Here is a 144,179-nt window from a genome sequence, read left to right on the forward strand (position 1 = left end):
TAGCCAGACAGCGCCTTGGCGGACTGCCAGAAGCCCCGGTGCTGAGCACTGGAAACCACCGGCTGAAATAAAGCACTGGTTGGAAGTAGGAGCCTGGGAGTGCTGTAGCACTCACAAGATAACCGTACTGGAGTTCAGAAGGTGAAAGAGCAATAAAGAGGCCTTTAAATCTTGTTTTTATCTTGTCACATTTGCTGTCGGTTCAAAGACAGAGGCCTAATGTCAGGCTATGTTTGCAGAGAAATCGCTGCTTATGTTTTTCGAACAAGGAAATTCGTATTTACTTTTCTTTCACTGACTTCAAAGTGAGAAGATTTCGTAAAGTGAACTGTGTGACAATCTTGTTTAGGTACAGAGATTGTGAAATGAAAGGCTGTTAGATGCCACTTTTTTCTAACACAACCACATTTAAATTCCTGTAAAAAAAACCTACAAAGATTTAAAAATATATCAACAGTTAGGAAAGTAAAAATAAAGCAAATTTTCAGAAGTGTGATGGAAACAAAGATTTTAATATGATCGAAACAAATAAAAAAACTTTACTTGGTGGCACACAAGTGACAAATATTCTATAAACAATTATCATTTGAGCGATTTGAATATTTCCTTATTTGTAAAACTGGGTGGCTGTGCACATCTAATGGCCCTTTTGCTGCCTGCCATTGACAGTGTGCTACTACAAAGCTGTAGTAAAATATTTGCAAGTGTGCTCTAAAATGGACCCCTCTTAGGGACTTCAGGGAGTTCAAGCTGATATTCAAGGTCAATTCTTTCTCAGATGCAGGCGAGTGATTCTGTGCACAGTGTGCACTGCATAAAAAGCAAACTGTTTGCTACCATGGATGTGTACAGAAAAATATTGGGTCATAAAGGAAATGATATGTTAACATTAGTTCAAAGATGACTTTGAGCTTATGTTAAAGACAAACTGTTAATTACGTTTTATGTTAAAGCAGTGACTAGCACCATAGACTCATAGCACCAAGATCAGCAATTAGCATACTTTTTATGTAGCACTTTCTGTGCATTGAAGTTTGTCCTGGTGCTTGAAAAATACTGGCTTGAAATTATTTTTTTTTTTAAACGGTAAGTAAGGAGGTTTTGTCTGATATTAGGAGATTGTATGCCATGCTTCCAATATATGAATAATTGGAGATGCCTCAGGTTTGCACTTGGTTTCTAAGCCGCCATATGCACACCACTTACCTCCAGTGGGTTCCATATTTCGAACTTTCCTTCAGTGGTGGAGTTTACAGCGAGCTAGCAATGTCTGCATAATGCTGTACCTTCACAATATGACTGCTTTCCTGCAGGGAAATAACACTGCTATTGTACTTTATGGCTATCATTATGTCTGCCTGAGCCTTTAGAAGTGCCCACTTTACACATGCCCAAGTACACATTATCCTTCTGTTGTGAGACACGTTTATTGGTTACAAAATAAGTACGGATAGCAATTTTCAGCACTATTATAACAATGCTATAAGAGTAAATTTTCCATAATGTGACGCCTGTTCTTTTTTAACATACTTACACCTGTAGCACTGACTTTTAAACACTCAGTCTTCCATAAATGCTCTGTGAGGTACTTTTCCCAGTAAGTGATGTAATGCAGGTTTCACCAGAGGCGTGGAGTAACTTCTCTTTACTCACTTTCAGCTTCCACCACAGATTCCACCTCTGCATCTCTAAAGATAGAGAAGACGGACTTAAGAAGATGTTAGACTTTTCAAGAGAAATGTTGCAGGCAAATCAAAATCACCACAGAAGGCAAAACAATCCCTGGAGTGAAGAACAAGGAAAAACTATATTGAGAAACACCAGTCAATAATTCTGTTTTGTTTTTGTTTTTTCAAATTAGTAACCAGGACCAGGAAGTAGAAATGAGGAAATAAAAGTTAACTATCTTTCTTTGAGAAGGAAAAATAAGTGTAGATTCGAAAAGGAACTAGTTCTCTAAGAAATTTCTGGCATGAATTCATTGCTTTTAAAATAGGAGAGATCGGATCCTTCCATTCCAATATGTCCGTCAAACATGACTTCACAGTCTGCAACCGAAGAAGACTGGTTCTTGAGCAGCAATGAGTATAGCAAGGCAGGAAAGAGCTGGAACATTCTACACGGTGGTTGCAAATAAGGACGCCAGGAAAGGACAATCTCTTGACCTTGGCACCCCTTGTTAACATATGCAGGTCTGTCAGGAAGTTGCTAACTCTGAACAGTAAATGAGTCACATGAAATAGATGTACCCGACATTTTTAACACTAACAACATTAGTTTTAGCTACTTTATAGTTTTATTGTAACCCTACGGTGTTTGTTAATAGTAAAACAAATGCAAATGTTCCCTGCTCAAATTATCAATCTTTTCTAATGCTCTATTCATAATAGAAGACAAGAACATAGAAATTAGCTCCAGTAGTCTCAAAACGGCTGATAAGAATGTCTATTACCCAAACTGAAGTCTGTAAAACGTATTCTGATTTGTACATAGTGTATAGACATGGGAGGCCATGCCTATGATATCTGTTCTTACATGCCCTTGCAGTGACTGTGCGGATGTGTGGCTTTGCCTATCATAGAATGTCTGTTGTTAATTGCTGTACAAACTTTGCATCATTGGAAAAACTATAACTTTGCATAGATGGGCCACATTAACCAGAATGCATTGGGATGACTGCTGAGTTGTGCAAAATTGGATTTTTCATAAGCAATAACCACAATCCATGTTAGAGTGAACCACTAAAGTCGCTAAATTAACCTGTGCTTAACCCTCTGGTACATTGGCACAAAAGTAGTCGAAATTAAATTAGAGGCAATGTGTAAAGTATGGCAGAAATGAGGTACAGCCCAAATAGTGGATAAAATCTTTTGCAGTGTAATGTGGTCATCAATGTGAAGGCATTGTGCTTAGTTGGAAACACGTGTATTGCATCGTGGTTCAGAAAAGCTTGATAACTTTATGTGTCACGAATTCCTGCCCAGCTCAATTCCTGGAAACGTGTCACATGTCTTACACTGCAAAAGATTTTATCCACTATTTGTGCTGTTCCTTATTTTTGCCACATTGGATTGCCATATCTTCCGCCCTTGGAGTGGCTCGGACTGCATTTCAGATACTTGTCAATTGGAGCTGTACTACATTTTCGCCATTACATTTTCAACACTTCTTATCAAATACCTTCATCATCTTTGGAGTGACTGAGGTAGGATCACACAGATTCTTGTTGATTCCGAATTCGGGTTTCAACGTCACTTAACAGACCGGGAGCATCTCTCAACCTTGGATAAGCCGTGGTGAAGATTAGATCCACCTCCAGACCACTGAATATTCCTGACGGATTCAACATATTATAGTTGGATTCCTTTCTTTCTCATACTTTCGAGGGTCGGATTTGGGATTCTTTTCTGTCGGAAAAAGGATTGACTACCACTTTGAGACGAATACGTTATTTTTCAACCTTGGCGGATATACATTTTTCCATTTCATATTGTGCTCGCCTTGATGAAGGTCCCTACAAGGGAATGACACGCGTTGGCTGGATGACTTGATATGAATGTTTTCTCTAAAAGGAATATTTTCAAATAAAGAAGTGACTTTTCTATTCACTTTGACCTACTGGACTCTATATGCTGCGCACCCCCTCTTGTTTTAATTGCACAAAATGTTAACTAGGTTAGTAGATTACTGCTTTTGTCAGAGAGATCCTTTTGTTACTTGCAGTTTATAAGTTAAAATACTAACATAGAACAGTGAGCTATTAAACTATACTGCCTACTAGTATGGTTTCATGTGGCTTCTACACCATGTAGTCCTTTGTCTTATGTAACATTTCCTATACAGTGATTTACACACATATAAATGATTGTCTTTGTGTAGTGTGTGTGATGTAAAGTGCTCTGACACCGTACACTGGTATGAGTGGCGCTGTAAATCAAATTAAATGCATCTGAGAGAGTATGGTTATGGAGACTTGAGGGGGACTGTTAACGGGTGGTAGTGAGGGAGTACAAGGCATAGGTGATCATTGGGGGCACCAACAAACATTGTGGCACAGGGCGCCACCAGCACTAAAGCTGGCCCTGCCATCGAGGCCAGTCCGCCTCATCACCCATTGGTACCTCCATTGGCCTTGGTTCAGCCGTAGTAGCTGCAACTCACCAAGGCTCGGCAATGCAGGATTTGCACGCACACCAAACTAAGTTTGCAAACTTCACAGTCTCTCTGCTTCATGCACAAGCACTTTTAACATGTGCTACCTGCTCTGGAGCCACTGGAATTATGCAGCAATGGGGACAAAATGATGCCGCAGTGTTGACCAAATTATGCAACAAAAAAAAGGCTGCAGCGTAATGCAATATATTTTCTTATACTTTATTATTTAGACATTTTACACATGTTAAGTTTCTGCAAAGATTCTGCCTCATTAGTATCAGTATAACATACAAATGCAGCAGTGAGAAAGGTGATCAGTCAACCTTTGCAAAGGGCCATTCACTTTGCAGCAACTCAAGTCATGGTTGTTAGTAACTTTTTATCCATTTGAGCTACAAAAATGATTAGTTAAAACTGTAAGATTATGCAGTGGATGATTTATTATGTAGCAAATATGGCAGAGCCATAATCATAAAGAAAACAATTGCAAACTAAGATATTTTGCCTTTCATGTTTGAACTGCTCGTGTGGAAGAAGGGAGGAGAAGTACTAATGAGAGAAACTGCATGGCTTGGAGACAAATGGCTTGTGATTCCACTTTTAAGCGTATTTGGAACATTGTGTGATTGGAAAAATATCCCACTTTGTGAATGTATTTAAATGGCAATGAATCCTATTAAACTTTATATAATCAAGTGTATCTATTGGTTGAATTAAATAACACAATAAGCTGTAACAAATACTAAAAATTGGGGTGTTTGGCACCTTCTAGCCACACCTCTGACTCTGCCCACTGATCCAATCCTCGTATTATCCCCGCCCTCGGAGTCTCCGCCCACAGTTCCCCTACTTTTTCCGCCCACTTCGACCACTGATTAAAAACCACCTGACCATGATGACGTTCGTATAGTCGTAGACACGCACATCGCGCAGATGTCTCCGCCTCCGCGTCTGCTCGCAGATGTCTCCGCCTCTGCGCACCCGGGTTATTCAGTTCGTTTTACCTTAGGGTGGGGTCTCTGCTGCCTGGTGACACTCATCATGACATGCGCATTTGAGCTTGTGCATTAAAAAGTGCGCGTGACTCTGAGGCAGGCATCTCAGAGGCCAGAGACAGGACTGGGAAATAGAGACCTGCATGTGAGTCTATTTAAATACGACACCAGCCGTTTAAATTGCTTGCAATGCAAATCTATAGCGTTTATGCCGCCCCAAGCCAAGCTGAAGGCGATGAGACCGGCACAGGGATCCGGTTGACACAAACAGCATCATTGTTGTGGCTTGCCCTGTTTTGTTATGCTGGCTTTATAACAGGTCAGCATGGCCCTACCTTCAGAGCATATTGGAAGGACTGCTTGGCAAAGAGGTTTTCAGTTATAAAGGAATGTGCGTCACATCAATATATTCAATGTACGCAAAATTTCACGCACATTAATGAATTAAAAAAAGCTTTTGTGTATGTTTTCATTTATTTTAATGATTTGCATAGGGCTGGCATGACACTTTTATGTCTCTCTGCAGCCAGGGGCCCAGCGCAGGCCCTTGCGGTGGTTTCGTTCCACCTTTAAGGTCCCCCAGTTCAGCTTCCATACTGAGAATGTGTGTGAGGTATGAGAATTTCAGTGGCCCCTCAGCTCATTTTGCTGGGGGAGGGGGGTTTGCGTCACACCACTATCTGCATCTAGGTCTGTTTGATGAGTATCGATAGCACTACCAAGAACCACGTGATGCCTCCTAGGCGCTTGGCTAGTGAGGAGCTTAGGTCCTGGAGTATGAAGGAGTGCTGAGTGAGTGAGATAGCATCCCTCCTTTTTTATCAGGTCAGTGTGTGACTAGAGATTTGCGATTTACCACCTCAGTTGTTTTTACAACAACTTATCTTGCCCTGTTTCGCAGTTTGTGTGCTGATACTTGTAGCCTGCGTTTATAGGAGGAAAATCTAAACTACACAAGCAGCTTGTGTTCTTCTTGTCTATTCGATATTGCAGCCTGGTAGCTGCAATCATGCATTTGTAAAAAGAAAATCAAAATACCAATGTGCATTGTTTTATATCATGCATGTACATTGAATATTGCATTCTGGTACTTGGAGTCCTGCATTTGAAAAATTAAAATAACGTGTATAGTGTGTTTTATGCTATAATTGACCTAGGATGCATTTGGATACTTGTAGTCCTTTGTTTGTAAAATGAAAACCAGCAGAACATGTACTTGGTGTGTACTATATAATACACGTAGGAGGAATATTGCATTCTGGTACTTGTACTCCTGCATTTTATAAAATGAAAATCAAAGCAACATATACAGTTTGTATTTTAGTAGCATATCTGTGCTTGATAGATTTCACTCTGGTACATACAGAACCAGAATGCAACTCAAAATTACATGAATTTTTTATATCATACCTTCTCATGGGATATTGCTTAATGGAACTTGAATTCCTGCGTTTATAAAATGAAAATCAAAACTGCATGTACAGTGCACATTGTTGTATATAGGACTTCTGCAAGGCAGAGTGCATTCTGGTACCTGCAGTCCTGTATTTATTTTTATATTGGAGTTCTGCTATGGTATTTTAAAGCAAAGCATTTATAATGAGAATTCAAACCACAGATAACGCTTGCATTGTGTCCTCTCACGTCTGTGTGTGGAAAGCTGTTTTCCATCGTATGTTTAGCACGGACAGGGTGCTGGCCACGATTGACTTGTATGTAGTCTGTGCAGATTAGATGCTGAGGGTTATGTGCATCTCAGTGGTTTAACATACTAGGCACCCTGCATGCTACATGCCCCACGATGAAGAGAAGGTGGAATTGGGTTTGTGCGCACACACTGCCAGACCAGCAAACCTTGTGACGTAAGTTGCTTGGAGTGGGTGCTTTGAGAGGTGTACCCACATGTTGAGGGGTGCTCTTACATGCAACGACAGTCTGATGTGTGTACCACCATGGTATGCCCGCTGGTTCCGGGGCACACCTCTGCTGGAGGAAGATGGGAAATAAAGTTGGTGGCACCAGGAAAAGCCACTTGGTAACTGGCATCATGTCAGCAGTACCCTGTAGACCCAAGTATGTGGGCACACATACATAGACTAGGTGTAGTGAGTGTTAACTAATGAGGAGGCCAAAACACTGTGTCAAAAACATTTATGGTCTTTATTTTTCTCACCACTGGTTGATGAAATTGTGATTCGCTTTGAAAAACAGACTGTAAAATGACTCCTGACCAGCGTGTGAGGCTTTCACCCCATTGTGACCTTTTAGCCTCAGCACTTTGCATGAAAATCTAGAACCAGGCCCATAACTGGAAAAACTGAACTATATGTTCCAGAATGCAAGGTAATGTTTGGGAAAGAGTAGATCCTATTGTCATAGCATGTGGTCTTCTGGCAACACTACACGCCTGCAGCGACCACAAGCAACCAGCCCAGGAGACCATGGCACAAAGATGACATCTTTATTCTCTGGCTCAAGGGCATTGTGATGGAATCATCCATTATACCTATGAACTGGCTCAGTTGTACATGGCTGACGTGATCAATTATTGGAATTGCCTCATTCGTTATAGACATGGTGATGTCATCAGTGTGGTTTAGGAGAGAAAATGTGTTGAAAAATGCTTTGTTTTGGCCTTTCTGTCTCCAAACTTTTCTTGGGGGGACAACCCCCCCCCCAACTCCCCCCAGTAGTGGTTGCTCACTGCGCTTGCTCGCTACACACCATGTGGGGGCTGGTCTCACTTTTACTTTGTTCTCTCTGATTCACTACTTGTCTATTTTTGGTGTTCTCTAAAAGAATGTCTATGGGTACACATGACTGGGTGGGTAACCTGATGTTCTTTAAGGTCATCATCTACTATTTACTGTGCTTTGAAAGTTGATACAATTGTATATGTAATGAAAAATGTGCTGGAAAAGTCCCCATTTTGGTCAGTCTATTGCCAAAATGTTCTTTTTGCCCTAGTCGCGGACGGGCTCACTTACTGTGCTAGCTTGCTACGCGCCGGACGGGGGCTGGTCTGGCAAAATTTGCCAGGGCTGCTTCCAGTTCTCTGTCCGGCCCTGCTGAGAGTGTATGATTTTTTTGCATGGTGCCAGCTTCGAAGTGGAAGAAACGTCTTGAGTTTCCCCCCCCCCCCATACTCCCCCCCCCCCCCACAGATAGTTGTGGAAACTTTTTCCTTCCTGCATTGGTCCTAGGAATCTGGGCTGACAAAAAATTGGGGTGAAGTCTTTTGTGAGTGTGCTGAGGCAACTCCTATGAAATGTAAGTGGGGCTGTGCACAAATCCGCCCTCCCTATGCAGCCAATGCCTTTTTCCCCTTTGTGTCACTGTCTGGGAGGAATACACAAAGGCCAACCACCAACTACACCAGAGAATGTGACACAGGATACAGGCTCCAGACACCAAATGGTTTGGCCAAGAACATGGGAATTTTCTAAAACTGGCAATCATGATTTATATTGGACTTTACCATTAAAGAGGGGTTTAAATTACAATTTATTTGAGAGTAAACATGACCCTTTCTATCTGTTCCTAAACAAAAGTTATCACTTATTAAATGTAATAAGGTAACCAAATGTTATCCTATGGGAGAGGTGGGCATTGAAGTAACGAAAAACAAATGTAAGAGTTTTCTCCACCAGGACATGTAAAACTTAAAAGTACCTTTTCCAATTTTTAAATACACTGCGCCCTGCCCTAAGGGATTTTCAGGGCCTACCCTAGGGGTGTCTTATATGTATTAAAAAGGAATGTTGTTCCTGGCAAAAGGTTTAAGGGTTATTTTGCCAGGTCTAAATGGCAGTTTAAAACCGCTTACAGGCAGCAATGGCAGGGCTGACACATGTTTTAAAAGGGCTACTTAAGTGGGTGGAACAGAAAGTACTGCAGGTCCACTAGAAGCACTTAGTTTACAGGCACTTGGTACAAGTAGTACCACTTTACTAGTGACTTATAAGAATATTAAATGTGTTAATTGGGGATAAGCCAAACACGTTAGCACTGGTTAGCAGTGGTAAAGTGCAAAGACTTCTAAAATCAACAAAAATGAATTTCAGCTAAACAGGAGGGGAGAAGGCAAAACATTTGGAGAAAGACCACAATAAGGCTGTCATGTCTAACGTGTGTCCCCTCCCCAGCTGCAAGTGGGGAAAACTACCTAACCTCATGGGAGATCTCATCACTAAGGCAGACAAATCTGGACGGGCCATCAGCATTAGAGTGGTCTGACCTAGGGCGCTGTTCCACCATAATGTCCATACCCAGTAGGGAGATGGACCACCTCAACAGTTTGGGAATGCCACTTCTCATTTGTATGAGGCATCCGAGAAGCCTGCTGTCTATCTGAACATGGAAGTGAGTCCCAAACAGGTATGATCTCAGCTTCTTCAGGGACCTTGAACACAGCAAAAGCTTATCATTCAATAGCACTTCTCCTCTGTTCCCTGAGGAATAACCTCCTGCCTGTGATGTTTACAGGTTGGTCTAGGCCCTCCTTATTTAACTGTGATAGTCCAAACCCTATGGTTTGCTTTGAAGCATCTGTCTGCGCTATGAGTTCCTAGGAAAAGTCAGGGGCTTGAGCACATGCCTCATTGAAGTTGTGAAAGGTTTTCTTGCAGGCTTCTGTTCAGATCACCTTCTTGGGTTGCTTCTTCGAAGTTTGGTCAGTTAAGGGAGAAACAATGGTGCCATAGCCCTTAACAAACCTCGTATATCAACCAGTGAGACCCAGGAAAGTCCTCACTTCAGTCTGAATTTTAGGGAGTTCGCAGGCCAAGGTAGTTTCTATCTTATCTTGGAGGACCTGCACCTCACCCCCTTTCACCAAGTGTCCTGGTTACACTACAGAGCCCTACCCTATCTGGCACTTGATGGTTTGCTTTGATAGTCAGGCCTGCCTGCTGCAGAGCCTGAAGCTCCTCCGGGGGTGAAACAGGTGGTCATCCCAACTGGAGCTGTAGACCGCTATCTCATCCAGGTATGTGGCACCGAGCGCCTCCATTCCTGCCTGAATCCTATTAACCAACCTCTGAAAAGTGACTGGGGAATTATTCAACCCAAAAGACATCACCCGAAAAGGGAAGATGCCCTTTGGGGTACAGAATGCAGACCTCTCTTTACCCCCTCAGTCAGGGCAATGTACCAGTGCCCTGTTGTGAAAACAAGGAAAGGTACTCAAGACCAAGACAGCTTCCAGCCTGTTGATGAGCTCATCAGCTCGGGGTTGAGGTGAGCATCAGTTCTGGTAACTGAGTTGAGCCCCCTGTCATCTGCACAGAACCTTAGTTCTGGTGTGGCCCACCGGTGGGGCTGCTTCAGTTACCAGCAACACTGGGCTGGACCAGGGATTACTGGAGTACTCAATCATCCCTAATTCAAGCATTTTGGACCCTCCTCCTTAAAGCTAGCCCTCACCTTGTCAGACAGTGTATAAATGTTATTCTTTACAGGCAATATGGTCCCGAATATCAATATCATGGGTACACAAATGTGTAAGCCCAGGGGTGAGGGAGAACAGGAAGGCAAACTGCCCCAGTAACTGGCGACAGTCCCTTTGCTGTTCTGGGATCAGGGAAGGTGAGAAGTTGACACCTTCCACTGGCCCATCTTGCTCCTTTGAAGATAGGAGGTCGGGAGAGATTCACTCCCCTCTTCTACCCCATCATATGTCACCAGAAGAATGGTGACTTCACACCTCTCATATTGTGGTTTGAGGTGATTAACATGTTGTTTCCTTAAGGGGTTTGGAGATCTTGAGGTTCACTAAGTAGGTGACACCCCATTCTCTCTTTCACCTTATGATGCCTGTACAAAAAGCCCTGAGCTAAACGGGCTCCATCGTCCACACTTTCTCTCCAAATTGAAACTCGACCAGAGTGACCTTCAGCTAATACCAGCGATTCATGACCTCCTGGCTGGCTTCCAAATTCTCAGAAGCATTCTTCCAGAAGCGCTTATTCTGGTTTTGGAGCCATCATGTAGCTAACTACATCCTGGGGCTCTTGGGAGCTTGCTCCCACCCCTCCTTCACTAAATTGAGAGGTCCTCAAATATGGTTAAACCCAGCTACCTTCTGTGGCACCCCCCAGTAAGCAAAAAGCAGGCATGTTAAGAGGTTGTCCCACTTCAACCTCAGGGGCTCATGCAGGCCCATAGTCATGCCTTTCACGGTCTTGGTGAACCTTTCATCAAGCCAATTTGTCTGAGAGTGATAGGGTGTAGTGTACTTCTAAGTCTCCCCACACTCATCCCACATTGATGTATGCAGACAAGAAATGCATTGCCCTGTCAGACACTACTTCTTAGGGAAACCCCACCCTGGTAAAAATCCTCATCAGTGTCCTAGCCACTGCAGGTGACGTCACAGACCTCAGAGGTATGCCCTCTGGGTATTTAGTGGCATGATTCACCAAAACCAGGATAAACTTATTGCCTGAGGCGGTCTTGGGGCCAAGGGGCCCAACAATGTCAATGCCCACCCTTTCAAAGGGGTGCCACCGACAGGCAAGGGAACCAGGGGTGCCTATATTGTTTTCCTTGATTTCCCACTGTCCTGGTATGTCAGGTGGGACAAGACCTACACAATCTTTCTAAGGCTGTCTTTGTCCGGGCCAATAAAAGTGAGTGAAAAGCCTGGCCAAGGACTTGTCCTGCCCCACTTGTCCTGCCAGGGGTATATCATGAGCCGGAACCAGTAGGATGGCTCTGTAGCACTGGGGGACTGCCAATATGTGATTTACCCAGGTACAGGAACCTTAGGGTCACTTTATAGAAGGCCATTCTCCCAATAGATAGGGTGATCTCCAGAGGTGTCACCAGCTGCGTGGGCCATAGTTTGCTGCCTCAAGCTCTCTAGAGTTGAGCACTGCTTGTGAACTTTACAGAACTCCTCTCTGTTTGACCCATCCTCAACTTGCCATCCAGCAAGCTCAGACAGGTCTTCTATGGCTGCAATATCATCCCTGGGACCATTGGAGTTTCAGGGACTAGTTTCCCACACTTATCGCCCTTCTTCTTTTTGGCAGCAGCCTGGGCCATTTTTACAGCCTCACTGACCCCCCTCTTGGGCAGCCATGGACAATGTGGTCAAGCACACTCACTGAGGCGAACAGGACATCTGCTGTTGAGTCTTAAGCACCACTTCCTTCCAGTGAGTGTGCTCCAGATCCTTACCGAATAGACAATCAAGGGGCATGACAGGGCTCACAGCTACACTAGGAGAACGAGACCTCCCTCCCACTCAAAGCTCTCATGATTGTCTGCTACTACAACCTGATGGAATGTATTGGGTATACCTGCTCTGAGATCACCTGATGACACATTATAATAGTCATACTAGCTCCTGTGACCCTCAGAGCCTCCACCATCTGCCCATTGATGGCAACCCACTGCCGATAATTAGAGGTTTTAGAGGGCATGTTGTCTTTGGGCACCGTCTCTTTGTTATCCAGGGGCGCTAAAGTAACCTCTGTTCTCCCACACACTAACTTGGGTAATCTCCACCTCAAGTGGTGCACTGGCTAACTATTGGGTCTGCCAACCAGTGAGGGGAGCTGTGCCCTCTTGAAACATGTGGAACACTTGACATCTGCCCATACTTATACCACTCCTGTCACTTGGGGACACACATTCTTGTCTTCTTATCAAAGAATCCATTCTTTTTTTGATCAGATTTCGGCTGGGTCTCCCTCCGCTGGGAATTTTTTTGGAGGCCTTGAAAGTACTTCTTACTTTTAATTTTATCTCCCCCCTCTTTCTTCTGGTGGGAACCCTGACCACCCTTTTTGAAATCCCCCCGATGCTTTTTTGGACATAGACTCTGGTGCTGATCCAGAGGTACACCTTCTTTGCAAGCTCCCTGGTATCAATGAGCTTACTATCAACCAGTTGTTGGCGCAACTCTATAAAGCAAGTACTGAGCATGTGCTCCCTCAAAAATAGATTGTACAGCCTAGTAAAATCACTTACTATGCTGTTCTTCACCCAAGCACTCAGTGCTTTGCCGAAATAGTCCAAGAAATCCACCCAAGACTGATTTGGCAATTTAAAGTTGTCCTTGAACCTGATGCGATGCTTCTCAGGGGTCAGTTCAAACTTTGTAGGCAAAGAAAGAAAGGTATCCCCGAAAGCACAAAACTCCACTCACAGTTATCTGGTCGTACTAGACCAGGGAAAGAATCACAAGTTCAGACCAAACACGATGGAGCACTAGTTGGATACAGGAACAGGTTAGTGCTACTGAAATAGTTACCTTCTCAAGTCCTGAGCAAAAAGACCAGTTTTGAGAAGGAGAAGGCCGTGAGAAACAGGGAAAGCACTGCGGATGGTCATTGCTGTAGTATGAAGAGTAGGCCACGCGACTGCAACAGTTGTCGCTGTAGTGCAAAGAACCTGTTGCGCATTATGGACAGCTGTCAGTGGAGCTTCACACTGCAGGTCACCAAGGGCTGACAATTCTGTAGAGCGAAGTGCAGCTCCTTCATTGCATGCCATTGCTGGTGGTTGCGCTAGATCAGAGAGTCGGGTCCACCGGATATTTGCGTTGGCGGTCATCATGAACAGCATGATATCGGCATGAAAATGCCCTTTGGCAGTCGCAATGAGCCCAAAACCTCGGAATTTCTCTTTTTCTTCACAGCTCATCTGTTGCCAACCAAGGACCTAGAACCTGGGTGAGAGGTACCTCTTTGAAATCAGGAGATCTCTCCAGCTGGGGCCAGCAAGGCTCAGGCAGGTGTAGTTGTAGGTCCAGACAGGTCCTGTAGCAGGTCAGCTAGGCAGAGTGCTGTTTGCTGTCTGCCTGTACCCCAGACCAAGTCAGCCACTTGATGTTTAGAGTTACTTTACCTAGGATCTAGTTTAAACTGAATTTAATAGCTTTTCACAGGACATGTAACAATTAAGTGCACATGTTCAACTTTAAATACACTGCACCCTGCCCTAAGAGCTCATTAGGAAAGATTAGGCCTGACAAAAGTTTTTTTTGCCAGGTTGAAATGGAAGTTTAAAATTGCACACAGGCTTCAATGGCAGACATGAGACATGTTTTAAAAAAAAGGGTTACTTTAGTGGGTGGCACAATAAGTGAGGCAGGCCCACTAGTAGTATTTAATTTACAGGCCCTTGGTAGATGTAATATCACTTTACTAGGAACTTATAAGTAAATTAAATGAATTGGTTGGGTGTAAGCCAATTTTATCATGTTTAAAGGAGTGAGCACAAGCACTTTAGCACTGGTTAGCAGTACTAAAGTGCATAGAGTGATAAAGCCAACAAAAACTAATCTCAGCAAAACAGGAGTGAAAAAGGCAAAAAGGTTTGGGAAAGACCACCATAAGGCAGTCAGGTCTAATGGTTGTGTGTCACTTGAAACCCACAGCTGGAGGCTGTTGGTGAGTTACAGTCCTGCTTAGAGAGTTGCCACATAAAGTGTGCTTAATATATATATGTATGCCATTCACTGCAGAGTTAAGTGAGCAAGGCGGAGGCTTCCGCCGAAACGCGTCTTGTGCAGCATGTCGGATTAAAACTTTTCTTGAGTTAAAGACACGGAGTCAGTGCCTTCCTTTCATCAGAGGGAAATGGATTGGTAATCAATATATATATATATATATATATATATATATATATATATATATATATATATATATATATATACACTTCATTACCTATATCTCTCACATTCTCCATGCACTGCTTATACCTTTTACGTGACATTACTTACACCATTTAAATATTAGCATTTACAACAACATCTATGACATCACAAATCATATAATTTGTGAGAACACAGCGCATGACATAGTGGCAAGTTATAGTTAATGTAGAGTGGCTATTGAGTTCCATACACTGTGCCTAGAGGTGAACGATATATAATAATTTGAAGGGGTTACGTACATTTTAAATTAAAGGTATAAGTATAACTTTAGAATTTCCCATTTTTGTTAAGTTTAACTTTGGTTTGTACATAAAGAACAATTAAAGTTTTAGTAATATAAAGGTGGTTAAACATTTAAGGTATAACTAGAACTTCTGAATTTGTAATGTTTGTGTAGTTTAAGTTTGGTTTGTTCAGAAAGAATAAATAACACGTGCCTAACTATAACAAAGGTTTAACCGTTATTTTTTCATTGAATTTTAAATGTTTTGTTTTTTAAATGTGTTTCAAACTGTAGAGTTTCTTGCCATCGAGTGGAGTGATGTTAAGTGGAGTGTCATGCAGTAGAGTGGAGGAGAGTGTCGTACAGTGTTGCCTTGTAGAGAGGAGTGGAGTAGAGTGGAATGTGGTACAGTGTAGTGGCCTACAGTGGGTGGAATAGCGTACAGTGGAGTGGTGCACAGTAGTGTGGCATGGAGTAGAGTGTGGTACAGTGGACTGGCATACAGTGGAATAGCATTGAGTGGAGTGGTGTGGAGTGGAGTGATTTAAAGTGGAGTGGTGTAGAGTGGAATAGCGTAGGGTACAGTGGCATAGAGTGGAGTGATCTAGAGTGGAGTGGCATAAAGTGGAGTGGGAAACAGTGTACTGGTGTACAGTGGAATAGCGTAGAGTGGAGCGGCGTAGAGTGCAGTGGAGTGGCATTTAGTGGAATAGAATACACTAGAGTGGCATACTGTGGAATGGCATAAATGGAGTGGCATAGAATATAAAACCTTGAGTTAATTGGCACAGACTGAAGTCCTGTACAGTGCAACAGTGTACAATGAAGTTGCGTAAAATGTAGTGATAGACAGTGGCGTGGCGTAGAATGAAGTGGTGTAGAGTGGAGTAGTGTAGAGTGGAGTGGCATATAGTGGAGTGGTGTCGACTGGCATGCAATAGAGTGGAATAGCTTGGAGTGGTGTATAGTAGAGTTGCGTACAGAGGTATAGCATAGAGTGGAGTGATATATGGTGGAGTGGTACACTGTGTAGTGGTGCACAGTGGAGCAGAACTGAATGGAGTTTCACAGAGTGATGTGGGGTAGAGGGGAATAGCTTAGAGTGTAGAGATGTAGAGTGGATTGGGGTAGACTGGAGTAGGGTAGAGTGTAGTGGCATAAAGTGTATAATAGTATAGAGTGAAGTGGTGTAGAGTGGAATAGCGTAGAGTTAAGTAGCATAGAGTGTAGTGCCATAGAGTGGAGTGGCATACAGAGGATTAGTGTAGAGTGGAGTGGTGTAGAGTGAAATAGCATGAATTACAGTGGTATAATATAGTGGAGTAGCATACAGTGGAATAACATACAGTGGAACAGCGTAGAGTGGAGTGGCATAGACTTGAGTGACATACAGAGGAATTGCATAGCAGGAGTGGCAAAGAGTGTGATGGCATACAGTGGAATCGCGTAGACTGCAGTGGCATAGACTGGAGTGGCAGAGAATGGAGTGGCGTACAGAGGAATAGGGTACAGTGAAGTGGTGTAGAATGGAGTGGAGTAGACTAGACTGTAGTACAATGGAGAGGAGTAGAGTGGAATAGCATATAGTGGAGTGATGCTGAGTGGAGTGGTGTAGAGTGGAGTGGCGTAGAGTGGGGTAGCATACAGTAGAGTGGTATAGACTGCAGTGGTGTAGAGTGGAGTGCCATAGAGTGGAGTGAGGTATATTGTAGTGGCATACAGTGGAATAGCGTGGAGTGGGGTAGTCTAGAAGTGGAGTGGCATACAGTGGAGTGGTGTAGAGTGCAATAGCATACAGTGGAGTGGAGTACAGTGGAGTGGCATACAGTGTAATAGCGTAAACTGCAGTAGTGTAGAGTGGAGTTGTATACAGTCAAATAACTTAGAGTGGAGTGGCATACAGTGGAATATAGAAGAGTGGATTTGTGTGCAGTGAAATAGCGTAGAGCGGAGTGGTGTAGAGTGGTGTGGCGTACAGGGGAGTAGCACAGACCGGAGTGGCATAGAGTGGAATGGCATACAGTGAAATAGCATTCAGTGGAGTGGTGTATAGTGGAGTGGTTTATAGTGGAATAGCGTACAGTGAAGTGGTCTAGAGTGGAATGGCGCAGACTGGTGTGCAATACAGTGGAGTGGCATATAGTGGAAGAGTGCATAATGGAGAGGTGTAGAGTTGAGTGATATAAATATTGGAGTGGTGTACACTGGAATAGCATAGAGTGTAGTGGCATCTAGTGAATTGGCGTAGAGTGGAATAGCATACAGTGGAGTGGCATACAGTGGAGTAGCGTAGAGTGGAACAGCATAGAGTGGAGTGGCATCGGCTGGAGTGATGTAGAATGGTGTGGCATAGAGTGGAATAGAGTTGAGTGTCCTGGTGTAGAGTGAAGTGGCAAAGAGTGTAGTGGCATGCAGTGGAATAGCATACTGTGGTGTTGTGTACAGTAGAGTGGCATAGACTAAAGTGGCATAGAGTAGAATAGCGTACAGTGGAGAGGCATACAGTAGAGTTGCATACAGTGAAAAAGCTTTGAGTGTAGTGGTGTAGAGTGGAATGGTGCACAATGGAATGGCATAGAGTGGGCTGGCAAAGACTGAAGTTGTGTAGGGTGCAGTGGCGCACAGTGGGATAGCGTAGGGTGGAGTGTTGTAGAATGGAGTAGCGGTAGATTTGAATGGGGTAGAGTGTAGTGGCATACAGTGTTATAGTGTAGAGTGGAGAGGGATAGAGTGTGTAGTGGCACACAGTTTAATAGTGTAGAGTGGAGTGGCATAGAGTGGAAAAGCGTAGAGTTTTGTGGAGTAAAACAGAGTATTGTAGAGTGGAGTGGCATAAAGTGGAGTAGAGTATAGTGGAGTGGTGTAGAGTGGACTAGTGTTGAGTCCACTGGCATAGAGTGGAGGGGTGTGCATTGGAAGAGGGTAGAGTGGAGGGGCGAGTATTGGAGTGGCATGGACTGGAGTAGCATACAGTGGAGTGGTGTACAGTGGTATAGCATACACTTAAGTGGCATAGAGTGGAATAGTGTAGACTGCAGTGGCATACAGTGGAGTTGCCTACAATGGAATAGCATACAGTGGAGTGGCATAGAATGGAGGGGTGTAGATTGGAGTAGTGCAAATTGGAGTAGTGTATAGTGTAATAGCATGCAGTGGAGTGGAGTAGTATAGAATAGAGTGGTGTGGAGTGGAGAGGCAGATGGTGGACTGTTGTATAGTGCAGTGGCATTTAGTGGAGTGACATAAAGTAGAGTGGAGTGGTGTACACTGTAATAGCATATAGTGAAGTGGTTGTGAGAAGTTGGCCTGGCATGTGCTGTCCAATATTCTAGTTGGCACCTTGCACCAGTCCAAACGACCCTTATTGATGGTAGATTAAGGACATCCTTAATAGAAAGCTATCCTAGTGGTAGCTGTGAAGAGCAGCCTTCAGGCTAAGTCTTGAAGGAATGTAAAGCAGCATGTTTTACCAGTCTATAAGCCTGTGAGTGACCAAATGAAAGAAGAACCCCACTAGGTATATATATATAAAAATATATGTATTTATTCTAAACACATCCCACTAGTCTCTTTATGAGGCTAGAGGTAAAAGTACATTCAGTAAACTTAATAGCACGCAGTAAATTAGCACAATATACGTTGAGCCCTAGGGGCGTACCAAACCATATATTAAGAAAGTGGTATAAGAACCACGACTTGCATAGACACAAGGCCTAGAGCCTTTAGAACCACTGAGGCCACCAGGAACCACCCGAGATAGTGACACAGGTGACCCACGGGGGACGCATGCAGTGTGTGAACACAGCCATGAATCACCATTAACTTCTATGGAAAAGTCACGGTTGGAATTTTAAAGACAATGGACACTTAGAAGAGGACTTGGGGCAAACCCCTTTAGAACTAGGAGAATCTAGAGTCAACACCCACGGGAACACCGGAGTACTCGAGTTACCTCAGTCAGGGAAGCCGGGTGCATAGGTGTCTTTTCGTGTCGGGTTTCGTCGTCGTTTTCAATGGCGATCTGCTGCAAAGTGCTGATGGCGTCGAAGTGGAAAATGTCCAGAGTGATCCAAGCCTGGATTAGAGATGTGAAGAACCTGAAAGCAGAGGGGACAGAGTCTGGGTCACTTGCCAGTGACCAGGAGTGCGATAGGCGTATGCCCACTGATGCTGGGTATTTTCAGGTGAAGAATGTGAAACTTCGGCCACAAGGACCAGGAGGCATCGACGATGACCAGGGTCTGGTTTCGAGCTGTCCCACAAAGGATGTCGAGTGCTGCGATGTGGGTTTCCGGATTGGACCCAACAAGCCTTGGCAACAGTAACCCATGCAGAAAGCTGATATAGGCTTCGGTGCAGACCAGCAAGGTCTGAGAGACTCACCACTTGGTAGGGAGTCAGGGCACATCTGGAACAACTAGACAAGCCCAAGGAAAAGTAAAGTTGCCTTCGAGGGGACCCACCAGTCAATGGACCAAGGATCGCAAAGTAGCCTCGAGTAGAAATGCAAGAAGCGGGTTCACGGAACACTCGTGGAGTGTAGGCCCACACTCTTTGGTGCAGATAGTGCTCAGGGTTTGGGCTACAAGTAACCTAAAGCACAACTTCGGGAAAAATTGGGAAATTAATGGACTTGCAAATGTGCATGGTTACCAGGAGTTCCAGTTTCACGTCACTCGTGAGGGTTGCGGGTCTCAGCTTTGCTGGAAACTCGGGTCGGCCTTCATGAAGTCTGGAAATCCTCTTTCTGGGCTGCAAATACTTTGGAGTACGGTGGGAGCTTCAGAGATGCAGATTGGCAATTGCTTTGTTGGTGCCTGTTTGAACAGGGGAGTCACTCTTTGACCCCAAGGGAGATTCTTCCATCCTCTAATCGTTAGTGGAGTGTCGAAGTTCCAGGATTCAGCTTCAAAGTTTCAGCCGGGTGTAATCTAAAGTCCTGTTGCCAGGGGTCCCTTACTTATACTAAGAAAAGGGGTTGGACATACTCTGGGGACCCACCTATGGGAGGGTTTGGAAAGAGGGGTGGCTACACCCATTTCCTTTGTCCAGTTTAACACCAGAGCATAGGCTGAGTGTCCCAGCTACCGGTTTGAACTGGACTTCCACAGGTACACCAAATGTGCCCCCAGTGCAGACTTTCTGGCACTCTCACCTGGATTAGAGATGTGAAGAATCCAGCCCTAATATACTAAAGCCTGTCTGGGAGGTGGTTACACCTCCCTGTGACAGGAAACCTATTGTCCAGGCCTCCCCTGCTGGAGCTTCATCCAGCAGCAGGAGGTCAGATGCATGTCTGTGGCTGCAGCATCTATTTTGTGATGCTGGGGCTCGTTTAAACTATTACCGGGCAGACCAGTGTGTACATGTCTCTCCCTCTAGAAGGGTGGAATTCTACCCCTGCCGCCAGGACTGGAGGGGGGTAGGATTCCAAAGTGGTTGACATCAAACATGACATGTTTCCATGCTGCTATTCCAAAGTTAGCATTTACCTCGAGGTTATAATGCACTTAAGAGTATATGGTCAGGGTGCATCACAGAACAGCTTCAGAGAATAGATTCGGAAAGCTGTAAAGGGGTCCTGCTCATGCATGGGCACACTCTCACACAAAACCAAGCACTCTGCCTTCAGGATTGATAAGGCCTGCCATAGGAGTGACTGATAGGTTTATATGTGTCAGTGAGTAAAGGTAGATATAGGTAACCTATATCTTAGTAAGGGGTGCATGCACCACCTTACCCAGGCTGCAGTATTAGTCCTGTGGTGTCATTTTGGAAGGCTTCCCAGGGGTGGCATAATACATGCTTCAGCCCCTGGTAGGCCTCTGGGGTACCTATGCCCTTAGTACACAGTGTACCATATACAAGGGACTCACAAGGGTACCCCAGTAACCAAACTGGTGTGTAACTAAAGTACATGCAATCATTTTACATAGGAAGCAGCTAGGCTGGGATCCTGGATAGCAGGGCCCCAGCCAGACTAAAGTTGAAAAACAGTGAAACACCAGCAAAAAGTGGGGGTAACCATAGTAAGCAGATCCTAGTCTCCTACAGTGGTGTAGAATGGAGTGGAATAGAGTGTATTGTATTGTATTGTAATTGCATTTCTATAGCACTTACTATCCCTGATGAGGCGTCACATCACTTTTTTGCTGAGTAGCACCCTACTCCGGAACCCATACAGGAATAGTGGTGAATTAGATAAGTAAAATATTAAAGTAATTTTAGTGCTTAATATGTTAGTCAGTTATTTGGATTGAGGAGGGTAGTGGAGGGATAGAAGAGGTGGAAAGGTTTACATTTCTATAGCGCTTGCTACCCCTGGTGAGGTGTTGAAGCACTTTTTAGGTGAGTAGCATGCTAGTCCAGAAATCATAAAGGATTGGTGGAGAATTAGTATAGTGAAATATGAAAGTCATTTGAGTGGTGTATATGTTAGTCAGTTATGTGGATTGAAAAGCAAGAGGGAAGGGTCTAGATTTTTTTTTGGGGGGGGGGTTATAGCCATAGGAGGGGGATTGGGGTGAGTAAAGGGGAGTTGGAGGGGAATTAGAATAGGGAAATATGAAATTAATTTGAGTGTTGCACCTGTTATTTTGCTGTTTTGAGTGAAAATGATTAGTAGAAGAATAGAGGGAGATAGAAGAGGGAAAGCGGGATAGAAAAGGGAAGGGTCTAAATTCTTTTTTGGGTGAGTTAATAGCAGTAGGAGGGGGTTTGGGATGAGTAAAGGGGGTGGAGGGAGAAGAGTCAGAGGTATGGGTTAAGAAAGGCTTGTTTAGGAGATCTGAATAGTAAAAGCGGTATAATATTATGCAAGAAGGGGTAGAGGAGGGAGTTATTTTGAGGATCATAGTAGTGGTATGGGATGAATGAAAGAGTGGAGGTAGATGATATATTGATAGAGGTATAGGGTTAGAAATTGGGTAGTGCATTGGATATGCAGAATTAGACAAAAAGTAATAAATATATAGATACTTAAGTACATGGAAGGTATACATATGCATAAGTAAGGTAGTATATGTAGATTAAAGATGCATTAAATAAACTCGGGCTTTCAAGTGTTGTTGTACTTTACATTGTGTTTTGTTTGTAATTCAATAGTGAAGCAATTATAGATAAATCATTATGATAAAATATTTACTTATTTATACAGTCACTTATATACATGTTAAAACATAGAATAATGTTACGATCTGTAATATGTACATTTGTTAAGCAGAACAAATGAATATCTATATTTTTGTAAAACATAACTATTATACACGTTTATACAAAACAATACACATATATAGGTACATATCTAAAGTCCAAATAAATGATTATATACCGAGGGATATGCTGTATATTTCTATTTGCGCATGTTGGTAATGGGGGGAAGAGTCAATTCTTGAGTAGCTTTCTGAAGATAAGGTGGTTATCTGTGGATCTTATGTTGAGGGGTAGAGTTCCATAGTTTGGCTGCTTGAACAGACAAGGATGGTCCACCCATGGTTTTTTTGCTTGCAAGTTGGGATTCTGAGGCAAGGTGCCACTCTAGAGTGGATATTCATTTGTTGAATGTGTTTGGTGATTTTATTCTTGATGAAGAGAGGTCCTGTTCCATGTATCGCTTTGTGAGTGATACAAAGAAGCTTGAACGTGGATCTTCTGGCAACCGGTAACCAATGCAGGGCTTTCAAGGCAGGAGAGATGTGGTCATGTGTGCTTTATATGTAAAAGTAGTCTGGCAGCTGAGGTCTGAATTTGTTGTAGTCTTTTTATAGTCATTAAAGGGGATCTGTGATAGAGGCTATTGGAGTAATCGAGTTTGAACGGAACAAGAGAGATGGTAGCCTGGACCTTGTGTGGAAATCCCAGATGGTAGAAGATTAGTCGCATGGTTTTTATGGTAACAAAGCTTGATCTTGCTAGTTTGTCCACTTGGGCATTCATTGATAGCTTGGAGTCCATGGTCATTCTGAGGTTTCTCACTTCCTTCAGTACTTTAGGTGGTGTTCCGAGACCACCAGGCCAGGCGGCGAGTGGGACATAATTTTTCCAATCGCCACATATGAGTATTTCTGTTTTGGAAGCATTCAGTTCGAGATGGTTATATGGTGTGATGAGGTGACCAAGGGTATGCGGGTCGTGACAGTATTTTACCTTGTGTGCAATGCACAAGGCCTTTAATTCAATTATTTTGTTCACTGGAATACTGTGAAGGCGAACTGTGTTTTAGGCAAGCCCAGCAGTGTTCGGGCAGCAGTGTTTTGAATAACTTGTAACTTCTGAGTTATATAAGCAGGACTGCCTGGATAGAATTACCATACTCTAGGTGAGGAAGTACAAACCCTTGTACCACAACTCTCAAGTGAGCACAGGGAGCTGTTTTATTGTCTTTCTAAGGGATTTCAGGAGACCAAAACATGTCCCAGACACTTCCTTTGCCTCGGCGGCCATGGTTAGATTGTTATCTAATTAAACCCCCCAGGTTCTTAACCTTCATTTTAGGGGAAGCGCGAACACCCAAGCACGAAGGCCAGAGAATGTGTTCCACAATGCTGGGTTGTTTCCAACAACCATAACCTCAGTTTTTTCACCGTTCAATTTATGGCAACTGGTTGTTATCCAGTTGTTCACCTGCTCCAGGCAGGTGGACAATGTCCCTGAGGTTAGGCTTCTGTTAGGTGAGAGGGAAACAACAATCTGGGTGTCATCAGCATGCAACGCCATAGTGAGACCAGCTGAACAGATAATATCTGCTAGTGGGCCAACATAGATACTAAAAAGAGTTGCCCTCAACAATTAGCACTGGGGCACTCCGCACCTGACCTGGTAGACTTCCGACAGGCAATGCCCTTCCCTAAACTGAAAACGTCTATTGTCTAAAAACAAGGTCAACCATCTTAACTCCTTCTCTGCCTCTAGTCTTTGTCGGAGGATGCCATGGGAGACAGTGTCAAATACTGTGCTCAACTCAGCTGTCCCTTCCTGGTCAAGTGTGTTTTTTAAGTCCTCGGAAGCTAATAAAAGGGTTGTCTTCGTACTATATCCGGGACGAAAGCTGGTTTGTGTCTTGTGCAGGAGATTATGCATTTCCAAAAGTCGGTCTGATAGCTATTTAACATTTTTTCGATGATCTTTCTAATATGTGGGTGTAATGATACTGGTCTGTAATTTTCAATCTTATTAGGATTCAAGGAGGATTTTTTCAGCAATGGACTAATAATTCTGTGTTTCCAAGGATCAGGTTCTAGTCCACTTGCCAGATAGATGTTATAGATGGCCGTCAGGACAGAGATTATACTATAATATAGATGCCAGGACCCGAGGTGAGCCGGACTTTATTGTAATGACATTATTTAGTTCAGTTGGGGAAGGCTGACAAATCCACTGAAACCTCTTTCGCTCTGATGATTTCTCTGGTATTAGTGTTTAGATCGAGGTCTCCTGCCAGAGAGTCGCATTTAAGGCTAATTTTCCTAAGAAAAAAGTTAGCGAACTACTCACAACGTTCCTTTGAGGGTGGAAGACTGGCTCCATCAATTTTAGGTTTTAAAAATGAATTACCAATTGGGTAAATCTCTTTAGAGGGCTTCAGAGACTGATTAATCCTCTCTGCAAGATCCCCCAATCTGGCTTTGCAAATTGCCAGCTGGTATGTTTTAAGAGCTTTTTTATAGATGGCCTTCCTTTCCTCATCATATTGGATACTCCATCTCCTTTCCAATCGTTAGCATTCCTTCTTGAGTTTCTTAATCTCTGGAGAAAACCATTTGGCACTGGCTCCAAGTATTGAAAACTTCAGAGGTTTATTGGGAATGAGCCCCTCTAAAGTATACTCGATCCAGTTCTCAAAGACCAGATGAGCTGAGATGGCCTCTACACACAGACTCAGGACTAATTCCTGTAGAACCTCTTGCCAGCGGGGGAATGTCGAGTTTGGACCAGTGCCTAGAGGACTTAGTAATGGTATATTAAGATGGAAAGGGTCTGGTGATTGAAAACTCGATCAATAGATGGTCGGACCATAGAAAAGGTTGTGGGACATTGACCAACATACTGGTCAGATTAGTGAAAATAGGGTCCAATAAGTGGCCCTTTTCATACGTAGAAGACATGACTAGCTGGACCAATTGATTTGCTGCTAAATCATTTATAAGATTTAGAGCCTGTGTACAGGAGTTTTGATCCAGATGTATATTTAAGTCCCCCAGCCGTGTAAAGTTGGCTGAGGGGAGTAATAATCTCTGGGATAGTGGGCACAAATTCTGCCGCGGGCCCTGGAGGGCGATAAAAAAGCAAGCCTGAAAAAGTATATTTGTGTGAATTTTTGTGCGAACAGATTTTGGCAACCAGCTATATCCACTGAGGAGGATCTACATTCAAGATTATCTCGAAAAATAACTGCTAACCCCCTCCTTTCTTTCAACCCAATCATTTCTCGCGATCGCGGCGGAAGGGCTGCCATAATATCTGGCCAGCTGTCTTCATTCATCCACATTTCAGAGAGTGACAAAGCTGTAGGCTGCTGGTCTTCCAGCAAGGTGAACAGTTCCAGGCTGTGTTTAGAGAGTGACCTGCAGTTCAAAATAGACATCTGCCAGCTAGAGTTTGGACAATTAGCCTCCCCAACCTTAGGTATTCCCAGGGATTGTGGACTCCCAATGATGGAGAGCGATGCAGGGAATTGTCATAAAGACTGAATTAATGATGTCTTTATGACAATAGGCCAAAAGTAAGCTCAATATTGTATGTCAATAAACAGGAGCATGCATGAACTAGTGTCTGATCAAAAAGGGAAAGAATAAGAGAAAAGTGTGAGAACACGACCAAAATACTCCCATCGGCCCACCGCTTGGCGGATTATCGTCATCTGGGATTCTTTGTAAACAGACTGGTATCTGTTGGGTCTCTCACCTGGTGATATTGTGAGGAGACCTACCCACAGATCCTCCAGTGGCAAAAAACAAATGTGAATAACATGGCTAGGTGGGAGAGGTTGCAGTAAAATAAGTGAAAAGAAAAAGTGAGATAAAATTACCTAATGTGATGCCAAGACAAACTACTTTATTAGAGGGGTCATCACAGGGGTAACTTTTCCATGTTCCAAGGAGAGGGTGGTCCAATTTCTTTGCCACTAGCATACTTTTTGGTGTTTTTTCTCTCTCTAGTTAAGTGTCATTGGTCAGCCTTTTTTGACCTGTGGAGCGCCTCTCTTGTCCACTGTTTACTGTTCATAAATAGGTACATTGAGGAAATCTAAAAATAAACTTGGATTATTTAATCCTTCACCATTGATTTTTTATCTTTAAAAGAGTCATTTGAAAAATGGGTATTTTGTTACCTTTTCTCTATTTCCTCAGAGCGGGGCCTCTCTTAGACCTGAGCGAGCGCCGGCGAGGTGAGGCCTTTCCCCAAAAAACTTTTGGGTGAGTTCTTTTCCATTATTCTTTTCATTTAAGATTTGTAGCCAATATATGTGCCGTATACTTTATACAATGCTTCTCTTGTATAACATTTGCATGTATGTCCTGTGTTTGTTCTTTATTTTTCCAATATAGGTGAGAATCTGCCTACCTACTAGAAGGTACACGGTAGGCTTCCACGCTATTTGTGGTCTTTCTATCAAGTGATTGTTAACTTGTACAGTGTTTGTTGCAGTTAATTTTTTAAAAGAAAAAAAGTTACCCCTGTGATGACCCCTCTAATAAAGTAGTTTGTCTTGGCATCACATTAGGTAATTTTATCTCACTTTTTCTTTTCACTTATTTCACTGCAACCTCTCCCACCTAGCCATGTTATTCACATTTGTTTTTTGCCACTGGAGGATCTGTGGGTAGGTCTCCTCACAATATCACCAGGTGAGAGACCCAACAGATACCAGTCTGTTTACAAAGAATCCCAGAGGACGATAATCCGCCAAGTGGTGGGCTGATGGGAGTATTTTGGTCATGTTCTCACACTTTTCTCTTATTCTTTCCCTTTTTGATCAGACACTAGTTCATGCATGCTCCTGTTTACAATTGACATACAATATTGAGCTTACTTTAGACCTACAGTATCCCTCGTGTTTGTGTAACCTAGAGACGCACACAATAAACTTATGTCTAGGTTGAGCCAATACAAAATTGTTACTCTGGTGCAGCTTTTGCCTACAATCTAAATACAGGAAAGAACCACAGACTTACAGTGAAGCACTACAAACTCACACATAAGTAAACAAAAGTGACTCATAATTCTTAAATTCTTCTCAGATCTGTCATCAGATGGATCTAACTTTCTGGAGTGCCTAATGTCATCAATTTAATAAAAACCAACAGCAGAAGAGTGGGCTTTTGGTCATCCCACTTCATCTATTGATTTTCATGTGATTTCTGTGGCTTGCCATTTTGTCAATGGGCTGCCCATAAAGGTTATGCCATTTTATGATAGTCATTTGCTTATTTGTATTCACATTAGGTTTTGAAGATGTAGAATCAAGCATCCCTTTGTTTAGGCTGAAGATTTGACATGACGAATAGCTTGTGATTAATAACAAGTGCATCTTCTTCTATGTACTCACTTTGCATACACAATGATACTTTAATTAAAGATGTATGTCTTTTTTCCAATTGTTTGTTTTCTAGATGCCTTAGCCTGTCATATGGAGAAAACACTATTCACTAATTCTCCTGTGTAAGTTCATTTGCTTTACTTTGCTGTCATGATAACATGTTTTTCTGATCAAAATATAAAGGCATGCATGCCTATAGACTTTCTTAAAGTTGCAACAGAAAAATGGGCCTTTTTGAAAAAGAATTTACTATGAAATATTTTACTGTGTAGCCTATTACGTTCACCACTTAAAATACAAACATTATCTTCTGACTTTTCATAACAGTATTCTTTGAGAGTACAGCTTAACTCTCTTAACCTAGTTTGTTATGCTAAGAGGTCCTTTTTGTTGTCGTTAAGGATAAACACATGCCTGTGAGTTCATTAACAAACCATTCTTTTACTTCTCCTACCTTAGTGAATGTTGTATATTTCATTCCGTGAATTGTAAGCAACAAGCATAAACAATTTGTAGCATTAAATATATTAAACTCAATCATCTTTAAGATAAAATGTGTACATTAATAATAACACTATATGTTTGTGCTTCTCTTTAACAGTGCTAACACATAAACAAAAAGTCTAGGTCATGTTTTAATAGTGCAAACTTTAAAATTCTGAACAAAAATGTTGTTAGATGTTTTAAAGATGAGTGTGGATCATATTATCACCACTACCCCCATCTCTGCCACCACCACCTTCACCACCATTATCATGACCACCACCACCATTACCACCACTACAACCACCATTACAGTTCTTACTTCCATTACCATTACCACCACCACCATTACCAACAACATCATTGCCACTCGCATCATCGTCATCGCTAACATTTCCAACATAACAACCACAACAATCAGCAAAATGACTGCCATGACGCCACCATTACCAGCATCACCACTGTTACCACCTTTACCATATTATCACTTTTGGAACTGTTACTACCAATATAATCACTGCTACCACCAGTATCACCACAACCATAATCACCGCCGCTATCATTACTGCCATTATCACATCACTAGCGCTTCTACTACCGATATCAGCAATTCTACCCCTGCAGTATCACCACCAGCACCACTACTACTTTTACCACCATCTCCGCTACCACCACTGTCACCAATATTAACACTACCATCATCACCACTACCACCACTACTGCCATTATCTCCAACATCATCGCTACTATCACCACTACCACAGTATCACTATCACCATGATAATCACCACTACTATTACCACAACGCTTTCACCTGCACTGCTATCACCACCACTGCAATCACCTCTACAAGAATCTCCACCTTCACTAAGGCTATTAACACCTCTTCCTACGTGACTGCAACCAACACCTCCACTAACACACTTTGGCTTCACCTATCCTAGAAACACGCAATGATGACCTTCTTTCCCAGTGAAGGTCAAAGGGGGCTCAGAAACAAAAGACTAGCAGGCCTCTGCACCTTTCAGGTTCCACTGTCACCTGTTGTATCAGGATATGTGTGAGGCACTCTTGCAAAGCTTCCCCCACCTCATAGGCCCCGTTTCCAACCGGGTACTATACAGCACCTGCTGCAGCCCTAGTACCTGACTCAGTACTCCCACAAGCCAACTCAACTTAGCCGAGAGCCTGTAGCGGCGAAAAGGCCATAGATGCCATTACCACAACCTCTTATGCCCTCCGAACAGTTGTCAATCACCTACCATAGTCTTTCAGAATCCAAGTTCAAGAGTGCATTTGGACAACTAAGACCTTCCACCTGCACAGGATCAAATGCTGTCAGCATCAGCCTCCCAGCAGGGGCAGATGGTGTCCTTTTCCCTCAGACACTGCACAGTCCCTCTCCTATTTCTAGATGTCAGATCGGGCGTACAAAACATTTTCCCCACCTTTGTTCCTTGCTTTCACAGTACCTCTGCCCTGCTCTTGCTCTCTCACCCAACAAGAAACTTACCCTCTGCTGCTTTGCTGTCTACCGCAGGGCACAGTTCCTCGTCAGCCATGCATTTATCACTTCCTTCTTCCCCCACCTCTCACTGCTATGCTTCTGCCCTCCATGCCACCTCGATTTTAAAATTCTCGTCACTTGCACAATGCCACTGTCGGGGCCGGACAGGCCTTTTATTCCACCTGGCATTTCCCCAGTGGACTGGGGCCTTTGGAGGCCGGTATTGAAAGCCCAATCTTATGCCACTGTCACTTTCCCTAGCTCTCCACGGTTATTTGCAGCAGGCACTGGAAGGCTTCAAGAGTGGGCATAACAGAGAGGGGGGAAGTAAGGTTATAAAGAAACAATCAGAGAGGGAGAAGAGCGGGAGAAGGAGAGAGAGACAGAGAGAATAGTGGGTGAAACGAGAGAGAGCACACGGAGATAAAGGGAGCAGGCTGGTTACAATATTTTGTCATGGATGCTTTTGGGGCCCAGTAACTCTGCCTGTATCCTCCTCTCCCCAAACCTTCGAGGTGCCAAAGTAGTCCCATGTGTACCTGCAATTCCCCACCACACCTTTCCTACCTGAGGTGGGAAAGCTGATTTCCTCTTCCTAATCTGCCTCTTTCTGCACAGCATTATAGATAATGGGGTAACCCAATAAGTCAAGACGGACCTGGGTATAGTACAGGAATATAGAGGGGGTCCGTGACAGATTTGTCATGAGTTGAATTAAGTTCTAAGAACAATTTGTATTGTGTACATTACTACAATACTAATACTCAATATCTTAATGAACAACCTATATCATGCATTCAATATTAATTCAAGAATACATGTATTGAAAAACCACACACGTAGAAGTACCAAAACAACAAAAATTGCTTTCACAAATAATTTATTCACTTAATAATTCAAGGAATAATTCAAAGTCATAGTTCAAAGAATCAAGGTTGCGCGCAGAATAGGAAAAAGGGTAGTGAAGACCAGTACAAGAAGACCTGTCCGCTATATAACATTAATTTACATGTAATCTGTACATTTTTCAATCGTCGGCAAGGAAGGCCTTCCTTGCCGACGATCCGTAGGAGCAACATGGACTTCACGGCGTTCTCTTCTTAACAAGGACAGTGATTAACTTCACACTCGTCATTTATGGATGTCCCCAGAAGATGGTGTTAAAGTGACTGCACACCTTGAAACTCTGTGCCTCTGGCGCAGTTTGGCCATTGGCCTTCGCAAGTTTACAGCTTACCTGAGTAGCCAGGCCTGGCACCAGGAATAGGTTGCCATACCCCGTCCTGATGAAGGCTCGCAGCTGAGGCTCAAGTTTCCCTCTCTGCATCAGCCGAGTCAAAACATCGACGCCTTTCACTGTACCAAGGCCTGTACCTGCCCTATACCGGATTACCCTTGAACATGCATTGTGTGCACATTGAAAAATGTACAGATTACATGTAAATGAATGTTATATAGCGGACAGGTCTTCTTGAATTCAACTCATGAAAAATCTGTCACGGACCCCCTCAATATTCTTTCTGCACTGCAATAAAATCTAAATCCTCTACTGTCAAGAAGGCTAGACTAGGACACCTGTAATGGACTCTTGTCACAGAGTCTCAAATAGCTCCCTAGATATTAAAATATACTCAGAATCACCCTTAAATGCTTTCACTCTCTCTTATGCATAGGCACTTACACATTTTCACATATTCTTATTCACATACTTTCAAAATGACTCACTGCACACACACACACACACACACACACACACACACATACACACGATCACAATCATACACACAAATACGTTATTGTCAAAGCCAATGGGAATGGCTTTAAGTGAAAATTCAGACCTCATCAATTGGCTTTGCCTGTAGTTGTAATGATGTGTATGTAGTCTAGTTGTTGGTGGGTGGAGTTAGGGGAGTTACAGGAAGAGGAGGAGCGGGGCAGGAAAGGGGCAGTTAGAGTAGGTACATGGTCAGGAGCAGCAGCATGAATAAATGCTCTCCCAATATCATACAGCGTGTCTGTTATTATTTGTAGCACACTACAGCTGGCGACGAGGGTGGGATGGTGCAGTCTGCCACCCCCTGAAACCCTGGAGACGAGTGACCCGTCCCGTGCAGCACACTGAGGGAGTCGCGGTCGCGGCACGTGTGCCTGCAGGAAACCACCGCTGGGAGTGAAGCGGTCAGCGGTAAATGCCCGCCGCTCCGTGACCAGCTGGTCGCGTGGAGCCCGGTCGGGAAAGCGCTGTCGAGCGCTGGAATTGCCCCGATAGAAAAAGCGCGGTCGAGCGCTGGGATCGGGTGCCCACCCCGGATGCGTGAGGTCGATAGGGGCGGCTGAAGAAACGATCCAACCTGCCGCTCTGGTGTCCAGGGAGCGTGTGGAAGTGTTGCCTGCTGCGGGGACCGGCTGCCGGTGAGTGCCGGTTGATAGAACGTGAGCACGAGGACTGAGTGAGCCCAAATCTCGTGGGAAACGAGATTTCCATAGCGGCGGCCATTTTGAAGTCAGGCGGTGAGCTCCAGTCCCCATTGAAAGCATAGGGTGGCCATTTTGAAGCCAGGCAACCCTTTGAGCGGCAAGCACAAGCAAAGGCAAGGGATAGACAGAGGCAACAGTAAAGACAAACAAGCACATGCAAATGCAAGAGGGGAAACAAGAAAACAAGCACAAGCAAATGCAAAAGGTGAAACAAGAAAACAAGCACCAGCAAAGACAACAGTAAAGGAAACAAGCACGAGTAAATGCAGAAGGTGAAATAAGAAAACAAGCACAAGCAAAGGCAAGAGATAGACAAAGGCAACAGTAAAGACAAACAAGCACATGGAAATGCAAGAGGTGAAAATAGAAAACAAGCACAAGCAAATGCAAAAGGTGAAATAAGAAAACAAGCACAAGCAAAGGCAAAGACAGTGATAGAAGCAAGATAAAAGAACGCGAGCAAAGACTGAGGGATAAAGAAATAAATCAAGATGTCGACGTCACCACACCAAAATGTCACGGGTACAGCGGCGGCCACGCCAGATACAGCAGGCGTCTCATATTTGCACGCCCCAGAACCGCTAGCCCTGATAGCTGGAGGTGGCATGGGCCTCAGGTGGCAAGAGTGGTTCGAGGACTTTGAAGATTTTATGAAGGGATCCAAAGTCACTGATGAAGATGAAAAGTTAATTGCGTTGCGCAATTTGGTTGGAAAAGAAGTTGGTAAATTAATCAAGGAACTGCGGAAATAGGATCATATGTCAAGGTGCGAGATGCCCTAAATAAAACATTTCTACATAAGAGAAACGTAGACTATGAAACGTTCACATTTAACTTAGCTTGTCATGAAAAAGAAGAACTAATGAGTACGTTTATAACAAGACTTCAACGACTGTCTCGTTATTGTGAATTTGATACTTTTTCTACGGAGGATGCTATTAGGTTAAGAATCATTGAAAGATGTCAATCAGTGACCCTCCGAAGGCGGCTCTTGCGGAAGAGTCACAACCTAGATGAGATTGAAGAGATGACCCGAGTATATGATCAAGCAGAGGAGCATGCCAAGAAAATGGAGGCGGGACGTGCTGAGAGGTTGGAACAAACCTACCGCCTTAAAAGCAGTACCACTCGCAAACACTCGCGAGATCGACGGCGGACATCCAGACCTTCTTCCCGCCAACGCTATGCTGGATGCCGACACCATGAGTCTGGCCGTGGAGACAAGAAATGAGACCGGGCCCTGAGGTGCTACCGGTGTGGATATGATTTTCCACATACAGATGCGTGTCCGGCGCTTGGGCAGCAGTGCCAAAAGTGTGGAAGAGAAAACCACTTTGAAATTGTGTGTGGGGAGTATCGGAAAGACAGAACGAAAGAGACTGTGAGATTCTCTCGCCCTGTCACAAAGCGGCATCATGCCAAGGCTGTTCAAGATCGACTCAAGCAGAAAGTCTCGCAAGTCACGATGGGTGAGAAGATCTCCATCCAGAGAATCCAGGTCAGCATCTTCAGCATCGCTGTACACTGATGAATATGTCAATATGGTGGCTGATCCAGACCAATTGAAGAAATACCACAGATTGGACATATGTGTGGGGCCTCATGCAAACAAGTTTGTACTGGACAGTGGGGCATCACTGAACTATATCCCCATAACCGAGTACAACAGAATGCAGCCGCCACCCACCCTGAGCCCGGCACATGTCAGAGTGTACACGTGGATGTCGAAGAAACCTCTCCCATGCCTGGGAAAATTAACAACCACGCTCAAACACAAAACCACATCTGTGCTGGCCTACATACATGTCATTGAAGGACCGGAAGCTGACTGTCTCCTCAGCTTACCCACTGCTGAGCGTCTTCGGCTGGTTGAAATTCTGTATCGGGTGAGTGATGATCCTGACATCATCCTTAAGACAAGAAAGGAAGACAAGAGAAAAGAGACATCTCTTGTATTAGTGAAGAAAGCCCAAGCAATCAAAAATGCCAGAATGAAGGGGAACAAAGGCAGACCAGAGACAAGACACCATGAGAGGCAAAGTGACATGAAATTCCCCGAGTTAACAATACCAAGGGCAGTGGATGATGGCGAACGAAAGACTGGGACAGTTCGGAACTACGATAGCCTGACTAACGTAACTTGGAAAGGCCACTCAACAAACTATTCTGGAGAAACGCCAAGCAGTGAGCCAGACCACACAAAGGAGACAGAGGAACGGTCTCAAAGGAAACCAGCAGAAGACTCCGCTGATTCAGAAAGCATGTCTGTACGATCACTCGGGTCAACGGAATCATGGTCCCGACAACGCCCAAGGCATCAATCACCCGAATACACAATGGAATCAAAGGACGTCCTCCCCGCCCAGAGCAACATACCTCATGCCAATGACTCAGAATGTTCGATCACCCCACCAGACAACATGTCACGTCAGCCACCGTCACACCAAAAGCTTAACAATGTACCGTCAACCCTGATGGGGTCAGCGAGGCTGACTCAAAGGACTTACAGAAGGAAAACAGATATATGGGACATTACTCACCGGGTGGAAAAGGGCTATCCTGTCACCCTGCAAGAAAGGCCAAACGTAGTGACAGAGATGGATCGCCATCAGATGAGAGAGAGACATGCACATGTCTGGATGATCAAAGGGTTCACTAGTCCCAAACGCGTGTGGGAGTGGGCTAGACAAACAGAGGCAGTAAATGAGTCCCAGAACCAAATCAGGACACTCATTTCAGATAGTGCCTTACACTCTGGGACGCATGATTTTGAACAGGAGGACAGTTTTGCCTTCGACTGAACAAGACAAAAGGAAGTGGAACTGTACGCGGGTGCTTGGAAGAGAACCAGAACAACTTCCACTAATGGGGAGATCGAGCGTCAATTGAACAAGAGTCACAAAGCAAGACAGACTGCCGTAATCGAGCTGCGTCATCAACAGTCACATCACGAGAGGAAATTACGATCACCTCAGAATCTTAAAAAAATGAATGAAGAAACCAGAAGCTTTGTTGGAAGCCACCGTGAGTCAGAGAACAAGAGAATTACATGGAGTGTCTCACATTTTCAAAGGTGCACTCCGGCCGTTAAAGATATCCTCAACCAAGCGACTGAGCGGCTGACGACAGAGAGGCCCGAACCCGTCTCTGCAGCACGGATACCTGAGAATCAGACAGAAGCTGAACCTGACACTGAAGGCGTGCTTCTACGGCCCAGACGAACCATTCGCCGACCTACATGGCTAATTGAAGAACTATAATCAAGTCAGACTTTGCTATTTGTTTTCATTTGTTAACAAGGGGGAGATGTAATGATGTGTGTGTAGTCTAGTTGTTGGTGGGTGGAGTTAGGGGAGTTACAGGAAAAGGAGGAGCGGGGACAGGAAAGGGGCAGTTAGAGTAGGGACGTGGTCAGGAGCAGCAGCATGAATAAATGCTCTCCCAATATCATACAGCGTGTCTGTTTTTATTTGTAGCACGACGCTACATAGTTGTCACAATTTCCCCTCCAAATTCCATAGTTTTCGATTTTGTATTAAAACAAGACGTGAATTGGAATCCCCTGCACACTGAGATGCTCACAATGTATGTATATGTTTACATGTAGCCGCATATAAAATGTATTATGTTAGCTGGTGCTGATTCCTGGGCAGCCAGATAAGTTTGCATATTGAAAGCTTTTCACATATAGTTACAGCCTAAATGTCATTTCCACAAAGTCCTCCATTACTCAGCATCTGCTGCAGCGTTATCACAGAGATAATTACTTTAATATCCTACTTTAAGGAACTTTAAAGAGAAGAAAGTGTGTTAGCAAAGCATTTGAATAGCTTTTACTATAATGCCTTCACAGTGTGCTCCACTCAATATAGCAGCTAAAATGTAATGGAGAAGAAGGCGGCGTACGTCCCGAATTGATGGTTTCCATTCCTGGCCAAATTACTTTCGCACAGGCTCAGAATGGAAAAGGGAAAACATCTGTCTTTAGTGTGTCTCGGTAACCGAGGCAGGACACTATCTAACATGCCTGCAGGCACATTGTGCAGTCCATTCTCATCTCAAGGGAGCGGAAAGAAATGGTCCCTTCTTCCCAAGTTTTATTTCTTAATAGCCATTGAGCAGGATTTGTGTGGTATCAATGTCCAGTGATTTTATATTTTAACACTGGCCCGAACCAAAGAAAATTAAGATATCGAGGGACTAGCATGTATTATTTTGTGACTGTAATCTAGATTCGACATCTCTGCTAATACATTTTCTTCATAAACTAATTATTTTACAAACCGGCCTTGTAAATTCGACCACTGCAAATTGCTATATACTTCTTCTAAAAAATAACTTCAACTCTACAACATCTATAGGACTGTATCACAATGATGAAATGATGTCATCAATAATGTAATATTAACATGTCATGAGTGGAGTAATATTGATGGAGCAAGGTTTCATACGCACAGAAACATGTGTGTATTCAGCCCTCTCGAAAATAACATATAACTAATTAATCATCATGTTTTGTTTACTAATATTTGCATTTACATGACATTTCTAGCATCTAAGGGAAGCTTGTCTATGTGCTTTTACTAACAATAACCTGAGTGTCCTAAAATGGTGCCTGAAAACGCGGGAACTCTTCTGCGCATGCATCTGCCACATCTACGTGGTGTGACGCATCTCTGCTTTGGTAGGAATTTCTTGCTTCTGCGCATTAGTGCCAAGATGGCCGCTTCATGTCTCACACATTTATGCACCTGCTACTGCTTGTACTAAACTTTGTTCGTTCTGCTTAACTATTAATGCTATAATATAAATAAAGTAATGAGGTTAGAGTAGAGATAAGTGGTATACAGTGCATTCATTTAATTTTGTATTCTAATATGTTTTTCTTTGACTTTGTTATTATCTCGTATTTGGGCCTGAAGGGTGACACAAACTCCATATTGAAAAAGCTGTGCCTGCGCAGATGATTCCAGTAAACCCTGAAGTCACTGTCATTGAATGGCTGCCAATACTCATCTTACCCACGATGTTCCTGGGAAACTGGCCATTTAACCTCAGGAGATGAACTGAAACAAATACAATATATACAAATTGCAACCAATATTGCTGGGTGGAATAAAAGTGCATGGGAAAATACATTGTGGGCGGGAACTTGACCAATATAAGTAAATGAAAATTACCTCATCTTAGTATGGTGTGATGAACTCTCCTCGTCTTTCTGACCAATCACTGAAGGGGAACACATAGATTTGCAACGTTTAGGGGTGGTACATTGCCCTGGAAATGGTATAACTAAGGTAGGCTTAGTTTGAGAAATTGTCCAACTTGTCCGATTATCTGACCTGTCACTGACCCAACGCATGCTATAGGAGATCGAGAGCAGAGGTGCTGGCGGAGCACTCTGTCAGAAGAATCGAGGTGTTGCTGAGGGATAATTATCGATTACCTAGTCGGGGTACCTAACTTCCGTAGAGAGGGGTGTGACGCTGGCGTGGCACTAGTGGAGGTTACCTGTCCTGCTTTGCACCTGTCCTGTCCTGTTGGCACCTGATTAGTCAGGAGCCTTATCTTGCCCCAGCCTGTGGCTAGGATTGGGCCTCGCACCATTCTAGGTAAATATAATCCATGTGGTATGTCCTTGTACTATTTTCCTTTCTCACCCCTCCCAGGTACCAATGTCTAAAGGTATTACTGTGATTTCATGCAAACTTTATGTCCTATTAATCATTTTCTTACTTGTAAAATTTATGGTCAATGTATTGTGGCCGCTGATTCAACAAAACTTGCATAGATAAAGTGTTTAAACTTCTCCCGAGTCTGTGGTTATTTCAGGAAAAGTAAATTATTAAAATTTCTACCTATTATGCTAACTCCCTTTTCGATCCCTAGGACTTATAGCAAAGGTAACAAAAGTTGGTAAGTCATGGTGTATAGGTATAAGTCCTAAAATATAAAATTCTGATAGGCAGGAAATCGAAGCAGGATTACCGGTTCAAAGGTGTGAATGTTTATGGGCCCAGGTGAGTATGATTTATTGAGCTGGTAATCCCGCACGCCATCAGTATACGAGGTCATAAGCAGTGCATGTGTGTGTATATATTACAGAGTGGCAATATCCACTCTGTAGTTATAGTTAGGTTACCAGAGATAGGAATTTCTTGACCTGTTGCCCCTTATTAACTTTGAACCCGCTTGAAACCTTCCAGACCTTTTCTTCCTTCCACATTGACAGACAATGGAAAGTTTCATGCGATTGGCGAAAGGGGCGCAAAGAAAAAAGGGGGGTCCCTAAATGCGTTTTGTCCCCAATGCATTTTCCATATATTTTTTTTTTTTGCTGGGTTTTATATAGCGCGAACTAGACCCGAACTGAATTAGGTATCAGAGCGCTTTACATATCACCAGTTACGTTACATGAGGGCACACATTCACACATTCAAACATATATGTTTGTATTAGGTGTAGCGGCCAGTCGGATTTGGATGAAATTTAGTAGGATTGTACAATATGGTGTGCCAATGATCCTTTGAGGGGTTAGAGGTAAGTAGGTTAGGTATTTGTTATGTTATAATGGCATAACATGTAGTGATATCTGTTGTCAGTATAGTTTTGCGGTAATTTCCCCAAACTACTGTGGAACATGCCGAAGACAAGGCATTCTATGGTTGTCTAATGACTGCCTTTACAAAATTTAACGGCAACCATGTTGTTTTTGGTGCCATTTGGTTCTGTTTTGGGCTAGGGTGTAAAATACAGGTAAGCAGGTTTTATAATGTTCCCTACCTATTGTCACATCTTTAAAGTGGTGATAGGTAGGGAAAAATAATGATTATTTTTTATTTTAAAAAATATATACATTACAGGACATCATGTTACTTCCTACTGCAGTGCCAAAAAAAGAAATTTAAAAAGGAAATCTCTTAAACAAAATGTTTTAATAAACTGTAATACACTATATTTGACTAATATAGTGTACTGCGGTGTATTTTCTAATTTTTACATATTTAAAAAAAAGTTATGGTGTCACCAATGAATTGTGCAAAAATAGTGCGCCAGTTTGAAAAATTAAAGAAGAAAGGTAAATTTGTCAAAAAATAGTACTTGCTACCTACTAGCACACTACACCATAAACATTAAAAAAATTACAGAAAAAAAAAAACTATTTTCTATACTTAGTAACACTTCAATAAAGTAGTAATAGGTAAGGATAAAGAAGAAAGCTTACTAGTTACCTATATATAAGGCCCTAACACAAAATACAGTCAAAACAATGCTGCCTTTCCATTAGCATGCACCACAGTATACTGCAAAAGTACTGCAGTATTCCGTGGCACAATGATTTATTAACACCCAGCTCTATTATTGTATTGCATTACCCTTGTGTCATGCATGGTGTCGCATGGCCAACACAATACTTAAGAGAGACTTACAAAGCAATGCAAGGCCACCATGTTTTGCCCTGGGTTGGTTGGTAAATCTGGATAAACACAGGGCAGCGCAAATCGCTGTCTTGTGTTACTTTTCACACCATATTCTACATTCCTATCTATCTAATTTCATCTACATCCATATGCCACTCCATTCTATGCCCCCTCACTGTAGGCTATTCCACTCTACACTATACACCTCTGCACTCTACGGTACTCCACTACATGCCATTCTATTCTACATCACACAACTGTACGACAACCCACTCTAAGGTATTCCACTGTATACCACTCCACTATACGACTTATGCTATTCCACTGTATGCTACTCGACTCTACACCACTTCAGTGTATACCACAGCGCTCTACTCCACTCTAGTCTATGCTATTCCATTGAACACCACTTCACTTTACGCCATTCCACTTTATGCTCCTCCACTGTATGCTACTCCACTGTGTGACACTGTCCTCCACTCTATATAACTCCACTCTATAAAACTCTAATTTACTTTATGGCACTCTTTGACACTCTACTCCACTCTATCCCCATACACTCCACTGTATAACTCCAGACTCCACACTATGCCTGTGCACTCCATTGTACAACACTCTATTCCACTATATGACATTTTGAATACAGTTGGCTCAACGTAACCCTACACAACAACACTCTACTCCGTGCCACTACTCTATGACACGCCTTCGCACACTATTATACCTTACTCCACACTATGTTACGCCACTCCACTCGACTTAGGATCTTGGCAGATGGGTTACTACAGTACAAATGTGACGGATATTCCGTCGGCTGTATTACAAGTTCAATTATATCCTATGGAACTTGTAATATGGCGGAGAGAATATCTGTCACATTTGTTATCGAGTCTCACATCCCATAAGATTGTAATCAGGCCCTTCATCTCACTCTACGTCACAATACAACAGTCCACTCTTCACAGCTCCACAGTACGAAACACTACTGTTCTCTATGCAACTCAACCTTTAAACACTCTACTACACAGTATGGCACTCTCTGCCACTTTACTCCACTCTATATCCCTACATTCCACTGTACAACACTGTAATCATTCCATTGTACAACACTGTACTATACTGTATGCCACTGTACAACACTTCAATCCACTCTATGATGCTCTAGTCCACTATATGACACTGGATGTAACTCTTAATATACAACTGCACCTTACTTTACTCCACTCTACTCTATGGAACAATACTGCACTCAACTCCACTACTCCACTGACAGCCACTCCAATCTACGCCACTCTATGTGATTCTACTCTATAATACTGTATGGCAATTCATTCTAGCACTCTCTACAGCACTGTACTGTACGCCACTCCACTCTAGAAAACTATACTACACTGTATGCAACTCTACTCTCCTGTAATCTACACCACTTTCGAATACTGTATGCTACGCCACTGCACTGTTCTGTACAAATCGGTACTTCAAGTTATAACACTTTACTGTGCTGTATGCTATGCCACTCCACTTTAAGGCACTCCATTCCACTATATTATACCACTCCACTCTAAGACACTTTACCCTGTGCTACCCAACTCCAATGTTCTCCACTCCACTATGTTCCACTCTTCAACAATTTATCCCACTCTACGCCACTGTATCATATTCCACTCTACACCATTCTATCAATATGTTATCAATGTTTCTTAGCCATACCAGTGGTTTGATGCTAGAAGTAGCAAGTGTATGGGCCTCTAGTTTAAAAATATACACATAGGATGTAGCCATCGCAGAGAAAATGGAAGAGGGTGTGGCTTAACGGCTAGGGCGGCCGACTTTGAAGCTGGGGAACCAGGTTCAAATCTGGCAGGAGGCTCAAACATCCTATGATTCTAGGCAAATCACTTAATCTTTCAGTGCCTAAACAAAATGAATGTGTCTGTCTGTAATGCAACTGGTGCTCATATAAAGTCCTCTGATACCTTAGGGTTGAGGTTGCGCTATATACAACTGCAAAAAAAAAAAGTCCCTTGTAGCTGCAGATAGTGTTTTCCATTGAAGTAATACTTGTTAGATTCATGGATAACTCTTGCAAAGTTGGTAAGCACTTTTGTTGATGGCTTTTTCACAGTTCTTTTATTTAGAGTTTCAGTGTCAGAGTGTAAAATCCTCTGGATCGGTATGAAGCTCAGAATGCTCCACCTCTTGACATTCCCAAGTCTGAATTACTGTAATAGCACAGATCAGTGAGATTTTCAAGTGAGGGAAGGATAGAAAGGCAACTGCGGGGAAGAAGGCCTGAAATGACACACGGAAATTATGAACATCAGTATACCTTCCTCTCAACTACAGGTAGTATACAGGTGTGCACAGATATAACATGTCATGGGTTATTTTATACCTGTAAAGAAAGAAAATGTGAAGCCATATATTTTCCACATTCAGTCTGTGGTTCCAGTGTTGCCCATACTTGTAAATCCTTAATATTCCGCTATGGTAAGAACAAAAAAAGAACAATAATGAAATAAACATGAACAACCTAAACCAACCCTCCTTTCATCTAATCAAAGGCATATGAGTAGTTCCGTTACCCTCCCTAAACCTACCGTTGATTGTCTCCACTTAACATCACAGGAGTATAGGGTAATTCTGTCCAGCTTCTTCAATCACCCCTGTTAAGAGCCACAAAGACAGAACATGATAAGTAAGTTCATGGGAAGAGGTGTGGCGCAGTGGCCAGGCTGCCTGACTCCGTACCACAGGGTTCATGGTATGATCCCCGGCACTGGCAGCAGGCTAGCCCAGCACCATGTGACTCTGTGCAATAGCTCGCTTAATCTACCCGATGTCCCCCAGCGCCGGGACACGTCTTGGGAGGTAGCTGTGCGCTTTACAGTTGGAGGGATGTAATGGAAGTCTTGCATCCACTCAAATTTTCTATGGGTATGTCTTTCCCTCTGCATGAGCTTTCTGTACTGAAGCTTGCCAACGGAGGAAAGACAGGGCTCTCAACGAGCAAGGGTCGAGGAGGGAGCAAGTCTTTCCCTCGCATGAGCTTTCTGTACCGAAGCTCGCCAACGGAGGAAAGACCGGGCTTTCAACAATGCAGGGAGAGACAAAGAAATAAGTGGTGCAAGGGGTGCTAGAGGGCGCACACGCAGTATGGTCGCACAAATGTGAGGCTCCTGCTGGCTTGCTGTGCGAAGCCCTGGACATACCCCACACTCGGTGAAAGTTTGAAGAGAAACTAGTAGAGTGGAAGATAACACCAGCCGATAGAACTTTTGCCCAGCTCCTGGCCCGCAGAGCAGTGGAGACGTGAGGCGGCGGGATGAGTCAGGCAGGGTCGGGGATTGCGGAGCCGCAGCGGGCCGTACTACGAGGTGACAGGCTAGAGACGGAAGAAACGAGTGGCGGCCTGGAGGCGCAACGCCTGTTTTCTTGCCTGTGCAGTACAGAAGGGCCGACGGTGAGACACGCTGCGGTGCGGAGCATTGGGCGGCTTCTATAAATGGCAAGTAAGATCACTCGGGCGATCGGTAGAGAGCGCAAGATGGCGGCTGTTGTGGGAGTCTAAACACACTGTGCTGCCTCGGAGCCTCTCAATAATACCGCTGACAGCGAGGGGTGTTCTGGGCCACATGGGAACCCGATGTCTGGGGAAGAGGCGCTGAAGACTGAGAACGGGTTATTATTGCACCGCGAGGAGACCCTGGCGCTATACCGGACCCCTGGGTGCCCCTACCCTCCCTCTCCCCATTGAAGACAGTGCTGCACAGACGGTGTGCTGGGCCCGATGTGCTGCGTTGGAGGCTGCTGGTGCATAGTGGAGCGGCTTAATAATTGCTAGATAGCAAAGGGACTCAGCTATAGTGTCTAATTCAGGAAAGAGGACTGCAACTACTACTCCTCAGATAGAAGACGCTCGGAGAAGTAAGGGTGCATGGACCCGAGGTTCTCACACAACTATCTTAAGGACAACAGGAGGAGCACGGCCTCTCCCTCCCCCTCCCCCTGCCCTCATAGGTGAGAGGGACTGGTCGAATATCGCAGGGACGAATGAGTCGATACACGGGGCAGTTGCGCAATTGCTGACAGCCTAAGCACAACACGGCGTGCTAGAGTATGCTGAAGGAATGTTGGTGACAGCGCAGCGCAGGATCACGCTTCTTTGGATTGTACTATACCGGACACGCGGCGGCCATCTAAAATCAGTGAGGCAGCCCAAAAAAACACTGTACTACCGCGACGGACTTGATACTACTCAGTGGAATATGGCTGCGGCGAGATACTTTGGCGTGCCCCGCCTGAGAAGCAGGACATTGACGGTCAATATGGGGAAACCGGATACTAGGCAGCCAAAGCTAAACTTTGACTCGGCCAGGAACGCGAACAAACATAAGCAGCAAGACCAAGACCCGGCGGAGGATGAACAGGGAGATGGTGGCGCCACGGCCCAAAATCCGGACATGCTTAACATATTGCAAGAAATGAGACAAGGCTTTGCGACTGTGGTAGATAAAGTTGATCGCATGTCATCTAGAATGGACGCCATAGCTCACAGGTTAGAGGCGCACGAGGAGCGTATCAAGGAAACAGAGCGGTGAATATCCGACAATGACGACACCACGGCGAGCCACACGACACAGTTAGCGCGCATGGACAAAATATTGAGAACGTTTGCGGCAAAGAATGAGGACTTGGAAGCTCGTAGCCGCAGGAATAACATACGCGTGGTGGGAATTCCGGAGACAACCAACACAGGTAAAATGGAGGAATATGTGGAGAAGCTGTTGATAACAACGATAGGTGCCGAGGCGTTCTCCTTGCAATTCATTGTTGAACGCGCACATAGATCGCTTGGACCCCAACCGGCGCCTGGCGCTTCACCCCGGCCCATAATTGCCCGTCTACTAAATTATCGAGATAGAGATGTGGCACTGCGGGCGGCCAGGACCCAACAGTCCCTGAATTTCGATGGGAACAAGATCTCCATTTATCCTGACTTTACACCAATAGTGCAGGAGGAGCAACGGAAATTTATTGACGTAAAGAAAAAACTACGAGCGGCACAAATGGACTACGCTCTCCTCTACCCGGCGAAGCATTGTGTCACGCATCAAGGCAAACAAAGGTTCTTCACTAATCCTAACCAAGTGGAAGACTTCCTTCGTGCTGTTAAACGTAGCGACAAAGGGGGTGGACGATGAGATGCTTCCCAAAGACCCTCCCCTGAAAGAGATGAAGAGGAGGAGCAGTGACTGAGTTGTGGGCATGGCGAAACGCTACAATAGGATTGGCAAGTATATAAGTTGGTGTTTGAATTGACTTGGTAGAATGCTCGTTGAAGCACCAGTTGTGAAAAATACTATTAATCCAGACCCCCACTCCACCCTGAGCTGAGACTCTGTCGAATTGCATCCAGGTAGGTCTTGTGGTGGAGATGGCTTTGTGTCGCCCTCTAGAATTGTCCCCCAGAGGGTGCACCCCTGGACTGGCACATGGCCCACAAGTGGCTGTGTCCTTGGGAACATTGTTGGAAAAGGTTTTGGGGAGGGGGGAGGAGGGGAGGGTGAGGGATACTGGCAAGATTGGGTTGCTGCAGTAGTGGAGGGCGTTGGGTGCGGGAATTGGAATGTTGCGGGTATGCATCGTTTAATGTTATTTGTACACATTAGAGAACAAGGTATGGTTCGGAAGAGGTGGTATGGAAGAGCTTTACATTATATAGACTTCATGGTAGGCAGTACGCCGCATGCGCTGTGGATTTGTTTGAATTGCCTGGGTATGAAGGTAAAGAAGGTGAGAAGAGCCTATAGAAGTTGGCATATGTGGGAGAGATTTAGTTACTCGCATGGAACTTATGGTGTGCACGAAGCACAGGTGGGAAATTGGTGCACTGGCACTGCAGGTCAAGAGTTACCCAGTATATATGTAGGCAGATGGCTGCGAGATTAGAGACACACTTGAATGTTATCACTTGGAATGCCAGAGGGATAGGAGACCCGAGAAAGAAGAGACATATCTTAGCTTATTTGGACAGACACCACACACATATAGCGATGTTGCAGGAAACGCATCTCACGCCTCAGAGAACCGCTGCATTTGCAACCAGATGGCCTGCACACAGAGTGTTTTCCTCATACTCGAGTTACCCCAGGGGTACTGCTATATTGATAAAGCGGCTGGTCCCCTTCCACTTGATTGGGCCGTCCGCGGATGGCCAGGGGAGGTATTGTTTGGCTTGGGGACGCCTCGGGGTGGATTTGGTCACATTGGTATGCTGCTATGAGCCACATGTGGACGCCCCAGAGGCGCGATAGATGCAATAGGCTCGAATCACATCATATGGGGTGGTGACTTTAATGTTACTTACGCTCCAAGTTTGGATAAGTTACACCCTGCTCCACATCATCGTACTAAAGCGAGTACTGTTCTCAAAGACCTCATTGAAGAGAACTGCTTATTAGATGTGCACCCACAGGAACGGGAGGGTACACATTTTTCAGCACATGCTGTCTCATGGGCGCGGCTTGACTACTGGATCATTTCCCGGGGACTGGGGCCTGCGGTCTGTACAGTACAACACTTGGCAAGGACATATTCAGATCACGGGCCAGTTAAGCTCACGCTTTCCTCGGCGGATTTTACCCCCCCCCCCCCGCGCAGTGCTTGGCAACTCAACACACGTCTGCTTCTAGACACAGTTTTTCATGAGGAGCTGCGCGACGAGATCCTCGATTTCTTTGCGCGCAACAAAGGAACTGTACAGAGTGTTGAGACCATTTGGGAAGTATTTAAGGTTACATTGCGTTTCCAAAGGGTAGGGGGTACTCAGTGATATCATTAATACGCTATGCAGATTGGAGCGAGAGCTAAAGGTGTTGGAGGCCAAGTTGACACACACGCCAGACAGTGACACACAACAAGAATTTAGGAACAAGCTTACGGCATACACAGAGGAAGCACAGAGAGAACTGCGATTTAGAGGGAAACACTGAAGGGCCCGCCAGTATGGGCAGAGTGAGCGACCAGGCAAGACTTTAGCAGACATAATACGACAACCTCGGTTTTTCTAACTATGTGGTAGAATTGGAGAGACCGGATGGTACGCACAGCTGGGACAAAGCGAGCATACTTTCAGATTTTACTGACCATTACACTACATTGTATACCACAACTGGGGGGCAAAATCTGAACCTGGATGCTTACCTTGGTGATGTTACTTTAGGGTGGATGAGTGACGTGCACCGTGACTTCCTCAGCGCGCCGTTTGAGCTAGATGAAGTTCGAGATGCTATAATGGGTATGCAGTCTGGGAAGGCCACTGGACTGGATGGAATACCAATAGAATTTTACAAGACCTATGTAGATATAATGGCCAGATATTGCGTGAGGTATATGAGGAATCTTTTGAGGTTGGTTCCCTTCCCTCTTCTATGAGGGAGGCCCTCATCATCTCACTCTTAAAACCTGACAAGCCAGCTCATTTGTGTGGATCTTATCGACCACTCTCTCTTCTTAATTGTGATGCCAAAATTCTGGCAAAACTCATTGCTACCCGACTGAGTCTGTTGTTAGAGAACCTAATACTCCCGGATCAGTCCGGTTTCGTCCCCGGGAGGGCCACTTTCCATAATTTGAGGACTCTTTTTACTATTTTGAACAACGTCTCCCCTGAATTGCCCGTAGCAGCAATATTTTTAGACGCCACCAAGGCGTTCGATTGTATTGAATGGAACTATATCTTTGGGATAATGCTCCGGATGGGGTTCCCACAGATGTTTCTCTCTTGGATCCGCTTATTGTATCACCAACCAGGGGCCAGGGTGCTAATCAATGAACCTATGTCTTTAAGACTTTCTATCACACGGGGCACTAGCCAGGGATGTCCCCTCTCCCCATTGCTCTTTGCTTTGGCGACGGAGCCCCTTGCGGCGCGGCTGCACCAACACCACAATGACATGGCCCTGAGATGTAACATGAGACAAATATTGGTCTCTATGTATGCCGATGATATCACTTTATGTGAGAGAGCCACAGGATCACTTGAATTCCCTCCTACGAGAGTTCATAGTCTTTGGACGCCTATCGGGGGTACAGATTAAATGGGGGAATTCCTGCCTCTTTCCATTAACAGACTCTGTTCAGCGATTTCCTTTGGAATACCCGTTGGAATGGCGTGATGATGAGATAAAATATTTAGGTATTGGCGTCACTAGAAATAAGGAGGAACTCATGAGGCTTAATTATGGGGTAGCACTGACCCGTATAACTGAAAGGGTGACTCGTTGGATAACGCTGCCATTGTCCATGGCAGGTAGAGCGTCACTGATCAAGATGGTAGTACTGCCTCGGTTGCTTTATTTGTTTTAAAATATCCGGTTTTACCCAGGTCAGCATTTTTTTCAGGCTCTCAGAACAAAAATGATCAGATTGGTGTGGGGGGATAAACAGACTAGGTTAAAGTGGACTGTCCTGACTAGGCCTTACTCATCGGGAGGGTTTGGTATCCCAGATTTTGAATTCTATTATATCAGTGCACAAACTCATTATGTATATTTTTGGATACGACAGCCCAAATATATGCCACAACTGGCAGCTGAACACTGGCTTCTGCACCCAGTCCCGATAGAGGGAGCTATATACATGGCTCTAAATGCCCGAGAGCGCACGCAGAGTACTGTCTATGCGACAATAACGGCATGGCGACGCATTGCATGTTCCCTGGAGGCCCCCGTGATTTATTCCCCGCTACTACCACTTGCATACCACTCGACAATGCCTCTCCTACAGGAAACGCTTTTCCGTAAATTCCTAGAGCGCACATCACTCAGGACTTGGGGTAACTTATATGAAGCTGGACAGTTCCGTGATCAGGGGAGTGTCTTTCAGGGTGTGCAGCGCACACCACTGGATACCTTTTTATATATACGGCTCCGGCAGGATGTCAAGTCTTTGAACCCTGATTTTCCAAATGAACCTCAAACACTCCCACCACTGCAGCTGCTCTTGCAGCAGACGGTACCCGAGCGATTGGTTTCCTTGCTATATCGGGCAGTCCATACCCAACGAGAAGTAGAGGCTCCGGAATCTCATGTACGCTGGGGGAGGAATTAGGTTTTGAGTTGACGGACGAACAATTGGAATATTGCTGCTCGCAGACTGAGAAGATATCGGCCAGAAGTAGGTTGCGAATTATACACTATAAATACTTACACAGACTGTATCACACACCGGCTCGAATACATAGACATCGTCTTCGAGACTCGGATAATTGTGATAGATGTCATGCGCCGCAGGCTGATTTTTTGCATTTGGCCTGGAGTTGTCCGGGTATACATGAATATTGGGGACATGTTTTTGAGGCACTGACCCAGATGACTGGCGTGCACATAGAGACCACACCAATGCTAGCATTGCTCAGTTTTGTTGCACATGTACCTTTAGCGCATCGCCGTTACATAGCCCTGGCACTTTTGATGGGCAAGAGACGGATAGCCTGTAGGTGGGGCAGGGGAAGAGCTCCCAAATTTAAGGATTGGCTTAACGATAACAAATACATCAGAGTTTCACATTCTGGTATATAATAGTGTACTCAATGTTCTCCCAGGGGTACAGTGCCACACAGGTATCATCATAGCACACCACAGTACACATGGCATCTTCATTCTTAGAGGTTCAAACTAACGTCAGGGAGCTCACTTAGACCCCTCCAGTTATCTCTCTCGCTAACCATTGAAGCTGTTGGGGCCTGAAGCGACTTTGGGGCAAGGCAACACCTTCCTTCCCTGTACACACCAGCTCCTCTTCTGCAGCCATGCCATCTCCAGGAGCCCAAGCGAAGACCACATAACTGGGAGTGTGTTTCCGATGGAACTATTACTTGGATGCCAGAGCCAGGCTCCTGTAAGAGCCCATACGGGGTATTTCACTTGTGATGGTCTGTGGCCAAATTTCTTCCTCTCCTTACATATAGCGACTGCCCGCTTCCCTGCTGCTTACACCTTCCCGATCTGGTCTCTGGAGGCCATGGAGTCATAGGGATAACTGTTTGACTCAAACCCGGCATGTCATCCCAGAAGCAATCGGCCTATCAGCTACTGTAGACTATAGTTAAAAAACCCTGCCCCCCATGTCCTCTTCTGAGGTGAACATGTAAATGTAGTGGTACTTGTATAGCGCCTGAAACCACCAGGGCATCACCGGCGCTTGTACGAATACCGCTATGGAACCCCTTCTGGCTTTTCCTGTGAGGTGCCCACTCCTGGGCACCCCAAGGTGAAAGCCAGGCATCCTAGCATTGTTGGGGCCGTTGTGGAGATTAAGCAAGCTATTGCCCAGAGTTGCAGAGTTGGACCCATGATTAGAATAGGCACCGAGGCGAGAAATATCGGGTCTGAGGAAATTCAGCCCAAGACCCGCCGAGGCAGGAATTGAACCCTGGTCCCGGGCCAGACCTCTGTATCAGGGTCTGCCGCTCTAACCAGTGAGCCACACTTCTCCACTCATGTGCATTCTTCTGAAAGAAATCTCACCCTTGGGCTCCACAGTCTCCAAAATGGATGCAAAGATGACTGACTTGACAACAGAGGTAAAATCCATCAGGCAGGAGGTATCCACCTGACATACACATTTGGATAAGGTGTATAATAGACTGGATGAGGTAGAGGCTTGCTATGACCTCCTATCAGACTGGGGTGAGATATTTAATTTTTGCACCGCAAGTTGACAGATAGGAGGATAGAGCATGGAGGGTCAACTTTAGGATCTATTGATTCCAGGAAGGATCTGAAAAAGACTCACATGATGGGCTACTTCACGTTTCTGCTTCCAGAACTCCTCCATTTCCACCTGCGTGAACCACTGAAATTCCAAAGAGCTATTCTGGTTCGGTCTCATCGAGCCTCTCGATCCAACACCCCTTGCCATAATATTGCCTGTGCCTTAGGCTGCCAACATATGAGGGTCATCCTATGGGTGGCCAAGAGACTAACTGAACCTCTGTATGTGGAGGGCAACCACATTTCTTTCTCCATGGACTTCTCTGCAACCACTAATGCCAAAGAGCAAGCGGTTCCTGCCATTTCGTAGCCATCTGAACGGCATGAACATTAAATATGGTCTTATGGAGTCCACACAGATGCTATGCGATAGGAACATGTGGGAATTCACCGACCAGGGGGACCTCAAAGGGTTTCTGGTCTCTTTAGGGGATTCCACCATGGACATAGCCATCAGCAAATGTGTGTGTCTACTGTCCAGGAAGATCGCCTTCCACCTGAAGCTTAGGTGTCAGTCCAATCACCTGCGCATGGGGAGATCACCGAGAGGAATTTGGACGACGCAGGTCTCCACCAGCTGGTGACAGAGACAAATCCAGATCCCCCCTGAAACTGGGAGAGGGTGAAATCAGTGCCAGAGGAGAGACTTAATTATATCCTTTGCCTTGTAAATCACTGTGACCTATGGCGCATTGTTGATGTTACCCCTCTTTTTTTCTTTTCTCCCTTGTCTTTCATAATCACCTTTGTTCCCTGACTTGCTGCTCCATCTGCTCAGTACCCCCCTCACCCTTGTAGCAGGGGCTGCCGTATTCTGTATCTATCCCTGCTGAGATGTCAACCTAGAGGGGGAACCCGGGAAGGCCAACTTGGGACTGGGTGGTTAGAGGACCCCTTGCCTCATGAGTGGGCTGAGGATTTACCTGTTCACCTGATGAGGGCACCATTAACCTGGGTTCACCTGGTATGGACCCATGCATGCCTGGGGTTGCAGGTTCTGTCCCGTATTTGTCATCCTAGGGGGCATTACTCTGGAGCCACATGTGCAGGTTCAAGCCCAGCTCCAAATTGTTGCTCATACCCCACTTTCCCAGATTAGGTTACCCCCCAAACTTCTTCTGTGTTTCCCAGGCTCTTTTGCCCCTCTGGAGTGGAGCCATCCTTTCCCTTGAAGCTCCGTCCCCCCTCATTTGTTTACCTACATTCCTTAAGCTACCTTATGAGTTGGATCTGGATCGGCCACTAACAATGTCATGCCTACACTCTGACCTTCTGTCTTTCCGAAGATCCCTAAAAACGTAGCTTTTTGGCCAATAATTCCATCCTCCCTCTGTTGCTCTCTCTCGGCGCCGGGAAACCCTTTGGGGTAGCTGCGCTCTGTTATATAAATTTAAATAAATAAATAAATGCCTCCAACCCCGCCAACCGAGAGTTCCATGAACTCCAATGGCATGTTTCACTATCACAAGTGAAAGAAGATCCTGCACTACCTATGTACCAAATGAGTAGACATTGTCTTTCTGCAGGAGACACATCTTTCTTAGGTTGAGTCTATTAAACTCAAACAGGAATGGGTGGGCAAGGCAGTCAGTGGCAACATATCAGTCAATAACCGTACAAAGGCCTCCACCACACTTAACTGCAAAATTAATTGTGGAGTGGCTAATCTTATGGGGAAGACCCTTCCCTGCAAATTTCTTAAAACGTGGAGGGGTGTTGGGTGCTGACTTAGCTACAGATTCCTGGATTGGACCATTGTCATGGGCTTCACTTAAACCCCCCATGGTAAGCAAAATGTGATTCCTGGCTCAAATTTTTAGTCTCTTGCCCTCTTCCGGCAAGACTTCTGTGCTGTTCAGTGGATTGGAATTTGGCAATTAACCCTATTGGACAGGACTGATCACAGGGATACCCATAACCGACATGATAGGGCACTATTTAAGGAACTTGTTGAGGACCACAATTTGGTAGATGTTTGGCGCCTGCTGCATCCAAGTAACCATGAGTACACCTTTTTCTCCTGTCCTCCTGGTATCCAATCCTGCATGAATTACTACATGCTCCATGGACAACTGCTACAGCATGTTACCCATTGCGTGATCCTGAAGGCAGGCCTTACTGATCACATCCCAGTCTGGCTGGGCCTTGATGTGGGAAGCATTACACCACCCCCAACCCCACGGCGTATGAAGGTATTTCTCTACTGAGGATCAAACACAGCTGTGTACCCACATTCATTCTTATTTCTCTGATAATGAGAGCTTGTTTCTGTAGGCAGCTAGTAAAGCGAGCGACCCTGCAGGGTAAAATGATGACAGGCTTGTAATGGAGAAACAAGAAGACTGCTATGATCTCTACCTGTTGCGCACCCTTAAGGCATAATATGCAGCATTCCCTTACTAACTCTCCTGAAGCAGCTGGAGTTAGCTAAATTTCACCTGAATTCCTGCTTCTATAGGTTTTCTGAGAAGACCCTCTACAAAGGTGCGAAGTAAAGCTGCAATGGCAGCAGAAAGATCATGGGGAAAAGCTGGTAGAGTCCTAACTGCAAAATGTAATCAAACATTCGATTTTGATTTGATTTGATGTATTATTTATAAAGCACAAACAAATGACTGAGGGGGTTTTGGCGCTGCTCGAAAAAGCAGATGAAATAATAAACAGGAGAGAAAGAAATAGGAATACTAATCATGCCTGAAAAGACAAGTCTTTAAGTCCTTCCTAAATTTCAGAAAAAAGGGAGCCATATTTAACTCCAACGGTAATTGATTCCAGTCCCAGGCCATGCAACACACTAGGCTCCCACCTCACCAGGTGGCCAGTCCGAAGGTGGGGACCACAAGATATATTGCTGAGCAGGAGTGAAGATTTCTGCCTGGGCAGTACCATCTAAATCTATCTTTCATATAAATAGGGCCAAGTCCATGGAGAGCTTTATAGTTCATGCAGAGGCCTTTAAAGACAATCCATGTGTTTTTTTGCCAGGAACTAATGCAGTTTTTTATGGCTGGGAAGGCTGATCCTTATCTAGGGACCTTTGTCAGCATTTGAACCGCCGGGTTTTGTAGGACTCGAAGTTTATTCAATGATGTCCTTGGTAGATTCTGGTATTGAGCATTACAATAGTCCATTTTAGCTAGAACTAGAGTAATAACAAGGGTCCTTAACAGATCGACAGGATTAATTCAGCGAGTTTCATGCCTGAATGCAGGGCGAAGAAGGAGGCCAAGGTGACTCGTAAGATAATCGGTTGTCTACCAAGACACCCAGATTTTTTACCTTCTGGGTTGGCAAGGGTAAAGTTCCTAGTTCTTCAGGCCACCAGTCCTGTGTCCAGAATGTTGGGTTATTGCCAAACAAAATAACTTCAGTCTTTGATGAATTAAGTTTTAGGCAGTTTTGATCCATTCACCGGCCCCCAGCACTCATACAGCTACAAAAGGTCTTATTCATCTCTGTGCTCTTATCCACTAGGGAGACCACTAGTTGGGTGTCGTCAGCATAGGAAACTAAAGACATCATAAAGGAAATGATTAATGCTGCTAGGGGGGTAACATACAAGTTGAACAGGGTTGGGCTCAAAGATGATCCCTGAGGGACCCCACACAGCAACGTGAAGGGTTCCGATGTGAAGCCCTTATAGGAGACTGATTGAATCCGGTGAGTTAGGAATGATCTCAACAGAATTAAGGCAGCACCCTGTATCCCCAGGCTCTGTAATAAAAAGATCAGAATATCATGGGTGACTGTGTCAAAGGCCGCAGATAGATCTAACAGGATGAGGGTGACATTGCCCTCCTTATCCACTGCGGCCATTATCTCTTCTGTTGCAACCATAAGTGCTGACTCAGTACTGAGGCTTTTTTTAAAACCACATTGTGTGCCATCTAAAAGGCAGTTGGCTTCCACAAAAGGGGTGAGCTGTGAATTCATTATTTTCTCAACCAATTTTGCTGGGAAAGAGAGTCTTGAAATACCGCAATAGTTGTAAAGGTCCTGCTCATCCAGAGATAGTTTCTTTAACATTAGAAGCACTGAAGTGGCCTTCCACTGTTTTGGAAATACACCCGAACTAAATATGGCATTACATATGCTGGTCAGATGTGGGGCTATAACCTCTGGTACTAAATGAAAGATGCTGGATGCACAGGGGTCCAATGGTGATCCTGACTATAAATTGAAGATAGCCTGCGAGACTTCATCCACTGTTGCTGGAACAAACTCCTTCAAAGTGGCCTCGCCAAGCGGCCCAGCCATGATTACATTATTATTCCTGCCTACAGATTCACTGCTAGAGAATTTATTAAAGATGGCTTTCAATTTCTGGTGAAAGAAACTTGCCAGAGCATTACAAAAGACCTGACTGCCCTCCATTGAATTATGGGTCACTAAGGTTAAGAGTTTAGTAACAGCCTGGAAGAGTGCTTTTGTTGAGTTTGTAGCTGCTTGTAGAGAATGCCACCAGGCCATTCTGGCAATTTGCGGCCTGACTAGACCCCTGTGATACTGTGAATCATTTCTCCTCCTACTACGCCTCACTCTACACCACCAAATGGGGTGCCACAACCGCACATGTGAGCACTTTTCTGACTACTTTGCAACTGCCTGTACTGTTAAAAAGGGGGCGGACCCGCCTGCGAGGTGCATTCTCAGAGGATGAGGTGGCTGAGGGCATGCCAACCCTCCCAATGTAAAAGTCCCCGGGAGAAGACGGGTTTCCAGGGGAGCATTACAAGGTGGGGAAGGACAACCTAGTGCCTCACCTGGCATAGACATTTCAGGAGGCGGATGCCACTGGCTCTTAGGGTGCTATCTCTAATAAGACCACTGTCACTCTCCTCCCTAAGACTAGCAAGTACTCCTTAGTTACCGCACAATATCCCTACTTAACGTGGACCTAAAGATCATGGCGAAGGTGCTTCCAACATGCCTGGAAAAGGTGATCCCCATCGTCATTCACAAGTCCCAAGTGGGCTTCATCTAGCATCACAGTCCAGAGTTCATCTACATACCCTGCCATATATTCAGCTGCAAACGAAGGATAACCCTTCCAAATTCCACGTGCCTTCATTGGATACTGAGAAGGCATTGAACCATGTGAATTGACCCTACCTTTTTAAAGTCATGACCAATATCGGTTTGGGGGTAGACTTCATCTGCAAGCTCTGCTTTTTGTAGAACACACTGGTGGCCGATGTCTACTGCGGAGGGCTCTTTTCAGGTCTGTTTGCGAATGAGCTCGGCACCTGGCAGGGGTGCCCTGTGTCTCCATTCCTATTCTTCCTCGCCCTATGACCCCTTGCTGCATCGCTTCATCGGGCACCAGAGGTGGCATTTATCCCTACTACCACAGGGGAGGTTGAAGCCCTACTGTATGCAGATGATATTCTGCTCCTCCGATCTCATCCCTGTGCCTCGGTTGCAACAGCCATGTCCATCATTGATGACTTCTACCAGCTTTTGGGCTACAAAATCAACTGGTTGAAGTATGAGGCGCTCCCAATGTCCCACTGTACTACTGACAGATCATGGCTACACCATGTGGTGGGTTTCGACGTGACTCTGTTGACTGGGCATCAATATAACAAAACGTCTCTGTCATGTAGGGGAGGGCAACCTCCTCCCATTGATTGAATTTATGAAGCGGGATTTCCAGAGATGGTGCTTCTTAATCTCTACATGTGGGGAAGAGTGCAGACTATTAAGATGACCGTGGCACCGCAATTCCATTATTTCTTTGGTATGCAACCTCGCTGAGTCCCTTGAAACCTTCTAGCAGGCATAGAGGTGGATATTCCATCTTACATCCGGAGTGGGCATAAGCCACAGTTCCAGGCAACTCACCTGTAGGTAGATACAACGATTAGGGGCCTTTGATTACCCCATATGAAATCCTGCTGTTTTGCTTTCAACTCTCCCAGCTGGCAGTTCACCTGGGTGCCCACAGGAGGCCCCTCTGTGTGTCCGTTTGGAGTGACACCTCCTCAATAGTCTGCACCTTTCCCTGCCACCCTATCAGACCTCCTCCCATCGCTAGGTGGCTCCAAATCTATCTTGGTGGTGGCTTGGAAAGAGGCCCACAAATTGGTGTTTGCTTCTCAGTTACTGCCTCAGAAAGCACTGCTGTGGTATAATGCAGCTAATGTATTGTAGGGGAGCAGTTCTTCTGGGTGTCATGGCTCACAAAGGGGTGTGAGCAGATGGATCAGATGTACAGCAACGATTTGCTTAATACATTCCTGACGCTCCAGATAGAAATGTGGGTGTCGGTCCACAGACCAGTTACGATTCCGCCAACTAACTCACTGCCTGCAGGCAGCGTTCGGACTGCACCCAGTGAAGCTCCCCGCCTCTCCCATCCTTTAATGCTTTCGATGATATCAGGGAGTAGTATCTGGCCTATATCGCATAATTATCAAATCATCACACTCTGGGCTTTCTTGCACTGCGACCACGTTGGTGTGGCAATTGCTATTTGGTAAAACATAATCGCCCAAGGAATCGGTGGTCCTGCTGGCTGACCATGACAGAGATTTTAGAGAAGCCCAACTCAATTTTTTTTACTTTAAAATACTCCATCACTGGTATTGTGTTGGGTCTCATGTACCTTTAATTAATGTTGTATATTCTTGAGTACAGCACATGCCACCATTATTCATATTCTATCTTAGAATGGTGGCATGTGGAATGGTTGGAGGCAGTTGTAACTTGCTGTCGCTCTGGCCGGTCGCTATGCTGCATACATCCTTTCATCTTCTTCAATAAAGAAGTTTTATTTACCTGGATTATTCATCTTCCTTTCATATTAGTTGCCATGGAACTCAAACAGCCCCACAACTGTTGCTGGAGCAGTGCCATGGACCACTGTGACATGTACCACATACTTTAATTGTGCCCAAAGCTCCCTGGATACTGCACAGATGTCTAGTCACTGCTCCAATGTCATATGATTCTCCTCTTCCCCATCACGCAGCTTGTCAGTCTGCATGACATCTCTGATAATGACTGTTGCTGTGGCAATGCTTTGTATTCTCCAGCACTGGAGGCCTCCCACCATAACAACATCCATTAAATGGAGGATAGAACCATATAGAGTGGCTAGTCATGAGCATACTACCTATAAATTAAATTATAAATGTGATGCCTTTAATGCAATATGGGCCCTTCTTTGTGGTGGATGAGGCTGTGCCAGTATGGGGATGCATATGTCTTATCCCCGCTTTCCAGCACTGTTAACCCACCCCCTGCAACCCTTGCCATAGCCCCCACCGACCTTAGCCAACTCTCAGTATTACAGTTATGTCACTTCTCTCTATGCCCTGACAGCCTGACCAGATTTTATTACTTTTCTCCTGGGTGCCTATGCACCCCCACCTTTCTTCCCTCCCACTGAACTCTACCTTGCCCCTTGTTCAGTTACCGTGCTGAACCCCCTTCCTTCTACCTGTCATTCTTTGCATTCACTAGTCCAGCTCTGTTTTCTCATTGGAATGGTGTGTATTCATAGCTCTCGCCTGTGACTCATTTTGGCTATAGTACCTGTGGCACGAAACTGTCACATCTGTATTGTACTCGAGACGTCACCTACGTACCTCTTGCATGACACTATATGACTGTTCGCTTTGAGACTTTCTTGAACACCAATAAACAATTATTGCAAAAAAGGCTATCGCCATGTGATATGTTGGTGTAGAAGGATGTAACATCAAATGTAGCCAGGAGAGTGTCATCCTCAATTGTTTAGGTTTGGTTACAGTTCTCAGCAATCTGAAGGAAGTGATTGTTTTCCTTAACAAATGATGGAACAATGCGCTGGAGATGCAGGTTAACAAATAAAGATAGCCTCTCATATGGCTGTATCATTGCCAATGATGATGGGATGACCAGCATTGTACATTTTGTTTATCTTTGGAAACATATATAATCTCCCAAATCTTAGCTGAGGGTGAACCTTGTTAGAAATTGAGTTTCAGATTGAGAGAGATGAAAAACCTTCTCAAGACACAACTACAGTCCTGGTCAGTGTGTACCACAAAAGTCACTAAATTATCAAGTGCTTAACCCTTTGGCACAAAAGCAGTCAGGCTTAATTTAGAAGCTCTATTTTAAGTATTTAGTCAACACATCAAAAGTAATAATGTGAAAAAATAACACCTGAAAAAGAAAACACCAATTAAAAAATATATATATTTTTTAATAAATAATTTGACACCAAAACAAAAATCCAACCAGAAGAACTGGAGTAATGAATTTAAAAACTTCTAAGTAAAAAGGAGGGCATAAAAGATCAAACCGCCAACCACGGACATCTAGTCACCCAAGACCGGGGCAAAGCCAAAAGTTATGGCTGACTGCGATGGAGTGCGGTATGGAACACAAGGTGAACTGAGCCCGGTCTTGGCTTACCTTTGGACTTAGATGAAATTTTGAAGGAAAATATCTGAAAAGGTAAAGTTCAGTGGGGCAAGGTATCCGACGGTGTTCGATGGGCAGGTGCTGGACGAAGGTGCAGTGAAGATGTACATGTTAGTACTTCGTCACTTTTTTGGAATTCAAAAATCTCTGGTGGGTCAAAGCTGGCTTCTTCAAATATGATTTCTCAGTTTTCGTTTTTCATTCATTCACACGCATTATAAAGGAGCACCATTTCACAGTATATGTAATTCAGTCCTAAAACCTTTTCTAATCTATTCCATTAATACTAATTTATGCTAATCTCAAGTATCTTGTGTTTGCTTCTAGCATCCCTCACGGTGCCCTGGGCACAGATTTTCGCCACACAATGCGCCATTCATTACACTCAGGCAAGAAGTAACTGCTCTCCAACTAGCAACTAAACTTCTTTCAAGGAAGTGGCTGAGGAACGCATGAGCACTTACCACAAATCCCTTGATGGTTTTAGGAGCTGGGCTGAGGGACCGGCTAATGCATTGAATTCTCACAGGAACCTCAATGCAGATGTCCCAAATGATGGCTTTTCATTGTGATTAAGAAGACAATCTGACCTCAGATTAATCCATTCTTTTTGTGCAGCCATGTGCACAGTCAGAGTAGAAAAATTTATTTGGCAAGAGAATCCAACTTTTTAGTGCCAACTAAAAATTCAGTCATAAAGTCAAGCAAGGCTGAAGGTCATTAATGTGAAGCACTTACTGACCCTTCTATTGACCTTGTACATGCAATACCAAAGCAACAAGTGACTTTATATGACATACAGGTAACATCACCCATTTTAATATTCTAAATGCATTTACTTTAACAGTCACTTGTATTTATCAAGGTAGAGCTTACATACACAAAAACATAGCACTGACTACTTATTCTTAATCACACTAGTGTGAAATAAGGTTCCCACAGGATACAAGACCCTCTGGTATATGTATCACAGACCATCCGTGGTTACTAGGCATGTGGTACTAAAATGATTAATTCCAGTTAACTTCATGTCACTGCACGATTGTGACATCTGTTTTAAGGGCGTTATCAGTGATCAGCACATAAAATGACCTTGTGGTTCATAGTGCAAACAAGAAAGTGAATTCACTAGGAACATCTATCAGGGTTCTTTGGGAAGAACATAGCAGGCATTGAATAGTTCTTAGTGTGTTCCACCATTGCAACAAAATGATTCTGATATCTTCCGCAGCTGAAAGTAGAAAAAAATGTAAGGGGGCCATTAGGATGGCGGGCGGACTTTGCCCGCCTGCCATCCTCAAGGTACTTGAGACCGCCCTCCATAAGGGCGGGGTCCCATGGGGGGTATTAAGATGCGCTCGCCACAGTGGCGGGCGCATCCTGCATTTTTAACATTGTGGCGGGCGGTGCTCTCAGCTCCTCCCGCCACAATGCTAAAAATGCAGGTATGCATTTGCATACACAAAGAGGCAGGCACCGTGCGGTGCCTGCCGCTGAAAGGCACCTGTTTCAGCCCATGCTAATATGGCTGGCAGTGTCTGATAGACACCGCCACCATATTAAACCTTTTTCGCCCCAGTCGCAAGGTCCCCCCCCCCATGGTAATATGGCGGGGGGGAAATGGGTGGCGGGTGGACCAGGATGTCGGATGGATCGTCCGCCCGACATCCTAATGGGCCCCTAAATGTTTTTGGTGAAAGTGCAGAACATTTGCATAGTAATGTATCTGGCTGTAATGAAAATAGGTGTCACTCTAATTCATAAGGCAGGCCCCGAACGAGGCGAGAATGGTGCCCTGGAAGTTCAGGGGGGTTGGGGGTTGGAGGGGTAAGAGGTGTGTAAGGATGCTGGCAGCACACGCGGCCTCAGGTGACATGGGGGCATTTTTCCCATGGCACCAAGCATTTGAGATGTCCAAGACCAGCACTCCGTCCCATGAGAACGTGGACAACGCAATTGCTCTAGCCACGACCGGCTTTAGCGCCGGTGGCACCCAGTGCAGCAATGTTTGTTGCTACTCCCCAGTGATCACCTCCACCAGAGATTCCCTCACTACCACCCTTTAACAGTGCCCCTCAAGTCTCCATAATCTCTCTCTCTCAGATGCATTTAATGTGTTTTATAGCGCTACTCATACCAGTGTAGGGTGTCAGAGATCTTTACATCACACACGCATTACACAGAGACAATCAATCATACCTGTGTAAATCAGTGTGGAGTGCTTGGTCTAGAGAAGGACAAACTCAGAATTTAAAACATAACACCATGGGTAGGGGTTCTCTTTAATAATAAGAACTTATTTCTATACTAAATTAACCCTTTTTGCAACATTTGGACAAAGAAAGACGGGAAAAAATCATAACGCTCTATTAGAACATGGGAATGTTGGGAGCTCCATTGAAAACAATGGAGTGCTCTGGGCCTATAATGGCTGGTATAAGCCTGGAGCTCCAACATTCCAATGTTTCTTTGTTCACAGCTCTGGCTGTGAACAAAGGCTTCCGGGAGCCTGAGTTGATGCCAATCCCCTCAGGCTCCCATAGGGCTTTGTTTTTTTTTATTAGAACATTCTGCCCTCTAGTGGCAGAATGCTTCATAGTTGGGCTATACTGGCTATTAAAGTCCCTCTCCCTTGTTAAAGGCCCTCGCCTTCGGCTCGGGCCTTTAATGCTGGAGACGGCCTTAAATAGCCGGTATAGCCCTCTACGGCGGGCTATAAGGCTATATTAGAACACTGGAATGATGGTAGCTCCATTGAAAACAATGGAGTGCTCCGGGCTTATAATGGCTGGTATAAGCCTGGAGCTCCAACATTCCAATGTTTCTTTGTTCACAGCTCTGGCTATGAACAAAGGTTCAGGGAGCCTGAAGGGATTCCAATCCCCTCACGCTCCCATAAGGGTTTTTTTTTTGTTAGAACATTCTGCCATCTAGTGGCAGAATGTTCTAATAGCCTTATAGCCCTTCGTAGCTGGGCTATACCGGCTATTAAAGTCCCTCTCCCTTGTTAACCGCATGCGTGCGGGCGGAATTCCGCTCGCACGCTGAGATTTGCGGAAACGCATGTTACGTGACGAGCTGGGCTCGTCATGAGCGTGCTGGGAGGCTACCTCATGACGAGCCCAGCTCGTCATGAGCGTGGAAGGGGTTAAAGGCCCTCGCCGAACGCTAGAGAGGGCCTTTAATAGCCGTTGTAGCCCTCTACGGCAGGCTATAAGGCTATAATCTATACCTTGCAGTTTGCATGTAGCTCTTTTTCTTTTTTTTTTAAATCGTCTTCATTAGTATTCAACAATTATACAAGGAAACTATAGCAGTGATAACATGCATGTGATTACATTAAAAAATATATCAGCAGTGTCTTTGGGGTGCTAGACAATGATATGATTCATACCTTACATTTCAACAGTAACAATTTTACTCCGCAGTTCCATATTTTGATCATTACAATAATAACAATAACAAAGGTGTCTATCCCAGGGAGTCCGTCTGTGTCTACAGTCTATCCCGCCATTTACATCAGCCGCATCTATGCAGGTATTTCTGAGTAAATATGTATGTGAAGTGGCCCTGAGGAGGGGACGACGCCCTTCATGCCAGTAAACACATTATTACCGCCAATTGCTTCTCTGGTATCATGTGCGCAGTGGGCGGGTGACCATACCATATGTTAAAATGTATAATACGGTGTCTAGGGAATATGAAACCTTGAAGCAAATTTAAGTTGCAGCTGGGGTACTGGCACTTAATTTTGCTTCTATGGTGGTTAGGTAGGCTCGCCATTGCATTGGATTATTTGTTGGTGGTTGATGTGAGGTGCGGGCCTGTTGAGACTCATGCTCTGCTACAAGTGCCCTCCGAAGGTCAAGCAGCCTTGCGGCCTGTTGCCAAATTCCAAGCCATAGCAATTCTGTGTTTTGCCAATCTTAGCGCCAAGTCCACAAATGTATTAAGGATTTTGCGTTTGGCATTGCGTTTTGTTATTCCTATGTTGACCACTTTTATTGGGGCGTCTACCGTGTCTGTCAGCGTTCAGGCCACCTCATTCCAGAACATCTGAATACGGGGGCAAGTCCATACCATCTGAGGGAAGGTGGCATCAGTGGCTAGACATCTAGGGCATGTATCAGAGGATGTGGGGCACATGTTTGCCAATCTATGTGGAGTGAGATACGTGTGATAGAGATAATTAGATTGTGTGTACTTCAGTCTGGCGTTCATTGATATAGTCTTAGGGTGTCCCATGCATTGTGTCCATATGTTTTTCCGTGATACTAATGGATAGTGCTGTGTCCCAGTAATCACAAAATGGTACTAGTAGAGGTGTTGGGTCTGGCCTAAGGGAATTATAAATTGCAGTGATCGCCTTTTTGCCGCAACCCGGTGTCAGTAAGGTCTGCAGTACCGCTCGGGTAGAGGGTTCCTTGCGTATATTGCCCAATGTCTGAAAAAATTGCTGTGTCGGTGTTGCATACAATAAGAAAGATCGAGGTAATATACCGAAGTCATATATTAACTTCGTAAAATTACATATTTTTGAGTCTGTAAATAGGTATCCCCATATTTCCCTGCCAACCTCACGCTAGGCATCAAGTTCAGGGTGCTTATGACATGTATAGATGCCAGAGAGCACTTCAACAGGAAGGTTAGGAGCATATGATTTGGACTGATCGCATACTGAGGACATACTGAGGACATACTTCAGCCAGCCGCGTCTAGCTGCTGACATTAAAATGTTGCCCTCTGTGTTTTTTGCAGTGGTGATTTGAAGCCTGACAGCCATTCCAGCAAGGGTAGTTGATGTAGGGTCACCACCTAAGAGTCTAATTCAGCCAGGTTGCAGCTTGCGAGCCACCTCATAGGCAATTGTAATTGTGCGCCGCATAATAGTGTTCATAATCCGGTGCCCCCAATCCCCCCCTCAGATATAGGCAGATATAGTTTCTGAAGTGCCACCCTGGGTCTGGAGCCGCCCCAGATCAAAGACACTGGGAGTGCTTTTGGTCTTTAAAAAACCTGTGTGGTAGCTTGTATGGAAGCACAGAGAAAAAATACAAAAGTCAAGGGAGTAAGAGCATCTTAGAAATAGCAATCCATCTCATAGGGGATAGAGGCAGGCCCTTCCAAAATGGGAGAGCAGTTTGAGCTCTAGTGACCACCTTTCCCAGATTACCCTCTGTCATATCTGTCTTAGAATGGTCGTGTTATAAGCCCAGGTGAGTGGAGTGTTGGGTAAATTATGTCATTGTTGCAAGGCCAGGGGTCTCATAGGGAATACTACTGATTTATACCAGTTAACTCTAAGGCCAGATATTTGGGCATGGTCGTCTAAGAGTTCCATTAGTTCTTGTAAAACTATGAAGCTACCTCACAGATAGATTAATGCGTCGTCCGTGTAAAGAGGGGCCTGCTAATACGCGCAAATACCCCAGTCTATAGCGCGACAGCGCAGTCTGCAAGCCAGAGGCTCCATTGCCAGCGTGAAAAGGATGGGCGATAAGGGGCATACCTGTCTAGTACCTCGCCTTATGTCGAAAGAGGAGGAGACGATTCAGCCTATCTTAACTCTGGCCTCTGGTTTTGCAAACAGTATCCTTACCCATTTCAGTTATCAAGTATCTCCAACTCAGGGTGTTGAATGCCTTTTTAATATCTAATGCCGCTGTCAACGGCAGATCTGTTTCTGTTCGGGCCCACTCTAGTAGTTTAAAAAGCCGGCGTATGTTCAAGGCGGTGTTTCTCTATGGGATGAGCCCATTTTGGTCGTCATACACCAATGTTTGAATATTTGTAGTGGGTCTCTGCCTGGTTTTGGTAAAACGTCCAGCACTGCTTCCCTCAGTGAGGGCGGTAGCACCCCCACTCAAATGCCTCCCCATATACTGCACATAGCCTCGGGCTAAGTTGTTCAGAGTGTATTGCATAGAATTCCAAAGGCTACCCGTCTGCCCCGGGGCCTTGCGCGCGGCCAGTTGTTTGATTGTGTCAGAAACCTCATCTACCGATATAGTGTTTCTAGTAATTTGTATTGGTCTTGTGCTATCTGTGGAAGATTAACGTGGGACAAAAACTGTTGAGTAACCAAGGGATCAGCAGGGTCAGGGGCTTTATAGAGAGACATATAATATTTGAAAAATGAGTCGTTAATCCTTTCTTGTGTATTCACCAAATGGCCATCCGAGCTGTGTTTTGCCGTGATGGGGGCTGCGAGGCGTCGGTTTTTAACATGGCCTCCCTTATACTCTGTTCAGTAGTATTCATGTATATATATATATATATATATATATATATATATATATATATATATATATATATCCTAAAAAACACTTTCCCACACTTTGTTGACAGTTCTTTAGTGCATAAGGAACTCATAAACTTATCATTCTCAACTATTTCCGTCCCAATCATACACTACTGAGAGTGAAAAAGTGAAACGAGCGAAATGACCCCTCACGGGCGTGCCACCTGGCGGGCCACTGGTAGGTACTCACCAGACGAGCCCATTGTTTTCATCACCGGCGGTCATTACGCTCTTAACAGAAAGGTGTCCAAAGAAGTGTAAGTGGTATAAAGGTGCAAAATGTGAAGTGCAAAAATGTGTCACACCTCACAGTGTGGAAAGAAATTTAAAATTGGTAGGATTCACTCAATGCACAACAACTTTAATTTTTTGCTCAGTGAACCCACTCAAAGTAAAAAACAATGTAGGTTGCTATATATGTATACCACTGTTAAATGCCAACATTTTTCTCTGCTTACTGTACTTTACGAGATTCATCAGGGCCAAGCTTTTTTTGCCACAGCACCATGAATTGGACACATCAATCTAAAAAACTGTCAACAAAATAAATAAAAACAAACACATAGACACACTGTGTTATTATTCCTGCTTCAAAATTCGGTCTCTTTGGTAATTTCTGAGACTCAGTTCACACTCTCTTAAGCATATTTACCCTCCATCAGCCATGGTGTAGCCTACCAGCTAGGAGGTTGTAAGTAAAACCAGGTTTCCTTTTGTGGAACCTTTGTTGGGCAAGACAGTATTTCTATGGTTGCTTGTATCTATAGGTAAAAGAACACAGTGTCAGCTACTACTCATGTGTATCTAACCATATTCATTAGTTCCTATTAACAAGCATTCACCACGGCCAAGCCGCCAATCTAGAGCCCCAGCGTGTAATTCGATTAAAATCAGACACAATTACAATTTTTTATCAACACGTTTCTCCCTAGGACAATCTGCCCCATGCATAACGTGCCTATAGATACAAGCAACCATAGAAATACTGTCTTGCCCAACAAAGGTTCCACAAAAGGAAACCTGGATTTTCTTACAACCTCCTAGCTGGTAGGCTACACCATGGCTGATGGAGGGTAAATATGCTTAAGAGAGTGTGAACTGAGTCTCAAAATTACCAAAGAGACCGACTTTTGAAGCAGGAATAATGACACAGTGTGTCTATGTTTTTGTTTTTATTTATTTTGTTGACAGTTTTTTAGATTGATGTGTCCAATTCATGGTGCTGTGGCACAAAAAGCTTGGCCCTGATGAATCTCGTAAAGTACAGTAAGCAGAGAAACATGTTGGCATTTAACAGTGGTATGCATATATAGCAACCTACACTGTTTTTTAATTTGAGTGGGTTCACTGAGCAAAAAATTAAAGTTGTTGTGCATTGAGTGATTCCTACCAATTTTAAATTTCTTTCCACACTGTGAGGTGTGACACATTTCTGCACTTCACATTTTGCACCTTTATACCACTTACACTTTTCTTTCACACCTTTCTGTTAAGAGCGTAATGACCACCGATGATGAAAACAATGGGCTCGTCTGGTGAGTACCTACCAGTGGCCCGCCAGGTGGCACGCCCGTGAGGGGTCATTTCGCTCGTTTCACTTTTTCACTCTGAGTAGTGTATGATTGGGACGGAAATAGTTGAGAATGATAGGTTTATGAGTTCCTTATACACTAAAAAACTGTCAACAAAGTGTGGGAAAGTGGTTTCTAGGATATATATATACATGAATACTGCTGAACAGAGTATAAGGAAGGTTATGTAGAATACTACAAATCTTTAGATAGACTACATTGGGGAGATACAATAGACTAGGATCTCCGTAGTCTTAGGACCCTGGTCTTTTTGTGTATTACTCTGTTGAGTGGAGGGCCACCAGGGTTCCTTTTTCCCTCTTTGCTCCATAGCAAATGTGTGTCGGTTTTTAACAACCAAGCCAGCATCATGCCCGCCTTGTCTCCTTCCCTATGTTGCTGGGCTAGTTATTGCTTATAATCCAAGGCACAGAAGCTGTCCAGAATCTCCTTGTAGGCTAGGCAAGCCTTAGCCAATACAGGAGCAATACTTGGGTCTGTGGGGGAGAGTTGTTTGCAGTGCTGTATTTCCAGTTCATGACATTGGAGCTCTTTCGTGCCATACGGGAGCCATAAACTGCTTTAATCTACTGTCCACGGAGGACAGTCTTGAATGCATCCCATTCAATGCCGGTATGAGAGGCAGAGCCAGCGTTTGTTTGAAAATATGCATCAATAGATTGTATTATGACTGCACTTAATGCTGCACCTTTGAGTGTCTCCAAAGGGAGGCGCCATGTCAGGATGCTAGTTTTATGCGTTCCCCATGACAATTGTAGCTGTAACAGGTTGTGGTCTGATATCGTGCAAGCTAAATACTCCACCTGTGACACCTTCGCTATGGCATTCTCAGAGCAATACATGGCATCAATTCTAGTGTGTAAGTTGGGTATTTTGGAATAGTGTGAATAGATGCATGAAGTTGGATGAGCGCTGTGCCAGGCTTCAGTGACTTGCATGTTATTGATCCAGTCCTTCATATATTATGTCAGGGCTATATATTGCGCTTCTGGGAGTGGCGGGCATGAGCAATCTAGTACTGGATCAGAAACGCAGTTGTTGGTGCCGTTGGATCTCTGCACAGTGATCGTTGTAATGACTGTAAGAATAAGCCCTGTATTGAATTTGATGCATACAGTGAGACTAAGGCTAGTGTCGAGCTGTCTAAAGGTCCCTCCAAAATCATATATCAGCTTTCTGGGTCTACCCGGGTATGTAATATCTGCAGGGGTATTCCTGGATCTATCCAGATTAAAGTGCCTCTGGGATAGCCTGAGTATGTGGTGCCTATCACTGAGCATCTTCAGAGCTTGCGTAAGGATAAGAGGGTTTGTGTGGTGAGATGAGTTTCCTGGATCAGTGCTATTGTGACAGTGTGACTTCGTAGGTATTGGTACACCTTATGGTGCTAAACACAGCCAGCTAGCCCTCAAACGTTCTGGTTGTCAGAAGATAATTAGTACTTGCATTTGTGTCAATACCCAAGAATGAATAAACGCACTTGGCCCCCGAATACTCTCGAAGACGGGCAGCGTGTCGTCCCTGTGGCCACCTCCTTAATGCTGATGCAGCAAATCTGTGTGTAATTTACATGTTGTTTAGTATAACAGAACAGAGAGACCTTGATAAACATTTGTAATAGCCAACTCCCCACCCCAGGCCAATACCCAACACCCCACCCCTAGGCCATCAGCACTGAAATGCAATTGAGTGAAAAAACTATAATCAATATAATAAAAATACAAAATAGAAATTATTCAGCTAAATATAATTCGTAAGAAAAAGATATCAAGTGAGCAGAGAGAAAAAAGAAGACAAAAAAGAAGAACATATGGATGCTATATCAGCCACTTATCGTGCGTGAGGGCGCAGCTATTCTTCATTGCCAACTGTATAAAGGCTGCCTAAACAGTTTGTGCCTGCCATAGTTATGGTGAAATCCAACAGTTGCTGCACTCAGTCTAATGTCTTGGTTCCCACGGAGATAGTGTATTCGTGTCCTGTTAATGGGGAGTATTAAGTTTCTCAACAGAAGGTCATCCGAGCTCGTCGGCTGTTTGCGAGGTGACTAGTGGAGCCCTCTCCATTAGCGCTGCTTGCTGTGTATCTGTCAGCTGTAGTATTTGGTCTATGTTTGCGTCTGAGTCGGACTCAGATCTAGAGGGGGGTTAGACTGTCCAAGGTGCTCCACCTGTTTAATAGCATGTTCCTGTTCCATTGCTGCTTGGATTTTGGAAGGAAGTGGCGCTCGCCCCCTGCCAGGGAGTCTGCGTGTGCCTGCAGTTCGCCATGGTTGATGAGAGTCTCACTAGGGTGTACCCGGTGCATGTTCAAATCCATTCTGGTCCATCCAGGTCCAGGCATCTTTGGGAGTAGAGTAAATTACAGTGCCGCCATTGTGTCAGATACGCAACATTGCAGGATATTGCAGCGAGTATTGGATTTCATGTTCACGGAAGTTTTTATTGACTTCCAAATAAGAAGATCTGTGGCACTCTACCATCAGCGTAAAGTCTGGATAAATGTACACTGTACACTTCGACTCTCCATGGGCCCTTGTCATCTGGAGGATGTGATCTCTATCTCAATAATTGAACAATCTGGTGATCACTAGAGGGATTGCCTGTATGGGGGGGGGGGCAACCCGTAATTCTGTGTGCCTGCTCAACTCAGAAGAATTTGGAGAATGTGTCATCGAGGACATCCGTGGTGAATCATTTCTTTAGGTACAGTTCCATACTTTGGGTTTCTATCTGTTCCAGTAGGCCCACTATGCGAATGTTGTTTCTCCTAGATCTACCTTCCTGGTCCTCCGCCCGGCTCTTCAGATATTCCACCTCTTTCTGGAGGGACCTGATCTGGTCTGTGGCTGTTGACATGGTGGGTCTCAGAGTTGCCAGTGCCGACTCCGATTCCTCCACTCTGTCCTTAAGTTTCTTGTCGTTCTCGCGCAGGAATCCCATTTCAGTACAGAGCGAGTCTATTTTAGGACCCAGTGTGGACTTGATATCTAGTACTGCCACCATTAGCTCATCGAAGCGATGCGAGGGATCAACTTGTCCTGTAGGTGTCATGGCCGTTGTTTGTGCAGGGTTCTCTGTGCTAGGTGTCGCAGTGAGTGCGATTTATCTGTTTTTAGTTTTCCCATTTCGTGGCTGTATACTGAGATGTGGAGTGCACTAGAAATATAGCTGGTGTCAGTAGTCACCCAGGAGCATTGCAGGTGTGAGGCGGAAATCCTTCAAAATTGGTGGTAATGATCTGAAAACTCTAGTGTGCACTAGGCATATTAGGAAGTTTACAGGGTGGAGCTCACAGTCAGCAGTGTATATGTGTCTCGTCGAGTTACTACGCGGCGGGTCCCAGTGGTCGGCTACTAAGGATGCAGTGCCAGTAAAGGGGTCAGGAGAAAAAACATGTAGGAGTGCCAATATGTGCTATGCACTTAATAATGGGCTTGCAACCCCGGGTACTGAGTAACGTTTGATCTCAAGACGGCGATTGTATAATGTCTCTATGGTGGGGGGGGGCTAATATCTTTGCCCAGTGATTGTAAATTTTGGTGTTCCGTGTTGTTCCTCTGCTTTCCCATAACACGGACCTCCAAGACTTTCACACCGGGGGGTCTCAGGGATAACGACATGCACTTGTGACCACTTCGGAGATGTTAATTGATAGGCGGTTTGTGCATATGTTTGGTGCCAGACTTCACACCCTCTGGGGAAGACAACAGATGAGTGAGTGACAAGACAATGGGGCTCTTCTGAGCCTCTCCACTGGAATCTGTGCAGCCAAAGAACTCCCTGCTAAGTGTATTTTCAATGTTAGCAATGCACTGGCAAGGCGCATCTGTTGCACCACCTTCATGTTCAGTGTGGTGCGGGGCAACGTGCGTTCAGAGTATTTGTCTCAGCTGCAGCCCCAGCACTCGCCTCCTCTAAATTTCCTGACAAGGAGGCACTCAGGCACCACCGAGGCTGCAGGCTGTTGCGTAAAAGGCCGCCAGGCGTCCAGGCCCTCTTTCCTTGACCTCCAGGGGGTCAGCGCACGTCCACTGCATCCCCAGGAGTAAGTAACTTTCCACCTCCGACGCGGCACCTCTGCGGCGGATCGTATTGGTGGGATGGCGTCCCTCTTGGAACACGGGTGTGCCCAAGCTGAAGGCCTTGCCTCAATCAAACGACCGCCAATGCAGCCAAGGGCAGCGCCACACGCCAGTTGTAGGCCACTTTGTCCCAGTCCAGTCAGCCTTGGTGTCTCCGGGGCGCCTCCTCAGCAGCTGCGCTCACACTGCTTAGGTGTCAGAGTTTTTCTTTCTCCATGGTCTCCTGTGCTAACGGGCCCACACTGGTGCAGACAGTCGCGGCTCCTCCCTCCAGCTTTGAGTTACACTAGTCAGGGGTTTGCGTAGCCGGTCTTCAAGTCGCTGAGCCTCCGGCCCATTACCTCATCCGCACAGCTGCAGAGCCATTCATGCAGCACACCAGAGGCTACTGCTACTGTCAGCGATTACATGCTGCGGTGGATTACTTTTTAGGTAGCTTTATGGCGTATATTTTCAGGATGATTTGGCGTGCCTGGTGCAGAGCATTTTATAGCACATCCGCACTCATCGCCATCTTGGACACGCCCCGTTTGCATGTAGCTCTTTAATGACAGATTATAGCTCACTGTTCTAGGTTGTGATTTTAACTTCTAAACTGCAAGTAGCAAAATGATCTCTTTGACAAAAGCAGTAACCCACTGACCTATTTACATTATTTACACTTTGTGAGGTGCATGGTACACATTCTTTCCAGCAGGCATCGCTATAAACTCCGATTTTTCTCCAGCAAGAACAATAATCACCAGAGATATCTTGACATTTTTATTGTTGCCAGAAAATTGCTTGCGGCAAGGAATGCAACAGTAGGTGCTTAAAAACCATAATATACTTGCAAACAGGGTGCCCCCATCCGAAGTCAGCACCTGATGTGGTGGTACCAGTCGCACCTCCCTAGAGCCTACCCTGGTGAGGGATATGCTCATGGCAGCAGAAAGGCTAAAACAAGCACCAAGCATCTTTAGTATTGGCAGCACCTTGGGCCATGGAGGGCTGCAGCAGCAGGTGTCAGCAGCACCATCATGACTTGATGCTCACCCCAAAGAGAAGGGTTGTAGCTTGGGACCCAATAGAAAAGAAGGAGCACTCCTAGGGGCAGAACATGGAGGAAGCAAGACAGTGAGCCCCTCACACACAAGAGGATGGGCAAAGAGAGCGGGGTCCCCACCCGTAAAGGCAGCACTGGAAAGAGGAGTGACAGGCCAGTTGGGGACAGCGTGAGAGCTCCAAACACACCGGTTGCAACAGGTGGCAGCAGCAGAGATACATCAGCCACTGAGGAAGTGTGCCAGAAGTGAGGAAAAACCACCCGCGAGCAGCACCTCCATTTGTGAGGGAGGCTTACTGGATGGCAAAGGATGTTAGGGAGTCCTCCATGACTGATAGGCCACAGATGGAAGAGCATCCAGAAAAATGGAGGTCAGTGTAGATAGGAAGGAAGGCAAGCAACAGGTAGAGCAACAGCAGAAGCAGGACCTCTGGCATCCACCACTACGAAGGAAGTGTAGAAGGAGTAGCGTGGCCACCTGAAAACCCCACAGCAGAGGGACTTAGTCAGAACAGCCTAGGTCTGGAGACAAATATAATCTCCTCGAGTGAATGTAACATCTTTTTCATGGCAGAGCTTATGGCCTTCATTTTACTCTTACGAACCAAGTCTTTCATACAAGTTTCTTCCTCACTATTTGATCATTTTTTGGTCCATTGAGGTAACTTGGTCGTCATGGTTAACCCAAACATCAAGGTTGCAGGATTTTCACTTGTTAAGAGAGGGGTTAAATGGTAAGCTTGAAGACCTTAAGATCAAGCTTTTCTAGTATAGAACACTGGACAGCTTTCTTCAGAGCACTCATAAAACATTCAACAAGGCCATTGGCCTGGGATCAAAGAGGTGTGCTCTTCTGATGCTTCACATTTAGATGAGTGAGAAAGTCTCTGGGTTCTTGACTGTTGAAAGATGGGCCGCTGTCAGGTTTTAGGCTCACAGGAACACCTCATGTCACACAGATGCCGTCTAATCTCTCCATGACTCTCTCTTGAGTGATAGATGAGAGATCTTCTATCATTGGAAAACAGGCGTATTCATCAAAAATCATCATCAGATGATGTCTATTGTCAAGTGGACCGAAGAAGTCACCCGCAATGTTTTCCCATGCTTACGTTGGCAACTCTGACATGTTTAAGGTGTGTTGAATGGTTTTTGATGTCAGGCAGTTGTATAAATGACAGACCTTCAACTCTGTTTCAACTCTCTTGTCGAGACGTGGAAACCATACTTGATCTCACAGAGCTCGTTTGGTAGCCACGTTTGTACGATGTCTTCATGCGCCACTACAAATATCTGTTGTCGCATACTCTCCAGAATGACAATTCTCGAACCTCTTACAAAACACCTTCATGAGTAAAGGACAGTTCATGTTTGAAATGTTTTAACTTTGGGTATTCACTGTCACTGGTAAGAAGTCGAGGGTGCTGGTACAAAGACAGATCTATAACAATGTTGTTCTGTTTTAGCATGACACTATCGTGACTCGTGGCAGTGACAAATTGTTCCATTGAAATGGCAGCTGGGGTTCTTAATTTCAATATGAAATTTATGTGTGGATTCAGCAGAAGCACTCATGAGAAGGAGTCAGCAGGGTTCTGATCTTTCCCTGGACGATGCATGATGGTGTAGTTGTATTCTTGAAATCGATCAATGCAAGGAGGCATTTTTGCCTTTGGCTTGCCAAAGATAGTCAACAATGTTTGGTGATCTGTCTCAAGTATGAAGGGCTTCCCATACAATAATACTTGAAAATGTTCACAAACCCACACACCAGTGCTAAGCTTTCTTTTTCGGTTGTCAATAAGCATGTTCAGTTTGGGACAAACGTCGACTGGCATTTGCCACAATATGTCTTCAAGCATTTGGGTGTCTACTGTGCAAGGATGGTGTCTAATCTGAAAGGGCGAGCATCAACAACAACCTCAGTATGAAGCTTTGGATCAATGTATGCCATTTCAGGGGTATTCTCAAAGGTTTGTTCAATTTTCTGGAAGCTTTACTCGCATTCATGGGACTAAAAAAAAAAGAAGCATTCTTTTTCGTCAAGTCTCCAAATGGCACACTGACAGTGGCAAATTCTCTTAGTATCTAGAGCAATCGCTGGCCATGCCTAGGAATGAACGTTCCCTATTTGTTATTAGTTGTGATAGCGGGAGAAGTCCCGCGAGGCATTTTCTTCCCACTGTGGAAACCCTACATTAGAGGGCGCATCGAGGACCTTTGTCTCTTTGCCTTAGGTGGCGGTTGTTTCTTTTCTGTCCCTCACCTACTTTTTCTAACTCTGATTCATTCCTCCTCCTTTGTTGGCCTTATTTTATTTTATTTTTCTAATTGTGAAAGGTTATGGCAGCGAAGGACGCCTTTGTCTATAGTGAAGACCACATTAAGAACCTTTTAAGCGCTCCACCGATATTCACTTCAGTTTCCCTCAGTACATCTGCCACTTCGCAAAACAAATCGGATAAACTTTTACGACTGAAGAAGAAACAAATCAGAACTAATTTACATGGCCATTTCCTTCTCCAACACCTAAGGGAAGGTACCATTCCTGGGGGCCTTCAAATAAAGAACATCCTGGTCATTTTTACCGAAGACCCTCTCTTTAAAAAGGGATTCAGTTGTATTGAAACGAAGTGCAGTAAGGACCTTATGGTCCTCACTGTAGAAACAGCAGCTAGGATCTCTAAAAAAGAACTTGAGGAAATAGCTCAGTTGGAATCAGAAATAAGTAATAACCAAACCATAACAGACTCCAAAGCCTTACTTGACAAAGTGGATAAGGAAATTCAGGATTTTAAAGACCATACTATTACGCAAAAAACTAACCAGTTTGAAAAAGACAAAAAGAATTTCTCTTTGGATCACGTATACCCTTTCCTACAAGCGGATTTCTATACAAAATCGGACCCAAGACGCTATTTAACTGATAATCGAGGAAGATCGCGAAATCAATTCATCACTTTCTCAGATACTTCATCATCTGCTGGAAGTGATAGCGATAATAGCACTAATAGACCAAATAGGAACCGCAAATGGAATCAACAGCAACAGCCTCAACGACCATCTTCGAATTCTTTTTTAGGAAGAGGCCAACCAAGGTCAAGAGCAAAAACAAGATACACGCAACCATGGGAAATGACAACCCGCCGCCAACATTACAAGAACTAGCGGTATCCCCAATTTTTAACCTATCTCAAAGAACTCTAACTGAGGCGGAAAAAAATGTCCTTGCCAAAGGACTTTCATTTGTGCCATCCAAGAAAACAGACTTTGTAAGAATGAAAACTGAATTCATAGAATTTTGCCGCAAACTGAGGCTAACTTTGTTTTTTGCATATAGTCCAGTCACCCAGTCACCTGAAGTCACAGGACTTCGGAAAAAAAACACCTTTTGCCCTCCAGGCAATAGGTATCCCAAGGAAATCATTTTGTTTGAAAAGGCGGTGCTGTCCGCCATCTCTGAGATGGAAAAACAAAAGAAATGTGTCAAATTTAACATTTCTAAAGAAGAGACAAATGCATTAACAACTTTACGGAATGATCCAACCGTTATTATAAAACAATCGGACAAAGGAGGTTTGATTGTTGTCTGGGATACAACTGAATATACTTCCGAGGTCATGAGGCAACTCAATGACCCTGTATGTTATCAGAAGATTGCAAAAGATAGGGGGGCGTGGCTACGGCGCTGAGCGGAATGGCTGCCTCGTAAGGGAGCTCCGCGTGCCGGGATCCTACACTGGACAAATCCCATCCTTCCCCCGCTGAAAATGAGCTGATACTGTGCCTGAGAGGCCTGGGAGAGCAAAGGAGCGGAGTGAGCTGCTGAATAAAGCTGAGGCTCTACGCCTTCCCTCGTTTATATGAAAATACTGAGAGTGTGCGCGTAGACCAAGATGGCGGCGCCGCGCTCGAGACAGTGAGTGCGCCTTCTGGGCCTGCCTAGGAGAAGCTGTTGACACGGTGGACGTTGGCCGGTCTGCGCGAGGCGAGGCTGCGGACCCGATCTGCCACGTGGAGGCTTGGCTGCATGGTGTGCGGCTGTGGGACGCTGGTCGGCAGGAATAGCACTGCGGAGATGAGAGCCAGGAGCGAGCCAATAGAAGTCCCGGCCTGGGTCGGCCGCGGTGCATCTGGCGGCTGACGGAGGAGGCTGCTGTGTGGAGCAACGTTGGAGGCCCGCTCCTGCCTAGCTCCGGCCACGTGTAGGGGCACGGAGCGGTCTGGCGGAACAACTGAGGCTGGTGAGTGGGGCGCCGGCCTGGACTGGGCCTGCTGGGGCTGGTGGCGTGGGGCTCGCGGGGCCATACTGCCCGAATAGGCGGTAGCGCCGGACGGATCCCGCGCGGCGGGCCTTTGGGGTGGGGTCTGGGCTGGCGACACTTGCGGCACCTGAAGGGGTTCTGCGCTGCTTGCGGGTACCGCGGAGCTCTGCTGAGTGGTCACATTGCTGCATCCCTGATCCGACCTTGGTCAGGGATTGGTAGGTGCCGCGGTTGTGAGATCGGCAGGAACTGCGGGTGGTGGGGAGCCTGGATGGTGCGGTGGGTGACTGCTGCCGGTGAATAGTGCGACCGCCGGACGGCGGTAGGTGCCCCCCGCTTCTACGCCACGCCGCAGGGACACGAGACTGGCCACACTGGTTATCGGGCCTTGAGGGCGCAGTAATGCGGGAGAGACGAGGTGCGGTGTGTGGGCTCGGTGGAGGGCTGAGAGTTGCCTCATTGTCCAGACCCACATACGCATCAGGGTCCATGAAGGTGTAGGAAGTATCGGACTGTTGGCGCGGACCATGTGGCGACATGAGCAAGTCCGAGCCCAGGCAAGTCAAGCTGACTTTTGAAAATAAACGGCACACACGTGCGGTGGATGGTCTGCATGAGCGGGGCGGGCCTGGGGGTACTGAATCCACGCCAGATGAAACAGGGGATGACACCCGCACAATACTCCTGGAGTTATGAGCGGGAATGAAATCTATAGATAGTAAGATTGACGCACTGGCGACCGGCCTTGACATAGTAAAGAAAAAGGTCGACAAACACGAAAATCGACTAGATGTTCTGGAAAACAGGGTGTCCGATGGACACGACACGCAGGCAGAGACCCGCACACAGCTCCTCCAAATGGAAAAAATCCTGGAAGTGATAAGTGCGAAAAATGAAGATTTAGAAGCGCGATCGAGGCCCAATAATGTGAGAATTCTTGGCCTATCGGAGTCCACACCCATTTCCAAGATGCAGCTTTTCATCGATGGCATGCTACGTGAACTTTTCGGCACTGCCCTATCCAGTGTGATGATTGTGGAGAGGGCTAACAGGTCCTTGGAGCCCAGAACAAAACCAGGTGCGCCCCCGAGGCCGATCATTGCCAGGCTACTTAATTATGCAGATCGAGACTCCATCCTGAGGGAGGCGAGGGCAAAAGAACCGGTGGTGTATAAGGGCGATACCCTGTCCTTCTTTCCAGACTACACTCCGACGGTTCAGGCGGCGCGCCGAGAATTTGTCCCAGTGAAGAGACTGTTACGGGAGGCGAAGGTGCCGTATGCTATGCTCTATCTCGCAAAACTGAAAATATCTCATGAGGAACAGTCACACTTCTTTACGGATGCTAAATCTGCGTTAAAATTCACAAAACACATCTGCAAGAGGAAGCCAAAGGAGCACCGGCCACCTGTGGAGCAGACGGCTTCCGAATTAGATGATGCAGATTGATAGACTGGTGACTATTGTACTGTGCGAATAACTCATGATAAAACTGCTGGGCCTCTCACTTTAGCCAGTTGGAGTGAAACGCACCTGATCAGACTAGTTTGCTAAATTGAGGCGTGCGGTAGTTACTGTTCTTTTGCTTGGTGCTCTCTCGGGGACCAGGGGCGGGGCGGTGCATTGTATACTGATGACAATTTAAAAGTGATTCAGCGGTATTATGATAGACATAGTCCCGGCGGCCGCACTACGGTGCGTGTACACGCTGCTGTGCTTCTTCCCCCATCGGGTAATACCCACATGGTTGCTGTCAAAAGGGAGAGGGGGGGGCTAGTCTCGACCTGATTGGGAGGTTGGAGTGGGTGGCGGGAGGGGAATGGCGGGTTCTTTGTGGTTTTTGTATGTGTTGTTTTTTTTCTGAATATCGAGATCTATCACGACAGCGTAGAACTGTATTTACCATGCAGGATAGTGGTGCTGCTCTGTGACTGCTCGGGCGATGTCCTGGGGGGCTCCCAGACACGAACTGCTATTTTTGTGACAAGAAAAACCTAATGGCTGACAACTGTGTGATGCTGACTTGGAATGTCCGTGGCCTCAACTCCCCTAAAAAAGGAACACAGGTGGCTGCATACCTGAACCGACATGGGGTACAAATTGCGCTGTTACAGGAGACACACTTGGCTCCACATGTGGTATGTGGGGCACTGGGCAGATCGGCAGGTTTTCAGCATGCGGCCTCATTTTCTTCTTATGCGAGAGGAGTGCTAATCCTGGTAAAGAGAGGGGTCGATTTTCAAATGTTACACACGTATGCAGATGATGAGGGGAGATGCATGATGGTATGTGGGAAGTTGTATGGCACGTTGGTAATAATTGTGAATATGTATGGGCCCATAGTGGATGACCCGCTGTGCATGGCTCGCATCTGTGCTCAACTGAGGGACTGGCCTGCTGCGCCTGTCATATGGGGGGGGTGATTTTAATACGTATTTAGACGTGCAGTTAGATAAGTCTAACCCAGAGACGCACCGCACCCCCCGAGTAGCTGCGAGTGTGTTGCGAGCTATGGAGGAGTTTGGTTTGCAGGATGTATGGAGAGTGCGTAATCCAGAGAGGAAGGAAGGTACACATGCGACACCTATTCATGGAAGTTGGTCGAGACTTGACTACTGGCTGGTTGGCGATGAACTTATGGAGTGGGTGGTGGAGGTAGGTCCCCTGGCTCGTACGCTGTAAGAACACAACCCAGTACGCTTACTCTTGAGAAACTCAAACGGAGCGCGACGTCCATTAACATGGCGACTGCGTGCTGAGGCACTTCTGGATCCTATTTATGATAAAACCATACACGATGCTATAGAGCAATACTTCATGTTGAATGAGGGCACGGTTGATCAGGTGGCGACGCTGTGGGAGGCCTTCAAGGTCACCATCAGAGGGACGTGTATTGGTACGGCAGTTGGTATACTTAGGGATATCAGAACACAGCTGCAGCGCCTTGAATCTGAAATGAAGGAGCTTGAGCGAGATTATGCTGCCTGGCCTGCGCTATCTACACTGGCTAAACTGCTAGAACTGATGGTAGAATATGAAACACAGGCGGAGGCAGAGATTAAATACCTTTATCGTAGACATGGGGCCTGCAGATATGGAGAGGCAGGCAGGCCGGGAAGGACGCTTGCGTTCAAAATAAAAACGAGATTAGAGCAGCAGCGGGTGGACAGGATAGTGAATGACGCGGGAACCGAGCATTATACTCCAGAAGCTATAACGGAACAATTCCGTAAATTCTATGCGGATTTGTATGACACGCAGAGTACGCTTACTGCCGAGGACTTTGATGAATACTTGGATGACATCGCATGCGCTTGGCTGAAGGACGCGCAGCGTCAGTATTTATGCCTCCCAATAGATGAGCAAGATGTCAAATTGGCCATAGCGGCGCTAGCAAATGGTAAAGCACCGGGTCCGGATGGACTGCCGGTTGAGTTTTACAAGAAATATGCTGATCTTCTCGCGCCGCGTCTGTTGGCCGTAAATGCGGAAGCGCACGAAACTGGGATACTCCCCCCAACATTGAGAGAGGCCCTCATAGTCACACTGTTGAAAAAAGATAAGCCCCCGGAGCGCTGCGACTCCTATCGTCCGCTGTCTCTGATTAATATCGATGCCAAAATCTTGGCCAAAATCATAGCCACTAAGCTGCAGCCCCTGATGCATGGACTGATTCTGCCGGATCAGTCAGGTTTCATACCGGAGCGGTCTACCTCGCATAACCTGCGCACACTCTTTTCCATGTTTCATGTATTGGAGCCGAGTCTGGAGGCTGCGGCAGTACTATTAGACGCTGCCAAAGCGTTCGACTCCGTGGAATGGCAGTACATGCACAGAGTATTACGCCGCATGGGATTTCCCCCATTATTCCTTCAATGGATAACGGTGTTATACACGGCGCCATCGGCGAGAGTGAGGGTTGGAAGGTCGACTTCGGACTCGCTATATATCAAAAGGGGGACCCGGCAAGGATGTCCTCTTTCACCCATGTTGTTCGCGACTATTTTGGAACCATTGGCTTGCGTGATTCGACAACAGCATAGGGAGACTGCGTTGAACTTTAACAATCGCCCGGTTTATATTTCAATGTATGCCGACGACATGGTTTTGTTCGTACGGGAACCGTCTCGGTACTTGGTACAACTGCTGCAGGAATATGTGCGGTTTGGCCGAATATCGGGATTACAGATAAATTGAGAGAAGTCGATCATAATCCCACTGACGGAAAGAACCATGCGCCATGACCTCGAATTCCCACTGGTGTGGTCGACAGACCCTGTTAAGTACCTGGGAGTGTGGGTGCACCGCGACCCGGCGGTCGTGATACGAGAGAATTACGGTCGAGCTAGTTCTAATCTGGAAACTATGGTTGAGACCTGGCTGCAGCTGCCGCTCTCGCTTGCGGATCGCATTGCTCTTGTCAAAATGGTGGTGCTGCCTCGATTTCTTTTCTTGTTCATGAATGTACCCATAGTGCTGAATCTGTCATTTTTCAAGACGATTCGTGGGCATCTACTTCGGTTGGTATGGGGAGGTAAGACGGCAAGTGTGCAGTGGTCGGTTCTTACCAGGGGGTATGCGTGTGGCGGATTCACAGCCCCAGACTTCTATGTCTACTATTTAAGTGCCCAGGCTCAATATCTATATTACTGGTATAGACCGCATGCCTACATGCCACATGTCGTGGTGGAGGAAGGGGATGCTGCCCCGATTCCCTTGCATAGCATAGTAACACATAGCTCGCGCAATACTCCGAAATCGGAAATAAATGCGATCGACGCTACAATATCGGCATGGCATCGCATAGGGAAACTGGCGCAGAAGCTGCCGCTGTACGCACCAGATCTGCGCCTGGAATGTCATGCGCGTCTGTCGGTTACGCATGAGGCCCCGTCGCTGAGGTTATTGAACGAGGTGGGCATCACTCGTATGCGAGATGTGTATCCAAACGGCACGTTCCTTGACCAGGACGACATGAGTAACATCGAGAACCAGTCACTCCTATTCCACTTTGCGATTCATCGGTTGCGGGGGTAGCCCGGGAAAATTATACCACTTTCCCTGACGAGCCTCCGGTGCTAGCATCTTTGCAGTGTGTTCTAACTGCACCTAATAACAAGAAACTGATTTCTAAGATCTACACACTTATCAAAGATTAAACAGTGTTGGGTGTGGACAAAAGCTTGGTCAAATGGAATACTTGTCTGGAGGATGACATATCTGAAGATGACTGGAAGCATATATGTGGTTTGACTGGGACACTCTGCATGAATGGTAACCTTAAAATCATTCATTTCAAATATATCCACCAAGTATACTACACTCCGGTGCGGCTACATGCCTATGGCTTGCGTGACACGGCGAAGTGTGACAGATGCGGACAGGATGAGGTGGATTTTCTTCACTTGGCGTAGAGCTGCCAGCCGGTGGCTGCTTTCTGGGGTGAAGTGGTGAGTGGATTGCGTGAGATGGCTGAGGTGGACCTTCCGTGTACGCCTTTGGTGTGTCTGCTTTGTTGCGTGCCACATATTAGGGGGACAACCGGTAAATTTGTACGATTGGCGTTACTCATGGCTGCAAGAAGGGTAGCGATTACATGGGGAAGGGGTAGGCGACCCATCCTAAAGGCCTGGCTACATGATTTGGTGTATTGTCGAGATAGCCTAACCGGAGGAGATGCCCCTGCCCTCTAGACCGAGAGACATCTGGGAGCCACTACGATTGTATCCGCTAACGCACTCTGAGCAGGGGTCTGGTTGAGTCGGAGCAGGGAGGGAGCAGCACTGCAGTGAGTTTGCAGCTGGGGGGCCTTACAACAGGAATGGAACGTATGATGTAAGAGCACACTGTTACCTGAGCGCAAAGTGATTGTTCTTTGGAAACACAACTGTACTGTGATCGAATTTGTTTTTCTTTATGTATGGTTTCTTTTCTTATGTCTTCATTTATGGTCATGTCTAAAGGGGTTTTTTGTTTCCTTGTTAGTTGCTAATTCCTTATTATATTGTGATACACATCTGCCTGGGCTACTGCAGGGTCGTCATCGGACTATTGAGCCTATTTGCATATATTTACTTTACATCTCCGATGCGACAGTAGCCGTGGACACAGCTGTGAACTCTAATCGGGCGCATTGGATGCGGATGTTGTCTTTTTTTTTTCTTTTATGTGATGTCACTGTTATCATTTGCAAAATAAAATAAAAAATAAAATAAAAAAAAGATTGCAAAAGATCCCACAACTGAACTACAAAATCAATTATTTGCTTTATTGCAAGAAGGGTTCAAACAATGCTTTCTAGGGCCAAAAGAATTTGACTACTTTCAGAATAAACACCCCAAGGTACCAATGTTCTACATTTTGCTAAAGGTTCATAAGAACCAAACCAACCCGCCCGGAAGACCGATTGTGGCGGGGTGTGATTCATTACTTGAGCCAATTGCCAAATATGTGGACTGTTTTTTGAAGCTATTTATGGACCTTGTGATTTCCTACATACAAGACACCACTGATTTTATTAAGAAACTGGAAACGGTCAATTTCACTAAAGGGAAGGATTTACTTGTCACAATGGATGTGACTTCCCTTTATACACAAATACCTCAGGACGAAGCAGTGGCAGTGCGTTCTCATTTTTTAGATATGAGACCCAGACCAGTTCAAGGTCCCACAAAATTTCTAGTGGATTTAGCTTCATTTGCCCTTAAAAATAATTACTTTTGGTTTGGCAAGGAATTATTTTTCCAAACTAAAGGGGGTGGCGATGGGGTGTCCTTTCGCCCCTGAGCTGGCGGTGTTATTTATGTCACTTTATGAAGACACTTATGTACATAATAACAATCCATTTTCAGACTATATTGAAACGTGGCTACGTTTCTTGATGACGTGTTTATGATTTGGACTGGAGGCAAAGAAAAACTGGCACTTTTTCACAATTGGCTGAATGCCAGAACAATTGACGTACAGTTTAGCATTGCTCATTCAGATAGTAGAATATCATTCCTGGATGTTGAAGTTTTTCCAGCTGAAGGCAAATTGGCAACTTCTCTCTTTACTAAGCCCACTGACCAAAATAAGGCCTTACTGTTCTCTAGTAACCACCCCAGGAGCCTAAAAGAAAACTTGCCATATGGCCAATACCTTCACGTGCGAAGGAATTGCTCCTTCAATGAGGACTACAACTTGCATGCTGGCAATTTAGTTAAAAAGTTATGCGAACGCGGTTACCCAAAAAAACTTGTCCAAAATTCAGTGAAACGCGCCAGATGGACGCCAAGGGAAAACCTCCTTGAACATAGAAATAAACCTCAACTGAAACGTCAAATTTGCGTAACAACTTATTGCCCTAATGCTAATAAGTTAAAAAAAATTATTGGACAGAATTGGCACTTAGTAAAGAATTTACATGAGAGCCTGCAGGAGTCTCCCCTGTTTGCATTCAAAAAAGAAAATTGTATTGCCAATTACGTGGTTAGAGCGGCACCCCCGAAGGAATCACAACCAACTCTAAGACAGCTTATGGGTTTGACTCCCATCATAGGCCACCACAAATGTGGCACGTGCCTTTGCTGTGACCTAACTGTGGAAGGCGCTCTCTTTCAGCATAATGGAATTTCGTGGAAACACGAAACATTCAGTAATTGCAAATCTAAATACGTCGTCTATGGAATAAAATGTCCATGTGGACTTCTGTATATTGGAAAAACCAACCAGGAAATCCGGCAAAGGATTTTGCAACATAAATACAGAATAAAAAAGAAAGTAGAAACTGCACCGCTCGTTAATCATTGGAGTAGATCTCAACATCAAATCAATGACCTGAGATGGACAGTCATCTCTAAGGTGGAAAAAGACCCATGTGGAGGTGACAAGGATTTGAAATTGTCTAGAAGGGAAGCTCTTCTTTTCGTCAAATTCGACACGGCTGTGTCGGGTTTAAATGAATTATCCGAAATATATAAACTGTAGATCTGTTTTGCTTGGTAGCCTCCATTTAGAGTTTCCTTGAAGTCTATTTATTGCCAGTTTCTGTCATGGCCCTGACACCTTAGTGACACTGACACTTTTTCTTACTAAGATACCGCAGGTCCCACAATGCACCGATGTTGTGATCTGGGCTAACTCACTTATTGCGCCCATTTTCTTAAAAAAAAACGTTTTTGCTTGTTTATCCTTTGACCGCTCTTACAAGGACAGTTTATGTGTAAAAAGATGTGGCTTATAGATATCTGGTTCCCGAATTAAAATTGCAGCCGTCACCACGTTACTGGGACTACATTACCCAGCTATATGTCTGCTGTGATCACGGTTTACTCATTCTTTGTGCTTACTTTTTGTAAGCGTTTCACTCCTTCATCTTTCGACTACCCCTCCAAGAATGTTATCGATTTACAAAGACGGGGCACATAGACATCGACTTTCCGATTTGGAAACGGCAACAGGCATTGCGCCACTGGGACTACATTACCCAGCCACCCGTCTGCCGCGCATGCGCAACTGCTTGTGCAGCGGCACAGACGATTGATTCGTACGCGGTGTGAGACCGGCTTTCCTCTGGTAGGAACTTTGCCCCTCATTCCTTGTCGTTGCGCCCATGAGTTAAAATCAGATGTGCCACTGGATCACTTGACAATCTAGTCTCAATTTTGGCTACCGCTATTTTTCTTTGTTGGAAGTGCGGCGCCTTGAAAACTCCCCGACGCTGTGTACGTCAACTTCGTGGTGAAGACAACGCTTCCGGCTGCACGCGGAGAAGAAAACCGCCCGGTAAGCCCATTAAGAGTGCATTCATGATTGTGTTATTAGTATGTTTGGTCAGCCTGTAACACAGGAGCCCGTTTGTAATTTTTAAACATTGTTTATCAGGGTATCCCCTTCTTCCTGACATCGGACTGAAGATCTGATACCAGCAAGGTAGGGACACACGTCACTCCCCCAGAGGTAACTGATTTGGACCTGTGCTGCCCAAGGTTACACAATTTTTAATATTGTGATTTTTTATCTAGAAATGTTACTAAACCACTCTTCCTTGGATTTTGTCTCTCTTCTCCTCTCTCTTTCATGACTGTAGGATCCATCACTCCCTGAAATTACACCCTTTGCTGTCATTTGACGGGTAAGCTGGAGGGTTGGTTCTGGTGTAGTAGTGCTTGAAAGGTTCTTTGGTTTTTAAAAAATAATCTGAGACTAGGCCCCTGTACTCTCTCTCTTTGTTTCCTCTGCAGAGCATCTTTTGGCCCTGAAGAGAATCCTGACAATGATAAGGATTCGAAACGCGTAGGCCGTGTTGGGTCTACTGGTGGCATCCGGGTGCCCAGTTGTCTGGCACTGGGTTTTGTCTGTATACACTCAATTTGTGTTAAAAAAAATTTGGGGGACAATTTGATAAACTAAAGTGAATTGTTAGCAGTGTATTCTTTGCAATTTTTAGGGATTGCTTTAAAATCTTTTAGTAGACCCGGTACCTCACCAACTGGCTTACTGAATTTCCAGATTGTGCGCGGTATATTGCATGATTTATTGAATGAAAGTGGATTGAATGTGATATGACTGATGAGTGATGGTATGGTTGAAGTTTTTGATTATAGTTTTTGTGTCCTAATTTTCATTGTTGGATAAGAACATAACCCAAAAAGGCGCATTAAGTTATAAATTGTGTTCATTTTGAATAATTTTGAATAAACAGCGATTGAATTGCCCATCCAGGTATTGAACTGTTGTTTGTATTCTGGTGGAAAGAATTCATCAAATGATTGTATCAGTATTGGCATTCTCTTTTTGTTATTTTGCTAGGAATGAACATTAGCATGTAAAAATCTGGTGGGGAAGTGGCAGTTGACAATGCTTGCACCTTAGCTGGATCGGGGGTCATGCCCCATCAGAAAAGATATGGCCAAAAATGTTTTACTTTGTCCTAGGAAACTCATATTTTTCAGCATTCAAAGTTAAATTGGCATTAGCGAGCAACTGTCACACTTGCGGGAGAGCTTTGTCCTGCTCCTTCTGTGTAGCTCCAAAACCCAATATGTAATCACTCTAATTGAAAGTATTCATGACAATCTGTATGATACATCGAATGACATCTTGGAATAGCTCTGCAGCTGATGACACACCATAACGTAGGGCCTGATTAAGATCTTTTCAGACGGGTTACTACATCACAACAGTGACAGATATCCTGTCTGCCGAAAAATAAATCCCATAGGATATCATGGAATTTATATTTCGGCGGAAGAGATATCAGCCACCGTTGTGACGGATTAACCCATCCGCCAGGATCTAAATAAGGCCCTTAGTCTTTTGTAATGGACCAGACCATCAGTGTAGAAAACGTTGTAATGCACCTGCAATTCTCCTCGAGTTCCAACTGATGATATCCTTTATTAGATTAAGAGGAGAGAATATCTTCGCACCATTCAATTGTCTCATCATGTTAGCAACATGCAGACTGGATGTCATTCCCTTTCAATTGCCTTGGTCACTTGGGGCCATATGTAGGTAAATGGCATTTACCGAACCGTAAATACCGAATTTTACCGATTCGGTATTTACAAATCGGTAAATGCCATGTAGGCAATTATTCCGTATCAATTACCGAATCGTTATGATTCGGTAATTACCGAATCGGTATTTACCGATTCGGTAATTGCCATTGATTCCTATGGGCTTTGAGGCCCATAGGAATCAATGGCAATTACCGAATCGGTAAATACCGATTCGGTAAATTTACTGAATTGTCAAGGGGGACAGGTGTCACTTTGACACCCTGTTTAACCCCTGAATCTGGCTTGTGTGCCATGTGACACACATACATGCCCTTAGGGCATGTATTTGTGCCACATGGCAGAGGTGTACATGCACAGATGTGCATGTACACAGGAATTCGTTATTTACCATGAAATAGTATTTCATGGTAAATAACGAATTCCTAAGGGCCTGTAGCACTGTTTCCAGTGCCACCTACATCCCATATTACCGATTCTGTACATTTACCGATTCGGTAATTTACAGATTCGGTAAATTTACCGATTCGGTAAATTTACAGAATCGGTAATTTTCTGGCCCCCTACATCTGAAACTACAAATACCGGTCGGTAACGGCCGAAATCGGCCGTTACCGACTGGTATTTGACCACCTACATATGGCCCTTGGTCACTTGGCACATATCCACGCAGATGCGTACAGCTCCTTCTTTGTCTTCAATACGGCTATGGGAGAAACCCACTAGGTTTTCAAGTTCTTTTTCAAAGGCTTCCTGTAAGTGAAAGGCAATTAGTGTCATTGAGCAATAGGACAGATGTCCATATTAATGTGCAACTGGGCTTTCATAATCTTGAATTTTCCCAACCCATGAAACAATTAAGGGAATTGACATACTATTTCTTGATGGGCATTCATGTTATAGTCCACAGATATCAGTCCCATATCAGCAGCTGTGCTGAGGCTGAGTAAACAGGCACTTGATGCCATAGCCTGCAGTACCTAAATGTGTTTGTACTTTTGTTTTCTTGTGTTTTATCGTTGCTACAAATGAGCCTTGACTTGTTAGTGGCATTGATGCAGCCACATATACACTTTATTATTCAATGGCAAAAGTTGGGCAATTAGGATAGTTAATTAAATTTCTCCTCAGGCATAGTATTTCTTGATGCACCACTATCAATATTGAAAGTTATTGAACAACCGTTGACCTTTAGTGTGATATTCGGGCAATATTTAAATGACTTTGGTGCTTTGTCGTGTCGACATTTTTTGAACCAGTATTTTTCATCACAGACAGCCAGTCCAACTAGTGCACATTTCTCAGCAGTAAACATCAATATAAAAACAACCATCTTCTATACTTTCACTTGGTATTGATACGGATGAACTCTTTGATGACGATTTAGATGTCTATCAACTTCATTTTGTGTCGATTTACCTCCGCTGATGTGGTCTCGGCCTTATGGGCGTGCATCGAACGCCGCTTCTGGAACGTTCAGGCAGCCATTTGTCTTCATGCCGTGATACACTCACTTTTTCCTTCACCTTTACAAAATGGTTCTCCTTTCCACAGCCTTTTCAGATTTGTCCAATGGCGTGACAACAAAAATCCACACCTGAAGCACAACTTCTTTTTTTGTGGAAAATTCATTCTGTGCCCCTCTGCCTTGTGCTTTGGCTTACTTTTCACATTCATGACTGACTCACTCTGGGTACCTCCACCCTCCAGGTCAGCAGCTTGTCAATCAGCATGCTCTTCAGCTCTGGCAGCCATGAGAACTCGCTCCAGACTAAGAGTTTCTCTCAGCATTCGTCGTCTGAATGAACACGATAAGCATTCATCAATCACTCTGAGGTGTATAGCTTCTTCATCATTAAATTGCTTGAACTTACAGTGTTTGATGAGCGTATCCAGTCTCTCAACAGATTTGTTGATGGTCTCACCAACTTTTTGTCGTTCTTGACTGAAGATGTACCTTTCATAATCTACATTCAGCATTTGATTTGACTTTATGTAATTTCATCAGCTTGCAGCATTTTCCTTATGACTTCTTTTACACCTTTAAGGTGAGACTTTTAAAGCACTTGATAATATTCTAGTTATCTGCTTCTTCAATTGCATCAATGAAATTATCAAATTTCTCTAACCATACAGTTCATCTGTCATAATTATTCAACTTTTTGGCGATATAGAATGAAGGTGGCAGTTTCAAGAAGGTGGCGTCTTTGTAACCATTGGTGGAACTTACTGATGTGGAAAGTAAAGTTCTTTCCGACGCTGCTTGGTGATCTTGTTTATGCAAACCATCTCATGACATGGTCAGTGACATCACTGATAACATCTCAAATGACTTCACTGATGATGAATCAGCAAGGATCTGCGGCAAAATAAAATAAAATGCTTTTTACTAGTGGCAGGGTCCCTCAGGGCCCCCCCCCACCATATCTGGGGGAGGGTCAGGGTATTCCTAACCTACCCCTTTTCTTTTTTTAAAACGTATTTTCTGGGACTCAGCTTCAAGCCGAGTCCCAAGGTTGCTGCCAACACTTCCTAGTTGAAGTATTGACATCCAATCATATTTTAGTAAGATTCGCAACTTCACTACAAGGACTCGCGTCCCAAGATATCTATATTTTGTAAAGATAGATATCTCAAAAACTACTGAACACAAATTAAATGCAGAACATTGGTCATAAACCCGTTATAACCCCGGTCATGAACCTGGTTCTGAATAGTTATTCTCTATTCCATATGTAACTTGTAATTGAAGGAGTTCCATGCGTAGATGCCATACAGTCTCATTTATGTCAGTCTCCTGAAATTTCCTCATAGAAGTTCATATTACTTCATTTGGGGCCAAAAAAATGGATTTGTTGAGTTCTGTATTGCCAGGTTTTGGCAGTGCCTGTTCAGGCAGAGAACGGAATCCCAAGACTCCACTGTAGGGACTGAAGCATCTGTAAAGAAGCAGCAGAAGCTGGGACTGCAAAAATGGAGGTTGTGGTTATGCTCAGAGTTGAGCGTAGGATACCCTTGCTTAAGTATAGGGAGCTTGCCGTCTGACCGCAAGCAGTTGATTTCTGGGCTCCTGATGAATCAGGGGTACTGGATTACTACTGGTCCACATGGCCTGATTGACATGCATTGTCTGAAAATTTCCCAAAGTTACCTCAAAATCATTTGAAATCGCTGCTCTGCATCTTAAGTTTTTTTTTTTTCACTCAAAAAATTCCTGCCCACCAATTTCTGTACTGCTAATTACTGGAAACAATCAGATTAATTAAATGAGTGTGGGTATTATGAGTCTGACAAAAGAAGTTATTATTCACTCAGTCATGTTGGTTATTAGAAAAAGCTTACTGGAGTCTTCGTGGTTGTATACAGATGACTCCCCACTGATTTTCTGGTTCTTAAACACAGTCAGACTCATAATACCCACACTCATTTAATTAATCTGATTGTGTCCCGGTATAGAAGATGGAAGTTACCCATAAAATTCATTTAGTTTGTCCACTGTAAAATAGTGAGAGAAGGAGACAAGAAGTGTGCAACTCATTATGCATTACTATTTTGTTAATTATTAGGATTACACCGTGGTCCAAAGCCCTGATGATAATCCCCTAAGAAACTGGGGGTTTGGAAACGCGTCAGCACGTACACAATCATCTGCGAGGGACTAACATCGAATGGGACTCTAGTGAGGGTGTTGATGCACAAACTGTATCCCGGGAGCAAATTTTATTTCAAAAATGGTTGTCCCCGCATTTTGTCTGTCTTAGCGCCATACATAATTGTAATAAGAGAATAATCTTATCGCTGGCAGGCACTATTGAATCGTTGACTGGTGTAATTACATGACATGATTGCAATGTGTTTCCTTAAATGTTTTGTTTAATGAATTCATGAAAATACGTTTTTGTAATATTCTTTAAAAAGTTTTGAAATGCATACCACAATGAATGAAATATGTATTTCTGTGATGCAATTTGAATGACGAATTGCTGTTTTAAATTAAGTTGAATTAATACAATCATTGAAGTATAGTACAATGACTCATGACGTTGTATTTGGAATCTGCATAATTAATTAGCAGTACAGAAATTGGTGGCCAGGATCTTTTTGAGTGAAAAATGTATTAAACGTCCTTCCAGGCCCCCTTAATGGACATAACCCCTATAGTTTAAACTGCATCTTAAGTTAGCAGATAATAGAACTTGTGAATTTTCCTTTCCTCCTAGGTCTTAAAGTGTAATAACATTCAAGCTACAGAATGTAAAGAAAAATTAAGTATGGGCGAAATTTGCGAATTCGTGGTACGCGAATTCGCGCGAAAGCGAATTCGCGGTCTGCAAAATCCGCGAATTTGTGCAAATTTGCGGATTTTTTTATTTTTGCGTGTTCGCGGGGTTTTGTTCAGCGCGGTGACTGCGATATTACCCATGCGGTCGTACATGGGCGCAGCCATCTTGTTTTCAGTGTTCGCGTTCTGTATTTTCGTTTCCGGGCAGCAGTTGCATGCTCGCGTTGTGCATTTCCTACGTGCGGGCCTTAATTGCGTGTTCGCGTCCGTTTTTGCGTGCTCGCAGGGGAAATATCGTGTGAACTTACCCACGTGGTCGCAATGGGTGTGGCCATCTTGTTTTTCATTCATTGCTATGGTTCTGGGCAGGCTTTTTCAATCCTCCCTTAATCTTTGCAATCCTTTGTTTCTTTGAACTTTTAAAAAAAAATGTACTCATTATCTATCTCTTTATTTTTCTACATCTATATTTTGTGGTTTTGTTCTACTTTTGGTTACTTTAAAACTACTTTTTTAAACTCATTTCTTTTATTTACTTTTTCCCTATTCTTTCTTTCCTATTTTATTTTTCTTTCCTGTCCAGGACCATGGGAAAGGGGGCCGGGAAGAACCTGAAGGGGAAGGGTCCCACACCCCGTACCCGGCTCCCTTGCGGGAGCTTAAGGGGGGAGGCATTAACTTCCCGGGAGATCTTCAGCACGGTGGAGGTGGCCGCACTGGTTTTCTTTGTCCAGCGCCACCTCCCCAAGACCGTCACAGCAGGCGGCAGGCCCGGTACTGGGTACGGGCTCCGGGAGCATCGCCAGCTATGGGGAAGGTGTGCCGGGCCATGTATCGGGAGTCTGTGGTCAGGCGCACCTACAACCAGGCAACGCACCGGTGGTCTGACATCCTGGACCGGGAACAAGACCTGCTCGACCTGCTTGGTGTCGAGATCCCTGGGATTGGTGAGTAGTAGTAGCTCGTATTTAATCACTACTTTGTTTTCCCCTGCTCTGTGTTATGATATTGCAATTTGTTTTTTCCGAAGAGCAAGAATGCTGCTGATTACATTGCAGGTAAATTATGTTTCAAAAGCTTCTGTGATTGCAGGTGCTCGCCTGCTCACTGGCGGTGCTGCTATGCTTACTTGTTTTCAATTGTGTGCTCATTTGGCCTTGGTGATTAATTATGTATGAGTGTACTTTACAGAAGTGCGTAATGCTAGACATTAGAGACTCAAGTCCAGTCCTTCCTTTGTACTCCTGCCACTAAGAAGAGATAGTGGTGGTGATCATGACAGACTGTGTCTGTTACTTCGCGTGCTGCGGAGTGCTGCCTGCCAGTCCTAGTAGAACCTTTTTGTAGTTGGTTTAGTGAGTAACTTAACTTTCCAAGTAGACGGTCCGTGAATCCAGCAATATCCTAGTAGACCACATCAGATAGGTCAATAAATTTAGTGCAATTGTTGTCTATTTCCCGGAAATAATTTGTTATTGTTTTTTTGAAATGTTTGATGTGGTTGACAACAATCATCCATGTTTATGTCTTTCTTTCATGTTGTACATCAGCTTCCCCCAGGGGCAGGGGGACACAGGAGGAGGTAGCGGCGCTGGCGGAGCAGGGACAACAGCAGGAAGGCCAGGATTGCGGCGGGGGCTCCTCTGCTGGCCCCAGTAAGTTTTCCTGTTAATATTAATAATTATACTTCTCTATCTTTTACAGCACCTGTATTTTTTCCAAACGTTCCTCATTCCATTTTTCCTAAATCGTCTTTGATATTCTTGTAGACTGTTTCTAAATTCTCATCCTGCCTCTAGTATGACTCCCTGTGGTACTACTAGATTAATATTAGTCTGTCTCTGTAGCTAACTAAGCTTGCACAGTTGGCAAAAGGTGTTGAACAAAACTCCTATTCTATTCAGCAATAGCTCTATGCACTGAGTGCAGTCCTCTGGGTTGTCCTTAATGTCTATTGAAGTCTTCTAAATGTTTATGCTTTGACTATTCCCAACAATAAAATATCAATGGCCACCAAGATTAAGATACTAGTTTACTTTTTGATTGGATAGGAGGACAATCCATACTACTACTGTTGCAGGGACTATTCTGCACAAACAGAACTATGGACAAGAAATAGGGCATTGATTATAAATTATAATAGGCGCAATTAGACTTTCCACATACCTCAGTCATAACAGAGGTTGAACCCCCAATCTCCTTACTGACTAGCTAGTGTGTCATAGAGTCATTATTTAGCTCCTGAATGCAGCGATGATCCCCAATGATTATACAACCCAGAACATAAGACTATGGAGTCAGAGACTCATGCTTGCAAATTGCAAACCCTTTCGCTCACTCACTCATCACCAAAAACCACAGAGTCTATGTAACTTTTAAAGCTTTATTAAAAGTAAAACAACTAGCTCTGTGTGTACTCTGTAAAAATTTAAATTGTGCAGTATATAAAAACATTTATTAAAATCAATGTCATATAACAAACGGTGAACGACTGAAAAGTGGCTGATTTCACACATTAATTGTGGGAGAGCCCTCACCTGGTTGGAACTTAAAGTCTTGGTGGGGATGGAGGCGCTAGGGGGCGCACAGCGGAATTGCTGCCTAGCTGAGCAGCTCCGCCGGGCGGACCGTCTTAACGCTGAATAAACATGCTAAAACAGATCGCAGCATGACACAGCACACACTGACGTGGACGGGAGAGTGTGTAGCGCAATCGGAGGGATGACAGAAGATTCTTGAGACTCAGATGCCCCCGGTAAAGCTGGACGATTCCACCGGCTGCACGGTCCAACATGGCGGACGGCACTGTGACAGCCTAGGAAGAACGCGATGTGCCCCGACCAAGCTATAAACGGAGGCTATCAGTGCTACCCGGGAGCTGCAGAAGTATAGATTTAACTGGAGATTTACTGCAATCATGGCATCTGTGTAAATATTTATCAAGGACCCCCTGAGTGCATGGAAATAGAGTTCCTAGACCAGGGAAAAGCAAATAATTTGATATGTATCAATCTAGGCAACAAAGCGTAACGAGTGGTCGAAATGAACTGAGCTAAAACATTGGTTTTTTGTAAAAAAGGGGGAGTTCAATTTTATTCACAAATTATTAAAACACATTGAGATAATAATACACATTTACAATTTACATTAAACACATGCAACACAATAAATTGAGAATACACAACAACATTGTTAAAAAGAAGCAAATAATTCAACGAAATGAAGGTTACATAAAATGAACACAATTTTTAAGAGAAAAGTGTGGCTAAATTAATCTCTACGCGCGTTTCGGCGAACCAGCGCCTTCTTCTGGAGCAGCCACGATAGTATCTACAAAAAGGAAAATGTCATATAAAAAAAAACATTATATACAATATTACTCTTGTTGTGTAACATAAAAACACTTCAGAACAATCCAATGTTATTCTAGTAGTCTCAGACTTTCCATTTTGTTTTGACCAAACGTTTTTATATTATAACATTACTATTAAGGATTTCATTTCCTTGCCTTGAAGGTAATCATACATGCGTAACTGTGGTAGATCATTGAACCCATAATCTTTTATCTGCACTAGTGGTCACAGAAAGAAGACAGTGTCTTATAATCTTGGATTGACTATTCCCAATGTTGTAAGTTTAAAGGTTTTTTTTTTTTTTTTGGTTTTTTTTACATTGGATGGTTAATAAAGGGATTCTGATATTTGTATCTCTCTAGTTGAACCTCTAACTAGCGTGAACGATGAAGTAGAGAACACTAGAGATAGTCGCAGTTATCAGGAAGTTATTCTAGCAGGACCTAACTAATAATATGCAGTGTATCTATATCATAAATAAGGTCACTTACTTTAAAAACACGAAATATATTGCTGTAATTCGATGACGCAATCTGGTTTGTACGCCCAACGAGTACCCTTTCTTTGTTTATGTTATGTAGATATTCTAAACCATAAAGAAACAGTAAAAGAACATTTGAGCACTTATTATTATAGCCTAGTCTTATGATTTCTTCATAGCCAATACTTAATAGATGAACATGATTGGTGTATTACCTATTTTAATTGAGGTTTGCAGATGGATATTCCATAAACACTGATGTGATTCGTTGGTCTCGAATGTTGATTTAAATTTCTATATTTCCTAAAGAAATTATAGGATCTTTCAATATATTCGATTTTTCAACTTTTGATTTTTTTACTTTAACTAAACAAATCGTAAGGATATAGTTTTTTACTTTAGAAAATGAAGGTACCTTAATTAAGGAGTAGGGGTTCATTTAGACCCGCCGCCCGGAGTTAAAAAGTAGTGGCCGCTGTAATGCGTATTTATGTGAAACTGGTAAGGTATGATCCTCCTGATGTGGGGATAGTTAATTGTGATGATTGCCTACAGAATGAATAGAAAGAAAACTGGCATAAACATCTATACTATGTAGTCACAAGGTAGCAATTTCTTAACTATATCTCATAGGGAGAGGAAGGACTGATGGTTACCTTTTTGTTTGCGCTCAGAGGCGGTTGGTTCAGATGATTTTAAAATAACTCCCTGTCTGTAAAATAGAAAAAATATAGTAGGGAAGTTATGTTACTCGCTCATTATTTAAAACTTACGAGTCAACTAAAGAGTGACTAGATAGAAGGTGCTGCATTAGGGATTTCTCCCAAGACTCACCCAATAGATATCAACAGGGCTCCAAAAATCCGGCGGCGGGACACGGGGGTTCTATGCTCCTTCCACGAACGATGGCAACTGAAAGCTCTATCAACTGCTGTTTATATACCCTACTTGATTGGATAAGTAAGTGCACCTGACCTATGTGTGGGAATAGAGAAAGGACCACCAATTGCAGGGAAGTAGAAAGAGGACTCGATTCTCTAAAGGGAATCCAAGATGGCTTCCAACTACACTGTCTCATGAGTAGACATAGATGATGGTGTGGAGCATATAGACTCACCTAACTCAGCAGAGGAGTAAAAACGGAGAAGGGAGCCATATTATCAAGAGGCACTAAGGCCAGTATTTACCTATTGATCAAATGAAAAATAGGAAACTCTATATACATAGCGCAACAAGAATAATTCCAAATATAACCATAGGCACGTTATGTATTGAGTAGCGATCTACCTACTAATTTGCAAAAGAAAAGGATCAAATCGTGCGGAATCTCGTAAAGCTTGGAACTCTGTTTAATACCACTATACGTGTAAACTAGAAGAGACTCCAGATTTTCTATAATTTTAGTAATTAGTAGATCAATACTTCCCAGATCTAATGTTGCTTAAATCAACATAAACGACGGTGTGGAACGCAGGGAAAATCCCACATAGTCGGGGTAATGGAAGATAACACGAGGAAGTTGCATCTTAGGTGGGCACTGACCTCAACTGTTATTGTTGTAAAAAATCAAACCAGGGAATTATCAGTGACACACCGCACGTGTATGCGAGAATAACTCTGGACTCGTTATAAAGCAGTATGCGCTCTATTTTATGGATGTGAAAATCAAACCCTAAAAAGAATAGTGCAACTAAATAATATATTTGACAGAACCATGGATGTCAACATGATGAAAATCTATATCATTTACTATTTTAGAAGATTATACATAAATTATATAAATAGACAGAAAGAATGGTTATGGTAGTAATAGCTAGAAATAGCTAAAATTATCAAATATCAAATTATCATGGCATCTGTGCGCATTCCACACCGGAGAAATGACCATATACGAGCGGGACCCCCTTAGACAAAATGGCGGCTCGACAGGTATGAAGCGTAATTAACAACGAGCGGTCCCTTACGGGTAGCGTTCAGACCGCCGCATGCCCAACAAGCCTCCGGGAGCAACTAAACACGCTCGGCGCAGATTGTAGGGTCGTTTCCCCTCTAGTACTGCGAAGATCACTCTCTGCCTGCGGTGACAATGAACAGCGCAAATGGCGGCGCCCATATCCGACCCAACACGACACGCTTTCTGTCGCAAACTAGGACAGACAAACGTATCCTGACATGCAAGATCATTCAGCGCTTGCTAATTGGACCTCCAACAGGACCGATGCAAGGTATGGCGCCGCATATGTTGCTTCAGTGTGAATCCTGCCCCGACCAGCGTGAGCCGGCATATGAGCGTGTGTAGATGAAAGGGCGCGAAATCCGCTCAGAACTGTTGGGGCCCGCCGCAGCGATCGCACCGGAGATGTGCTTGGACTACCTTCCTGATTTCTTGAGCAGCGTGGCTAATATATGAACGCCCATTGTTGCTGGCACTGTGCGACAGATAGGGACACTGGTGACAGGGTGCGGATCCTTTTGCTGGGTGTGGCCGGACATCACCCCATCGAGTGCCGAAGAGTTTGCCGTGACTTCACGGGAAGAGCATTACAACAGCCTCCAGACTGCGTACCTGGTCGGGGAGGTGGGTGCATATTCAGCTGAACTGTTGCTTACCACCGGACCTGCGCTGCTCTCCTGGCTAGAGGGAACATTACTCACGAATCACACACAATTTCTGTGCCGACATTGATATCCTGAGGGAGCGTGCAGAAGTCATTAAACGACCGAAACCACACACAACTCACTTCTGCGGCGGGACCGCGACGGTGGTGAACAACACCCCGTGGTTCATATACAGCTTTCTGAATCATACATCATGGGGAAACCTGATAACAAGCAGCCTAAACTCACATTTGAGGCGCGGAAGACACCACGGGGCCAAAATGGAACAATGGAAGAGGACCAGGACGCAGACCCTCAAGAAGGGAGCGTTATGGAAAACATCCTGAAAGCCATACAAGCGAACCTGCAGGAAATAAATGGCAAAATGGACCACCTAACGGGAACAGTCGACAGCATGGCGTCGAAGCTTGACAAACAAGGTGAAAGACTAGACACAGCGGAAACCAGAATTTCAACTGTAGAGGATGAATCGCGCACCACAACGTCCAAATGTGCGGGTATTGAGAAGGTCCTGGAGGTAATAACGGCCAAGTCAGAGGTGTTGGAAGCCAGATCAAGGCGCAATAACATACAAATAGCGGGACTGCCGGAATCAACCAACACGGGCCGCATGGAGCCCTATGTGGAGCAACTGTGCAAGGACCTGTTTGGCGCCGATAACCTATCGTCCATCTTCATTATTGAACGTGCGCACAGGTCTTTAGCTCCACAGCCCAAACCAGGAGCACCGCCCAGACCCATAATAGCAAGAGTTCTAAACTACCGAGATAGGGATACTATCTTGAGGATGGCGCGGGAAAAAGGCGAAATTCAACACCAGGGTAACAAATTGGAATTTTACCCAGACTTCACGTTTATCGGACTAACTGTAAGCTTTTGGGATATACTGTATTGTGGCGTTAATCGTCCGCAGTCACGAGGAACTTGGTTTGTGGTAGACTACTGTCCTACCGCCCAGACATTGCCGACATGGCCTTGTGACACCTACTGGTGACGTGGACCTAGACGAGAGGAACCATAATTCAAGGATATATGGACTAATCATGTACTCCTGACTATCCTTTCTGCCAACTATCTTAGAGGCCTTAAAGTTTCGCGACATGGAGTTTCTGTTTTAAGGGGCATCATAAGTGGATGACCAGTTCCGTGATGTTAATATTACTTAATAACCAGCTGTGATCTGTTTACAACTTATGGAACTGCCCACATCCTTTAGTTAGGATGGTGTAATGCGCCCTCGGCGGAGCTCTACTAGGACGGTCCCCGACAAGTTATGTTGATTCTTACTGTTATCAGGGTACAATGGCTTCGGCAGAATTGGGTTGCTGGAGTGGGTGGGATGTGGGTTAGTTGGGGTTTGTTAATTTCTGAACAACCTGGACGATTGAGATGCACTGCTGGACACCGCTTTAGGATGTATAATAGTGGGTCGGAATCAAATGCCATAACGTTATACTGTGCTGTGTTGGGTGTGGGACGGTCGGAGTGTGCTGGAATATGTGTGAAAATAGTCGAACAGACACTATGAATAGAGATAATTTGAACCTATTAACGTGGAATGTACGAGGCCTCACAAATCCTAAGAAGGTTCGTCAAATTTTTGCCTGTCTAGACAGACATCCTATTGATATAGCGCTCCTACAGGAAACCCATCTGGATCCTACCCTGCGCAGAACTATTGGAACACGCTGGGCGGAGTCGTGCACTTCGGCGGCATACTCCACGTACTCTAGGGGGGTCATGACATTGGTTAAGAAGGGTACTGATTACAGGATTGAACACACGATTGTAGATAAAAATGGTAGATATGTAATTGTGTCAGGAAGGCTGAGGGGGCAAATGATCACGATAGTGAATGTGTACGGCCCAAATATTGACTCCCCGGAGTTTTTCCAAGAACTCTGGGATCACCTGCTAGAATTCAATGATACGACCCTGGTCTCAATGTAACCTTGTGTAACGCTGCAGATCGTTCTGCATTATCCACAGAACCTCACAAGAAGGCCAGGGAAAAACTGTGGGACATTATGGAGGACAGGTCACTCAGGGACATGTGGAGGGTTAAACATCCAACAACACCGGGACCAACACACGTCAACATGGCACACAGCAGTTGGTCCAGGATCGATTTTTGGTTGGGGACGGATACAGCGGTTCTATGGGCTACGAAGATCACAACACTCGCTCGCACACTGTCTGCCCACAATCCCGTAGAGCTCTCACTACGCATACCTCACCATTCACCTCCTCCCTTCAGTTGGCGTTTTAACACACAAGCGTTATTGGACCCCACATATGTCACCGCTGTGACAGTTGCCATTCAAGAGTACTTCCACTTAAACACAGGTACAGTTGAGGACCCATGTATCCTATGGGAAGCGTTTAAGGCGACGCTTCGGGGGGTATGCATCAGCACCTCCGCCGGGATCCTGAAAGATATTAGGACTCAGATCACCAGACTTGAACATAAACTAACGGACTTGGAACAGGAATATGCGCGCACAGGGCGAGCAGAACTACTGGGCGAGATTAAACGTACACTCACTGAACATCAACAATATGCGGATGATGAACTGAAATATGTCACCAAACGCCCCCTAGCTCGACAGTTCGGGGAGGGGGGTCGACATGGAAGAGTACTAGCGAGGAAAATTTGTGGGGAAAGAGGGGCGCAGACGATCACACAGATCCGTGACATAAATGGTGAATTGCACACACAACCTGAGAAAATACTTCGTAGCTTTGTTCGTGCATACTCAGACCTCTACACTTCTCAGAAACCGGCTCCAACGCAGGACACGTTTCAATATTAGCGGGACATAGCAATTGCATGGCTGTCAGATCATCAAAGAGAATATCTGGCGCAACCCATAACTGTGGAGGAGGTGACTGCAATAATACTTGCGCTACCCAATGGGAAAGCACCAGGGCCTGACGGGTACACATGTGAATTTTATAAGAAATTTGTAGATCTGCTCGCCCCCCGTATGGTTGAAATGTATGGAGCTGCCTTTGATCAGGCAACACTTCCCCCGTCATTAAGGGAGGCAGTGATTATCACCCTCCTAAAACCAGGTAAACAACCGGACCTCACTGATTCATATCGGCCACTCTCCCTTTTAAATGTAGACTCGAAGATCCTAGCCAAATTGTTGGCGGAACGCCTGCAACCCCTGATGACTAATCTGGTCCTACCGGCTCAAGCAGGGTTTATTCCCACGAGAGACACTTCCCACAATACGAGAACGTTATTTGCGTTGTCCCACTACTTAACTCCCCAGACCAAAGCAGTAGCGGTGATGCTCGATGCGGCCAAGGCCTTCGACTCCATCGAATGGTCCTATATCCGCACAATATTGCAGAGAATGGGATTCCCGGTGAGGTTCATAACCTGTGTGACACTGCTATACACGAACCCACAGGCAAGAGTAAGGGTGAACGGGTACATTTCGGAACCTTTCAGTATAGCCAGAGGAACAAGACAGGGGTGCCCGCTGTCACCATTGATATTCGCACTGGTATTGGAACCCCTTGCATGCATTATCAGACAAACGCATAACCATTCAGCACTGCACTTCCCTGGGAGACCTTTACACATTTTGTTGTATGCTGACGATATGCTCCTGTATATACGAGATCCTGAACAGAATCTTAGCCCGCTGTTGCGGGAATACGTGAGGTTTGGGCGCCACTCCGGGTTACAAATAAATTGGGAGAAATCACTAATAATTCCACTTACTGACTCCACCGTCCCATTTGTCCCTGACTTCCCCTTGGACTGGCAATCTGACCCTACGCGATACTTGGGAATCTGGTTAAGTCGAAATCCTGAGGAAGTGATAAGGACCAACTATGGCAGGGTGCTCACAGAACTGGAGGGAAAAGTGACGAGGTGGATACAACTTCCGCTATCTCTGGCAGATAGGATAGCTATAGTCAAAATGAATGTCCTACCCAAATTCCTCTATTTATTTAATAACATACCAATTACACCACCCAAGGCTGTCTTTAAAAATATAACATCACTGGTGCTGAAACTTATTTGGGCAGGCAAACAAGCACGCATTGACCTACGTACGCTAACGTTGCCCTACGACAAAGGCGGTTTTTGTGTGCCGGACCTCAGACTTTACTACTTGTGCGCACAAGCCCGATATGCGGCACATTGGTATCACCCCACCCCTTATCTAACACACATAACGGTTGGAGAGGGAGACGCACTACCGATACTGCTGACTGCAATAGTAACCCATGAGAGACCACCCTTACACTCGAGGGACATTAACACGATAGACACCACTACCCGAGCGTGGAAGGCACTAGGGAGAATGACTCACAAACTGCCGATATATGCTCTGGCACTACCACTACATCACCACCCTGATCTATCAGTGACAAACGAAACGGTAGGCATGGACATACTGAAACACATAGGCATAGCCACGTTCGGTGATCTATATCACAACGGCACTTTTTGCAGAGTGGAGGACCTATCCTATATAAGTAACCCCACACTACTCTTCTGATTTACGTATTATAGACTGCAGAGAGCAATCCGAGAATTGTATTCGAGCTACCCAGCGGAGCCACCAACTCTGCAAACATTACAACTGATTATCACGTCATCTAACACTTCACATCTAGTATCTAGACTATACAAGGTGGCTCAAAGCGAAATCCCTTATAATTCGGACAAGGCAATGCAGAGATGGAATGCTTCCTTATCAGAACCACTCACAGAGAAGGAGTGGTCCGCTGCCTGCACACTCCCTAAACTGCTCACCCCAAATGGAAACCTCCGTATCACACACCTAAAATACCTACATCAAACATACCACACACCACTGAGACTGCTCAAATATGGGTTACGTGAGGATGCCAGGTGTAAACGGTGTGGATATAATGAGGCGGATTTTGTACACCTGGCTTGGCATTGCCCAAAGATACATACCTATAGGAGTGCGGTCACGGGTATTCTGGGTAGGATGGTGGGAGTGGACATAGGATGTACCATGAAGATATGCCTACTGGGTCTGTTGACAAATGTGAAAGCGGGGAAACTGAAGTTTTGTGCTATAGCTCTGTTACTAGCTAAAAGGCAAGTCTCCAGATGTTGGGAGGGGAAAAATGTGCCGAATCTTAAGGCATGGCTCAATGACATGACGTATTGTAGAGACAATTTGCTCACATATGAAGAAGAATTACCTAACAGATCACGTCCCAAAGACTACTGGTGCTATTTGTTGGACTTCTTACTTAGCATTGAGGTGGATGAGGCTGCTGTATAAAAGGTTGTTGATGATTAATGGTCGACTGTGTAACCGCATGATTTGTCCACACTGAGCACAACATGATGACTCAGACCTAACTATTACGTACTTAAACTGATGTAGTACACAGGCAGCGACAGAGTGCAGTATTGTCCTGGTGTTCTTAGGTTTACTGTTTTATGAGTTTTCATCAAAGTATATAAAATACAGAGTCACAAACAAACAACTTGCACAATTGTGAATGTTTCACAAGGTATAAGGCCATCTCCTTGGCTTACGATATGCCGCCGGACCCCCAGGTTGTCGGCTGTAAGGCTGTGTAGTGGACAATACTGTTTCTTTACTAACTGCGGCCGGCCCCAGGGTTGTAGGCCATTGGCTGTGTTCATGTGTGCAACTATATGACAATAAAGATTTTTGTTGAACTTCAAAAAAAAAAAAAAAAGTCTTGGTGGGGATGAATCATTGACGACTCCGCCTAACATATGATGATGATCTTGCTCTTGTTAGTAGAAGGGTAGCTTCTGTCTGTTATGAGATAAATGATGTGTGTTAAAAAGCAAGCATTCATCAGTTGTGTCAAAAAGTGTAGCATCACATGTTATGGCTAAGCATAAATAAAAAACACCCTTCCCTGAAGAAAGGGAAATTTTTAGTTTAGACTAGAGAGTCACAAATTATTAAATCCGTTTATGTAGTACTAGTAACTTTTTTTCATTCCTCGACAAAATAGGGAGTGGTGTATATGGCATCTAAAAATATTAAATGTTTTTCCTAGGCGTAACATCATTGGCACAGCCAACCACCAGTGCCAGGGCCAGCGCAAAGGTGGGCACTCCAGGGTCGGATGCGGTGCCACAGTCAGCAGGAACTGCTGTGGGGGAAGCCACGGTATTGGTGGGCATTGGTATGCTATTATATTCCTTACTTTTTGAGATTGCAGAGTGGGCTCTCTGCAGGGGTGTATATGTTGTACAGTACAAGTACACTTTACTGTTAAGAAGAGTAACAAATTTAGAACTAAGTTTTTGTCAACCAGGTAGAAGACAGTCACCCTTGACTTCTCATTAGCAATAGCGGCTGGAGTTGACGAGTAACCAATGGCCTCCTCTAAATTTGACTTCAACTCAGCTGTGAAAGTTTTATCGAGAAGCCTAGTCAGATCAGAGATTAACTTGATGGATGGGATGAACGAAAAGGGAAAGAAGGGTGTAAGGAAGGACGAGCGAGTGAAAATTAATGACTGGCAAAGAATGATACTTGTTTTTGAATGCTGCCCAAGGTGGCTGGGAATCTGATGCATGGCCGGTTGAAGGCTGAAGCAACATGGGTGGAAGGAGAAAGAAAAGAGGACTGCCTGGGTGGGTTAAACAGAAACTGTATGTGTGCACAATATATCCTTTGGTTCAAATTCAAATGCAAGTCAAGCACGGATGCATGGCTGGCGTTTTACAAAATAAAATGAAAAGGTTGTTTTGCGGTGAGAAAAAGTAAGGTTTGTCCAGTTGAGAGTCAGACATTAAGAAGAATGATTGACATTTACTTTGAATGGATGGATGCCTGCCTGGATGGTATCTTCCTCATAGTTAGCATAGGTGTATGTAGACAGAGTAGACGGTCTCTGGATGAAGAGTGTTACTTTGAAGAGCATGTAACACCGCACGTCCGTGCCAGAGTAGCAAAGCCGAGGAAAGTAGAAGTTGTAATTTTTCAGAATACTACCATGACTAGTAACAGTAGTTTGCAAGCACAGCATATATCCGGCGATTACGGTGACCACTCACTCACTACCTCTGTTAATAATTCTTTTACAACTCTGTCATTCATGTGTGGCCTATCGGTGTTCACTCAATCAAAAACAAAGCACCTAAATGTCATCCCATATGTAAGCCAATATCCTGTGAAGGGATAGATGATCATATTATTTATCTTCTTAATTTTCCTTTTGTAGTAGTCAGGGGCAGGGCAGGGTGAAAGTTAAATTAATTAAGCAGTCGCCCTTGTAACAGAGTATGGCCAGTGCCACCCGTGATAGAAAAGTAAGAGCTTCACCACCTGCATGTACTGGACTGGTAACAGTAACGCAAGTCTGTGTCATCATGGCTTGCGTCTGGTTTTTTCGGGTGCAAGTTGACTGCGCGGGCATTATGCCGGCTTCCATAAGTTTACGTACCAATTTTGCTAAACAAGAGAGAAGAAGAAGACTGGTGTACTGTCTGAGTCTAATGTAGTGAGTCCATATAGTGCTAGTAGAATTCCTGAAACTCCCACTAATGTTAGAGCAGAGGGCGACGAAGAGGGAGGTCAGATAGATACGTGCCACAAATGTTATGTACTGTGCTTGCAAGTTGCTAGTGCTACTGTGACACAACTTTCTGCTGAATTATTTTGTCTTAATTTTAAAGAGCATTGGTTACAGTATGTTTTTCTTTCTTCATATAGATACTCCTTCCAAACTAACAAGGAAGGAGTTGGCTAGACGGGCCTGGCAACGGAAGCTGGAGGCAATTGTCGCTGAATATCGGCGGCTGATAGGCCCAGGAGGTGGAGGAATCGAAGTCGACATCGACAACAGCTGCATTCTTGTTAGGGTTCAAATAATTATTTATTTCAACTTAAACATAGCATCCGCGTTTTTTTGCTGTTTTGTGGGGGAGGCAGGGGTGGGTTAAATGTACGTTTGTTTTCATGAAACTTAACTGGCTGGTTGATTCAAATTGTCTAATTGCCCAAATTTGTACAAAAGTGTAACTGACAGAGTTAGTGACTTTAATTGTCCTACTACTTTACTAGTACTATCTTCAGTCTCTCCTCTCCTCCTACTCCTTTATTCTTCCTCCCCCAAAATTCTTATCTTACCTGTGATTCATGTTTGAGAATAGGGCTAGGCACAGGGCTGGCTGCATGGCAAATGGCGATTAGGGTTGGCTTTGGAATCCTGGACGAATGAAATGTCATTGTTGTGGTGGTAGTAGTAGTGGTACACACTGGCAGTAGCAGCATATGAAAAAAAAGGAAATGAAACATTGAGTGGCCTGAGCATAGCATTAGAACAGTACGATAGATAGTACAGTACACAAGAACAGTGCCTTAAATTGTAGCCTAAGCAATGCTAAAGTATTCAAAATATAAGTACTAGTTGCGTGGAGTGTGGCTACTACAAGAAATAGTACTGAAGGTGAAGGACACAGCAGCGTAAGCATTCGATTTGTCACATGTAGGAGGAGGATGTTGTTGATGATCAATCCACTTGATGGCACACATGAAATTCTGATTTGATTTGCAAATACTCATGGGTATGTGTCAAGCAGAATAAGAATAAGAATATAGGGAACCGTCCATGCGGGGCATTCGATGGTGCCCTGATTTCGAGGATCGAGTCTCCCTATATGCAGACGATATCCTCCTATATCTTACCTCGCCGCGGAAATCCCTCAATGTACTTTTCGATGTGCTTGCTTCCTTTGGTAAGAACTCCGGTCTCGTTATCAATTTGGCTAAATCCTGAGTCTATGTTTTGGCAGGAGATCTCCCTCCTTTGCCGCGTAGATTTCCAATTCAGGTGGCGAAGACCGGTTTTAAGTACTTGGGGATCTATATTTCCCTGGATCCCGTTCTGCGCTATGACCTTAATCTGTTGCCCCCCCCTTCAGCGGCTTAAACTTGATGTAGCTCGCTGGCGTAAGTTGCCACTGTCGCCCCTCGGCAGAGCGACGCTCTTTAAAATGATGTCTTTGCCCGGTTTCTTGTACGCGCTACAGAACTCCTGCTACTTTCGTGAAGTGGAAAATCTGCAGAGGCAACTTATCTGGGACGGGCGTGCCCGTATCGCCCTATCCAAGCTTACTCTTCCATGGTATGATGGCGGTATAGCCCTCCTGGACATCAGACGTTATTACTGGGCGTCCCAACTCAGCGCAATTAACCACGCAACTTACGCTCCGGGCCCGTCTCCGGCTTTTTCCATGGATAGGCTTATCCTTCCGGGAGGGTCTTTTAGTAGAACACTGTACTCCGGTGGTCACCGGGGAGCGCTGACCGGTCCCACTAAGATTGCTGTGAGAGTGTGGCGGGATGCGACTGCGGCCCTGGGCTGGAATGGTAGATTCACTCGGGCCACCCCCCTGTATGACTCGGAATGTTTGGGTTCTTTGTGGCGGACGAAAGGCTTCGACAAATGGGATATGATTGGTATCTGTAGAGTGGGTGACTTGTGGTCGAAGGGGACGGTCAAGTCCTTTGATGCACTGCGACTGGAGTATGACCTGGGCGGCACTGAATTCTTTCGATACGCTCAGGTCCGCCACGCTTTGTTGTCGGTGTTCCCTGTGGGTACCGATATCCCTGAGTCCTCCCCTTTGGAGGACCGTATTCTGGATGGACATGTACCTGATAGTACGATCTACTTAATTTACAAAAAGCACATTAATAACAGAGCGGATTTACTGATTCGCCTTAGAGAAGCATGGTGCTCTGACGGCCTGGAGTTAGACGACGAGGACTGGCAATCTGCTTTGTCTTCGCCTAAGGAGGTCGCTATCCCTGCCCGTTTGCGGTTTGTCCAATTGAAGATACTACACAGGGTGTATGTCACTGGGCCTTGTTTGGTTCAGATGGGGTTTTCCGTGGATGGGTCATGCAAGCGTGGCTGTGGTGTGACTGGTACCTTTCTTCACATATTGTGGGAGTGCCCGGAGATGGTACGATTCTGGGCCCGAGTGCACGATGTCATGAGGATTGTTACGGGTGTGTCTCTGCTGCTCGAAGCCAGGCGTTGCCTGCTTAATGTGTGGGAGCCTAATGATTACAATTCTGCACAAATTATCTGGGCGACCCTTGGTAACATGGTTGCTAAAAGGGACATTGCCCAGCTTTGGGGTTCGCATAGGCCACCTACCCTGTCTGCCTGGAAAGACAACATGGATTGGTGCATGTTCCGAGAGAAGACTGTGTACCTTTCCCGGGGACGTCCCAAGAAATGCGGTCGTGTCTGGTCCCAATGGAACGCATATCGGGGTAATATATGCACTCCCCCCCACGATCTGTCTACCGATGTGTCCTTCTCCCCCTAATTGGCGTTCACTTGATATCACTGATGCATTTGTTGCTTGTCTCCTCGCTTGCCCCTACCCCTATTTTCACTGATTGTCATGTGTTGATTTTGTCTTGAGCTCCGCCCACATGGATCCATGATATTGCTCTATATATATTTTCTGCCTTGTGAAGTTTTGTTGTTTGTTACTTTTCAATAAAAGTTTATAAAAAATAAAATAAAATAAAAGAATAAGAATATATCCTCGGATTCCTTCACCAGTCTTCAAATTTATTTTCTGTTGCTTTGACCTTATCCTTCCCAGCAAGTGTGTGGAATTATTGTTGTCATTTAGTCACACCTCAATGAAAACCACACAGCCCAGGGGAAGAGGGTTAGGGTTTGAAAATTGGATGGGAATGTGGGTTTTTGGGAAAGTTTTGTGGGGAGAGGAAAAAAACAGCATGGCAAACAACAAATGAAGAAAAACAAATCTTTGGATACGAAGATATCCATAAATCTTTTAAGGGACATAAAGGAAATGCACTACTGGATGCATGAAGTTGTTTGCTAAATGGATGGTTAGGTTACTGAAAAGTAGTACTTACTACAACTTACTAACTATGAAGAAAAAATTTGACAGTACAGGGCTGAAGTAATTACGCAATTTCACTTGCCTATCTGCCCTCAGAGAGAATAAACACTTATTAGTACATTAAATTAGTTTTAAAAATAGCAAAGAAACTTATCAAATAGCTGGAGGGATGAATTTGAAGCAGAGAGCAAACAAACGCACAGAGTCACACTCATAGAAGTTCACAACAATAACATTATTTAAAAGATAAGGAGAAGTGAAGAGGATACTGTAAATGTATGTTGTAGTTGTCCTGTTCAATTTGGGAAGTTGCATCCATACAGCCATTCCTCTTATTCGCGGTACTCTTCCATTCCATCTGACGCTCTGTCAATCAATCTTGGTGACCAGACACACTGTCCACTGCCTGCCTGGCAGATGCGGAATTGCGGATGGCTAATGGTAAGCCTGAGTTAATCGCTTTTCCCATTGCACAGGGTAAAAGCCAGCCTGTAATTGTTGATGGAAAAACAGGAAGTGATATTAAAACACCACGGAGAAAAAAATATAAGGTACGGTGCGTAGTGCAAAAATAACACTTTCAGTTTCAGAGGCGACAGTATTAGATACAAGCATCATTTCTAAAGTGCGTACTCTGAGTCTCCTTTTCAAGGATAGTAATTAGCACACAGCAGGCTGGGGCCATGCAGACGGTCAAGGCAGGCGCCACTGAGTGAAGCAACCTGATATAGCATACCTCTATGACACAGACCGACAAAGCATATCTAATTGTATGCAGCAAGCCACATAGCCACAAGTTTACATGAACTGCTGTCTTGACTCTGGCATAACAACACTACACTGGCTCGACCACTCCATACCATGACTAGACAGACATGTAGTTCTGCTGTAGTTGTTGACTTGTTTACCTGTTTGCCACTCACGAAATGGCCATAGTTCTTCCGTAAACCGACGATGATGATCCATCCATCCCAGCCTCAAGACTCATCATCATCATGGTATATTGGCAAACTCAATGTTGTTCATGCAGTCACAGTCTACATACACAGTGAGTCCAAGGACATTTTGCATATTAAAAAATGCAACGTAGTGGCCCCTGCAGTAGAAGTACAATTTGAATTAAACAAGGTAAAAACAGAGTAGACTTGAGTTACATTTAGTGTGTAAAAGATTAAATAATAACAGAAGACATATGATTCATTTCATGCACAACAAACAAACAGCAATTGCTTTCATCAGAGCCAGACAGCCAGTGCTGTCCACTGTAGGAAGGTAGATCCCTGACTATGGTTGCCCCCAACTTTTTGCCTGGTGTTTTGCTGGTTTTCTGACTTAGTTGACCTGGGGCCATGCTATTCAGGACCCCAGGCCTACTGCTCTCTCTGTAAAATGGATTCCATGTACCCTAGGTACATATCTAATTGGATACTGAGTCACCTTATCAGTCCCTGTACAGAGTACCTTAGGTGCCCAGGGCATAGGTGTACCCAGGGCCTACCAGGGGCTGCAGCATGTATTATGCCACCCCTGGCTGGCCATCCAAATCTGACACAACTGGCTGCACGACAGCTGGGGCAAGGTGGTGTAATCACCCTTTGCTTTAGATATAGTATACCTATATCTAACCCTAAAAATGGACACACCGATCTCCTATCAGTCACTCCTATGGCAGGCCTTAACAATCCTGAAGGCAGAGTGCTTGGAATCGTGTGAGATAGTGCTCTGGCATGAGCTGAGCCTGTCTGCGGCTTCCGGGATCTATCCCTTAGCCGTTTCCATGATATCGCATACCATATACTGTTAAGTGCATTATAATCCTCGCGGTTATGTGCCAACTCTGGTATCGCTTTATCAAAACATGTCGAGTAAGGTGTCATACGAATTGGAATACTAACCCCTCGCCAATTCTGGCGACGGGGTTAGCATTCCACCCTTCTAGACGGACACGACATGTATGTAACCTGTAACCCCGGTTAAAGTCAGACATAGCCTTAGCTCCACAAAATGGATGCTGCCACCGAGACACAAGTCTGCCCTCCTGCTGCTGGGAGTCCTCCCAGAGCAGGAGGCAAGGACAAAGGGTTTCCTGTCAGGGGCGGTGCCAGCACCGTCCCAGACAGGATTTTGTGTATCCTAGGTAGGCAGGGCTTTAGAGGAAGGTGACTGCAAGTGGCACCCCGGTGCTCACTGTGCATAGGCCGGCTGAAACCAGTTCCAGGGGCACTCCAGCCCCTGGCCTGGGGAAAGCCCGCCAAAGGAGAGGGGTGTAACCACCCCCCTCCTAGTCCCACCCATAGGGCAGGACTTAGTCGCGTGCCAGCCCCTTTTTTCAGGATAAAGGTGGGAACTGGCCCCCTTCCAAATCAGATCATCTTTGAATCCTGAAACTACTTTCTGCAAGAAGGAACTCAAGACTCTTCTCAAGATTTCTCCCTTGTGACTAAGGAGTAGTCACCCTGCAGCAGCAGGCACCAACCAAGCATCGCGGTTTGTTGCCAGTCTCTCCTTCGGATCAAGACTGCTCCAGCACGACGAGAACCGGCTTCCCTGGCACCTCTGACCTCAACCTACATCATCAGCCCAGCTGTGATCCGTGGGTGTGACGAGACCTCGAGGGACCGGCCATCTTCAGAACTGCACGACGCTTGTCCAGCACGACTCCCGAGTGACCCTCGACTGAGTGCTTTGGGGTAAGAGAAGCCCCGACCCTGAGCAGCTCCAGCACTGAAGATCAGCCCCCCTGCATCCACGAGATCTGCGTGGGGCCCTTCTGCTCTTTGCTGCTCACCGCGTTGTCCAGGTCGCTTGCCCGTTGGCTAGTGGCCCCTTCACGACACTCCACGACGACAAACACTGCTGGTCTGGTTGCTCCAGACTGGCCCTTGCTTCCCTCCATCAGAGAAGCACCCTGGACCCTCCTGGTCCACTCAAGACGCCATTTTAGGTCCACTGCGTGGGCCTTGCATTTGCCAAGACTTGTTGCCCCAATCCAGGGTCCAGCGACGTCGATAGCAAGAACCTTCGTGGGACAGCTCGCACCTCCATCCTGGTCGCCGACAACGCCTCCTGGTCCGAGAGACTGCAGAGCCCAGCAGCGCCCACTCACCTGACTGCGGTGACTTCGCCCAGTGCCGTCCTGGTGCCCACTTAATCACTGGCTAGTGATTCAGAACTTGGTCCCCTCTGCTTTCAGGTCTTCCTCTTCCCTGATCCAGGCTTGGATCTCTTCAAACTTTTCTTCACTGGCGGCCTGCCAGCAACTTCTTCTTCAGGCTCCTGGTCCGTCAACGAGGGTTTCCGACGCAACTTGAACCCTATGCAGCCGCAGCCCCTGGGCTAGGTAAACTGAGTACTCCAGTGCTCCAGCATAGTCCAACACTCTAAGTGTTCGGATCCACTCCCGTTTTCGTCCCAGCTAGTCGGGTTCGCCCGAGAACAGTGACTTTGTAAATTCTAGCTTCCATAGACTTTGTCCCGCATCCCGCGTGAGAGTGCACACTCTACACCCGAGTTCCCTAGGCCTCCTGCTGGTAATCTAAAGGTTCAGTAGTCCAGTCCTAGCGATCCCAAAGCCTCTGAGAATAGTTACTTACCTGCTAGTAATTCGCATTCCACTTTCATATTATATGGTTTTTCGTGCCCCTCGGGCATTTGTGTAAATTGTGCAACTTGAAGTATTTTTATAAGAGTTTTGTTGTGTGCTTAGCTCCCTGTCTCATAAAGAGCCAGGGTAGTCTTGTTATAAATAAATATCTGTTTATTTTCATAACAACTTGTGTGGTGTCCTTTCACTTGGTGTTCAAGGGGTAATGTGATGGTAAAACAGCTGGCTTAACACGCCCTCTAGAGTCTTAGCCTTAGACTGCTCGTATCCATGCTACTAGGATAGCTGGTCTATAAGGTTGACTTACAACCAATCATCAATAAGGGTTGTTTGGACTGATACATAGTGATCACTAGAATAGTGAGCACTACATATCAGGCCAACTTCTCACATTGGTGAGCAGCGGTTGGGATTTGAGCTTGCTGTTGTTTTACCACACATATCCTAAGAATATCATTTGAAAGATCACATAAGTACTAAAGGTACATATAACTTAGCTTAGAATACTCTGAGTTCTACTGAACCAGCTGTTGTAGCTCCTAGGGCCTAGCACACCCTAAACTACAACTCTAGCAAGGGATCAGTAGGCAAACAAATAGTGTAGGTAAGTGCACCACTTACACCTCACTAGAAAAGCATGTCTACCCATGGAGAGTCTTCAGAGACTCCCCTTGTGGTTATTGACCCTCCACAGGTCACTTCAAGATATGCAGCTCTCAGTTTCCAGGAGATGAGACAAGTGTGTACCTCCAGGAAACTGAAACAGGGGTCTAACCCCACCATTCCCTTTCTGATAGGTCTCTTAGAGGCCTATGATGCGAGAAAGATTTCTCATCTAGATGGGAATATGCCAGCCTTAGAGGGTACCTCTGGGGATCCAGACCTCCACAACACTGTAAATGCAGTTGAGGAGGAGGATCCTGAGGAACTCTCTGGGGATGAGGCAGACAAAGGTCTTGAGGTAGTCAGAAGGCTAACTAGGGCCAACATAGACTTGCTTGGGCTAGGATCTGGGGGACCCCAGTACTGACCCTAAGTAGGCCTAACCTTGGAGTTAGGAGAGATAGATCTCTTTCTAGGGACTCCATTAGATCTCTGCACTCTAATGCCTCCTCTCAGGGGAGAAGGAACTCTCCCCAGAGGAGATTGACTTCCCCTCAGAGAAGAGAGCATGAAGCAAGGATGAGACAAGCTAAACTGAGGATTGAAAGGGAAGAACTTGCCCTGGCCAAAGAGAAGCTTGCCTTTGCTAGAGAGCAGCAGATGAGTGGGTTAGCTCCCACTGGTGGCAGCAATCTCCCAAGAGAAAAAGAGAAGGGTTTAGATACTAAACACCTGACAAAGATAGTGCCCCCCTTTAAACAAGGGGATGACATCCAGAAATGGATGGCTGCTTTGGAGAGGGCCTGCACTGTACAGTGCATCCCCCAAAGTCAGTGGGCAGCTATACTGTGGCTCTCCTTTGATGGCAAAGGTAGAGATAAGCTCCTCACTACTAGAGTTGAGGATGCTAACAATTACCAGGTCCTGAAAAATGCACTGGTTGATGGGTTTGGCTTAACCACTGAGCAGTACAGGTTGCTGTTCAGAGACACCCAGACAACTCAGTCTCAGGACTGGTCTGACTTTGTTGATTGTGCCACTAAGGCTTTGGAAGGCTGGCTACTGGGTAGCCAGGTTACTGACTTCACAGGATTATATAATCTTATTATGAGAGAGCAAGTCTTAAATAATTGTCAGAACCAGTTATTACACCAGCACCTGGTAGACTCTGATCTGACCTCTCCACAAGAATTGGGTAAGAGGGCAGACAAATGGGTCAGAACCAGGATTAGGCCCAAGAACCAAGGTGGTGACCAGAAAAAGGAATCAACCAAGCCTCTGAGGGGGGTGGGTCCCAGAATCCTTCTAATAACCAGAAGAAACCTTATTGTTATCCCTGTAAACAGGTGGGTCATTTGAAAACTGACAGCAGTTGCCCAAAGAACAAAAATAAGGAGAACATACCCCCAAGTAACATTCCCAAACCTCCTGTTACTACTAGTAGTAATCCCCCAGGTGGTGGGAGTGCCCCCAAGAATCTGGGTGCATTTACTTTGGGAGTTCCTGGGGACTCTGGCCTAACCAGGTCCCCAAACTTAGATACTCTTGTCTGTGAGACTGGCATGGGGTTTGCCAACTTCACAACTTGTCCCAACACTTTGGGCAAGTACAGACAGGAGCCCCTCATCAATGGTATAAAAGTTGAGGCCTATAGAGATACAGGGGCTAGCATCACTATGGTGACTGAGAGTCTAGTCCCCTCAAGGCAACTTTTACCTGGTGCCACATACCAGGTGACCAATATTGATGGAGTACAGAGAGATCATCCCATGGCAGTGGTCAATCTCAGCTGGGGAGGTGTCACTGGCCACAAGAGAGTGGCAGTGTCACCAAACTTGCCTGTAGATTGCCTACTGGGGAATGATTTAGAGCTCTCAGCCTGGGCTGAAGTAGAGCAAGAAACCCATTCTAAAATGGTAAACTTCCATGGTAAGGTTAGTGGGGCAGTGATAGCCACAGCCCCAGTCCAAGATGTCCTCCCTGAACAGGTCAGGAGGGCTGTGCCAGTCACAGCCCAATCTCAGACAACTTCCTTCCCAGAACAGGTTGTAAAGGCTGTGATGGTCACAGCCCACACCCAAACTGAGCCCCCTCCTGAAAAGGTTGGGAGAGTTGTGATGGCCACAGCTCAAACTCAGACAGATGATAGTGTTGTGAAGCCTGAAACTATGGATCACTCCACTCAGACAGAGAGCATTGAGGAGGAAGAGAAATCTCCCTCCCACCAGACTCTAGGAAAGGATCAGCCTCCTCAGGGAACTGATCTGACCCCTTGTGAAGGAACTGCCCCAGAGGTAGTCAGGCCTAGCCTGGCAGAGCCCCTGATGTCAGTGGACCCTTCCAAGGTGGGAGCCAGTCTGGAGCAGGTAACCTGCCCCTCTCTACCCTGCCTCAGTCAGCCCAGGGCTGTAGAGGTCAGGGAGGCCAGTGTTGGACCCCAAAGGGCCCCCTGTCCAAAAGAATCCCCCAATCAGCAGATTAAGGGCACTGAAGCTAGCAGTCCTAGCCAAGTGAAAATAAAACAAACTCCTGAGGGATCCCCCTTAAATTTAGTTAGGGACCTCCCCCAGATGGACACTGTTGGGCACAGCCAGACCTGGGACCTAAGGGCCCCAAACCTGACCTGTCCCTCCAGTAAGCCAAACAGAGGGACCCAACCTCCAGCTGTAGGTAGCCAGAGGTTGGCCCTGAGAGCCCAAAACAACTTAGTCTTGGAAAGAAAGGCCTCTATGGTAGAAAATGATTGGAGGAAGCTGAGCCCAAAATTAGTGGAGCCTCACTTCAGTACTCCATTTCAGCACCAGCCTTTTCCTTTGCCAAAACACACCACAGGTAGAGATTCCCTATGGTGGAGACCCTCAGATACCCTTAGGGTGAGGAATTGCTTAGTGGACCATGAGATAGGGGGTAACCATGCCAGTGCTGGTACTTCCTTATATGGCCACTCAGGCAATATAGGCTTACCTGGCAAGGATAGCCTTATCTCCTTTCGTTTGGGGGGGGTTATGTAGGAAGGTAGATCCCTGACTATGGTTGCCCCCAACTTTTTGCCTTGTGTTTTGCTGGTTTTCTGACTTAGTTGACCTGGGGCCCTGCTATTCAGGACCCCAGGCCTACTGCTCTCTCTGTAAAATGGATTCCATGTACCCTAGGTACATATCTAATTGGATACTGAGTCACCTTATCAGTCCCTGTACAGAGTACCTTAGGTGCCCAGGGCATAGGTGTACCCAGGGCCTACCAGGGGCTGCAGCATGTATTATGCCACCCCTGGCTGGCCATCCAAATCTGACACAACTGGCTGCACGACAGCTGGGGCAAGGTGGTGTAATCACCCTTTGCTTTAGATATAGTATACCTATATCTAACCCTAAAAATGGACACACCGATCTCCTATCAGTCACTCCTATGGCAGGCCTTAACAATCCTGAAGGCAGAGTGCTTGGAATCGTGTGAGATAGTGCTCTGGCATGAGCTGAGCCTGTCTGCGGCTTCCGGGATCTATCCCTTAGCCGTTTCCATGATATCGCATACCATATACTCTTAAGTGCATTATAATCCTCGCGGTTGTGTGCCAACTCTGGTATCGCTTTATCAAAACATGTCGAGTAAGGTGTCATACGAATTGGAATACTAACCCCTCGCCAATTCTGGTGACGGGGTTAGCATTCCACCCTTCTAGAGGGACACGACATGTATGTAACCTGTAACCCCGGTTAAAGTCAGACATAGCCTTAGCTCCACAAAATGGATGCTGCCACCGAGACACAAGTCTGCCCTCCTGCTGCTGGGAGTCCTCCCAGAGCAGGAGGCAAGGACAAAGGGTTTCCTGTCAGGGGCGGTGCCAGCACCGTCCCAGACAGGATTTTGTGTATCCTAGGTAGGCAGGGCTTTAGAGGAAGGTGACTGCAAGTGGCACCCCGGTGCTCCCTGTGCATAGGCCGGCTGAAACCAGTTCCAGGGGCACTCCAGCCCCTGGCCTGGGGAAAGCCCGCCAAAGGAGAGGGGTGTAACCACCCCCCTCCTAGTCCCACCCATAGGGCAGGACTTAGTCGCGTGCCAGCCCCTTTTTTCAGGATAAAGGTGGGAACTGGCCTCCTTCCAAATCAGATCATCTTTGAATCCTGAAACTACTTTCTGCAAGAAGGAACTCAAGACTCTTCTCAAGATTTCTCCCTTGTGACTAAGGAGTAGTCACCCTGCAGCAGCAGGCACCAACCAAGCATCGCGGTTTGTTGCCAGTCTCTCCTTCAGATCAAGACTGCTCCAGCACGACGAGAACCGGCTTCCCTGGCACCTCTGACCTCAACCTACATCATCAGCCCAGCTGTGATCCGTGGGTATGACGAGACCTCGAGGGACCGGCCATCTTCAGAACTGCACGACGCTTGTCCAGCACGACTCCCGAGTGACCCTCGACTGAGTGCTTTAGGGTAAGAGAACCCCCGACCCTGAGCAGCTCCAGCACCGAAGTTCAGCCCCCCTGCATCCACGAGATCTGCGTGGGGCCCTTCTGCTCTTTGCTGCTCACCGCGTTGTCCAGGTCGCTTGCCCGTTGGCTAGTTTCCCCTTCACGACGCTCCACGACGACAAACACTGCTGGTCTGGTTGCTCCAGACTGGCCCTTGCTTCCCTCCATCAGAGAAGCACCCTGGACCCTCCTGGTCCACTCAAGACGCCATTTTAGGTCCACCGCGTGGGCCTTGCATTTGCCAAGACTTGTTGCCCCAATCCTGGGTCCAGCGACGTCGACAGCAAGAACCTTCGTGGGACAGCTCGCACCTCCATCCTGGTCGCCGACAACGCCTCCTGGTCCGAGAGACTGCAGAGCCCAGCAGCGCCCACTCACCTGACTGCGGTGACTTCGCCCGGTGCCATCCTGGTGCCCACTTAATCACTGGCTAGTGATTCAGAACTTGGTCCCCTCTGCTTTCAGGTCTTCCTCTTCCCTGATCCAGGCTTGGATCTCTTCGAACTTTTCTTCACTGGCCGCCTGCCAGCAACTTCTTCTTCAGGCTCCTGGTCCGTCAACGAGGGTTTCCGATGCAACTTGAACCCTATGCAGCCGCAGCCCCTGGGCTAGGTAAACTGAGTACTCCGGTGCTCCAGCATAGTCCAACACTCTAAGTGTTCGGATCCACTCCCGTTTTCGTCCCAGCTAGTCGGGTTCGCCCGAGAACAGTGACTTTGTAAATTCTAGCTTCCATAGACTTTGTCCCGCATCCCGCGTGAGAGTGCACACTCTGCACCCGAGTTCCCTAGGCCTCCTGCTGGTAATCTAAAGGTTCAGTAGTCCAGTCCTAGCGATCCCAAAGCCTCTGAGAATAGTTACTTACCTGCTAGTAATTCGCATTCCACTTTCATAGTATATGGTTTTTCGTGCCCCTCGGGCATTTGTGTAAATTGTGCAACTTGAAGTATTTTTATAAGAGTTTTGTTGTGTGCTTAGCTCCCTGTCTCATAAAGAGCCAGGGTAGTCTTGTTATAAATAAATATCTGTTTATTTTCATAACAACTTGTGTGGTGTCCTTTCACTTGGTGTTCAAGGGGTAATGTGATGGTAAAACAGCTGGCTTAACACGCCCTCTAGAGTCTTAGCCTTAGACTGCTCGTATCCATGCTACTAGGATAGCTGGTCTATAAGGTTGACTTACAACCAATCATCAATAAGGGTTGTTTGGACTGATACATAGTGATCACTAGAATAGTGAGCACTACATATCAGGCCAACTTCTCACATCCACTGCATGCCATCTCATTTTTCATTACCTGTTCCACTTTTTGTCCGCATCTTGTTCTTAAAGTGAAGGCCCACAGGGCAACCTCTCGTGCCAATTTCAGAAGTAACTGTCAGCAATCAGCATATAGTCAGTAATTCTAGTCCCACCTCTTTTGCGGGGACTCGTCTACGAAGCGACAGTTTCTTGATTCTGCATAATCCAGCCATCTGCTTTGAGGGAAATGGATAGGGGGAGTCTGGAGAAGGAGGATATAGGAGCATGACTGAGTTGTGAACTTGTGAACTTCAGGAATGCAGACAGCGGCACCTTCAATAAGGAAATAAGACGAAGACAGTGCTGCTGATGGATTTGTTGTGATTAGAGTTTTGTTGTGGTAAAAGTTGCAAAACAAAGAAAGACACACAGGAATAAAAGTGAATAAGGATGGAAAAAAAGGAAGACAGTTTCAGGCCTAGGTGTCAGGGAAGTAGAGCGCGTCTTCAAACTCTGTGAATTGAGATGGGAGTAGGTCAGCTAACAGAGAAGAACTTCCGTCACCTAAGTCAGTGTCCTCTTCTTCCTGCGTGGATTCACGTATTTTGTAATCTGGTGGTATGAAGTGCTGATTCATCCTGATCATTGTTAACCTCTCCACATTTTTGGGCGAGAGGTGGGTCCTTTTTCAGCAGCACTGAAAACACGTTCAGAAGACACGCTTGCGAGTGGGCAAGACAAATATTTTAGAGCCAGCTTGGTGATCAGTGGCCATTGACCCCTTTTCCCATACCAATACAGCAATGGGTTCTGATCAATGAAGACTGTTGGGTCATCCAGATAGGCCTGCACGGCACCATCCACTCAAGGTCATCCAGGGGTGCTCCACTTTGCATACCATCTGTGGCCTTTGCATCAACACTGGAACGAGCAAACCCTTGATGAGTTATCCAATCCGCGTACGACAATATTATGGCTGGGCCTGGTGCAGGTGAGGATGATGATGATATGGTTGCTGGTGTCGGTAACGGCTCTGAGGGAAAGTGACTGCCTTCGGCCACAGAAGTGGACCTTGACGCAGGATGGCCTGCTGATTCAGTAGTAATTGAGGTGGTTCCTTCAATTTCCTGCTGCTCTTTTTCAAAACGAGTGGCTGACCGAGCTAGCCAATGTTTGTACTTTGAAACATCTGCTTCAGTAAAAGGAATGAATGTATTGCTGGCCAGTGCCTTTTTGTACCGTGGATTCAGAATAGTGGCACAAATGTAATGTTGTTCTGTATGTATTTTTTTAAGCCTTTCATTGTCAACTAGGAGGGTTAATAAGCTCTCCACCAACTGATATGTGTCTTGCTTGTCAGTATCATCTTTGAACGTTGAAGACACCGCCTTCAGTTGGTGCTCTAGCATGCGCAACAATGGGATAGCTTTGCCCAAAGTACAGTCCTCCCTGCTGACTTCACGCGTGAAGACCTCAAAAGGACAAAGCATGCCTGTCAGGCTTTTAACTAGGTCCCATTCCTCAACCTCTAGCCTCATGTCTTTCATAGAAGAACCCCGTGCAAAGACATACTCATTGATTACCAAGCACTGCTCAAACAGACACTCAAGCATGTAGAAGGTTGAGTTCCAACGTGTTGCCACCTCCTGGATGAGTCCTCTGACTGGCACTCTACGGACACGTTGAATGATCCTCAGCTGCTTCCGGGCCTTAAAAGGATGGCTGAAATGTGTGCAGATTATTCAGCAGGTGGTCAGTAACTTGCTGACTTTGTTTTCTTTTTTCAAGAAATCTTGAACAACAATGTTAATACTGTGCGCCAAACACGGCACTCTGAAATAGCCACCATCATTCATGGCCCTAACTATATTACTGTCATTATCCGTGGAAACATAACCAATCATGCACTTTCTTGGATGCAGCCATTTAAAGACCTTACTGTTAAACTCCTCCAAAATGTTTACTGCAGTATGAGATATCTCCATGGCAAACATGGCTACTGTTGCATGTTTCTGACTAGCTTGAAAAATTGTGGCACTGTCAACACCTGAAGATATCTTGTCTCTAACCCCTGCGAAAGAGACCAAGTGTGCAGTGATGCACATGTAATCAAGGGCTTGGCAACTGGTCCGCATGTCTGGTGTCAGGTGGATAGTGTGAACAGCACTCTTCTGCAAAGCTGCCCCAATTACCTCCAGCACATCTTGATGTAGTGCTGGAACCGCAACTCTGGCAAAATAGGACCGGCTAGGAACCTTCCATTTAGGGCCGACTTTTGCCACAAATTCTAGAAAACCCACCCCTTCCATGAAAGAAAAAGGGAGAAGGTCCAGCGCTAACATTTTAGCCAGCATTGCATTATAAAGACGTGCCGTTGGGTGGTTGCGTTCAAATGGCGCCTCCGACCAAAACATGCTTTTAATGGTGGTCTGGACCGTTTTCATACGTGATGATGATCCAGACTTCTTCAACCCAGTTAGGCTCATTGATGTACTTGTTCGCATTGGTGTCTCTAGACTCTTAGTGTGCCTCATAGATGTTGCTGGGGTAGAGGGTGTGGGCGCTACCACTGCAGTGCTGCTGCCAGGGGTACTGTGTGTACCAGAAAAAATGTCTGTCGCTTCTTCACCTCCCCCCTGCACAATCAGCCCCTCATCATCATCAGATGCAATATCAATGGATACATTTGGATTTGTTGTACTTTTGGCTTCCCGGATCTTACTTAGGTGCGCTTCCCACTGGATAGTGTGGTGTTTTTGGAGATGACCTCTCTGGCCTCCGGTACCATAGTTGGTACCAAGCTTACCTCGACTAACTAAAGTTTTCCAAATCGAACACATAACTAGGTTTTGCGCCTTTTTGCTAATACTAAAGAAGTCCCAAACTGGGGAGTTGAGATTTCTGGTGGTGGTGGAGGTTCTACTTTCAATGCCAGATGAAGTGGAGGATGAGTGTGGCCGAATTTGACTCTGCTGTGCACTTACAGTTACAGCACCACTACTTGAGGTAATGGAGGTCAAGCTGGATGGAGGTCCCTGCCGGCCCTTCTGAAGAGAAAATATGGCAGCTGTAGGTTGTGTTGGTGTAGTGATTACCTGTGTTGGTAGTGGTACCAGTGCCACGCCGCCCACATCCCGCTCAGCAGCAAATCGGGATAGGGTAAAAATGTCTGTCTGCTGCATGCCCGCTGTGGCTGAGTGATGACTGTGATGACTGGGTCGTCATCGTCAGACTGTTCATCAGCAGCAGAATACACCACTTCTACTTCTTGTTCGTCGTCATCACCCATAACTTAAAGCCTTGCGGGAACCTTCCTTTTAGCTACCTTTGTCGGCTCATGGCGTGCCTCCCTCTCAGATTGCATTAGTGGGTTCCAATCAAGATCTAGATCATCAGAAGGAAGGGGGCTTGAAGAAGAACTTGTACTTGCCCTCCTTTACCTTTTTCTTGCTGGGGATCTGGAAGACAATGGATCATCAGGAGGAGTGGCTTGCTCGGATGATACCTCCGCTTGAATCTCGATTTCCTGATGTGCCCCTACTTCTGGAGGAACAAGCATTGTGGGCAGTTGTGCCTCTCCATGTGCCTCTCCATGCGCCTCAACGTGGGCCTCTCCATGCGCCTCTCCATGCGCCTTTACTTGCGCCTCTACTTGCGCCACTCCTTGCGCCACTCCTTGCGCCACTCCTTGCGCCACTCCTTGTGCCACTCCTTACGCCTCTCCTTGCGCCTCTCCTTGTGCCTCCCCTTGTTGCACCTGTTGTTGTTGTTGCGGCTGTGGTTGAACACTCGTCAGATGAGTTACACCCTGCGTTGATTGGATGCTACTTTGCGATGAGTCAACGCCAACATCACTGGTCGATGGTGAAAGATCAATTAAAGAGGCTGCCTCTGTGGCACTCATGGACTTGGGCCTAACTTGGCGTGGTGGCAGTGAGACCAATGAAGCGGAGGTGCTGCTCCCCGCTTGGTCCCTGGCAGACACCCCTGCCGCAGGCGTAGTTTTTTTTCCCCAAAAAAGTGTCTGTCGGCACACCAGTCTCCTTGGTAAGTGGTGCCACTTGCTTCTTCTGCTCCTTCTTACTGGCAGTGGCACTGGCAACTTTCTTGGTTAAGGAGTTACGGCCACCTTTCTTTGGGCCCATCTTCTTCAGATGTCAGAACAGCAGGTCTCTGTTGCATGAGTTGCAGAGTTGTCTGTGGCCACCACACGTGATGTTGTGCACACACCGCAGCAGGACTTCTTCCTGGCACTACAGCAAGTGATGATGATGAGGATGATTTTGTCAGTCTTTGTGCACCTAAAGCAAAGGAAGCCAGAGGAACATCAGTTAAATAAATGTTGCATATGTCGTGCTTCAATTAATATTTGCAACTAGGCATTTATTATTATTAACACAACACACCCAAAAACGGAAAGAACCCAAGATGAAAAATTGCAATTCTAATCTAAAATGGATGTCTAAATTAATAGAAGAGAGAGAGACCACACAGAGAGAGTTGTTTCATGCACCACAGAGTAACCCTGGGCATAATGGATGAAAGCAAGGCAGACTGGTTGCAGGCCTATGCCACAAAGCACACTGCCTGGCTTCGAAATGGCCCCTAGACCCCATCCTCATGGCCAGGCCCTGGTCCAGGCCTCAAAAATGGCCCCCACCCACATGGCCAGGCCCTGACCCAGGCCCCAACAACACCCAAAAAATTAAAATACACACAGAAATCACCCCAATAGAATGGCATCCATGCCCTAAATGAGGTTTAAAATCAAGAGAACACACAGAAAGACTTGGCCCATGCACCACTGACTAACCCTGGGCATAATGGATGAAAGCAAGGCAGACTGGTTGCAGGCCTATGGCACAAAGCACACTTCCTGACTTCAAAATGGCCCCTAGACCCTCACCCACATGGCCAGGCCCTGGACCAGGCCTCAAAATGGCCCCCACCCACATGGCCAGGCCCTGGCCCAGACCCCAACAACACCCAAAAAAATCAAAATACACACAAAAAAATCACCCCAATCCAATGGTATCCATGCCCTAAATGATGTTTAAATTCAAGAGACCCCACAGAAAGACATGGCCCATGCACCACTGACTACCCCTGGGCCTACTGGCTGGTGGGGCTTTAACACGCACCCCAAAATTACAAAAAACAGTCTCATAGATATAATAACAGTCAGCTATTCGATTCCCTGCCATCCATGCCGTCAATGATATTTAAGTTCAACAAAACTCACAGAAACAGTTGTATCATACACCCATGACTAACTCTGGGCCTACTAGATACTGTGGCTACCCACAATATATTTTAATTTTTTTTTTTTAAGTTGTGAAAAAGTTTATAAATGCTAGTTGCAGCAACTGCAATGCCCCAAACAAACAACACCAACTTACTTGTAAAATCTCAACTCCAAAAGTGATCCAAACAAAAAGTCCTCAAATAAAAATATCCAGCAGCAGCCACAAAGAGAAATCCTTCCAGCTCCAGATCCAAATTAAAAGTGACCAGGACATGGACAAAGTACTGGGAGGAGCCTGCTGGACAGGAACATCAAGTTGGACACTCTGGGGCACTTCTTTCCTCCCAAACCCCCAAAAATTCACTCCTTGCACAAAAAAGTGCAGCCAAATGTCAATCTGAGGAGTTATTCTGATCCAAATCATCAATTTCAGAAGGTTTTTGCTGCCAGCGATAGATTTCTTGTGCAGAATTGCAATTTTTGCTATTTCGGTAAAGCGAGAAGTTCAAATCTCCCACCGGAAGTCAGCTGCGTGGCGCATCTACGTGTTCGCAATTGTTTACTCCCGCGATGCGTGATCGTGGGTCGTTATGATGTATTCGCGTTCGGAGCGTCTCGCTGTGCAAGATGGCGGGACGCTATGACGTACTCGCAGTCGAAAAGTCTCGTGCGATCACGCAATGACGTGCTCGCGGTCGAAAAGTCTCGCGCAATCATGCAGCAAGATCGAAAATGACGCAGCGCACGCAAACCGGGAGGAAAACAACTCGGCAAACTCAAAATCACGGTAAGTCAACGCCGCGCGCGCAAGATTGTATTTTTGAAGCACTACCAAGCGAAAAAAATCCGCCAACTCGCGAATTGCGAATTCTTTGACAATTTTGCGCGATTCGCGGACCGCTAAATTGTAAAAAATTCACAAATTCCACTAGCGTAACGGATTTTTAGCCCATGCTTAAGAAAAATCATGAGCTGAATGTGTTCCTCATGCATAGACCTGATAGGTCTAAAAGCTCCTAGCTTTGCAAATATTGGGTTGAACATTGCATGCCATTTCTGTGGACCCGGGCATTGGGTTACCTTTTAGTTGATGTTACAGGGATTCTGCTCAGACACAGAACTGTGCATAGAGACTTAGGACCTCAGTGAATTAGGGTGTGCCAAAACATACCTTAGTACCCAAAATCCCCTACCAGACTAGCAATCAGTGTCACATTAGCTCTTTGTCCTAAAGCAAAGAAACCAATGATTAGACAACCTAGAACATACGACTTAAGACCATCTCAGGAATGGTGGGAAGTGAGAACACTCTTTTATTATACGTTCATACCAGTCCACAACAGGGGTAAAATGGAGACACGGTAAGGTTAAAATGTTTATTTTAACTACGTGATCTCAATTGCAGTATTTTAATCAACATAGGCATACATATGATTAAGAATAATACGGTCAGCATGGTTACAATTCCATCAAATCCAAAAGGAGGAATCATATTACAATGATAGTGCCAACAGGTGATAAAAGCACCTATTTCAAGCACCCTCCCTAACTAGGAACTATGTATTATAAAACTATAGAAGGTTTCTTGAGCTTTCTTAGGGGGACTCCATTTATCTGTCCGCTCAGTAAGTGTAAATTACATCAGGATCGGTTAGTCTCTCTGCATGCCTGGAATCTTCCAAGTGTGTTGAATTTTGGCAAGTATGCTATGATAAAGGCGCCAGAATCCTACTCGGCTTGCAGCTGCCAAATTGTTGTGTCTAGAATGTGTTACACGGACACGCCGATAAACAGGCTAGCACGTTATGATAACCTTGGTGGCTCAGCACTCACTGTACAGACTGGGGGCATGATGTATGTCTACAGATGTCGAAAAACAAACCTTTTCTCATGTATAGACCTTCGTGAAAGCTAACTCTGCAAAAACAGCTCAGCAGTGTCGTGTGCAAAAAAGCAGCAAAATGTAAAGTGGCGTTTAAACTCCTAATAAGCCATGCTAACTTAACGTGTATGCAGAAAGAGGACCATAAACCACACTACATTGATGGCAACAGTTATACTACAAATAAAAAAACTTTATTTACTGGATTCTATTTTACTTACCACAAAGTTGCTGGCATGAGTTCCAAGGCACCAGCATTTGTAACTGAAGGAGTTAAATACTGTTTTACAAGATTTCATTTGAAATCTCCAGCTAGGGTTTCAGCTTTCATTTGGGGCCATCCCTGACTTTGCTTTATTGTCATTTATACGTTCTTGCCTGTGTTGAAAACAACTAGAATTTCTTCTCTATAGATAACAGTAAAATGGGTGGGATAATGTGTGTGTGTGTGTGTGTGTGAGTGTGCGTGTTTATGTGTGTGCGTGCATGTGTACATGTGTCTGCCTGCGTGTGTGTCTGTGTTTGTAGATGGCATTGTTGGCTTCTAAGTCCTGTGCAATTGTTTGGGGTCTATTTTAGTAATTTATTTTATTTGTTTCTTTGTTGAAACACTTATATAGTGCTTCTGTGATCTGATGGTATACAGGTGATTTACACATAACTAGATACTCACAGATACTCATATAAAGATGCACATGAACTTCAGCCAAAACAAAGTTAATGATGCAGTTCAAATATTTTTCTCTGGGAAAGATCCAACAGAAATTCTAAAGCATAGGTGTGGAAAAGTGTGGATCTTCCATTTTTAAATATACAAGAGGGGAATCAATAAGGCTTGACCTGTGGGTTTATAGTTGTTTTCTCTAGCCTAACGGTGGCATTAATGTTCTGTGGCTGGGAGGAAGCAAGTTCTATGATGAGACTGAAGTGCATGAGAAGGATTATCTGCTGGCAAAGAAGGATTTGAATTTAGGAACTTTAAGAATAAATGAGTGTGAGAAATGGGGTTGTTGGTTGAGGGGAATATGAGCCCTTCTTAAGCAACAGCCACGATCCTTGTCAGGGTGAAGCTCAAAAGTCATTAGATTAACCTGTGCTTAACCCTCTAGTAGCTTGCCACAAAAGCTTATCTTAGAGGCAAGGTGTAAAATATGTATGCAGCACATAAACAGTAGTAAAGTGAAAACACAACACAAGAAAATACTCACACTAATTTAAACAAATATATACTAAATGTTAATGAATTATTTGACAATAAAATGTCAAACGTCTGATTAGTAGACTCGGACATATGCAATTTTTACAGATTCAAGGCAACTACAGTGCATAAAAGCACAAAATGCCACTTGGTGCTATCTGGTCATCCGAGTCTGTGAGAAAGTCAAAAGTTCAGGCCGACCGTGATGGCGTCCGGGCTGGATACAGGGACCAGGTTAGTCCTACTGAAAAAGTTACCTTCTAATGTCCAGTGCAAAGAGACGAGTTTGCGGTGGAGGAGGCCATGAGGAGCAGGGAGAGTGTTGGGGATGGTCGTCGCTGTAGCGCAAAGAGCAGGCTGGGTATTTTGGACAGTCATCGCTGTCAAACGAACAGAGAGAGAGAGCGAGAGAGAGATACAGATATAAATATATAGATATATACTAAGGTAAGGGAGTTTTAGGGTTATGGATGGATGAGGATATTTGGTGGTAAGAGTATTTTTTGGGTTCACGGTGGGTAAGGGTGTTTTGGTAGCAAGGATATTTTTAGGGTTTAGGGTGAGCAAGGGTACTTTGGAGGCAGGGGTATTTTTAGGGTTTAGGGTGGGTAAGGGTATTTGGGTGGCAAGGGTATTTTTAGGGTTTAGGGTGGTTAAGGGTATTTGGGTGGCATGTGTGATTTTAGGGTTTAGGTTGGGTAAGGGTATTTGGGTGGTAAAGCTGTTTTCAGGGTTTAGGGTGGGTAAGGGTATTTGGGTGGCAGGGAACTTTTTAGGGTTTAGGGTGGGTAAGGGTATTTGGTTGGCAAGGGTGTTTTTTCTAGGGTTTAAGGTGGGTGGGGTATTTGGATGGTAGGGATATTTTTAGGGTTTAGGATGAATAAGGTATTTGGGTGGTAAAGTATATTTAGGGTTTAGGATGGGTAAGGGCATTTGAGTGCCAAGAGTATTTTCAGGGTTTAAGATGGGTAAGGGTATTTGAGTGGCAAGGTTATTTTGGGGTTTAGGGTGGGCAAGGGAATTTGGGTGGCAAGGGCATTTGTAGGGTTGAGGGTGGGTGAGTGTGTTTACATTGTTTGCTAACTGCCTACAAAATGTGTGATCGGAGCTCCAAACGGTGGCCTCTGTGTTTTAATTGTTTTAATGTATTTATGTGGCTTTTATGTTTTATCATTAATGATTATGATGCATAATCGAATAAAGATGTATTACTTACTATATATATGCATTATATATAAATCTATATATAAAAAAGTGTTTTCACTTACCTGCAGTATACTTACATTTACTTTGTAAAGGTATGCGTGGTAAAGGCATATGAGTGGTAATGACTTGAGTGGTAGAGGCATTCATTGTAAATGCGTATGAATGGTAATGGACATAGGGTAAAAGCACGCGTGGTAATATCATGCGTAGTTCCATCATACATACATTCAATGCACCTCTAGACAAGGTTCTAAACTTAGCAACCTGCACTATATTTGACCTTTCTACGGACGTCCCCTTCCCCCGACTAGCAGCAAGCTATTTGGCTCACTGATAAGAGTAGAGCCTTAGAACAGTACTAAAACAGTGTTCATGCCAATAAACAGCCTGGTTCCTAGCTATTGCTCCAACAACTCAAAACCTTATGTCTGTCAGTCACTGTCTCCTAACAACACCCGAACCATCCTGTGCCACCTCCATTTACTAAGCCTTCTACCTATTGGGCCCTTTTTGTTGGGATTCCCTGCCATCCATCATTTATGCCTGACAAACATTGAGTTCATAATTGCACTAAAAACCTTTGTCACAACTAGAAACCCAGGGGCTTATTTACAAGCCCCTTGGCCACCGGTACGTCATTTTTTCCCATGTTAAAAGTGACTCACCAGCAAGGGAAATGGATCCCCCACTCCCCACATGCTGATATTGTTATGCATATAGTGTTCTTCTTACATGCCTTTGTTGCTTCTATAGCTAGTGTTCGGATGAGTTATGTTGTATTGTTTGTGGTAATCTGTTGGAAAACGAGGCAGCATTTGTGAGGCCTGCACAAATAACATGACGTATTTGTCCTTCACTGGGAACCAAACACCCTAGGGCAGCGCCTGACTCTCAGAGTGTAGCGTTGCAGAGCAGTCTGAGGCTTACTCAAGGGAGATGGTGTGGGCTAGTAATCGCCATTTGCAGGTGCGCAAAAATAACACACAATAATTGATTGTCCAGTCTGAACTTTGCTTTATAAAAGTAAGAGTACATTTATTAAACACACACACCGCTCAATACTATACATTAATTTACAAATATAGATAAGCTGATGGAATTACTTTGTGACATTGCATAACATCTCCACCCCTCCCGCAGGGGGGTGTTGTCTAGTACCACCACAACCATGTATGCACATCGTCTTGTCACCAATGCAGTGAATTGGTCTTAACCTGGAGCGAGGGCCCTGTGCACTGGCACCATCTCAGTGGCGAGACCCCCACATTACCTCAACAAGGTAATGTAGGGTACTCCTGCCTACTCCTGCCTTGGTGACACATAGCCCTGACTGAGCATCTCCTACTGACCATACAGTATGCACCCCTACATCTTAAGGGCTAATAGTCTGTGGTCTTCCCCTAAGCGCAGCAGCAAGAATACATGTTTACGCACACTTTAGAAGGACAGTACTCAGCACATTTGGATATCATTAAAAATTAATTGCAATTACATCCCCTAAATGCATTGCAATTACAGCCCTAAAGGCATCTCAGATTATCACAGGATTAAGTTGTAAATACTGCCAGACACCCTAGCAAGAGTGTCTAGCCACTTAGCTTATGACATTACCTTACACCAATACTTCACATTGAACTTCAGTCCCTCTAAAAGAAATAACCATTAATAACCGCATTTAAGTGCAATGACACCTCTTCACCTCCAGGGGATGCCCTTCTGCAGCCATCCCCAACTCAGCCCTTCACTCCTTGATACAAATATCAAAACACACTCAGCTGATGAACAAAAGTTCCAGCCCCGAAGGTGTTAACCGCCAGTTGAGCCCTGGAGGGGTTGATTCCTTTGAATCCTCAAGACACTTGGGGTGGGACTTTGCTCTTCATGCTGTGGGGAGACTGCGCTTCTTCAGCAACTCCCCAGCACCTTTATACATGTAGTGTGGTGACCCCGTTCTTCTGGGGCCACCACAAGCCATGAAAACGCTGTGTTGCCCTTGCAGTCCGGTCCTTGCCTGCAAGGCATTATGGGTGTTGCCGCATATTAGATGAGCGGCTCTCCCACTTCTCCGGGGAGAGCTGCGCTGGCGCTTCGCTGCTTTCTGGGGCCTCGTGGGGGACTCGGTCCCACCCGCATCCCCAGGTGAGCACAGACGGCTCAGGGAGCCCACCCCTGGCTGCTCCTCCTCTGTTCTGGGGCCCGGTCCCACCCAGGCCCCTCACACCACTGCAGGTCTTCCCTGGGGGCTCTGGTCCCACCCGGGACCCCCGCTGTCCTCCTTGGTTGGGGGGCAGCCTGGGGAGCCCACCCCCAGCTGCCCCCACTGACTCCCCACGCGGCAAGCACTCTTCCGTGCTGCCACGGGAGCCGGCCGATCCGTTCCGGTCTGCCCGCTCCGGTGGGCAGATGCGAGGTCTCCCACAGTCCTCGCGGGACCTCGGGGGAGTGCGGCAGCACTCCCCCTGCCTCCTCCTCTTCGCCCCGAACATCTTCGTGGGGGGCACGACGGCACTCCCCCCCTACCTGGCACTTCGGACCCGGAGATGGGGTCCCAGGCCCGCCACCCGTCTTCTTCACATGGGGCGCGATGGTGCCTCCCACCCCGCCTCCTCACATGGGGCCCGAAGTTGGGCTCCCGGGCCCCTCCTCCCATACCTCTTCACGGGCGACGCGGCGGCGCTCCCCGGCGCAGGTTTCAGCGGGGGCCAGGGTGGGCTCCTGGCACCCCTCGGGGGCAGCGTCGTGCACCCCGGCTTTACTTCTTTCCAGGGGCAGCTCCCGGGACCAGTTCTACCCCGGGGGCATCTCTGAGACCAGCGGCGGAGCCCCACTCGCTTCGCCGTCAGTCTTCTTGGGGATCAAAGGTCACCTACCTTCCGGGGGCCATATCTCATCCCCTGGGGGTCCGATCGGCCCCATTTTTGCATCTTCCTGCTCCTGGTGGCGCTCCCTAGCCACTGGGAGCACTCTCCTCCATCCTCCGGGTCTCCAAGAGGGTGCATCCTGCAGGAAACAGTTTTCACTGGCTCCCTGCGCCTCTTTTCTCCCTGCGCAGAGGCCCCTGCTTCTGCTCACCGGTCCTGGGTTCTTCTTTTGGCGCTGTTAGGGGCCTGGGGGGCAGTCAGGGGTGTCCTCTTTCCAACTGTCCATTGCGCCAGGCTCCAGCACCTTTCACCTCAGCAGACCACACACCAGAGAGAGCTTCTCTTCCTGTGCAAGTACTTTTTAAAAGTTGAGTAGGGGGCTGGCAGGAAGTCTCTGTGTGTACTATCAAACAGCGACACATCACTTCCCTGCCCCTGCTCCCTCCTTCTTGTCCAGCCTCTGGGGTTGTTCAAACATGGCGTCGTCCAGTGTCTCTAGCCACATGGCCTTAGAAACTGAACTTCTTCCCCCCTTACTGCCTTGATTCAGCTTGGTGCCTGGCACCCAGCGACAGCAGTTGATGGATTGGCTGGTAGCTCCACCTATCTTTTCACTCTGGGAAGAAAGGTCATTAATGTAACCTGCCAGGGCCAGACCCCAGCCAGGGACTCAGAGAAATATGACATTTCTGGACGACCCAAAAGCAGTACAAATATGACTTTAGACTCTGCAGAATACTTAATTTCACATCTGCTACGCTAGCCTTTAGTGCGTGTCTGGAATCTGTAGACCTTGTGGAAGTCATTTTAGCCATGGGCCCCATATCCCCATAGGGGAATAATGAATTGAAAGCACAGTAAAACACACTGACTTTCCCTGGCATGTTTCTTTCTAGTGCATAAAGGCTATTGCATGTCACCACCCAATTCTGCATAAGTCCTGCCACACCATTCACTCTGTAGCTGCTCCTGGACTGCGCACGCTAGGAATCTCCCCTGCGCAGCCCCTACACGTGTGCACACACATGTACACCCGTGTCTGCATGTAACCAGCACGGTGCCCCATACTCCAGCTGCTGCGCAGCGGCCTAGTCACGCCAGTGGGACACCAGTAAAATCTCCATGAAGTCTCCTTAATTATGAGTTCACTGTGGGTGAGTCCCAGATTATGAGGCTCCCCTACAGTATTAGCTCAACAATTAGGGGCTCAAAAAGAGAAAAATCCGGGCGGCCCCTAGTGTCAGAACCACCTTGTAACATAATCATATTCAGCAAATTGTGAATTCATCAAGATCAAAAACACTCTATCTGCAAATCTGCTACACATCCATTACCTATTGCACGATCATCCTTGCAATATATTTTTGGTAGAAATGTTTTTTCGCTGCATATAAATAAATTGAAAATTAAAGCAAAATAAAATGTTGGGAATTTCCAAAAAGTTAAGACATTTCCTCAAATACAAATATAGGGGTAATCCAAGGTGATCAAATGTCTAACTTTTCCCCTTGACTTTTGTGAAACAGGTGGAAAGCAATATACCCTTTCTTTCCATGTGGTGCCTTTTCGTGCACAATATTTGTCGACGAAAGCTATCAGCCCAAATTGACAAAATTCTATAATGCGTGTTTTTCTTTTCTGAATCTTCCAGTTATGCCTGATCCTGCAAGCAGATCTAACACCCACGCCTTCCCTGGAAAAGATCGTTGAACGGCTTCAGAAAATAGAAGTAACATAACTTTACTGAGAAGTTCTTATCTAGGCGCGAATGTTTACAGCTTGACATTAATCTATGATCTAAGTGGCTGTTTACTTTTGAAACCCGTCCTCTGTAGATATACATCGCCTACACATTTACCTAAGTCCTTTCTTAAATCTCTACTGGAAACGGCTCATCATTTAACGTGCAAAGTAAACAGCTCACCGTCACCCTGACTCGATGATTGCCACTTTCTTTTGAAGAAGCACGCATATTTACACAAGGCAGGGAGAGCTTGGTAGCTCGAAAAGTGCTTGAATGCATTTAATGGAACGCATGTGCTCGTTTTCTCACACATCAGTTTGCGCGTCTTCCTCAGAGGTCCCATTTAAACCTTTTAGTTCTGCCCTGATAATATGTAGATATATTGTTTCCACAGAAGGTTGACTCCTCTAATGAAAAGCATTTTGTTTATTTTGGAAAAGTGCAGGGGCGTAGCTTGGTCGGTATGATTAGGGGGTGTGTGAGCTTCAGATTTCCCAACAATCACGCTGGGACATCTTGTTAAGACACATTATATGAGAAGCAAGACATAAGGGGCAGTGGAAAGAGAGAAGAGAGGGATTGTTAGGGGTACACAGTATACTTCAAAACATAGAAGAGAGAGAGCGTGTGTTTTTGGCAAGGTGAGCATGTAAAAGTCCCAGGTGAAATCCGACAGACACTTCACATTACCCAACTGAAAGCACTTGTACCCAACTATTTACTGCAGAATAAATTCTTTTAGGGTGGGTGTAACATCCTAAACACCCCCTTGGAGCTACGCCCCATGTAAAGTGTTAGTTGAGGGTGAAATTGCGTTTTTTTTCTTTTGTAGTATGTGGTACTTTTGTGTTGCATTTTATGTAAAATAAATGTTGCCAGTTGATTGCATGCAAATTTTCCGTACAAAAATTGCACAAGATACTAGCAGGAAACTGGTTTGAACAGGACGTATTGAAGCCAGGTTTCACATCAGGCCTCGCTTACGAGCCCTCTTCCACTACTTTTGTTATGCTCAAGTGGCACAGTGTGCCTATTTACAAGGCCATGAAAAGCCACTCTGGTTTTTCATGGCCTTTAAATATGGTTCCCATTTACAGAGTACTTTGCGTGAAAGGGGTGTACCATGCATGTTGTGTAGGTGTTCCTACTCAGGCTCATAGAATCTGGCGTATTCCCAGATTTACAAGGTTTCGTAAACCTGGGAACAAGTCAGAGTCCTACCCTCCACAGGGGAGGTGTAGAGGAGGCTAACAAAATACCTCTATTTCTCCTCGTATTTCCTTTTTCTTTGCGAGCTGCATTCTGCAGCACACATAAAAAGAGGAAAACATCTCTCGTGATTGTTTTTGTGCAAGAAGTATCTCTTTCTGCACAAAAACAATCATCCCTGCAACGCAGGCACTCTTGCATCATGGTGCAAGGGTGGCTGCATTGGTGCATGGCAGCCCATTGCGGAAGATGACAGGAATGCACCATGGACCAGATTCATCAAGCTCAAATCTGCTCGCAAAGGGCCAGATTCTGAGAATTAGGGCACGCTATTAGGGCACGCAAATTACCATGAAGTACATCTTCGTGGTAATTTGCAAAAACTTTGAAAAATGCACTAAAGTGCATTTTTCAAAGTTTCATGTTGCGCACACACATGCCCTAAGGGCATGTGTGTGCGCAACATATGTGCACACATCAATTTCAGGGGTGCAACAGGGTGTCCTTTGGACACCCCTGCACCCTTGAAATCGCAATCTCAATTTGCGAATCGCTAATTGCGATTAGCAAATTGAGATTGTCTTCCCATTCATTCCTGTGGGCCTCTAGGCCCATAGGAATGAATGGGGAGATATTCCTTAATTGCAACTCGCAATTTGCGAGTCGCAATTAAGGAGTTATTAGAAATCACTATTTTTTTGGTGATTTCTTGATGCATAGCATTTTGCTATTCCTTAATAGGGAATCGGTATTTTTCGCTATTAAGGAATAGCAAAATGTGTTCTTGATGAATCTGGGGGCTAATCTTGTAGATATGGCGCTTTCCTGCCCTTTTATTTTGACACACGGCAGCGCAGCAGGAAGGCTTGCTGCGCTGCCGTGCCTCAAAATGATGTTAATGAGGCCATCTAGTTTACAATTTCCGCAAGACATGTTCTTCCATAAACCAGAATTACCAAAATTATGAGAAAAACCATAACTCGTCTAAGGAAACAAAAAACAAATGCAATTCAGTTACCCAAATAATTTGGAATTCTGCAAGACTTCACTTACATTAATGGAAAAATTTGGCAAGGGCTATTTTTCAGCCACGTCAATTGCCTTGTCCTTGAGGGTTCTCTGAACCTCCAATCTCCATACATCAGTAGCGATTATTTACACAATAAAAGATGGTTTATTTGCTTGATCACTGAAACCATCACAAACATCGGTTCCAATGATGAAAACAAATCATCACATCAGTGCTGAGCCTGGCCATTTAAACTGACGATAAGCAGCCACTGATGGAGCCAACAAGTCAACAGGTTCTTATTTCATGCACCAACGGCATCACAACAGGAAGATCTGTGTGCACGGAGAACATACACATAGGCTACACACAGTAACACATGTAAACAACACAAACAGGTCCCACATGCAGACTGCATACATACTTGCACAACCCAAGCACGGCTATATATGTGCTTACATGTGTGTGCTGCATACTTTTGAAAAAACAATTCAATTTCTAGCAAACCCAGCGCTGTTTTAAGGGGATAATGCGAAATAGCCAACTGGTACATTAGAAGATATCAGAGGTGAGTGCATTGGAAAGAGAGGCAGTTCTGATAAACAGTCACAGGTCAGGCTAGAAATCTAGGGCCTGATTTTCAAGAAAGGCACGCAATGCCGCACACCCGCGCCCAGCACCCAAAGAGGCTGCGCTGCTTGACAAGGAGGGAGCAGGAGATCGCCATAGCTACTGAGGTTTGAAACATCAAAACATTTCTCCTGTTATGCCTCCTTTGAAGTGGCGTTAACTTTTGATGCTAAACCCTGTCTACAATTTGTTTGTTTTTTAAACAACTTTTATTAGAGTTTACAATTTTAGACAAACACACATCATGTAGGGCCTCAGAGCAAGGTGCATACATTCAGAGAGAGTGTTGGAGCCAACGTGTAAGATGCAATCATGTAAAGCTTTCTATGTTTGGCATCGTCTCTCCTACGCTCTTTCTAGTTCAAGTCTAATCTAAGGCATTTAAAATGTATTCAAACGATACAGCATATACTAAACATTCACTCCTAACATTTGGCAAAAGATTTTATCCCCAGATTAACTTCCCAAAACCACCCCCCTCCCACCCCTCCCCCCCAGGCATGCCACTGCTGCAGTATTATGTTACATCACTGCATTAATGTCCCCACAATCGGTCAGACTCATGTAGAATCTATCTAGTCTCGTATTGCTGGGGCAGGTGTCCCAGGTTCTTCATCGCTATCACTATCAGGGGTTTTGAGGAGCACTGCCAATGTTTTCCATGACTTCCCTGCATCTAGTGCCTTCTCGCTCCTCACCCTTTTTGCCATTTGTATGCAAGCTATGTCTTTGCAGTCTGCCAATTTAATGAACTCTTTCTTCCAGCGATCTATGTTGAGGCCCTTCTGCGCTTTCCAATGCATAGATATCTCCCGTTTAGCTAGCAGGAGTTCCATGTCTATGAACTTGCTAGTGATTTTATTTTTAGCTGTATGAGGAAACCAATGCAATATGCATGATCCTATAGCCGTTTCCAAGTTCCGGTTAGTGATTGCGTTAAGTAATGCCACCACCTCCGACCAATATGTACCTAAGTGTGTGCACCCCCAAAACATGTGGTGAAAATCGGCTCCCTCCCTGCGGTTGCGCAGGCAAGTACCCAAGCCTGTGTCAAAGTATTTATAAAGCTTCACTGAGGTGAGGTAGGCCCTATGCAAGATTTTGATCAAAAAGTATGGGTAGTAGCATGGGAACACCTATATTCCACTAATTTAACGCACTCTTGGCTTAGCAACACAAAGCAGTGCATTGTGTTACTTTCAGCATACTTTCCAGCGCAAAACAAGTTTTACACTGGAAAATAAATTAGGAAAATAACATTTTGTGCTAGTTAGCGTTACTTTTGTGGGGCTAACCCAGTGCAAAACATTTGTAAGTCTACCCCCTAGTGACAAACCAGTCCAACACTGGATGGGGAGGGCATCTCATTTCTGCTGATTATGCTCATCTTGGGGTGGGGTGTATCTGTGTGTGCAAAATGTAAACAAAGAGGTGAAGAGAAACAATTCAGCTATTCACTCTTCCCTAGTTAAATAAAATGATTGCTGTTGTGTCAAGTAATGATATCACTTGTTGTTTACAGTGCTTCAAAGAAATAAGGCTGATAGTAACTCTCAGGTTTCAACTCAAGAAAGGTTTACTAAACATTTTTTTTATTTTTGAGGCACATAAAATGAGTACCAGTGAGTTTATTTATTTAAAGTTTCTCAATCCCAGCCCTCAAAAGCATATACTATGCTTTTTTGGGCAAAGATGGCGGCCACTAGTCAGACGTGTGAGCAATGAGCTCCTCACTGAGCGCCCCTTCTACAATAGACTTCACCTGCAGAAATGCTTCAGCCACATACTGATGTGGCATCCACCGTAGGCATCAGTAGAAAGCTGTGAAACAATTTAAAGCGGCGACCCCTCCGAGAGAAAAATAAATCATCGAATGGCATCCAAAGGCAGCGACTACGGCAGCGGTAATTCCGCATTCCATCTACCTGACTAATCGCTCACCTGTGAGGAGTAGGAGGAGGTCTAGAGACTGGTGTGGTGTGGAGATTGATCGATAGACGCCCCTAGCACCGGCAGACCCGATTCGTAACTGGCTGTCAGGCACGATGATTGAGAGGATAGGTCTGAGTCGGAGCCAGCTGATTCTCTGAGGTTGCTGTGAGGCGAACACGATGGCATTTCAGGCACTTTCGGGCTCCTGGAGGCACTACGCAGCAAAGGCTCACCGGTAAGCACACTGTTTGTTTGTTTGGAGGAGACATCTACAATGGGCGCCGATGCGCTATGTTACAGCTATACTGGGGGAATGCCAGTGGAATAGCTAACAAACTTGTAGCGCTGTGGAAAAGACTGATGATTTGGTCTTAAAACACAGGCAAGAGAAAATATACAATCTTGCAGTGCTCTGGGAAATAAAGAGACATGCCTTATCTCCTCTTAGAACTGAAGCGCGCAGCACCTAATTACGTCACTATGCCCCCAAAATCAGCCTGTGGTGTCAAAAGCCGTGGCCAGTTGGAGCACGTGGCCGAGAGCAGATTAGAAACTATATCAAAAGTAGGAATTAACACCAAAGAAGCCTTGGAAGGTACTCTTGGTGACATGATTTGCCATATGCAGGCAGGCGAACACAAGATGGATGTAAAAAAAAAGTCCCACTAATGTTTACAAAATCCAAAAAGGACAATGCTGGGAACATTATAGGTGCCAAAGAAAAGATGGTGCATGGTATGGTTAGGAGTGATATCTCTGATAATGCACAAACTAGAACACACCTCGACAAGGAAAACGAGGGTACATCGACTCTAAGCCAGTCTCTATCTGAGCTACAACAGAACACACCAGAGGCAGGGCATGATGTACAGGCTGTGGATCCAGAATGTGCTCAAGATATATCTGCACAGGATCTTGACTTGAAGGAGGGAAATGCACTAAAAACCCCTAAAGAGACTGACTCGGGCGAGAAATGTTATTCTCTTTCTGAGTCCTAGGACTCATCAGAAGATGACTAAGCAGGGCAGGATGAGCAAGATGGGGGGCCAAGCTCTGGATGTTTGGAAGGGTCTGCAATTAGCTTATGGAATGAATCAAACACTTCAAATGCGGATGAAACATTTTTGGACACTAATATGATGCAAAAAGAACTGAATAACAAGGAAAAGGAAAATACACCCCATCTGGGGACAGCTAAAAGTCTGATGTGGGAGATCTCCCTGTCTCCTGAACCCAGCTCCCTTGCTACAGAAACCAAGGATCCACTTCTGGGCGATATAGGTGCGGCGGTTGGTCAGAGGGAAGAAATATCCCTGGCTGCAATTTATCAATCTATAGTAGACCACAGGCTTGAAACCCGTACAGAAAATCTTAAGACACACACCGCCAGAACCGATTACGCCGTAATATTCTTAAAGTGTTAGGTATTCCTGAAGGCTCTGAAGGCTCAGATGTCCGGAAATTCTTGACTGATCTTTTTATTGAAGCCTTCCCTGAAATTAACAATGTGGAACTGGTCTATTGAGATCCAAAGGGCCCACAGGTTCCCGTTTAGGCCATCGACAGTTAGGAGAGGTCAAACTGAGATTAAGCCGAGGGCCATACTGATTTCTTTAAATAACTTCTTAGCACGTCAGGCCCTGTATGATCTGGCCCGACCAGACAGGAAGCGGCAGGGAAAAGGGATCCAGTTTTTTGTAAGGCCCGACTTCTGTCACCACACTGTTGAGAAGAGGTGGCAGCTACGACAACTCATAACCCCATTTCAGAATAAGGGGGCGCAGGCCTTTCTACTCAACCCAGCCACATTAAAAGTAGTTAGCAAAGGCCACACAAGATTTTTTACGTCGGAAATCCAAGCCAAAGAATGCCTAGATTCTATATAAGCAATAAGAAAGTGAGGCCGCTAGATGATACTGGCATGCTATTATATAAATTTATAACAATAAATAAACAAAATGTATATATACATAAATATATATCTTTGGTTGATGCCACTGTAACAAGAAGAAGGGGGACACAGAGGCGTAAGTCTCTCCCCTTCGTAACGGCCATTGGCCCTTTTAGCTCTGTAGAGGGAAACGGGTGGGGAGGCGGGGGCAGCCGGGGGCACAGGGATGGGTGATGGGTGAAGTTGGGTATAGTGATGGGGGCTTGGTAGGGTGCTGTGGGTGGCACAAGGTTGGGGGGGCAAGCAGTGGGGAGGGTCAAAGAGAGAGATAAGCAAGAAAAAAGGAAATCAGAGATATTCACGTTTAATGTAAATAATAAAAACGAGGCGCTAGATCAGCAAGGGTGAGATAAGGGAGAAAACACAAAAAAATGATAAATTCAGGCTCTATTCATCTAATGTTGGTGGCCTAAATGATAGAAAAAAGCGAGAAAGGGTATTTGAGATACTTAGAACATTGAACCCAGACCTGATATGTTTACAAGAAAAACATATCCCATGGCGGAATAAGAATCTCTTAGAGATTAGGGGGTACTGCTTGGCAATGTGCTCTTCCCAGAATACCAGGATTAGAGGGGTCGCAATACATGCTAGACAATGGGATGGAACGGCAATACGATCAGCAGCAGACAAGTGGGGGTGATGGGCAATAGCAAAACTATCAAACGGGCTGACAGTTGTGAATGTGTATGGCTCTAATTTAGATGATGCTGGTATTTGGGACAAATTGGAAATAGAACTAGCTAATTGTCTCCAATGTTTGATAGTGTGTGGTGATTTTAATATACATCAGGATGTGATTAATGGCCAAAAACAGATATATGTAGGAAAGAAGCTGAAGGTTTATAGGGCAATCAGGGCACTTAAAGCTAGCCATGGCCTGTGTGATGTACGGGCAGAAACACAACAAAAAGATCCTGGTTTTACATACTTCTCCCATCCACACAGGAAATTTGTACGGCTGGACTACTTTCTAGCCTCCCATTTACTGATAGACAATTTAGATATTATAAAACTGCCCCAACAATATTCCGACCATAATCCTATGATCATGGACCTTAGTGGGGCAACGGATTTTAGACAGAGGGTTTCATGGTCATTTGGTAAAAAGCTGTTGACTGATGAAGAATTCTGCACCTATATCAAGCAATGGGTTCAAGAGTTTTTTGACTGTAACAGATATAGCGCATCTCGCGAGGTGGTATGCCTTGAGAGGTCGGATAATTGAGTTTGTAGCTCGCACCCGGAAACAATGTAAGATAAATCTGATTTACTAATTAGTAAACTGTCTAAACTAGAGGCATAACATATCCAAATAATAAATAAAGATGGCCCTAAGAGCCTATTGGCCAAACAAATGATTACATTAATTATAGCCAAATCAGAAATAAACGCATACTTCCAGACCAAAGTGGCCAAGATGTTTCAAGCTTACCGTGGGGAATTATATGAATATGGGGAGGTTACGGGGCGACTTTTAGCCTTAAGAACTAGACAGAAAGCCACCAGGAATAACATTCTAAGAATTAGGGATAGAAATAATCATCTAGTATCCGGCCCACAGAAAATTATTGGAGTATTTGAGGAATTTTACACCAGGTTATATCATTTGGAGGAATGCTCGGAAGAATACGATGAAAAAGCAGAGGAGCACCTTTTGCTACCAAGATTAGATTTTGAAGCTGTTTTGGAACTAGAAAAAGAAATACCTATAGAAGAAGTGCAGGAAGCATTATGAACCCTCTCTCCGGGGAAAGCTACAGGCTCCGACAAAATTCCGGTAGAAATCTATAAAATATTATTACCTCAAATACTTCCTATTATGCAAGACTTATTTTTGAGCATACAATACAGAGGGATCCCACCCGTATTGTGGCAGGGTACGGGTATGGTTGTCTTTGTTAAAAAAGATAAACCATCAGAAGTGCCATCCTCGTACCGCCCAATATCGCTTATGAATGCCGATGCAAATGTTTACTCTAAAATAATGGCCACTCAACTACAAAAGACCAGTGTTGCACTCATATCACCCTGGTAACATGGCTTTGTTCCAGGCAGGGGGACCACAGACCATACAAGGCGTGTTAATTCAATCTTGGATATTGCAGAGCCTGATGAGGAAAAAATGGCTGTGGTCCTCCTGGATGCAGAAAAAGCCTTTGATCGGGTGGCTTGGGGATATCTATGGAGAAACTTGGTAGATCGAGGATTCCCCCTGGAATTATAAGGGCTCTCCAGGCTTTGTATTTTAAACCGTATATGCTCAGATTCAAATTATGGGTCACACTTCTAGGAGGGTGGAGATTGCCAGAGGTACGCGCCAAGGCTGTGTCAGCGCTCCTATTTTGTTTGCATTCTATTTGGATCCTTTTATTATCCGCCTTTTGCACAATCAATTGATTAAACCAGTTATAACACATGGCCATGAGACAAAAATACTTGCATACGCAGACGACATTGCGATAATTACAGCAGAACCTCGAGCGGCCATCAAAGAAATTGAAAATATGGCAGATGACTTTGGGGAGATATCTTCTAAATAAAACCAAAACACAAATTATATGCTCTTCTAAGTGCCAGCTCCAAGATTCTCGAGTAACCGAGACAGCTATGTATTTAGGGGTTAAAATAACAGCAGAAATGAACAAACTCTGGGCGGTCAATATTGATCCAGTGTTGCAAATAATAAATAGCGAGCTTACACGTATTAACAATCTGTATCTTACAATAATTGGCATAATGAAAGTAATTAAAATGAAGATATTCCCCAAGATTCTGTATCTAATACGCGCAATACCGCTGGAACTTGCCGCTACTAAAATACATAGAATTGAGACTATGTTCTCTAAATTCATTTGGGGATATCAAAAGGTACGACGGGCCTATAAATATTTGACGCTACCTAAAGAACGGGGAGGGTGGGGAGCCCCCAGTATGCAGCTCTAATACTGGGCTACTGCTCTGCAACAATTTGGGACTCTCTATCATTTTCAAATGGGAGAGACGGAGGGGTCTAGAATACCCACCATATATCAACTTGCTATGGGAGATGCTGCCGTGGGATTATTGCAACAACTCAAATTACCATAAAAAACCTCGATATAAATGCATTGAGAGTGTGCTAAAGATTTGGACAAAGTAGAAAAAAACTTCCAAATTAGTAGGTATAATAAGTATACATTACTTTGGCATTCAGATTTTTTTACATCAGCGCTGTAAGATGGAACGGCCCGAAAAAAAATGGGAGCAGGTGGGGATCACAGCATTGGAAGATCTTTATTCCAATGAAGAAATAAAGACTTTTTTATAACTAGTTCAAGGGTTTGGCATACATAAAAAATCATGCTTCAAATAGCTACACATACGAAATCGAATCAAAGGGCTCCCTATAGGGCTTATTAGAATGGATCCACTCCCTTTATTAAAAATTATGAAAACCGGGGAGGAGCTTCGCGGGCATCCAAGATGGTTGCGTGAGTGTAGAGCTCCCGAGACCCGCGCCACCCTTTGCACCTATCCTTTCGTAATCCTGCTTTCATTGATGGGCTTTTGAAGACGAACTTCGGCTGACTTCATCATCCTTCGAAAAATCGAAATCGGACGCTTGGGTCCATTTCTAGACCGTCTGGAACTTTATCGGCCCGCCTCAAGGCGGCACCGGGATCTCAAGTGATTTGTTGGCCGGGGAGTAGTTGAACAACAACGGCCGAGGGGATTCTCTCCCCCGGGCGGCCTCTGTGGGACTTTCGGTTTCACTTTCTCTCCCCGGCACGACTGACCGGACTACGGCTTGTTTTGCCTTCTGCCGCAGCCTGATTTTGAGGCATTGCAGCCAGCCGTCTACTTTGACCACCGTGTCTTCCAGGTTATTTCCATTTGTGCCCATTTTGGCTAGTTTCGTGGCTCTTGGCATCACCGCGCTCGGCCATTTTCACCAGGTCGCGCGGGCCCCTTCGGGGTCCCTATTCCAATATGGCCGCTAGGCACGAGCCGGAGAAACGAAAGACCATGACATTGCATCGTGGGGGCCGATCTCAGACGAACATTATGGACCATTACTCCCAAGAGAAGGGATCCCCCAGCAGTGCTGGCCGTTCGCTCGACGATCCTAAGGCCGTTTCTGCCGCGACGGAACTATCGTTGCAGGACGTTATGGGTGCCATCTCCGGCCTTAAGGCCTCTATGGGACAGCAGTATGAGGCGCTTGCCTCCAAGATAGACACGGTGGCCGTGGACGTCACGTTAATCAGAGCGGACTTGGCGAAGACAAATGAGAGGGTCAAGGAGTTGAATTTAAAAACTTCTAGCCTGACCACTGATGTCACGGAGATCCAAACGGAGATCGGGAACCTGCGTTCCTCTCGGGACATGATGGCACGTCGTCTGGAGGATTATGAAAATCGGTCCCGTCGCAACAACGTGCGCATTATTGGTGTTCCTGAGACTTCCGATCCTACTGCTACTGACCTCCTAGTGGAAGATCTGGTCTCTAACCATCTTGTCCCCCCCGGGCTCACCAAATTCTTTGCGGTTGAGCGGGCTCATAGGGTTCCCGGGGGAAAGGCTCAGCTCGGGGCACCCCCTAGACCCATTGTGGCCAGATTGTTCCACTTCAGGGACAGGGACGCTATCCTGCAGGCTTCCCGGGACAAAGGCCCGTTGAAGTTCGAAAATTCCACAGTCAACTTCTATCCGGACTTTACTCCATTCGTACAATGGCAGAGGATGGGGTTTCAAGGTGCCAAGAGGCGGTTGAGGGACCTGGGACTCAAGTATGCCATGTTGTTTCCGGCCAGGCTTCGTGTGGAACATGGTGAACGAACGTTTTTCTTTGATCGACCGGACAGTGTCAATGACTGGCTTGACTCCTTGCCCAAAAGGGATGATCGTACTGAGCACCCCGGTGGGGCCGAGGGTGGCGTGTCGGAACAGGAGTGATGCTGTGGACCCTGGTGTTTGAACTTCTTGATCCTTTCGGCTGAGTTTGGACTTTGGTTCTTTTGTCTCTATGTTATTGATTGTGCCTGAGGGTGGCGGGGTTACTGGGGACTCGTTCTCCTCCTGGGTTCTTTGTGTAGAGTAGTTACTATGGGGCGACAGGCACACTGCAAGTTGGGGTGGCTTCTGAGTCGTAAGCAGGGGTGCAGGGTGGGGGGCGTTGTAACGGGGTTCAGTTGGGGGGTGGTAGGGGGGAATGTGTGTGTTTTTTTGTCGTCACAAGGCTTCGTATTGTCTCTCCTTTTAGCTCATGTGGGTTGGGTTCATGTGTGGGGTTCCCTGCTCATTCTCGGGGATTGGGGGTGGCGTGTT

Source organism: Lissotriton helveticus, chromosome 2_1, assembly GCF_964261635.1.
Source record: "Lissotriton helveticus chromosome 2_1, aLisHel1.1, whole genome shotgun sequence".
Taxonomy (NCBI): domain Eukaryota; kingdom Metazoa; phylum Chordata; class Amphibia; order Caudata; family Salamandridae; genus Lissotriton; species Lissotriton helveticus.